The 144,179-nt window shown below is 44.1% G+C and overlaps 1 protein-coding gene across 1 annotated transcript; it reads left to right on the top strand.

Moving 5' to 3' along the window:
• Window positions 1-45,624: 45,624 nt before the first annotated feature.
• On the top strand, window positions 45,625-143,583 carry VCPIP1 (valosin containing protein interacting protein 1). The gene is made up of 3 exons (XM_069220278.1): window positions 45,625-48,554; window positions 77,339-77,425; window positions 139,485-143,583. Exons 1-3 carry the CDS (start codon window positions 45,923-45,925, stop codon window positions 140,348-140,350), a joined length of 3,585 nt encoding a protein of 1,194 aa, XP_069076379.1. The 5' UTR covers window positions 45,625-45,922; the 3' UTR covers window positions 140,351-143,583.
• Window positions 143,584-144,179: the final 596 nt, after the last annotated feature.

Raw genomic sequence — 144,179 nt, 5'->3', positions numbered from 1 at the left:
GCAAGGGACCAATTTTATCTCCTCCTACATGAGAGATGTGGGAGCAAGCTGACTTGACATACCATTTTCCCATGGTTTGCCACCTACAAACCAATAGTTAAGTTGAGCGGTTTAACAAGACACTGAACAGCATGATAGGAACTCTTCCAGGGAACCTCAGGAGAAAATAGTATCTTCTCTAGACATGTCTCATGTGTGTCTCATGTGTGCTTACTGAGAGATTTCACGGAAGGGGGTAAGGTTCAGTCCCTTTGAGCTTCAGTATGGACACTCTGTGCGGGGTCCACTCACCATAGTTGGAGAGTGGTGTGAAGGAACCTCAGAGTCTCAACAGAAGGATGTGGTGGACTATGTGATCGGCGTCAGGAAGTTGATGGTGCAATACATGAGTCACCCAAAGAAAAACCTTAAGGCTAGCCAAGCGCCTATGAAGGAGTCATACGACCAGAAAGCTATGCTGACTGGGTATCAGAAACACCATAATCAAAAGACATGACCCCCCACATATTCAGAGCCCTCTGAGAGATTCCTCGAGAGACCTTCAACCATGTATTCTACCCTCAACGGTGTATGTTAACAACGTGGGGTGCGTATCATCACAAGGTCTTATATTCACTTGAGTGCCCCGTTCTCTAAGTGAATGTCACCTCCTGCCCCTGCCCGGAGGGTGGTTGTCTCTGTGAGAACAAAACTTAGAAAAGTGGATTAAAATGACCTCCTATTCAGTGGCATAACAAAGCTTGAGGGGGCTCCCCTGCAAAGTATCTGGAGGGGGGCCCCCACCCCCCCGGGCCCAGTCAGAGGCCTGCTGCCCATGCACAGTGTACTGTGCTGATGCCCCCCTGCACCGCAGGGGCTGCGGGGGCATTTGTTACGCCTCTGTTCCTATCCATCAAGTTTGTTTCATTCATACCCATAAAAGGCTTAGGGATAAGATTAAAAAACAGTGATGTTGTGAGGACAAGTTATGAATCCTACACATAAAAAAGTGTGGTCAATAATGGAAGCCTCAAGTCCAAGGCTTTCATCAGGACCTTATATCAATAGATTACCTGTAACTCACAAGCAGTTAACAAGCAATAACTCACAGTTCCTACAGTGCAACAACATTGGAAGCATTGAACTCAGACAAAACAGAGATCATCATCTTCGGCCCCAACAATCAATCAATCAATCAATCACAATATTTATAGAGTGCACTACGTACCCGCTAGGGTTTCAAGGCGCTGAGGGGGGGGGGGGAGTGGGCTGCTGCTACTGGTCGAAGAGCCAGGTCTTGAGGAGTCTCCTGAAGGTGAGAAGGTCCTGGGTCTGTCGCAGGGCGGTCGGGAGGGCGTTCCAGGTCTTGGCTGCGAGATAGGAGAAGGATCTGCCGCCGGAGGTCTTGCGTTGGAGGCGGGGAACGATGGCGAGGGCGAGGTTGGCGGAGCGGAGTTGGCGGGAGGGGACGTAGAAGTTGAGTCTGTAGTTCAGGTAGGCTGGTCCGGCATTGTGGAGTGCCTTGTGAGCATGGGTGAGGAGCTTGAAGGTGATCCTCTTGTCCACGGGGAGCCAGTGGAGGTCCTTCAGGTGGTGGGAGATGTGGCAACGGCGGGGTACGTCGAGGACCAGTCGGGCGGAGGCGTTTTGGATGCGTTGGAGGCGACGGATGTCTTTAGCTGGGATGCCTGTGTAGAGTGCGTTGCCGTAGTCCAGTCTACTGCTGACGAGGGCCTGGGTCTCCGTTTTTCTGGTTTCCGTCGGGATCCATTTGTAGATTCTACGTAGCATGCGGAGGGTGTTGTAGCAGGAGGAGGAAACTGCGTTGGTCTGCTTGGACATGGTGAGGGCGGAGTCGAGAACGAAGCCCAGGTTGCGTGCGTGGGTGGTTGGTGTTGGAGGAGGTCCCAGTGCGGTGGGCCACCAGGAGTCATCCCAGGCCGAGGGGGTGCGTCTGAGGATGAGGACCTCCGTCTTGTCGGAGTTCAATTTCAGGCGGCTATTTCTCATCCATTCGGCGATGGACTTCATTCCTTCATGGAGGTTGGCTTTGGCGGTGTGTGGGTCTTTGGTGAGGGAGAGGATGAGCTGGGTGGCGTCGGCGTAGGAGAGAATGTTGAGGTTGTGCTGACGGGCCAGTTGTGCGAGGGGGGCCATGTAGACGTTGAACAGCGTTGGGCTTAGGGAGGAGCCTTGGGGTACGCCGCAGATGATGTTGGTGGCTTCGGAGCGGAAGGGAGGGAGTTGGACTCTCTGGGTTCTGCCAGAGAGGAAGGAGGAGATCCAGTTGAGGGCTTTTTCTTGTATTCCGGCTTCGTGGAGGCGTGTTAGTAGGGTGTGGTGGCAGACCGCGTCAAAGGCTGCGGAGAGGTCCAGGAGGATGAAGGCTGATGTTTCGCCGTTGTCCATGTGCTGTCTGATGTCGTCTGTGACGGCGAGGAGGGCAGTTTCGGTGCTGTGGTTGCGTCTGAAACCGGACTGGGAGGGGTCCAGGATGGAGTAGTCCTCGAGGTGGTGGGTGAGCTGAGCGTTGACGATCTTTTCGATGACCTTCGCCGGGAAGGGGAGGAGGGAGATCGGGCGGAAGTTTTTGAGGTCATTGGGGTCTGCCTTGGGTTTCTTGAGGAGGGCGTGGATTTCGGCGTGCTTCCAGCTTTCCGGGAAGGTTGCGGTTTCGAAGGATAAGTTGATGATCTTTCGAAGTTGGGGGGCGATGGTAGAGTCGGCTTTGTTGTAGACGTAGTGGGGGCATGAGTCTGAGGGGGATCCTGAGTGGATGGAGTTCATGATCTTGCAGGTTTCCGACTCGTCTACGTGGGTCCAGGCGGTCAGGCGGTTGGTGTAGGTGGATCTGTCGGAAGTGGGGTCTGGCGGAGGCGTGGTGTTGAGACTGTCGTGGATGTCGGCGATCTTCTGATAGAAGAAGGTGGACAGGGCGTCGCAGAGTTCTTGGGAGGGTGGGATGTCGTTGGCGCTGGGGTTGGATAGCTCTTTTACGATGCAGAAGAGTTCCTTGCTGTCGTGTGCGTTGTTGTTCAGGCGTTCTGTGAAGTGGGAGCGTTTGGCGAGTCGGATTAGCTGGTGGTGCTTGCGGGTGGCGTCCTTGTGGGCTGTCAGGCTGTCTGGTGTGCGCTCGAGGAGCCATTTCTTCAACAAGGCAGCATGGAACGACTCTTGGTGGCCCACCACCCTCGGACCACCCCCAACACCCACCACCCATGCACGCAACCTTGGCATCATACTGGACTCGTCTCTCTCCATGACCCTGCAAATCAACGCCATATCATCCTCCTGCTTCAACACCCTTCGCATGATAAGCAAGACTTTCAAATGGATTCCTTTAGAAACAAGAAGAACAGTCACCCATGCCCTCATAAGCAGCAGACTGGACTATGGCACTGCCCTCTACGCAGGGACCACAGCAAAGCTTCAAAGAAGACTCCAGCGAATCCAGAACGCAGCCGCACGTCTCAGCCTCAACCTCCCTTGCCACGAACCACAATCCACCCAACTCAGATCCCTACACTGACTGCAAATCAACAAAAGGATCATTTTCAAAATCCTTGTCCACGCTCACAAAGCCCTCCACGACACTGGACCGGCCTACCTCAACGAACAAGTCAGCTTCCACATGCCAACTCGACAGCTACGCTCCCCAGACCTCGCCCTCGCTACAGTCCCCCGCATCCAACGCACCACCTCCGGCAGCAGATCCTTCTCCCACCTCCCTGCCAAAACCTGGAACTCCCTCCCCACCAACCTACGTAAAACCCAGGACCTCCTAATCTTCAGAAAGCACCTCAAAACATGGCTTTTTGAGCAGTAACCGCCCCCCCAGCGCCTTGAGACCCTACCGGGTGAGTAGTGCGCTTAAGAAATTTATTTGATTGAATGATTGATTGATTTGAAACCTACAACAACAAACAAAAAGGAGGAATCATCATCAGTATTTTACTATGATTCCCAAGTATCTCTCTAAATGTACCCCTCCCTGTAAATGGTGTGTGAATACTACAGTTATAATATACTTATATACATGAATGTGTATATGAACATTTCCCAAATGTATAGGTAAATGTGTAATATCGACTTAATCAAGAAGTACATGGTAGAAAATCCAGTGTATAATCAAAAGGATGCATATATGGAAAAAGCCAGATTGAATAAGACAGAGTAAAAAAGTCTACAACACTACAGCAGAAACAATATTTTAAATTGTATATGAATTGTTAATCAAAGTAAAGTAGAATAGGAATTTAACGTTTTATATATATATATATATATATATATATATATATAACCTAAAACACTCCTTCCAATATCAGGAGAACCAGGACACCTCCAATATGAAAATTCAGTTTATTTCAGCACAAAATCCAACGCGTTTCGGCAACAGCCTTACTCATGGACATCACATAAATGAAGTGCTTCACATATATACAGCCCAAGTTGGTCATAGAAATAAAGATAAGAGTGAAAATAAAAATAAAAATAAAAATAAACAACAGACAAATCCTAATACACCCACAGAAGAACACGTATTTGTGGTGGCCATCTTTAAAGTGCACATTCAATCTTAATACCATGTAATAAATGTTAAATAATTTTTAAATAGTTTTTAAATCACACTGATATCCCTCATAAGATTTACATTATCAAAAGACTTATTAAAAGTTACTTCTCATGATGTTACTCTTCAAACAATTGGTAGAAAATATAATAAATAAATAAATATTTGATACACCATTGCAAATTTATAAAATAATTCAATTTTTAAATATCTCAATTAAATATTACAATTAGATACCAAATACTAAATATTAAATATTAAATATTTCATTTCCATGACGTTTGAGTAGAAATATCCATATATATTTTATCAAGTTAAAATCCAATATATTTTATAAAATATTTCATATAAATATTTAATACTCAAACCTATGTCTCAATTACTACCATTGTATCATGTACTGCCCAAGTGGGCATATACATTCACAAGTAACTATCCTGGAGGATAACATATCATTTCTGATGTTATACATAAACGACCTCGTTCTACTAGTGCATCATGACTTCTTAACCCAAGTGGGTGGACATACAAATTTCATTCATAATAAAAAACTAACACCTCTCCATATCTTAATATACATTGAAATAACACCAACACTACAAAATACTATTGTAATAAAAAATGCTCATTGTACTACAAATCTACCACATATCTTCAAAATATATTAATTACTCTAGATGGATACTCAGTTCCTCACTCGAATTCAGCCCTACAGGTTCCAATGTCTCAAACTCAATTATGTATTTAGACTCCAAAGTGCGTAACGTCCTTACTCTATTACCGCCCCTTTTGTTGATCTTGACTTGATCAATGACCACAAATTTCAATAAATTCTCATTACCAGAGTGTTGCTTGAAGAAGTGCCTCGCTACCGGATAGTTTTTATCATAATTCTTGATAGCTCGTCTATGTTCCAGAACTCTTTTCTTTGCGCTATGTATCGTGCTCCCCACGTACAATTTGTCACATGGACATATCAGACAATAAACACAATAAGTTTTGTTACAATTAAAGTTCCCCCTAATTGTAAAACTGTCAATTTTGTCTAGCTCCTTGGGACCTGGGAGGAACAGGTGTCTGAAGTGATCACTCAATTTGATGTCAATGTGGTCCTATGGTGCCGTTTTATTGACGACATTTTTGTAATCTGGAAGGGTGATGAGAAAGGAGCTAGACAATTTGTACAAGACTTGAACAATAATGATTACAATTTGAGATTTACTGAACATGTGAATCCAAATTGTATTGAGTTCCTTGATGTGGAAGTCTATGTAAGAGATAACAGATTGGTGACCAAATTGTTTAGGAAAGCGACAGCTGGTAACAGCTTGCTCTGTGCCCAGAGTGCACACCCAGGGACCTTGATACGCAGCATCCCATATGGGGAATTGCTGAGAGCCCGGAGGAACTGTAGTGAGACAGCAGATTTCCAAAAGGAATGTGAGGTAATGTGTGAAAGATTTAGAAGTAGAGGCTATGGGGTTAAAGTTATTAATCAAGCTAGACGGAAAGTAGAGTCTTTGAAGAGAGATGATGTTTTGTATAGGACAAATGTTTTGTATAGGACGAATGAGAGTCAGGTGAAGGACAATGACCCAATCAGATTCATTACGACATACAACAATCAGTCTTATAAAATACGGTCTATTCTTAGCAAAAGCTGGCACATTCTACAGACTGACTCCACCATAAACAATTGGATTGGTGACAATCCTCAAATAACCTTTAGGAGAAATAGATCTTTGAAAGACAATTTATGTCGTAATGATGTAACACTGAAGGGACATATGGAGAATACTAAATTGGCAGGTTTTGCTTGTTGTATGAAATGCAAAGCTTGCAGAACTAGTAACAACTGCAGAACATTAAATGTTCCAGGGATGTCAGACAGTTTTACAATTAGGGGGAACTTTAATTGTAACACAACTTATTGTGTTTATTGTCTGATATGTCCATGTGACAAATTGTACGTGGGGAGCACGATACATAGCGCAAAGAAAAGAGTTCTGGAACATAGACGAGCTATCAAGAATTATGATAAAAACTATCCGGTAGCGAGGCACTTCTTCAAGCAACACTCTGGTAATGAGAATTTATTGAAATTTGTGGTCATTGATCAAGTCAAGATCAACAAAAGGGGCGGTAATAGAGTAAGGACGTTACGCACTTTGGAGTCTAAATACATAATTGAGTTTGAGACATTGGAACCTGTAGGGCTGAATTCGAGTGAGGAACTGAGTATCCATCTAGAGTAATTAATATATTTTGAAGATATGTGGTAGATTTGTAGTACAATGAGCATTTTTTATTACAATAGTATTTTGTAGTGTTGGTGTTATTTCAATGTATATTAAGATATGGAGAGGTGTTAGTTTTTTATTATGAATGAAATTTGTATGTCCACCCACTTGGGTTAAGAAGTCATGATGCACTAGTAGAACGAGGTCGTTTATGTATAACATCAGAAATTATATGTTATCCTCCAGGATAGTTACTTGTGAATGTATATGCCCACTTGGGCAGTACATGATACAATGGTAGTAATTGAGACATAGGTTTGAGTATTAAATATTTATATGAAATATTTTATAAAATATATTGGATTTTAACTTGATAAAATATATATGGATATTTCTACTCAAACGTCATGGAAATGAAATATTTAATATTTAGTATTTGGTATCTAATTGTAATATTTAATTGAGATATTTAAAAATTGAATTATTTTATAAATTTGCAATGGTGTATCAAATATTTATTTATTTATTATATTTTCTACCAATTGTTTGAAGAGTAACATCATGAGAAGTAACTTTTAATAAGTCTTTTGATAATGTAAATCTTATGAGGGATATCAGTGTGATTTAAAAACTATTTAAAAAATATTTAACATTTATTACATGGTATTAAGATTGAATGTGCACTTTAAAGATGGCCACCACAAATATGTGTTCTTCTGTGGGTGTATTAGGATTTGTCTGTTGTTTATTTTTATTTTTATTTTTATTTTCACTCTTATCTTTATTTCTATGACCAACTTGGGCTGTATATATGTGAAGCACTTCATTTATGTGATGTCCATGAGTAAGGCTGTTGCCGAAACGCGTTGGATTTTGTGCTGAAATAAACTGAATTTTCATATTGGAGGTGTCCTGGTTCTCCTGATATTGGAAGGAGTGTTTTAGGTTATATTAGGGTCTCTCGGAACCCATCCAGGACCGCTGTGTGGAGCACCTGCATTCCGGGACTTGGTTACGAATATATATATATATATATATATATATATATATATATATATACATATATATAAACCTTTTTTGGGGAATCTACTGTTAACCCACAGGAGACAGTGCCTCCATCAAAAATCCTCAATGTCATGGATATGGCAGAGGAAGTGAGAAAAAGAGTGAGTCTCTTCCTGACTTACTACATAGTGACATGAAGGATGGCACTGTGGAATGGGTTCAGTTAGTCCCCGTGTTGACGCCTGAGCAGCAGAGAGTGTAGAGAGGTGTTGGAACGATTTAGCAACCCCTTCTCAATGGCTCCAGGGTTGACACATGCCTGTGTGAATAACATAAACACAGGAAACAGTCTGACAGTGAAGGCCGGGAAGTACAGAATGTCTGATCTGGTTCAGATCAGGAGATCTCGTAGTCCGTGGTCTAGTTCTATGGTGCTAGTACCAAAGCAAGAGTCTACTGACTGTTGGATCTGTGTGGACTACCGAGCCCTCAGTGAGGTAACCAAAACCGATGCCCATCAAATTCCAAGGACGGATGAGCTTGTGGATTGTTTAGGTGTTGCAAAATACTTGAGCACATTGGATTTGACCAGTGGGTACTGGCAGATTGCTGTAGCACCAGATGCTAAAAAGAAGACTTTATTTTCTCTGCCAGAGCGGCTATATCAGTTTAAGGTGATGCTCTTTGGCTTGACCAATGTTCTTATCCTCATGTTCTGGCATGGTGGAGGAGTTTTATGTGGCCTACCTAGAGTAAATTGTAGTGTTGAAAAAATCATGGCAGGAACGCCTGAGACACCTAGAAGAGGTGTTAGCTAGGATGCAGGAGACAAAAGTGACCATCAAGGCAACCTGGTGTCAGGTGAGGCAGTCCTCTGTGGTCTACCTTGGGCATAAGGTGGGAAACAGGAAGACTTGGACACTGGATGCCGAGATTCAGTCTGTGAATGAGTGAGAGGTACATATCTCACTTATGAGTGTTTGGGTTAACAAAAAAGACACCAAGTTCAGCCCCAGGTAAACTGCAGATATCCAAAGCAGTCATTAACAACATCAAGGGCCTGAAACACAATACTAAGGGCCATATGTACGAACAGATTTTCCCATAGACATAGTATGGGGAAAACCCTTTCGTACATCTGGCCCTAAATGCCTTAGCATAATAGGAGAACTTGTTTTAACATATTCATTTTCAATTTCATCATAAAACCATATAATAGTGCAAAATACAGGCATTTCAGTACATTAGGAACAGTAGCTATCAGGCAGTAAAATTAAGATTCAACCGTCATTACATCACCACCCATTACCCTCCAACTCCCCAGGGCCAGTCTGCTCATCTGTGTCAGTGCCCCTCTACTGCACCTAGACAGCAGTTTGTGAAGGTGAAGGAGCAGCGGGACTCTCAGTTGTACTTTCCTGTCCCGGGGCTATGAGAACCTGCAGCATTCCTGCCCATTCAAAACAATACTCCTCCAGCTTATCATCTGTTCTAATCTCCCACATGAGGTGTTTTCTATAGCTAGTGCCCATAGACCCACATCTGCTTACCATTGTGTATATGTGGGTCCCATAGGCAACAGCCATCTAATAGCTATCCATCTGGTTGCCAAGACCAACCCCAATAACATGAACTTATAGTACACCTTACTCCTGTCGGGTTGGGTTTGAGATGTAAAAGGCAGTGATGTGCAGTGTTTTCAATGCTGAGGTCCGTTACCTGTCTCTGTTGGCGTGTAATGATGTCCCAATAGGATACCAACCCTGTACACCCACAAATCTTGTGGAGGAAATCTGCACCCTTCTGCACCTTTGGCAATTGTCTGACCTAGCGGAGTAGATTCTGTGCAATTGCATTGGTGATCAATAAGCTTGATGCAAGCTACGGAAATGCATCAGTTTGAAGCGGGCATTACAGGAGAAATGTCTCACCAGTGCACAAGCCTTGTTCCACTCTGTGCTTCCAGGTGCTCCATCCAATCTCTGTCCCAGTCCTGTCGTGCCAACAGCAGGAACTTAGGTGCATCATGTCTGAGTGCACTATATAATTGGGATATCGCTCCCCTTGGGGAACCCATATAAAGCAGTACCTCCGGTGTTCTCGAGGGGCTGGTGTGTTCGGGAACCAGCCCAGCTCTTGCTGGCCACTTTGGTCAGCTTGGCAAACTGTCAAAACTTACCAGGGCCCACCCCGAATGCGTCCTGAGCCTCTGCAAAAGTAATGCATTGCTACCCAGGGTATGGATCCTCTAGCATCTCACAGCTGCCATTCTTCCAGGCAGAGAATTACATATTGTTCATAATCCACAAAAATGACTGTAGCCAGCAAAGCGGCAGGTCCCTGGAGAATGGAGGTTTACGGAGAACAAACTTTATTGCCAGTTCCCAGGTTTGTGTCACTCACCTCACTACGTAAAGGCGGTTGATGTAGGAAGCTGGGCTGGTGTGTGGTGAGTACCTATGGTATTATCGCCTTATACCAGGTCCAGGTATCCCCTATTAGTGAGGTGTAGTCAGTGTCTAGGATGCCAGGGTCTCTAGAGGTAGCTGTGGATGAGCAGCCAAGACTTATCTAGGAGACATGCAAAGCTTATGCAGTACCACTGTAGACACACAGCCTTTACATACATGAAAGAACCATACAGTGTTACAAAAACTAAGGCACTTTCTAATGTTAACCCACATACTTAAATACTAAATCAGCAGTACCCCAACTGGAGGTAAGTGAACACACTATTATATGTACATTAGAAGTCAGGAATTAGTATAAAAGGCAATAGCAAACAGTGATGCCAAAGATAAGTACTGAAGGCCCTAGGGGGAGACCAAACCATATACTAAGAAAATGGAATGCGAAGGTGGAGGCCCCCACCCAAGGAAGTGGCATAGAGGGGAGATGGAGGAACTAGGAACTACAAACTGTAAGTACCAGAGTGCCCCCCCAGCACCCATGAGAGAAGATGTAAGTACCTGGTTTTCCCCAAACCCACCAAAAAGATTTTGCAAGAACCAGACAAGATTGCAAGAAACCAAATCTTGGTAGAGGAAGACCTTTAAGGGAAGGGGACCAAGTCCAGTTCATGTTGGAGTGTCTGGTCTTGACAGGAGCCACTACCCACCTGCATGTGGATGCAGGACCAGGTCGACGGTGGACGAAGATAGTCAGCAGTGCAGCAGTGGAGCAGCTGAAGAGTTCCTGAAGTGATGCAGTTGACGTCCTATGCCGGAAGAAGGATTGCAGTCGGTCAATGGTGTGGAAAAACCACCAACAAGACTTGGCAAAGGCAAATGTTGTGGAAGAAGAAATGTGGGGCTGCCAGGGGCCAGCAAGATCCAAGGGGGGACTCAACCTATTGAGGGGAGTCCTTGGTGACTCTCAGCAGTGACAGCAGTGAGGAGAGTCACAGGAAGAGGAGGCAGCCCCCACAGGTGACCCACAGGCAGCAAGCATAGGAGTCACGGTGAGGCCCACGCAGAACACCTACAACCATGTCGCTGGAGAAGCACGTAGAGGGCTGTGCGTCGCAGGGAAGAATGCTGAGGGCTGGGGCTACAAGGAGCCTGAAGACCCCTTGGAGGAGATGCCAACAAGCCTTAGTAGCTGCAAGAGATGCAGTGCACGGGGGTACTGTCCTGCGTGGAGAGTCAAGGGCTTACCACTCCCAAGTTGGAGACCTGGTGGAGAGGACAAAGGGGACCACTCTAGACCACCACTTGTGGTGCAGGATCCACGCAGCTCTGGAGGAGAGGAGATCCATGCAGCCAGTTGTTGTTGCAGGTGGTGCCTGCGGATGCAGGGAAGTGACCCCTTCACTCAAAGGGACATTACTTCTTGCTTCTGGTGCAGACTGAAGACTTGTGACCCTCAGAGGATGCACAGCTGGGGAAAGGTTGCAGTTGCTAGAAGGTGCTGAAGAAACAATGTTGCAGAGCAGAGTAGTTGCTGTAGATGCAGATTGTCGGTTCCTGGAGGGTCCAGTTGTAGTTCCAGTGGCCAGAATGTGAAGTAAACGTTGCAGAGGAATCCTACTGGAATCATGCATGTCGAAACTGAGGACCCACTATTCCCTCGTGCCACTGGTATTGTAGGGGAGGTGAATAAAAACCTAATGACAAAAGTATTGGTCTTCCACTGGACCAGATTATGCCCTCTCAATGTTCAGCTAATTCATTACGAATTACCGATGTAATGAGAAAACTCTACGGTGTAGGATTCCAACTAAGGTGAACTAACAATGATTTACTTTAGATGGTACCACCTTATCAGCGGTGGGAACAACCAAGGCAGGACGAGCAGCGTCCAAATCTTGGAGTAGTAAATGGGGGTCCCAGGGCCTGTTATATTGTGATGGGCGGATCTGGGTTTTATGATTTATTTTAATTGAATGTTGCAGGCATTATGTTAACCGTCAAACCAGTTGTGTGAAAGGAGACCACACACATAGAGGACCATTGGCTCACATTGCTTGCCACGAGGGTCAGCTTTAAATATAAATAGTCTCACTTACTGTAACATGGGTGTATATGCATTGAGGCAATTATTGGGGTAGGACCATAACTATGATTCAGATTATTATTAAGACAATACAATATAACTGATAGTTGACAGTGGGAGAATAGGGACACCTTAAAGTTAGTTTGACAGGTCCGATAAAGCCGTTCCTGATGAAGACTGCTGACTCTAAGGGCACTAGAGGCAGCCGAAACATGTCGACCAACTTAGGATGATAAGGTAATTATTGCCCAGCTATTCATCCCCTTGTTTTTTAGGTCGAGCATAGCAGCGTGCATGTGCTGCTTTTCCGACGCTTTGGTATGTATCTGGACTTTAAACAACACCCACCTCATGCCCATCACTATCATTCCTTGATGGGCTTGCCCTTCAAAAATCAGTTGATGACATTGGTAAATGGTTTATGTTTGTCCCTCTGTGGGGAGGTTTTGTTACCGCCTTGGCGATCACCTCTGTTACATGGCTAATTGCACTTTTGCCAATAAGTTTGACTGCAAGTGAACTTCTTTTTCCTTTTGCGTTTCTCCTTTTTGCTGATGCTCATGGCACCATGTGAATCGGCTTGCTTATTTGAAACTGTTTTACTTTTGATTTTCAAGTTATGTGGCAAGAAAAGTCCAGATAGGAGTTTACAACGCTAGTAGCTCTAACTCGAGCAAATGCGAGACCTATTGCATTGCAAATGCTTGTCTTTTAATCCTCTCGGTATTTTTGAATAAATCAATGAAGTGGGGCAACCCTCTGTAGTTTTAATTTTTACTGTTGATCTCTGGTTGTGGTGGTGTATTCACTTCACCAGTACGAGAAAAACCCTCTCTCCCACATGTTGTGTAATAGTAGGCCACTTTGGACTTCTTTGGGTCTGAAGTGTGGGAAACCCAATGATGAAGCATGCTACAACTCAGTTTGGATGAGGGCCTTGTTTTTCCCAGAGGAAACTCCCCCATGGTAATTGTCTGTAAGGCATAATCAGTAGCGAAAACCCTCTGTATGTTATAAGGTTTACGTCTGGAGGGTAAGGGTTTCTAGGCTTACATTACCTCTCCCCTCTCTTTGTGTATGGTAGTTAATGAAGAGAACACCTCCAAAATAGAGATACGAAAGGACATGAGAGAGGGATGCACATTATCACCAAAGCTTTTTGCCCTCTACCTGAAAACCCTACTGCAAAAGATGAGGAAAAATTAGACGACTCAGGGAATCTCTTTTAGATGGAACCTCATACAAGATTTCCTCTTTCACTGATGACATTCTATTCTCACTCATGACTCGTAGACAATTCTTTTGAGAATGAATCTTAATACTGGAGGATTTGCAGCAGATAGCAGGCCTAAAAATCAAGTTAAGCAAACCACTGGAAATCATTTTGGCAGGTGGACAGTCGTTAACCCGATGAGGGAACCCCTTTTCAGTGGACCTGGGAGGGGCTTACATACTCCAGAATCTTCCTTGCTCTGGACTTCCAAGAGTATGCCAGAAGCAACTTTAAGCTTCTGCTCAAAACTATCAAACCTCTTACAATTTCATGGTGCTCACATGCTTTTCCATGGCTAGGCAGGATTGAGTCCCTCAAAATAACCTTCCTTCACAAAATTCTCTATTTGTTTGAATTTTTCTACTCACACTCACAAAGAATTAATTTACAATGATACTAGATACATGTAATAATTTTTGTTTAGGAAAGTAAGAAACTGTAACGCCATACAAATATACGTAGAGCGTAGAGTCCGACCCCAACAAAGAGTGCTAGGCATTCCAGATATTTGTAACTACTTTGAGGAGGCACAACTTTGATTAAATATGCTGTGGAATGGTTTAAGCCCGCCTAAATAATGTATGTTGAAAATACTATAAAAAGTACTGAAAAAGACCCAAGATTCTATACAGGTTCCATTTGTGTCAGGAAAGTGTAGTTCCTACTTTGTAACCTAATGCCTTTAGTCTGGCTGGACTGGAGTCTAATTCTCTTGATACTAGCTGATAAGTGAGAGTATATATATTTTTCATACAGAATCTTTTTTTTAAACTAATTTGTTATTTCTGTCTTTTGGTGAGGAGCATATATGTGAACAATCAACTGTACCCAATATAATTGGATGGATAATTTCAGCAATTATTTTAACTTATTGTGTTGCTGGAATACATGTCCTTTCTTCGGTACAGGCACCTGTTGACTAGTGGGATGACTGCTTCATGGGCAGAATGTAAATTGGTCTCCATGGCTGACATTTGGTGCCCACTACAAAGGCAATTATTTTTAATACTATCAAAACATATTATTGTTTGGTCATTTATGCAGCTTCATTTGGAGAAGCTGTATTGACTGTTACAACATCCTGTGGTTTCTCAGTTTCTGTTTAATGTGTTGTTTTCTTTTAGGAAATGTGTGTATGCTATTGATTTTGACCATGAATATTGTGATGTTGATTCACATGTATTTGTGTTCTGCTGTGTTCCGTTAAGAACTTGCTAGATGCTTAATACATCCTCATTAATTATGACTGTGACAAGGATGATTGGATGTGGAGTAAGTGCACGGATTTCTCCTCGGTATTCTTCATTGCACCACGTCCTACTCTTCAGTCTTGCACCTCACCCGTCCAGTCAAGGGTGGCAGGTAACCTAGGGTTCTGCTTGGTATTTTGGTATTTTCAGATATCAAGGCATGTATTTCAATAATTTTTGGGCTGGGTGTTGGGTCTGAAATCTTTGTGTTTTTATGGTATGCTTGCTAAACTCCTGTCTGGTTTATGTAAAATCTAATCAGTTATCACTGTGATGAGGAAGAGCGGGACATGGTGTAGTGAAGATTACTGGTAAGTAATCTGACCAATAGCCCCAACAGCCTTCTCAGCCATTTCAAATGTTGGCAAATTATTTCTGAGGTTTCTAGTTCCTTGGCAAAAAGCATGAGTAGCTCATCCAGTCCATTTTATTTATTTGCGTTCATGAAATATGTAAGTCCAACTTCATAATATGATCAAAAGGACTACAATTACCTCTGCGTCCCTCGTCCTTGTCCTAGTCATTATAAGTGAGATGATATTACCTCATAACAGGAACAAAGTAGGAGGATCCATAATGTTGGCCTCAGCAACCAAACCTGGGTGTCATAAAGCAGACTGGCACTCCGGGCTTCTGTTTTGTTTCCGCTTTCACTGGGATTAGAATGCAGGAGGTCTCTGCTGGGCTCAGCCATTTTTTAAGTTTTGTATACCTTCCTTGCAGGGCCTGGATGGTGGATACCTCTGCTGTGGGAGCAATGATTCAGAAAATAAAGTTGCTTGGAGTTCTTCTTTCATAGATTGGCCTCTGTGTCCCCTTTCGTGTGGAAGGTTTTGGAAATGGCCATGTCTGTTTCTCCCTCTGTGTCTTTCTGTAGGCAGAAGGATATTCCTATCTATTCTGCGGTCGCGCCGAGTGCTGGTACATTCAGAGCATATGTGCACTTTCATTTCAGATGCCGGGAAGCAGCACCCCTTTATTTTGCTCCATTGGTTATTATGGGCAAGCATACATCCAAGAGAAGGCACATTTCTACCTTGCATTCTTTGTTATTTTAATCTGATTATTTCTCTCACCATAGTGCAAAAGGCATTCCAGAGAGGAGGAGAAGCAGGAGGAAAGGATTAGAAGGATTATCCTCCAGACTCTGGAAGCCCTTAAAAAGTTGCTTCTTCACCAGAGCTAGGTATGAAGTCAACATGGCAGCACCAGACACAGATGACCCTAATTCACTTGATGATGCTCCATTCTCCACTGATCTAAAGAGCAAATATATTACAAGGGACATGATGATTGATCTGTTGGCTCATATTAGGGATAGTATGAACTTTCCTGCGTTAGGAAGGCAGGAACTATTGCTGAGTCTCTGTTTAGGAAGTTTCAAAGGCCTTCAAATGTAGGGTTGCCCATTCAACAATTTGTACTGTCATCAAGCAAGAATAAATAATTTTACCGAGATTTATGGCCAAACGCTATCCTCTGGATAATATGAAGTCAATGTTACTGGGTACTTTACATGTGGATTCTGTGGTGGCAAATCGTGTGAGTTGTGTTTCTTTGGCAGAGGAGACTATCCTGACAGACTTATCCGAAAAGAAGGTGGATTCTGCCTTGAAAAATGTTTTCTCTGGTCCTCGTGCTACACTAAGAGTTGGGATTTATGATGCACACACAACGCAATCCTTGGTTTGGGGTTTCAAGAATCAGTTTACTGCTATTGATGGTCCATTGTATTGTCTCCTTCTTTTGTAGGATAAAATTGAGATCCTTTCTGATATTTCATTTGATGTGATCAGAGTCGCAGGAGTGGCAAGCAGAGCTTCTGTAGCTGCTAGAAGGAACATGTCCCTAAAGTACTGGAACACCAATGCAGCCCAAAGATCTACTGCACGTAAGATGCGATTCAAACGTTCCAGACTTTTTGGTACTGAACTGAAGGAAAAGCTTCATCATATCTCCAAAGAGAGAAAACCTTATTCTTCTTTTCAGTGTCAATCCTCTATAGACTTCAGTTCTTTGAAATTAAAATATTCCTTTCATCAACCTTCAAGGAGACAGCAAGGCCTTCTGAATTTCAAGCAAAGTATCTTTTCAAATCCTTCAGGAAACAGAAACCAGACATGAACATCAAACATCAAGGGTCCTGACTATGCTGGGAAGATGAAATCTCCCTTAAAGGTTGCAAGATGGATTCAACAATTCATTTTGCAATGACAAGAAATAACATCAGGCCGATGGGTTCCTCGGTGGGTTACAGAATAAAATTCTTCTCTGACCCAATACCTATGGGGACATTGGTAACTTCTGCCTTGAAATCCAACCAAGAGACAAGCAATGCTGATGGGAGTCCTAACTCTTCAGAAGAAGGGAGCTATTGTTACAGTTCCCAGACAGGAAAAATGACAGGGTATTTACTCCATTCTGTTCCTAGTCCCAAAGTCAACACTGGACTTTCTCCCGGTGACAGATCTGAAGATACGCAACATTTTCATCCAGAACATTAAATTCATGATGTAACTTCAGTAAATGACAATTCCATTAATTCCTACAGATCCCTTTCTCATAACACTGGACATTATGGGTGCATATATTTATATATCAACTGCCAAATCCCATTGCACATTCTTGTGTCTTACAGTGGAGGTTCATCATTGGCAGTTCAAAGTCATTTCTTTTGATTTGAAGATTTATAAAAACACCTCTACTACCTGAAGGCATCTAGGCGCTACCACTGATCAAGAGACAAATTGCTGTCAGGTGGAAAGAGGGGCATAAACAAGGTTATTGAGAAAATAATCAGGTTTCAGGAGATTTTCTGAAAGACAGAAGACTGTGGCCCTCATTATGACCCTGGTGGTCTTCTGACGGTCAGGGCCGCGGTGGCGATTTCACCGCCAACAGGCTGGTGGTGAAGACCGACACATTATGAGTGTGGTGGGTTGGCTGAGGCTCACTCAGGGCGGTTGGGCCTGCCGGGCCGGAGATGAGCATCTCCAACCCAGTGGTTCACATAAGACCACCGGGGGTATTTTGAGCCGGCTTCCCACCAGGGTTTCCGTGCCGGTAGCACTGCCACAACAACCTTGGCGGAAAGGCTACCGATGACAGGGAATTTCTTCCCTGTCACCGGCAGACGACTCCCCCGCCCCCATCTCCCACGTTCTCATCTAGAGATCTGTATGTTTCATGCATATATTAAATTGGGAGGATGTATCATCAGTGTTAGTAGATACTGAAACCACTAATTAGGTATCGTAAGCATACGATATGACCATGAACCAAAACAATTTAATAAGCCTAGCCAGTGGCACCACATAAAGGTTGAAAGACTCAAAGACGAGGCAGAGCAGCCAAAACCCACTGGAAACTGAATTGCCCATGACTACAGAATGTTCCCTCTCAGAAAGGAAGGATTTTAAAAAGCCAAGTGCTGTGCCTCTAATACAGCAAATCAAGAGACGGTTAATCAAAATCTCATTGTTAATCATATCAAAGGACGCAGAGATATCCAACAGGGTCAAAACGGCTTTTCCTCCCTGATATATAATGACCCTTAATTCTTCTGAAGCTGTGAATAATGCAGTTTCGGTATTGCAACCTCCTCTGAAGCCAAATTGTGTATCGCCCAGAAGATTATGACTATCTAGGAAGGCTGTTAATTCCAAATTGACTGCCTTTTCTACACTTTTTACTGGAAAGGGCAAACGAGAAATAGGCCTGTAGCTGCTATGGTCCTGTCTGTTATGATGAGGTTTCTTTAACAGCAGGAAAATAGTAACTTTTTTCCAACCTACTGTGAAATACCCAGAGTTAATTATCTCATTGAAAATTTCCAATATATGAAACCTAAGAATTTCCAGATAAAGATGGTAAATCTTTGGGGGGCAGGCATCGAATTGAGAACTGGACTTAGTAGATTCAATTAGACTTAAAACAAGCTCCATAGTTAATAGAGTAAAAGTATTTAGAAATACAAAACTTCCCACTGACCCGTTCTCGTCCTGCTATTTATTAGTTGCAAAGGTATCAAAAACATCCCTCGCTTTGGCTTGAAAAAAAACCTGCTAGCTTATCACAGAGCTCTTGTGTGGCTTGATCCTGGTTTTTCTCAGGTGGGCTTACCAACTTATTCAATGTGCTAAAGAGTTCCTTCAAGGATATTTTAGAGTTTTGTATCTTAGAAATAAAATAGCAAGATTTCTCTTCCAAAATCATAGTTTTGTATTTAGCAGTCTGTTGTTTATACATTTGTTTGTCTAGCGGATCATAACTTTACCTCCACCTCCATTCATATCTCCTGCAGTTCTGTTTCAGTAATTTAAGATTAACTGAAAACCAGGGTTCTGAAGGGATACTTTTCCGCTTTGTGTGTGATCTTTTTTGGGGCTCGCATGTCAATTGCTGAGCCAACCCAGGTGGAATAAGTTAAAACGGCCAAGTCAAGATCCTTTGACGCCACAGGTTTTGAGTTAGCTAAGAGCATACTAAGATCATGAGAATCATTTTTGTACCAAGCTCGGCCAAAATTGGCCACCACAAAACGCATATGATGTCTTAATTTCAAAGAAAACAGATCTATGATCTAACCAAGTTAATGGCAAATGGTGCTTTCTAAATAATAATTACAATCACCAAGTACTGTAAAATCAGCGGAGACTCAACTTACCTCAAGTAATGGACTACGGGCCTGTAAAAAGAAAGACATTGGACCAGGAGGACAATATAGCAACAGTCCCCTAAAGGGATAATTTTTGGTCAATTCAATCTGAAAAAGAAGCGCCTCATACTCCGAGTTAGTTGGCACTGTTGAAAAAGATGTTGAAACAGGCTGAGATAGGTAACTGCTAGGCCATCCCCATTTTTGTTCACTCTGCCTGCCCTAAAAATCGAGTAGCCAGTTGAAATGCCCTGAACCATGTCGGGGCCCGATGCAGCATCGGCCCAGGTTTCCATCACAAACACTATAGCGGGCCTATGAGTATCTATCAACTTGGCCAATTCAATTTTGTGTTTTATTAGAGATCTAGCATTAATCAATGTGCAAAAGAAGATGTTAATCGTAGTCACGTCTGTCATACAGTCTGACCCTTTATAGTTCCTAAAATATGTAGTGAGCTTCGGGAAGTTGAAACTGCATGATGAGCAATGGAAATTACCCATAGTCTCATGTCTTTTAAAAACTACACAAGGTGGACCGTTAGTTACTGGATTGAAGTTGGTTAGTTCCTCCCTAGTATACTTAAGCCACTGTGGGATTTGTAGAAAAAGGGGCAGAGGTTCCGACGCTCATTGCGATCCGGGTGCGGAGAGGCGCAGACGGGCTTGCCTTAGGCATGCCAGCATACTGTTTTTGTAGTCCTCTTGACTCGGCAACTAGATGGGCAACAAAGATGGCGGCGTAAAAAAGTCCTTCTCTAACAGACGAGAACTGTCATTAAAAAAAAGTGCCACTGTAATCACATATAATTTCCTCCAAAAGTATTAAAAAAATAAACCACATTTAAGAGAATGACTAAAAACCTTGTAAGAACCACTCCGTACAAATGTATGTGCAAGATCCAATGATCAGTAAGTGTGCGGTCGTGCCAGCATACTGTTTATGTAGTCCGCCTGAGCTGGCAACTAGACCGGCAACAAAGATGGCGGCGTGAAAAAGTCCCGGTCTAACAGGCAAGAACTGTTGTCATAAAAAAGTGCCACAGTAATCACATACAATTGCCCCCAAAAGTATTACAAAATAGACCACAGTTACAAGAATGACTAAAATCCTTGTAAGAACCTCTCAGTACAACTGTATGTGCAAAATTCAATAATCGGTGATTCCAATGATTTGGCCTGAAGTCGGCACCAAGGCTGTTAACAAAGAAGATGGCTCCAGTTGTGGCCCATCCTATTCTATTAGGCATCTAATTCTTCCCATACTTGCATGACTGGTTGATTAATGCCTCATCAAGAAATCAGGTTCTTTGGTTTTGAAAACAAACAGAATTGCCATTGCCTGCATGGGTCTGTTGTTCAACATTCCCAAACGCTAAGTGACTCGGACACAAGACCTTGTGTTTATAGGATACAGATATAAGGAGGGTTTTTCTCCCAGAAGAATTATTGACCTTCAGTTTGCTATTTGAGAACTGTTGTACAAGGAACAAGCTCTTGACAGCCTGTAGTTGGAGATTCAGGGCCACATGGCATCCACATACAGTTCAATAAACAAGGCTACACACTTGGCTTCTCCTTTGGCATCTCAACAGTCACTAAGCATTGCCATTGGATCCCGTATGCAAATTAGTTCCTTTAACTCTGGAGGTCAGGGACAATTTGAGTTGGTGGTTAAACACTCAGGGGGTTATTACAACTTTGGAGGAGGTGTTAATCCGTCCCAAATGTGACGGATATATCACCAGACATATTACGAGTTCCATAGGATATAATGGACTCGTAATACGGCTTATGGTATATCCGTCACTTTACCGTCACTTTTGGGACGGATTAACACCTCCTCCAAAGTTGTAATAACCCCCTCAGTGTCTCTCCAGGGCACAAGTATGCATCAAGATCCTTCTCTAGAGCTCACAACAGATGCCGGGGCACTGGGCTAAGGAGCAACTGGTCAGGAAAAATCACGTCAGTTCAAATGGTCTCTCTTGGAAAGTCAGAGAGCATTGAATTGGAGAAAGCTCTTGACAATTTTCATCACAGTGAAATAATTTCATCACAGTTTGAAACAAAGGAATGTTTTGATAAAGATCGACAATACAGCCACAGTTTCTTACATAAATCATCAGGGGATCACTTATTCCAAGAGTCTTAACCTGATAGCCGTCCAATTAGCTTTGTGGGCAGAGAAGAACTTGTGGAACTTGTCAGTAGTCCAAATCAAGGGAATCGACAATCTTGCAACAAACAAATTAAGCAGGAAATTTCTGTCATCCCAGGATCTGACACTGCCCAGGGTGATCTTTCAGAAACTTTGCAAACATTTTGGGAGGCCGAACATGGATCTGCTTGGCATCAAAGAACAATGCCCTTCTTCACAGCTTCTGCTGCAGATTTCCAGATAAGAAATCATGGGTAGTGGACGCTTTGGTAATCAAAAGGCCAAGACGTGTGCCCTACGCCTTCCCTGCCTTTACATGGCTTCAGAGATCTTGGTTTTCTCTGCTGAAATACCTGGCACTTCTGCAATTCAATTCAGCTCACACTATCAGCTTGGAAGTGGAGAAGTCCAACCCCTTACAAAAGCGTCTTTCCTCTTCTTTCGTTGCGGTTTTTCAGAGCTTTAGGAGGTCCTCCACTCTAATGGCTTATCCGAAACACTGGAAATCTTTTTACACATGGTGTTCTTCTCGTAATCTATCTACACTGTTTTTGAATCCTCATTTGCCTTGCAATTTCTTTTGGATATCTTTCACTTAAATCTTTCTATTTCAGCACTCAAATAGCAGTGGTTTGCTATCAAAGCCTTTAGGGACTTATCAGGACCTTGAGTGACTTTTCAATTTCTAGACTGTTCAAAAGCCTTTTGGTGACTTAACTTGAAAGGAATCCTTTCTCTCCGACTTCAGGTCTTCCTACAGTGCTAAAGGTCTTATAGTTTCAGCATTTTGAACATTTGGAGAATGTGGACTTCAAATTTCGTTCCTTTAAACTCTAATTTTTAGGGTACATTGCATCAGCTCCTGGATTTGGGGAATTGGGGGCTTTGAGGTGCTCTTCTATGTACATTAGTTTTATGGATGATGGGTACAGGACCTGGCCCTTTTTGCAGGGTCATCCCCAACCTTTTTGCCTCCTTCCTCCTATTTTGTCTGACCTGTTTTTGTTGGCTTTAGGACTCTGGGCACTTTACCACTGCTAACCAGTGCTCAAGTACATATGCTCTCTGTCTAAATTGTATTGGTAATTGGTTTATCCATGATTGGCATGTTTGATTTACCTATAAGTCCCTAGTAAAGTGCACCAGAGGTGCCCATAGCCTGTAAATCAAATGCTACTAGTGGGCCTGCAGCACTAATTGTGCCACCCACATGAATAGCCCTGCAAACATGTCTCAGGTCTGCCATTGCAGTGTAGGTGTGCAGTTTTTAACTGCCGTTCCAACCTGGTAAGTGCACCCACTTGCCAGGCCCAAACCTTCCCTTTTACTACATGCAAGCCACCCCTAAAGTAGGCCTAAGGCAGGCCCACGGGCAGGGTGCAGTGTATTTAAAAGGTAGGACATTTACTGGTGTGTTTTACATGTCCTGATAGTGAAATAGTGCCAAATTTGGTTTCCACTGTTGCAAGTCCTATCTCTCCCATAAGTTAACATTGGGATTGCCTTGAAATGTCTTTTAAGGGCAGTTTCCCATTGGGAGTAAATAGAAATTTGGAGTTTGTGGTCTCTGAATTCACAATTTAAAGATACATCTTTTGGGAAGGTGGTTTTTAAATTGTTAGTGTGAAAATGCCACTTTTAGAAAGTGGGCATTTTCTTGCTTATCCATTCTGTGCCTCTGCCTGGCTGTGGTACACATACCTGGGTCAGACTGACAGTTGGGCTGGTTGTGAATTCACTGTAGACAGTCACACAAAGAGGGCTGAGGTGTGTCCTGCATATCCCGAGTCTTCCTTGTAGGAGGCTGGCCTGGCTTGTAGTGGGTACCAAACGTACTTACACCTTGTGCCAGGTCCAGTTATCCCTTATTAGTAGAATGGAGGTGTTTCTAGCAGTTTAGGCTGATAGAAGGTAGCTATGGCAAAGCAGCTTAGGCTGAACTAGGAGACATGCAAAGCTCCTACTATACCACTTATATCATATGCACAATATCATAAGAAAACACAATACACAGAGTTACTCAAAATAAAGGTACTTTATTTTTAGGACAATATGCCACAAGTATCTCAGTGAGTACCCTCAGTAAGAAAGTAAGTAATAAACACAAGTTATATGTACACAAACCCAAAATAGGTAAGTAAGAGTCAGAAAAGTAATGCAAACAGTGTAGAATTACAATAGGTTGCAATAGGCAAGCATAGGTATAGGGGCAACACAAACCATATACTCCAAAAGTGGAATGCGAATCACGATTGGACCCCAGACCTATGGGAGCTTGTAGAGGGTCGCTGGGACTGTAAGAAAACAGTCAGGGTGTCCAAGATACCCCACCCAAGACCCTGAAAAGTAGGAGTAAAGTGCACCTACTACCCCCAGAGAGCACAATAGTCGTGATAGGGGGATTCTGCAAGAACAACAAACACCAGCAGTGCACTGACAACGGATTTCCAGACCTGAGGACCTGCAAGGCAAGGGGACCAAGTCCAATAGTCGCGACAGTGTCCGGGGGGGGCAGGAGCCCAGGAAACCCCGGATGAAGGTGCAAGGAAGCTGCCTCCAGATGGAAGAAGCTTGGAGTTCTGCAAGAAAGAAGAGGACTAGGAACTTCTCCTTTGGAAGACAGATGTCCCACGTAGCGATGAAGCTTGCAGAGGTGTTCCCATGCAGAAATACTGAACACAAGCCTTGCTAGCTGCAAGGGTCGCAGTAGAGGTTTTTGGGTGCTGCTGAGGACCAGGAAGGACCAGGATGTCGCCTTTTGGAGGAGGAGACAGAGGGGGCACTCAGCAACTCAGAGAGCCCTCACAGAAGCAGGCAGCACTCGCAGAAGTACCCCAACAGGCACTTAGAAGAATAGTGAACCGGAGTCCACGCGAAATTACAAATGGGGGTCCCACGACGTCAGGGGCCAACTCAGAAGGTTGTGCACTGCAGGACGGAGTGCTGGGGACCAAGGCTAGGCTGTGCACGAAGGAAATCCTGGAAGAATGCACAGGAGCCGGAGCAGCTGCAAATCACGCGGTACACAGCTTTGCAGTCTAGCGTGGGGAGGCAAGGACTTACCTCCGCCAAACTTGGACTGAAGAGTCACTGGACTGTGGGAGTCACTTGGACAGAGTTGCTGTGTTCCAGGGACCACACTCGTTAGGATGAGAGGGGACCCAGAGGACCAGTGATGTAGTCTTTTGGTGCCTGCGCTGGCAGGGGGAAGATTCCGTCGACCCACAGCAGATTTCTTCTGAGCTTCTGGTGCAGGGTGAAGGCAGGCTACCCCCAGAGCATGCACCACCTGGAAACAGTTGAGAAAGCTGGCAGGATTAGGCGCTACAATGTTGCTGGTAGTCGTCTTGCTACTTTGCTGCGGTTTTGCAGGCGTCCTGGAGTAGTCAGCGGTCGATCCTTGGTAGAAGGTGAAGAGGGAGATGCAGAGGAACTCTGGTGAGCTCTTGCATTCATTATCTGAAGAATTCCCCAAAGCAGAGACCCTAAATAGCCAGAAAAGGAGGTTTGGCTACCAAGTTAGGAGGATTGGCTACCAAGAGAGGTAAGAGCCTATCAGAAGGAGCCTCTGACGTCATCTGCTGGCACTGGCCACTCAGAGCAGTCCAGTGTGCTACCAACACCTCTGTTTCCAAGATGGCAGAGGTCTGGGACACACTGGAGGAGCTCTGGGCACCTCCCCTCGGAGGTTCTGGTCAGGGGAGTGGTCACTCCCCTTTCCTTTGTCCAGTTTCGCGCCAGAGCAGGGCTGGGGGATCCCTGAACCGGTGTAGACTGGCTTATGCAGTGATGGGCACCATCTGTGCCCATCAAAGCATTTCCAGAGGCTGGGGGAGGCTACTCCTCCCCAGCCATTCACACCTATTTCCGAGGGTGAGGGTGTAACACCCTCTCTCAGAGGAAATCCTTTGTTCTGCCTTCCTGGGCCAGGACTGCCTGGACCCCAGGAGGGCAGAAACCTGTCTGAGGGGTTGGCAGCTGCAGTGGAGACCCCGGAAAGGCAGTTTGGCAGTACCCGGGTTCTGTGCTATACAGAATGGTATTGGGGGGACAATTCCATGATCTTAGACATGTTACATGGCCATGTTCGGAGTTACCATTGTGACGCTATACATAGGTAGTGACCTATGTATAGTGCACGCGTGTAATGGTGTCCCCGCACTCACAAAGTCCGGGGAATTTGCCCTGAACGATGTGTGGGCACCTTGGCTACTGCCAGGGTGCCCACACACTAAGTAACTGTGCACCCAACCTTCACCAGGTGAAGGTTAGACATATAGGTGACTTATAAGTTACTTATGTGCAGTGGTAAATGGCTGTGAAATAACGTGGATGTTATTTCACGCAGGCTGCAGTGGCAGGCCTATGTAAGAATTGTCAGAGCTCCCTATGGGTGGCAAACGAAATGCTGCAGCCCATAGGGATCTCCTGGAACCCCAATACCCTGGGTACCTCAGTACCATATACAAGGGAATTATATGGCTGTACCAGTATGCCAATGTGAATTGGTAAATTTAGTCACTAGCTTGCAGTGACAAATTTGGAAAGCAGAGAGAGCATAACCACTGAGGTTCTGGTTAGCAGAGCCCCAGTGAGACAGTTAGGGGGTGATTCTGACCGCGGCGGGCGGCAGTCGCCGCCCGCCAAGCGGTTCCCGCCGAAAGACCGCTCCGCGGTCAAAAGACCGCGGCGGTCTTTCTGGCTTTCCCACTGGGCTGGCGGGCGACCGCCGAAAGTCCGCCCGCCAGCCCAGCGGGAAACACCCTTCCCACGAGGAAGCCGGCTCAGAATGGAGCCGGCGGAGTGGGAAGGTGCGACGGGTGCAGTTGCACCCGTCGCGAATTTCAGTGTCTGCAAAGCAGACACTGAAATTCTTTGTGGGGCCCTCTTACGGGGGCCCCTGCAGTGCCCATGCCATTGGCATGGGCACTGCAGGGGCCCCCAGGAGCCCCACGACACCCCATACCGCCATCCTGTTCCTGGCGGGTGAACCGCCAGGAACAGGATGGCGGTATGGGCTGTCAGAATTCCCATGGCGGCGCAGCTTGGCGGATTCCCATGGGCAGCGGAAAGTCGGCGGTACACCGCCGGCTTTCCGCTTCTGGCCGCGGCTGTACCGCCGCGGTCAGAATGCCCGGCGGAGCACCGCCAGCCTGTTGGCGGTGCTACCGCCAACCTCCGCCATGGCGGTAATTACCGCCAGGGTCAGAATGACCCCCTTAGTCACCAGACAGGGAACACATACAGGGCACATACTAAGAGCACTGGGACCCTGCCTGGCAGGGTCCCAGTGACACAAGGACTGAAACAACATACATACAGTGAAATATGGTGGTAACATGCCAGGCAAGATGGTACCTTCCTACACAACCCCCCCCCCCCAAACGAAGGACAATAGGACTAGCCATGACGTGATGAGTCTTCATTGTCTAAGTGGAAATATCTGGAGAGTCCATCTGTATTGGAGTGGGTACTCCCAGGTCTATGTTCCACTGTATAGTCCATTCCCTGTAGAGATATGGACCACCTCAACAATTTAGGGTTTTCACCTTTAATTTGTTTTAGCCAAAGTACAGGTTTGTGGTCTGTCTGAACAATAAAGTGAGTGCCAAACAGGTATGGCCTCAACTTTTTCAGTGCCCAGACCACAGCAAAGGACTCCCTCTCTATGGCAGACCAATGCTTTTCTCTAGGGGTCAACCTTCTGCTGATAAAAGCAACTGGTTGATCCTGGCCCTCAGAATTCAGTTGTGATAAGACTGCCCCTACCCCTAATTCAGATGCATCAGTTTGAACAATGAATTTCTTGGAGTAACATGGGCTTTTTAGGACAGGTGCTGAGCACATGGCCTGTTTGAGCTCCTCAAAAGCTTTCTGACAGCAAGCTGTCCATAATACCTTCTTAGGCATTTTCTTACTTGTGAGATCATTAAGAGGGGCTGCTATGGAGCCATAGTTTTTAATGAATCTCCTGTAATACCCTGTGAGGCCTAAAAAGGCTCTCACCTGGGTCTGAGTTGTAGGGGGAACACAATCCATGATTGTCTGGATTTTCCCCTGTAGTGGTGCAACCTCTTCTCCACCTACCAGGTGGCCCAGATAAACCACTTTTCCCTGCCCTATCTGGCACTTTGAGGCCTTGATAGTGAGGCCTGCCTTTTGCAGGGCCTCCAAAACTTTCCAAAGGTGGACCAGGTGCTCATCCCAGGTTGAGCTAAAGACAGCAAAATCATCAAGATATGCTGCACTGAAAGCCTCCAACCCTTGCAGGACTGTGTTCACCAACCTCTGAAAAGTGGCAGGTGCATTTTTCAAACCAAAGGGCATCACTGTAAATTGGTAGTGCCCTCCTATAGTTGAAAATGCAGTCTTTGGTTTAGCATCTTCTGCCAATTTGATCTGCCAATACCCTGCAGTCAAATCAAAAGTGCTAAGATACTTGGCAGATGCCAGAGTATCAATGAGCTCATCTGCCCTGGGTATAGGGTGAGCATCAGTTTTTGTTACCTGATTGAGACCTCTGTAGTCTACACAAAACCTCATCTCCCTCTTTCCATCTTTGGTGTGAGGCTTTGGTACAAGCACCACTGGGCTAGCCCATGGGCTTTCAGGAGGCTCAATCACTCCCAGATCCAACATTTTCTGCACCTCTTGTTTAATGCAGTCTCTGACATGGTCGGGCTGCCTATAAATCTTACTTTTGACAGGCAGGCTGTCTCCAGTATCAATTGTGTGTTCACACCAGGATGTTGTACCTGGCACAATTGAAAAGAGGTCAGAAAATTGTCCTAGGAGATTGATGCAGTTGTCTTTCTGTTCTGCTAAAACTACTCCCTCCACTAAGGCATCTGCTTCAGTGGTGGAAAAGAGATCAGGGAGAGGGTCACTCTCTTCTTCCTGTCCCTCATCTGTTGCCATGAGCAGGGTGAGATCAGCCCTGCCATAGTAGGGTTTCAGGCGGTTGACATGAATCACCCTAAGGGGACTCCTGGCAGTGCCCAGGTCTACCAAATAGGTAACCTCATCTTTTTTCTCAACAATTAGATGGGGTCCACTCCATTTGTCCTGGAGTGCTCTTGGGGCCACAGGCTCCAATACCCACACCTTCTGTCCTGGTTGGTACTGGATCAGAACAGCCTTCTGGTCATGCCATTGCTTTTGCAGCTCCTGCCTGGCCTGAAGGTTTTTACTGGCCTTTTTCATGTACTCAGCCATTCTGGATCTTAGGCCAAGTACATAATCCACTATGTCCTGTTTAGGAGCTTTTAAAGGTTGTTCCCAACCCTCCTTCACAAGAGTGAGTGGACCTCTTACAGGGTGTCAAAAGAGGAGTTCAAAGGGGCTGAAGCCCACTCCTTTCTGGATTACCTCCCTGTAAGCAAAAAGGAGGCAAGGTAACAGGACATCCCATCTCCTCCTGAGTTTTTCAGGGAGTCCCATTATCATACCTTTGAGAGTTTTATTAAACCTCTCTGCCAGTCCATTAGTCTGTGGATGGTAAAGAGTGATGAACTTGTAGGTAACACCACACTCCTTCCACATTGCTTTCAAGTATGCAGACATAAAGTTGCTACCCCTGTCTGATACTACCTCTTTAGGAAAACCCACCCTGGAAAAGATTCCCAGGAGGGCTTTTGCCACTGCAGGAGCTGTAGTGGTCTTTAGAGGAATTGCTTCAGGGTATCTTGTGGCATGGTCCACAACCACCAAGATAAACCTATTGCCTGAAGTGGTAGGAGGGTCAAGGGGGCCAACTATGTCAACCCCTACCCTTTCAAAGGGCACCCCAACCACTGGACGTGGGATTAGAGGGGCCTTTGGAGTGCCACCAGTCTTGCCACTGGCTTGGCAGGTCACACAAGACTTGCAAAACTCTTTAGTGTCCTCTGACGTTCTAGGTCAGTGAAACAAGGGGACAAGTCTTTCCCAAGTTTTGATCTGGCCCAAATGCCCAGCCAAAGGAATGACATGTGCAAGAGTTAGGAGGAACTCTCTGTACTGCAGGGGAATGACCAATCTCCTGGCTGCTCCAGGTTTTGGGTCCCTTGCCTCTGTGTACAAGAGGTTGTCCTCCCAGTAAACTCTATGGCTGTCACTGACATCCCCATTTTGCTGCTTGACAGCTTGCTGTCTGAGACCCTCTAATGTGGGACAGGTTTGCTGTGCCACACTCAGCTCTTCCCTGGCAGGCCCCCCTCCACCCAAAAGCTCAGCAGTGTCTGCTGCCAGCTCATCTGGTGAAGGTTCTGCACAGCAAGGAAATTCCTCTTCCTCAGAAGGGAATCATCTGTAGAGGGAGGGATAGTGGGTAGGGATTTACCCTTGCTACCCCTAGCTTTAGGGAGCACTTGGTCCATTGTTCCAGGATCCAAGTCACCCTGTCCTTTTTGCTTTTTGGCCTGAGCCCTGGTTAAAGCAAAAATATGCCTAGAAATGCCCATCATTGCTGCATGGACCTCCAACTCCACTTCTGCCCAAGCTGATGTCTCTAAATCATTTCCTAGTAGACAGTCTACAGGTAATTCTGAGGCAACCACAACTTTCTTTGGACCAGTAACCTCCCCCCCCCAGTTGAGATTCACAACAGCCATGGGGTGGCTAAGAGTGTTGTTATGAGCGTCTGTCACTTGGTACTGCTGACCAAGTAGGTGTTGTTCAGGGTGGACCAGTTTCTCTATCACCATAGTTACACTGGCTCCTGTGTCCCTGTAGGCCTGGACCTCAACACCATTTACTAGGGGAAGTTGCTTGTACTTATCCATGTTAAGGGGACAAGCAACCAAGGTGGCCAAATCAAGGGCTCCTTCAGAGACTAAAACAACCTCTGTGGTCTCCCTAACAAGACCAACCCCAACTACATTGCCAATAGTGAGCCCAGCTACACCCTTGGATTGGCTATTTGTAGGTTTCCCACCACCACTGCTATTACTAGGGGCACTAGAATTTGCAGCAGGGGTTGTGGTGGTGGGAAGTTTGGTGTTTTTCTTTGGACAACTAGAATCAGTTGCCCAATGGCCTTTGACTTTACACATATAACACTAAAGTTTTTTAGGTTGATTATTGGAAGAGGATTTGGACCCACCACCCCCAGAGGACTTTTGTGGGCCTGATGAAGACTCAGTATGTTTACTTTTGTCCCCACCCTTGTCAGAAGACTTCTTCTTGCCATCCATGTCACCCCCTGTATGAACTTTTCTGTTCACCCTTGTTCTGACCCACTTGTCTGCCTTCTTTCCCAATTCTTGGGGAGAGGTCAGATCTGAGTCCACTAGGTATTGGTGCAACAATTCAGACACACAGTTGTTCAGAATATGCTCTCTCGGAATAGGATTATACAGGCTTTCATAGTCAGATACCTTACTGCCATGTAACCATCCTTCCAAGGCCTTCACTGAACAGTCCACAAAACCTGTCCAGTCTTGAGAGGACTCTTTTCTGGTGTCTCTGAACTTAATCCTGCATTGTTCAGTGGTTAAGCCAAATCCATCCAAGAGTGCATCCTTCAATACTGTGTAATTGTTAGCTTCACTTTCTCTAACGGTAAGGAGCCTATCCCTACCCTTTCCAGTGAAAGATAGCCACAAAATAGCAGCCCACTGCCTTTGAGGGACCAACTGTACCATACAGGCCCTCTCAAGTGCAGCAAACCACTTGTTGATGTCATCCCCCTTCTTGTAAGGGGGGACTATCTTGTGCTGATTCCTGGAATCATGATCTCTAACAGGATTACTATCAGGAATACTGCTGCTGTCGCCATGGGGTCCTAACCCCAACCTCTGTCTTTCCTTCTCAATGTCTAGGGATTCCCTATCTAAGGCCAGCTGCTGCTGTTTAAGCTTCAGTCTGGTCTCTTCAACCCTCAACTTTTTGAGTTCCCTTTCTAACAAGCTATCCTCAGGGTGGGTGGGTTGGGAATTCTTTGACACAGATGACAAATTGGAAACTTCAGAGGGGGACCTGTTCCTATCTGTCTGGACCCTGGTAACCTGGCCTCTAGGAATACAGGATGTCCTACTGTGATGGGACCCTCCATTACTTCTAGCATTACTAGGTGCCCTGCTAGGGGGTAGACCCTTATCAGAACCCTCCCCAGCTTCCTCAAGGGGTTCCTCTGAATCAGACTGGGAAGCTTCTACTAACCTCTCATTGGATGGGCCAGACTGGTTCTGGTCATCCACCATAAGCATGTTAAACAGAAACTCTTTTGTAGGGTTCTTTCCTATAACTAAACCTCTATCTAAGCAGAGACTCCTTAAGCTCTTGTAGTTCAAAATGTCATAAGTAGCATTGACAGTTTTGGGAGCAGAATCTACCACAGACATGATAGCAAAAGGTTTAGAGATAGTGAGAAGAGAGAAAAAGTTTCAGAACTTTTTAAAGCACAGAGAAAAACTTTTTTTCTAACTTTTAGAAAACTTTTAGAAGTTTTAGGAAACTTTTCAGAACTTTGTAAAATGTTTTAGAGAAGAAAAGCAAACTTTTTGGTTATGTGTACATACACTGAACTGTTTGGTATATGATTCTGTTATGAAAAGTACAAAATGACAAAGTGGTAAGGTAGTTACAAGTACTTATCCCACCACTGCACGACCAATGTAGGAGGCTGGCCTGGCTTGTAGTGGGTACCAAAGGTACATACACCTTGTGCCAGGTTCAGTTATCCCTTATTAGTAGAATAGAGGTGTTTCTAGCAGCTTAGGCTGATAGAAGGTAGCTGTGGCAAAGTAGCTTGGGCTGAACTAGGAGACTTGCAAAGCTCCTACTATACCACTTATATCATATGCACAATATCATAAGAAAACACAATACACAGAGTTACTAAAAATAAAGGTACTTTATTTTTATGACAATATGCCACAAGTATCTCAGTGAGTACCCTCAGTAAGAAGGTAAGTAATATACACAAGTTATATGTACACAAACCCAAAATAGGTAAGTAAGAGTCAGAAAAGTAATGCAAACAGTGTAGAATTACAATAGGTTGCAATAGGCAAGCATAGGTATAGGGGCAACACAAACCTTATACTCCAAAAGTGGAATGCGAATCATGATTGGACCCCAGACCTATGGAAGCTTGTAGAGGGTCGCTGGGACTGTAAGAAAACAGTCAGGGTGTCCAAGATAACCCACCCCAAGACTCTGAAAAGTAGGAGTAAAGTGCACCTACTGCCCCCAGAGAGCACAATAGTCGTGATAGGGGGATTCTGCAAGAACAACAAACACCAGCAGTGCACTGACAATGGATTTCCGGACCTGAGGACCTGCAAGGCAAGGGGAACAAGTCCAATAGTCGCGACAGTGTCCAGGGGGGAGGCAGGAGCCCAGGAAACCCCGGATGAAGGTGCAAGGAAGCTGCCTCCGGATGGAAGAAGCTTGGAGTTCTGCAAGAAAGAAGAGGACTAGGAACTTCTCCTTTGGAAGACAGATGTCCCACGTCGCAATGAAGCTTGCAGAGGTGTTCCCACGCAGAAATACCGCAAACAAGCCTTGATAGCTGCAAGGGTCGCGGTAGAGGTTTTTGAGTGCTGCTGAGGACCAGGAAGGATCAGGATGTCGCCTTTTGGAGGAGGAGACAGAGGGGGCGCTCAGCAACTCAGAGAGCCCTCACAGAAGCAGGCAGCACCCGCAGATGTACCCCAACGGGCACTTAGAAGAATAGTGAACCAGAGTCCACGCGAAGTTACAAAAGGGGGTTCCACGACGTCGGAGGCCAACTCAGAGGGATGCGCACTGCAGGACGGAGTGCTGGGGGCCCAGGCTAGGCTGTGCACGAAGGAAATCCTGGAAGAATGCACAGGACCCGGAGCAGCTGCAAATCACGCGGTACACAACTTTGTAGTCTAGCGTGGGGAGGCAAGGACTTAACTCCACCAAACTTGTACTGAAGAGTCACTGGACTGTGGGAGTCACTTGGACAGAGTTGCTGTGTTCCAGGGACCACGCTTGTCAGGATGAGAGGGGAGCCAGAGGACCAGTGATGCAGTCTTTTGGTGCCTGCGTTAGCAGGGGGAAGAGTCCGTCGATCCACGGGAGATTTCTTCGGAGCTTCTGGTGCAGGGTGAAGGCAGGCTACCCCCAGAGCATGCACCACCTGGAAACAGTCGATAAAGCCGGCAGGATTAGGCGCTACAATGTTGCTGGTAGTCGTCTTGCTACTTTGTTGCGGTTTTGCAGGCGTCCTGGAGCAGTCAGCGGTCGCTCCTTGGTAGAAGGTGAAGAGGGAGATGCAGAGGAACTCTGGTGAGCTCTTGCATTTGTTATCTGAAGAATTCCCCAAATCAGAGACCCTAAACAGCCAGAAAAGGAGGTTTGGCTACCAAGTTAGGAGGATTGGCTACCAAGAGAGCTAAGAGCCTATCAGAAGGAGTCTCTGACGTCACCTGCTGGCACTGGCTACTCATAGCAGTCCAGTGTGCCCCCAACACCTCTGTTTCCAAGATGGCAGAGGTCTGGGACACACTGGAGGAGCTCTGTTATTTCAGAAATGCTCACTACTACTCACAGATTAGTACTCTTCTTTACTCACAGGGAGGTGTTGCCTAAAGTGTCCCACATAAGAAATGTTTGTGTAACATAAAACCTAGAAATATCAAACTAGGCATCCTTTGCATCTACAACTTCTCTTTATTGTTCCTGTTTTTTTGTTATTTTGAATGTTGTGTGTTTTTTGCTGCTGACGGAGTAAAGCGAAAAAAATAATAAATGGTATAATTCAGTCTTTTGCTGTAAATGAAAGAGGCATTTACAATGCAGTCTCTGCTATGGAGAGGAACCAGCAGAGGCCAGTCTGTGAAGCTGGCATAGAGGAGCCATAGTGTTAACCCAGCCAAGGGTCTGGGACAAACAGAAGGGGATCAGAGGGGAGTTGCCCAAATGGCACCCCCTCCCTTTTCAGGCCAAGAGGAAGAAGAGGGTGCCAAATTCAACCTAAAGAGCTCAAACTTTGTAACTAGTGCCACAAGGATACAACCTTTTGCCCAGTGACCGGGGGGAGGGTGCAATCTTTGAAAGGACCAATGGGGCAGGACGCAGCTGGATTTAAACAGCCCCCCTTATACATCAAGGGGCATCAAGGCAAGTAGCAACCCAATTACACCTAAAAGAAAAAAAAGATAGAGAGAGAGAAGGAGCAAAGGACAGCAATCATGGCGAGCCACCAAGGTCGGGTTTGGAGACCAGGCAGGCCGCCTTGATGTTGCAATTTGATTGCAGCAGGGGCCAAGAGAGGCCAGAGGTCTCTTTAAAGATATGTGTAAAGTAACACTCTATCACAAGGGGTGTCAGAATTAATGGACTTGCCTTGGGATGCCTTACGGCAGAGCAAGCCAGCTAGCAAGGATACATCTTACACAGCACTTGCAGCCCAGGCCCTCCGGATGGAGCTCACAAGTCACTCAAGATAGCGAGTGAAGCCTAACACCACTGAAAGTTACCCTCTGTGTCACCGGTTGCAAATAAAGCTCATAAAGGCTGTTTGAAATCACTGTCAGGCCAAGGTTGATGACTAATGATTTATGACTACAGTTATGATGTCCGCATTAGTATATGTCAATAAGCGATTAATATTTGTAATAAGTGTTTTGCTTGATATATGACCAAAGGCATTGATACCGATTGACTTGGCTTAAGTGACAACTGCCTGAGTGCGAGCAATTTTTACACAAACAAACTGCTGCCTTTTACTTCCAACGGTGTGGATCAGCTCAATAATTTCCATGTAGGTTCGAATAGCTTGCTGTTTACTGAGGAACGCCAATTCTGCTATCACTCATGAGAGGAGAAAATGACTTCTTTTTAAACTAGATCCAAAACTGGCAAATTTGGCTACTATGGATCTGGAAATCAAAGCAGAAGGCTTACTGTTTGGTGATTCTTTCATCAAAGAACTAAGCAAATATGTCACCACTTTTGTTTCCTTGGACAAAGCTCAACAGTCTTTAAAAAAGGTTTTTGCCCAACAGGTTTTTGCCAGGGCCACTGAGGCAGGATCTGCTTTGCTGGCCATTACTTCAGAAATTGAGATTTTCCCTCCACAAATGGCAATCAATTGCAACAGATCCCTGGGTGTCAAACGCAGTCCAAGGTTATTCTACAGAGCTTTATTAAATTCCTTTTCAGAGTCATCTTCCTGGCCCACTACAACTTTTAAACAAAATGACTTCCAAAGAAATGTTAACTCTTCTACACAAATAGGCAATTCAAGAAACTCTTCTTCATTCTTCTGGCTTCCTCAGCTCTTTATTCTTGCTTCAGAAGAAAATGAGATCTGTCATAAATCTAAAAGAGTTCAATCACTTTGTCAGATATCGTCACTTCAATATAGAAACTATTATTCATCTCAGGGATTCTTTAGTACAAAATGACTGGATGGTCGGTTAGATTTACAGAATGCGTATTTAACAATTCCTATTCACCAAGATATCAGGAAGTATGTTCAAATTCAGTGGCAAGGAAAAACGTATCAATTTTCCTCCCTTACTTTCAGTTTGTCTTCAGCACCTTGGTGCATCACAAAGATCATGAAGCCGGTAATTGTCCATCTCAGTTCCCAGGGTATGCAGTTAATTATATATTTAAATGACATTTTTCTTATGGGCCAAAACTTACAGTCCCTTCAGTCTCAACTTCACACCACTTGTTCTCTTCTACAAGATTTGGGTTATCTTATCCACAAGGGAAAATCAATCCTCCAAACAAATGGAATTTCTGGAGTTCTTGATCAATTTGAAGAGTGCAACTCTCCATCTACCCCTAACCAAAGTAAATTCGATCAAAACAGAAAGTGTTCATACTCTTCAAATGTCTTCCATTCCACCTAGCGCTCCTGCAAGGAATGTAGGCCTTCTGTCCTCATTGATTCAGGCCATCATTCCGGAACAACTTCACTATCGTACTCTCTAAAGGTTAAAAATCTGCCACCTTCGCAAAGGCCTAGCTTATTCAACATCATGTGTTTAGATCACGAATCTCGGATGGAACTTCAATGGCGGATAGACCATTTAGATGCCTGAATCGGCAATACTGTTTTCGCTTCTGCCCTATATCTTGCCTCAGAATCAGATGCAAGCCAGACAGGATGGGGCACCCGTTGTGATCTGACCTCGACTGGGAGTACATGGTCTTTTCAGGAGTCAAAATTGCACATAAATTGTTAGAAGATGCTTGCAGGTTCCTTTGCAATCGAGGTTTTGCAAAACACAGGATAAAATGTTCCATTCTTCTACGTGTGGACACTCCCACAGTGGTAAGATATATCAACACATCTCACGGCACAAAGTCCAAGCCACTTGCAGAATTGTCAAAAAGATTTTGGGAGTTTTGTCTTGATCACAAGATAGCTGTCTGACCAGAATATCTTCCAGATGTTCTCAATTCAGTCGCATTTTGACACTTGCCTTATCTACATGATGCAAGCGATTGGAGACTTCAACCCTCTATTAACAGGAAACTTGGGCACAAGTGGAGACTTTTTCAGATATACCTATTTGCTCCCAGATTCAATTCTCGGCTTCCACAATTTTTCAGTTGGAGACCACACCTGTGAGCTCTGGCAACAGATGGTTTTCTTCAGGACTGGTCTTGGGGGGGGTCAATTATGCTTTCCCTACTTTCCTAATGATCAACAGGGTATTAGCCCAACTCAGATGACAGAAAGCATCACTAGTCATAGTAGTTCTGTGGAAGCAATCACAGATATGGGATCCTCATCTTCTGGAGCTTGAAACAGATTATCCAGTTCTGTTGCCTTCCCTTCCAATTTCCTCCTAGACCCAGAGAGAAGCAGACACTATCTTGTGTTAGACAACATCCTCACTCTTTTCAGCCTGGAAGGTAACAGGTCCTACCAATCCAATCCAGGCATTTCCTCAGTAGTTGCAGAATATATCAAGAAATCCTAGAGGTACTACCAAGGCCTACAAGTCCGTCTGGTCTGTTTTGTCAGGGTGGTGTGTGGGAAAATCTATTGATCCCTTTTCAGCAGATATAATCCTAAATGCAAATTTCTTAGCTTCACTAGCCAGTGGAGGCAAGACCTATCACACAATAAATCTGTATCGTTCCGCAATTTCAGCTAACCATCTCTACGCCAACAGAAAACCAGTGGGAGAACAGCCTCTTGTTTTCCGTCTGTTAAAGGGAGTAAGATTCTATCCCCCTCTTCCTAAATATAGCCAGTTGTGGGATATTAATTTGATCTTACGAAAGTTTATTTCTTGGCTTGATAATGTTTCCCTTTCCCTCAAAATGGTTTCAGCCAAGTTAACAATGTTATGTTTAATTTCTATCAAATGACTTTCTAGTGTGAAGGCCTTGGATATCTTGTCACTTTTTCCAGTCCTACTGGTGTTGTTTTTTAACATTATAAAACACACAAAAACAAATCTAACTACAATGTTTTATCCTTACTTTCCAAATCAGCCTAAATTGTGTGCGGGTAATTGCTTAAAAACATACAAGCAAAAGACCAACCATCTCAGAATATCCTCAGATACTCAACTCCTTATTTACATAAGGAAATCACAAACCGGTTTCTTCCAGGACCCTTGCCCGTTGGGTTGGATGGGTTATGTCCCTGGCTGGGATAGACACTTCCATTTTTGGTGCTCACTCATCCAGGGGTGCCATGGCATCCAAAGCCTTTTGGGTGTGTTCTCGTCAGAAGGACATTCTGAGATCGGCTGACTGGTCAAACAATAGTGCTTTTTGTACCTTTTATTGTAAACCTGTTCATACTGCTTTGTCTGTGGGAATATGCTTTGAGTGAGCATAGTAGGAGCCTCTTGTCCTGTCATAAAATGTAGATTCTATCACAGGACCGGAGGCGAGGATTATGCAAATCTTTCTTCACTCTTTATTCAACAGCAAGTTCAAAGTTAAACAAAACATGAACAGAAAAACTACAAGTTCCATGAGCCCGCCGCCATGGTAACGAGTATCCAATGAGGTGCCCTCCTTCACGTCAGTATAAATGGCCCGAGACACGTCACACTCTTTCTTCACTGCTCAGATAAGTGCCTTTTCTGCCTCCGTTGGGAGTTTGTTTCCTAAACTTGGCGCGCTGCCGCTCAATTGTTTTGCGGGGCTTTCTGTTGTTGTAGCAACTTTATCGCCATGAGCGGTCCGGAACGGACGGGCCGCTCGAGCGTTTAATTTCCTTTCGGCCCTCGGCGTGTTTAATACACGTCGGGCCCACCAGAGGGAGCGCGCGCTGTGTTCTTTATCGTCGGAGAGCGTGCCTCTCAGTGCGCGGCTCGCGTTTAGCGTTTGCTTCTTTTTTTTTCCCAGAATTGAGGGCTTCTCCTCTACTACATGCTTGGCACCTTGGTGCATTTTTTCCTATTCCCTACCCTGACACCCGTTTGGGTAAGAATTACCCCATTAGGGAAGGCATTACTTCTTGGCTTGCTATCGGTGACAGAGAGGGTAGGGATTTTTTACCCTATATATTGTATATTTTTTGTTGGGTGTACACTCTGTCATAGTCCTCATTATGCATTCCTCCCAAGAGAATGAACCTTTTACCAACATGTCCCCAGGTGAGGGTCCCTCTCACCGTACCCTTCCCCCCGGAGTGGACACTTTGTTTTCCCAGGCTATTTCTCACGCTTTAGCCCCTCTTAGGGATACTGTAGCTAAGCTTACTGAACAGGTGTCCAGAGGTACGGGCATGTTTGGTGTGACGGGAGCGGAGGGTGATTCCTCTACCCTTTCGGCCCCCAGGAAAATGCGCAAGCGCGACGCGGGGCACCTGGGGGATGGTGTATTTTCACCCAATCCCAAGAGTGCGCGCGCGCATAAGCGCGTACCCTCCCGGGAGGACCGTTTGCCCGGAGTACTGGGTGACAAGCTTCACCACCTATGGAACCCTGATCTGGGATCCCCCAAAGGCTTCATGGGAGGTTCAGATGAGGACTCATCGTCTTTAGATGACGACTCGGGTCGCCCTTGGCGTCCGGGTGCTACCCTACCAGATCCTTCGGATCACGCTGATTCTGACTCCGATATGTTTGAGCCGGAGGGTATCTACCATCCGCGTTCCTCGGAGTGGCGTCCAGACCACAAGGTGGCTGAATATGTCGCCAGTAAAATTAGGCAACCTCTGGACAAAGAGGTGCGCACTCGTCTACGGGCGGAGTGCCCACGCACGTCTTTATCGGATAAGGTCGCTTTCACGCCAGTTATTGACCCAAAAATGTGTACGTTTTTTTCCAAGTACACCAAGGATCCCAAAAAAGGGATTGATCGCTCCTGGAGGGCATGCCAGGATAAACTTCTTGATGTGTTAGGTCCCCTCACACAGATTATTCAATTGGCGGAGCGGGCCAAGCAAGCAAACACTCCCCTTCAGACGGACATCATAGCGGGATGGGCTCAGAGAGCTGTTTGTCTTCTGGGCAACGCGAACTGTGCCATCTCTGCAGAAAGACGCAGATCTTTATTGATCAAAATCGACCCCAAGTTAGGGGAACTGTCTAACTCGGAGGCAGGGGCTGTTGCCCAAGGCAATTTATTTGGCGATCCCTTTGTGAAAGAGTTGGGAAAATTTGTGGCTACGTTTTCAGCTTTGGATAAAGCGCAATCTTCGATTAAGAAGGTTTTCCCCAACAAGGTTTTTGGCGGGGCCGGGCGAGGCAGGGGTCGCTCTTCCGGCCGTCCTTTCCAGCAAGGCCCCAGCTCCTTCCGCAACAACGGTTGGAGGGACGGCAGACAAGGAACCTTCTTCCCCAACAGAGGCAGGGGAAGAAGCAGAGGTTCCAGAAATGCACGAGGAGCATATAATGCCCCAGGAGGTCCCTCGGGTGAGGCTTATCCCTTTTTCCCCAACAAATTTTGGCGGGAGATTGAGGTTTTTCAGGGACAATTGGGGGCGCATTACCTCCGACGCATGGGTTCTGCAAACTGTCTCAGGTTTTCAAATAGAATTCTGGGGTACCCCATTTCAGGAGAAACTGCCTCAGCCCATCGCGTTCTCGGCAGAAGACTCAGAACTCATAAATTTAGAGGTTCAGGCCCTTCTTCACAAAGGTGCCATTTCCTTTACTTCCCTTCACCCCACAGGCTTCGTAAGCAACATCTTCTTGGTGGAAAAGAAGGACAAAGGGTTTCGTCCCGTTATCAATCTTCGTGCTTTCAACGAGTGGGTGGTTTACAGACATTTCAAAATGGAGGGTATTCACATGCTCCGCGATCTCCTCTTACAAGAGGACTGGATGGTTCGTCTAGATCTCAAGGACGCGTACCTCACGGTCCCTATTTTTCCACCCCATCGCAGATTCCTGCAATTCTTATGGAACAACCAGGTGTTCGAATTCACCACACTCCCCTTCGGCCTGTCGTCGGCGCCGTGGTGCTTCACAAAACTTCTCACACCAGTAGTGGAAACTCTGAGGTTACAAGGCATTCGCCTCATAATTTATCTGGACGACATCCTTTTGATGGATCAGTCCAGGTCTCGGTTGATGTTCAATCTGAACACAACTATTGCGCTTTTCCAGGACCTTGGTTTTGTGATCAACCAACAGAAGTCGCAACTTACTCCGACTCAATCGTTAGTCTTCCTAGGGTTTCTAGTGGATTCCCGCTCAGCGTCTCTCAGTCTCCCGGCGACGAAGATTTCCAAGATAAAGAAGGAACTGAGAAAGGTCCTGCAACGGGACCAGATCTCTCTACGCCAGTTAGCCAGAGTGGTAGGCCTGCTTTCGTCTTCGATTCAAGCCATTTTTCCAGGTCCCCTACACTACAGAGCCCTGCAACGCTTGAAAGCGTTTCACCTTCGCCGAGGGGTGACGTACTCCGAGTTGATCTCCCTGTCTCAAGAGGCAAGGACGGAGTTGTGTTGGTGGCTGGACCACATGGAGGCATGGAATGGCAGGGCCATCTTTGGAGCGGCCCCGGATCTGGTGATCGAGTCAGATGCCAGTCGCCAGGGATGGGGGGCTCGTTGCGGGGACATCTCGTTGGGGGGACGCTGGACCCCGCAGGAACTAACCATGCATATCAACTGCCTGGAGCTCCTGGCGGGTTCTTTTGCAATCAAGTCTCTCACGAGAAACAAGGTCTCATGCGTAGTTCTACTACGGATGGACAACGTATCGGCAGTGCAATACATAAATCGTTTAGGGGGAACAAGATCAAGAGCCCTAGCGGGGCTAGCGATAGATTTTTGGCATTTTTGCCTTCAACACCAAATCTCAGTCACAGCGGAGTATCTTCCGAGAACCCAGAATGTGTGGGCAGACTGGAATTCTCGGTTTCTCCGGGATCCCAGCGATTGGCGACTACATCGCTCGGTTTTTCAGGCGATCATGGATCATTGGGGTCCCTGTTCAGTGGATCTCTTTGCGTCTCGTTGGAATGCCCAGCTTCCCCTATACTTCAGCTGGCGTCCGGATCCGGGAGCGATGGCAGTAGATGCGTTTCTCCAACATTGGGGCACTCTTCAGGGTTATGCTTTTCCCCCGTTTCTTCTTATCCCGCGGGTTGCTGCTCAAGTTCGCCGCCAAGAGGCGACGGTGATTCTAATAACCCCCTGGTGGAGATCACAGGCATGGTTCCCGACTCTGCTGGAACTCTCGTGCGAGTGTCCTCTTCGCCTCCCGGATTTTCCCTCGATACTCCTGGATCCGTCGGGGTTCTGCCACCCTCTAATCCTTCAAGGTCATCTTCCCCTCATAGCTTGGAAGATTTCCGGCATCATTGGCAAAACAACCGGCTTTCGCAGGAAGCTAATAACTTCATCGCACAGGCCTGGGCCCCTGGTACATGCAAACGATATAGATCAGCATGGAATAGGTGGTCTAGTTGGTGTGTGGGCAAACACTGCGATCCCATGGGGGCCAGCATTGCCGACATCATCAATTTCCTGGCGGAATTAGCTGCATCCGGCTTAGCGTATCGCACCATCAATTCTTTTCGCTCGGCCATCTCTGCGGGCCATCCTCCCCTGAATAATCTCCCGATTGGGGGGCATCCCTGGGTTTGTAAACTTCTTAGAGGTATTAGACTCTCCAGACCTCCACAACCTAGATATTCGGAGCTCTGGGATGTGAACTTGGTTCTTAATCTCTTATCCTCTTGGCGGGACAACCAATATTTGTCGATGAAGGAATTGTCGGCAAAATTAGCCATGCTTCTCTGCCTCATTTCCTGTAAGCGTGTGTCAGATATCAGAGCACTGGATGTTTCCGCTCGAGTCTTTACTCCAGAAGGAGTCACGTTTACTATTGCAAGGAGAACAAAGAATAATACCAGGTCGGTGTCCTATCCCGTTTTTCCTGATTCCCCGAGGCTATGTGTGGTTAGATGTCTCAAAGTCTATGAGGAAGTGACCAGTTCTTGTAGACCTCCAGGTGAGACTCAATTGTTGATTTCTATTAAGAAGCCGTTTAGGGCGGTTTCTTCTCCCTCCATTGCCAGATGGATTCGGTGGATTCTCTCTGAGGCAGGTATAGATATTCGAGTTTTTGGGGCTCATTCTACTCGGGGAGCTATGGCTTCCAAAGCCATACAAGTGGGGGGCAGGTTGGAGGACATCATGCATGCTGCTGATTGGTCTTCAGAGTCTACTTTTAAGAAGTTTTACTTTAAACCAATTCACGACGCAGCCGCACTGGTGGTAAGTAAGCTTTGAACTTGCATAATCCTCGCCTCCGGTCCTGTGATAGAATACGAAATTTCCTAGCTATCGTGAAGGAAAGTTTCAATTCTATTAAGGACACGGAGGCGAGGATTATCCCACCCACATACATTTCGCGGATATGTTCCCTCCCGATTACATCTATCTGCGTAGCAAGGTAGTATACTTGCGTTTATGCCTTTGTTTATTGGTTATTCTGCTCATATTTTTAATTTTTCAGGTAAACACTTGATTCAGATATATTTTCATTTATATGTGTTTTAGAGTTCATAACTTTGTTGCCTTTGGTAGGTTTCCTGTGTTCTATCGGATTTGCATCCAATTACACCTATTTTTTAGGTTCCGAAACTACGACCAATTGACTCTACCAGGATTCCTTCCGCAGTGAAGTCGAGGAAGTGTGACGTGTCTCGGGCCATTTATACTGACGTGAAGGAGGGCACCTCATTGGATACTCGTTACCATGGCGGCGGGCTCATGGAACTTGTAGTTTTTCTGTTCATGTTTTGTTTAACTTTGAACTTGCTGTTGAATAAAGAGTGAAGAAAGATTTGCATAATCCTCGCCTCCGTGTCCTTAATAGAATTGAAACTTTCCTTCACGATAGCTAGGAAATTTCGTATTTCCCTTGTAATCATGAATGAAAAGTCCTAATTTTGTTAAAGGTGCGAAGGCAAGTATTATTCCACGGAAACAATTATATTATGTATGTTGTTTTCACATCCTTACAGTGTCTATGCCTTCAACATCTTCTTCCACATAGGATTCCTGTGCGTTTTCCCATTATCAACAAATCAACTTCCATTTCATCAGGATCTCTAATCCTCTTCCATTCCAACACCCAGTTGCTGGATTCAAATCCCAGACTTTTGGATCTTTTTCGACAAATGTTTACTTTTATGTTAGCTATTACCTCTGTGTTTCCCATTTTACCTATGTTTCACACTTCTTAATGACTTCTCACTCAAGGTAGGTTTTATATGGGTTGTAAGGGTCTGATTGGCTATTGCTGGTTCCAATGTTTTACTTCCATTGGCTTATTGTTTGTTAAGCCTCATGTGACTTGTAGTTTATTCAATATTCTTGACTCCTGATGTTCAAATAAAGCAAGAACAGAGAAGGATAATACTTGTTTTTAATAAAATTAAGACTTTCCTTTATGATTAATAGGAAGCTCTATGTTAGTACTCTTCTCTACTCACGACAAAGTGCCACTCAAAATGCCCCACGTAGGAAATTCAAGTATCTAGCAACACCTGGAAATGTCACCCTTGGCAGATATGCGAACATGCCACATTTTAGCAGAGAAAAGAGGGAGGTTTAAAAAAATATTCGGGAGAATGTAATTCTCCCATTGTCTTCTACTCGAGGCCTAAATTGGATCCGTTGTCATGGATGGGACTTGCAATATGCTACTGCAAGGTTGGAAATCAGAAACGCAAATATATATGTTTTCCTTCTCTGTCACGAGCATAGAGGTGACACTATGGCAGCGAGAGACAGCGTGACAACAATGTTGTGTACAGCCTGTTTCTGGCAGTCCATACGCTGAGTCACATAAGCCCAGTCCATGTCGGCAGAAGCCCACCGAGGAATCTGGCTTTTGTATGCAGTAATCGGGAATCGGGAGGCAGGAGATTAGGCAGGAAATCGGTAGTCTCTCGTCTGAATCGGGAGGGTTGACATGTATGGATATGACTTCACTCACTGTTCCCGGTTTTTTTTTCTTTAACGTTTGCGTGTCCTTTGCTGCTAACGAACAAACCCGAAAAAAAACAATGTAAAGTGTAGCCTCCTGTTACAATACAGTTTGTGATAAGGAGGATAACCTGTTGCTGTGGCACAGGAAGATTTGCCAGGCAGAGAAACGAAACACACTTCTAAAGCAAACAAGGAGGTCAATGTGGTCTTTCAGCTAATGAACATAGAAGCAGGACAAGGTCCGCAAAGTCATTCTCCAATATAAACACTGAAGAACAGCCGTTTTGGTACTATTTGTTCCGCCGATGTCACGTAGTGATGTGACGATTTGCAGAACCACAAGATATGTCGTAGGTGTATATTTCATTTGAAAGATTTTAGAACTATTAGAGGTGATTTGATTGTTCAGATCCACTCATTTACCCACTTTAATCGAACAATCAGTTAAAACACGATCATGTTTGCGTGATAAACGATACTTTGACCACTTCTAATAAAAATTAAATCGTTCCATGATGGCGGCTATTTTCGTTGGCTATTTTATAACTGTGAACCTATAGTCCTTTATCTATATCTCTGCCTCCATTCTCGCAGGACACTTTTTTGGTTGACAATTCATCAGTTGCTAGTGCCATGGGTCCGAGCGTGCATTGTGAGGTAAACACTCTCGACACAGCTGCATGCCGGTTCTTGCAGTTCTCAGCGATCATCTGCTAAGCCGACAAGCGGACTGCAGTGGCAAACTAGAACTACATATCCCAAAGAAGTGCTGCGCTAAACGCGCCTGCGCATTGCCAGCCGGCGGGTGGGCAAGGCCGTTACGTCTGTCAACGGCTACACTAGGCATGAAAAGGCAAAGAGAGGCGCTTCCGTGTTGGTCGGGCTGAGAATCAAAACAAAGGCCTGCCTAAGGGCGATGAGCTGGTGAGTGTGCCCCGCTGGGGGTGGCAGTAGACATGGCTCAGCCGGGACCCAAGAGGAAGGACCGGCGCATCTTTTCCGGCAGTTGCCCGGATCCCAAATGCCAGGCGCGGCTCTTCTTCCCGGCTGCCCAAAGCTCGGCAAGCATCGAGTGCACTGAGTGCGGCCGCCGGCATGAGCAGAGGCAGCTTAGCGGAGTTGAAGAAGTCACCGATCCGGACGTGGTACTGCACAACCTTCTCCGCAACGCGCTTCTGGGTGTCAGCGGCGCCGCCCGTCCTCGGGGCAGCGGCGGGAGCAATAGCAGCAATGAACCTGTAAAAGTACTGGGCCTGAGCAACTACCACTGCAAGCTCCTATCGCCAATATTGGCGCGCTATGGAATGGATAAGGCCACTGGCAAGGCAAAGTTGCTGCGCGACATGGGACAGGGTCCTGTCTTCGACTGCGCCCTCCTGGCGGACCGGGCTTTCCTCATAGAGCCCGAGCACGTGGAGGCTGTGGGCTACGGCCGCGACCGCTCGGGGAGCCTGTCTTATCTGCGCGACACGCTCGAGGCCGTGCGCCGGGCCAACGGAGGCCGCGAAGGGCTGGTGCCGGTGCATGTGGACGGCGACGGACACTGCCTGGTGCACGCAGTGTCTCGTGCTCTGGTGGGCCGCGAGCTCTTCTGGCACGCGCTGCGGGAGAACCTGCAGGCGCACCTGCGGCGAAACCTGCCGCGCTACCGGGCGCTGCTGAGTGACTTCATCGACGCAGCAGAATGGCCTGACATCGTGGGCGAGTGCGACCCTCTCTTCGTGCCCCCCGATGGTGTGCCGCTAGGACTGCGCAACGTGCACGTCTTCGGGCTAGCCAACGTCCTTCGCCGACCCGTTATACTGCTGGACTCGCTGAGTGGCATGCGCAGCCCTGGGGACTACTCGGCCACTTTCCTGCCTGGCTTGGTGCCCCACGAGCAATGCAGAGGCAAGGACGGTCAGCTGCACAAGCCCATCTGCATCGCATGGAGCAGCTCGGGTCGCAACCACTACATCCCGCTGGTGGGTGTCAAGGGCACAGCGTTGCCCCGTCTGCCTGCCAAGCTTCTGCCCAAGGCATGGGGGATGCCGCAGGAGCTTATTAGCACATACATCCAGCTGGAGGATGACGGAAGCTGTGTCATCGGTGGCGATCGTGGCCTCCAGGACAAGTACCTACTGCGGTTGGTGGCTGCCATGGAAGAGGTGTTCATGGACAAGTACGGCGTACACCCTGGTCTTGTGTCTGACGTGCACCATTACTTTTACCGCCGTACTGGCGTAATCGGAGCCCAGTCCGAAGAGGTGACAGCGGCCGCCAAGAAGGCCGTGGAGGAGAGCAGATTGCACAGATGCCTGGTATGTGGAGCCCTCTCGGAGCTGCACGTGGCTCCAGAGTGGTTGTCGCCTGGAGGGAAGCTTTACAACCTGGCCAAGAGTACACACGGCCAACTAAGGTCTGACAAGAACTATAGCTTCCCTCTTAACAACATTGTGTGCTCCTACGACGTGGACAACGACGTGCTGGTGCCGGACTACAGCCAGAGTAACCTGACAGCCTGCAGCTGGTGCCATGCCACTTCTGTGCGCCGTGTCCGGGCCGATGCCTCTATAGTCTTCCTGGACGGGGACAGAACTAACAGCAGGTCCGCTGGGGGCAAGTGTGGCTGCGGCTTCAAGCACTATTGGGAAGGGAAAGAGTATGACAACCTGCCAGAGGCCTTTCCCATCACTTTGGAGTGGAATGGAAGAGTGGTGCGGGAGACCGTCCACTGGTTCCAATATGAGACCGATGTGACATTGAATAGCAACGTCTATGACGTTGCAATGAAGTTGGTGACCAAACACTTTCCTGGCGAATTTGGGAGTGAGATTCTGGTTCAAAAAGTTGTAAATACGATATTGCACCAAACTGCCAAAAAAAATCCTGACGACTACACTCCTGTCAACATTGATGGCGCTCACGCTCCTCGAATCACGGATCCAGTGCAAGGGGCAGAGAGTCCCCTTCCAACAAAAATCATCCTCACCGGTCAAAAGGGAAAAACGCTGCATAAAGAGGAATTGACTATGAGCAAAACTGAAAAAGCAATTCAGCAGAACATCGCAGAACAGGCTTCGCTGATGCAGAAACGAAAAACTGATACTTTGAAACAAGAGCAAAAAGCACCACCTCGGTCAGCCTCACCTAGTTTGATGCGAGATGAACCTTCTTCTGCACCCGCGACTCCTACGAAGGCTCTTTACTCCCCAACTGCTACTAAAGAAAAGAAAATAAGAATGACAACGAATGATGGCCGACAGGCCATGCTTACCCTTAAATCGTCTACCACGTTTTGTGAGTTACAGGAAGGAATTACAAAAGAATTTGATATTCCCACATATCTACAATGTATACGATATGGCTTCCCACCGAAAGAGCTATTGCCTCCCAAGAACGGCATGGAAAATGAGCCTGTTCCTCTGCAGCATGGTGATAGGATAACAATCGAGATCCTTAAGGGTAAAAGTGAGCAACCTATTCAGCCCTCTTCTGCTCACACAGTGAAGCATGATGACGTTGCAGTGACAAACGCGGTATCTAAGGAACTTCAAGAACAGATTGACAAGGAGATGTATTCGTTATGCCTTCTTGCAACACTAATGGGTAAGATTGATTTTGTTTGAATGTCTAAATTAAGTGTTTACATTTTTCACTTACCTTGTAATAAAACCTGATTATTCAATTTGTTACTGTTATGCTGTGAGGGCTAATTCAGATCGTGAAAGCAGAATACCTCATTTGAAGTTGCACTGCGTTATCAATTTTCAAGTTGTGACCTCCTTTATCAATAGTGCAAATCCTTGGTATTGTGTACTCATTAGATCCAGGAACTTCACATGTTTCACAGGTAGGCCTTAAACTGCCAGCACCAATTGTGTTGCCAATCCAACCTCAAACCCCTCCTAACAGTGGTGTAACGCATTTGTGCATAGTCCAATTTTGATGGGTTTTAGGACGTAATTCTTCAGAGAGTGTTTTAAAAAAAATGTTTTATAGTGAATGAAACCGAAATCCATAGAAATAAATATATTATGAACTATTTTACATCTGAATCAAGCAGTTGAAAATGCACCAATACTTTTTAAAGCAAATTGACCATTTCACTTTGAGAGCGTGCTGGCGTTGTATACAAATAACCAGTTTTTGTGAATGCGTGATGGTTTGAATTAGCTGTAGACTAGGAATTACTAATGCAGAAAAAAAGGAATTACTTGGAAGATGCCTGTTCCGTCAGTGTTTGACAAATATTTGCTATTCAGGCAGAAACAGGTCTCTCAAATTTTATTCTAAACTGTGTGAATGGATAAGTCAATATGATTGGTGGATCAAAGCTACGCATAATTTTGTTCGTTTGTTTTGGCTGTTCATTCAGGTTTTGTGTTAATTTAGGCTGCGATGATTCACATCTTCCTCCGATCTACAATTCATGGGTGTGGAATTTAATACAATATCTACTTGTCCATGGGATAGGTTACTTATTAAATCTACTTGACCTGTAAAAAAAAATGTACTTGTCCCTTTGGTGCCATGTAGTGCAGCGACAAATTATGGCTGCAATCACATTATGTAAGAGCCTCTCTGATTATGCCAGGGCTGCTACTATAGTAGGACTTGAATACTTGTAATTCCTTATTTTGCCACCTTTCTGCAGATCTACATGTTGGGGCCGGAGGAACGGTAAGCAATAGTTCCAGGGCTGTAATGCCTTTGAATCTGCCAACCTACTAACTTGCATGTTTTGAAGGACTTTCACCAGCTCGTCTCTAATCTTTGCCCGTAATGAGAAAGGTAGGAAGTATACTCCTGACAATGGCAGAATTAGAAGTTCTTCCAGGGTTGGGGGAAAAGAGTGGTTGGAGGGAAAGTGAACTTGTAAACGTTCAACAGATTTTCACATGCCCAAATCTACACATGCATATTTGCTCATGCTAAATTACAGTTCACAAACATTTTATAGGAATACGATTTTCTGGTCTACTTCTGTAAGTTCTTATGAATTCATGAAAGCCACTAATTCAAAGACATATACCATGGGTGCACTTTTGTGACTTTCTTAAAGAAATGGGTCCCTAATTAGGTTTGGTGTTCACAAACACATTTTGTTTTTTTAACTTCTATTGCTCTCTGTCAGGTGGCTTTACTGTGAGTGATCACATTGTGTTCTTCCACAAGGAGCATATTGGCACACAAAGTAGTTTTGTTTAGTGCCAAGAAGTACTGTAGCAATCAGTAGCGTAACAAAACTGGAGGGGGGCCCCCTACAAAGAACATGGAGGGGCACCCTCTGCAGACTCCCTCAGGGCAGGTGCTGTGCTGAAGGGGCCCCATGAAGGAGGGCTGTAGGGCCTTTGTTATGCCACTGGTGACAATATGTGCCTTTTGAGACCAAAACCTTTTTCTTGTTTTTGCCAGTGTTTGTTACAATGGTGAGGACCTGGCAGCTCCCACAACAATAAAGTGTTAGAGAAAGCCATGTCAAAACAAGGCACGCAGTGAGGAATCCAAGAGACTCACAAAAAATATATGTCAGATTGGTTGGCTTTGCCGTGCTTGTTTATTTTCATGCTTCCCATAATCTTGTTGAAAAGTGTTACACTGATTTTACATTAGGAATATTTTTTGGGAAATACTAGCCTGCATCAACACATTTTACTAAATTGCACTTCAAAGAAAAAGCACCTATATTTCATAGTAGCGAAAAGAAAATCCCTACTTGCATTTTTTTCTGAACATTTTATTTTAAAAGCAAATAATCATCACTTTTGCTTACAAGCTTTTGAAAATGTTTGCATATAATCAGAGAGCCTTCGGGGACCATTATAAGTAGCCTCAATTAAACTTTTCAAACGTGTATACACTTTTATTTTATTTTTTCCACTGGAACCACGGTCAGTGGTGCAGTGTGTCCTTAAAACGTTTATTTACAGTGCTCACACTAATTATGAAGGGTTTTAATTAATGAACTATAAATGCAATTTGGAACAGCGTTAACTATTACCTCAACTGCAGACAGTTCCTTTCACTGTAAACTGGCAGCCAAAGGGTTTGTGCTGCAGGGCCTATTTGTACCAAGGACAAACTAAACATGAAAACTTGTTGCCCTTGACCCCAAACAATATGTCATGGGTGTAGGGCAATATTAATTTCCCATCCCAGTGCAATTCCCTCTCATACTATGTTAAATTCATGCTCTTGCGTCCTCGCATGCAATAAAGTTGCTGAGGTTCGCTGGATCAGTTACACTGGCAGGGTCCTTTGAAATGTATGTGACTTGAGGTGCCAGTACCAGATGAGAGAGCTGTGTTTAAAAAAGTGGGCTGCAATGAAACCCACGCTGTCTGGTAAATAGTTCCCTTAGAGAGCTCCTGGTACTGGTATTGTTTGTTCCAAAGTGTTATGAACTTTCATCAGAAGTTTTTAGGGAGAGTTGTATTTTAACCAAAACCGGCGCTGTCAGTTCATGTTTTAGGCTAATTATACTCAGTTACAGTCTTTTCTGTTTGTCGCCTGATTCAATCTTTGAGTCCTGATTGGATGATTTTATGAATTCTGTATTGAATTAGCACATTTGTTTTGGCTGTCCGGCACACATTAATACCGCAGCTGGCAAGCATCTTGATTTTGTGTGTTGGATTGTGCCATTGTTTCTGAGTGAGCAATTGATTGCGTAGTTGTTGGGTGAATGTGTGTGGCGAGTTTTTTTTTTTTTTTTTTTTTTTTTTTCTCCGAATCATACTCTAGGAGTCTAGGTCCTCAAGGTCTGGCAGGTAGACAGAATCTGTAAGTTTTTTTTTTTTTTTTTTTTTTTCCCCTTGTCTTTCTGGTTGTACTTGAGTTTTGTTTCAATAGCCTGTTTGTGTTGGTTGGTTTGCCACTTTTAAGGGCCTGATGCAGTGGCAGCTTTTAACTAGAGTAGGTCTGGGACTGGGGGGGTTTCCTGTTCCCAATAACCGTGTTTATTTCGGGGATATCTCTGAAATCTTGTGTTCGGGAACTCGTGCATTATATCACAGTGGACTTCATTATATGAAAACATATACCACCAAATTTCATGAGCATGTAATTTTAGATTGAGATCAAAGTAGGGATTATAGTGGTGTTGATGCAATGCTTATATGATAGTCATGTGCAAAATAGGGAAAGACGAGGACACGCTGTATAAACTGAGCTGCTGTAACTTACAAATAAGTAGCAGGTGGGCATAAGCTGGTATTTTCCCTACTAACTTCCTTTTATTGAAGGTATTGCATGCGCAGGTCAAAACTGAGTAATTCATTAGCGGTTTAACACTAGTTACATAAGTTTAAGATATCATCGGGACAGTTTGCTTAGAACGGTAACAACATTGTAAAGATATAATAATGAAAGCTATGTAAAACCTTGTTTAGGTGATAGTGAAAATAAAACTTTGAAAAGGTAAGAGCAACGGAATTAAATATCATTTGGAAGCCTAGCAGGGGTAGGTCTGTAGGCAAAGCCAGTGTAGCTCAGACATAAAGTGGAGTCAATCTGTAGAAAGAGGTAACACTAGCTTAGTGCCGAAGTACAATTCTATGGAAACAAGCAAGAGAAGGCAGCCTGGTGAGTGCGCTTACCTAATAAATCAAAGCAAAAAGTTTCTAAAAGTCTGTGTGAATTGTAGCTCACGGAAAGGAGGTAATTTAGGCGTCACTGACCTAAAGCGTTAAAATGAAGCCTGTTAGAAATGACCGACTGAGTCGATTGTTGATCTAAAATGCCACTCCCCCAAGTGGTGCTTTGTGGAAACACCAAAATAAGCACCATCATCAAGATCCAGGCTGCGCACATTAACAAATCGTGCTATGTAGATCACAAGAAAGGGTGGGCTGGTCATTCCTGGCCTGTAAAATAATAGAGAGTATTGCAAATTTGAACTGGAAGGCAAAACAAGCTGTAATTATAGTGGCAAGACGGATGCTGTAGATACTCAATTTCCAATGTCCTGCTCTTAAAAGAGAGCCCTAAAATCCAACCGCATGTTATAAAAAGGGGTTGTACAGTCTGCATGACCTAAGGTACAACGTCCTACATAAACATAAATGTAGGACAACAGTATATTTTTATGTAGACAAGTCCACTCATCTAAAAGTATGTGTTTGTCAGTTTCTAAGATAGGAATACTATAAGGCACCAAGATATACACAAAAAGTGAAGAGCCAAATAAAAGTGCCTAAGGAAGGCAGGAATATGCATCCTACCCTGCCTTTGTGTAAAGTTATTTCTCAAACCAAGGAAAGGGGGCGGCAAGTAAATTGTCAGATCTGTTTTGGTGAGGCATTTTTCTCAAAAACTGCTACCCACTAGCTAAAGACACTTGATCATGAAGGAGATTTAGCTTAAGGGGGTGACGGGAAAACGAAAACACTTGTAAAACATCTCAAGTAAAAAATTTAAAGACATTGAGAAAAAGCTACGATTTTGTTACTTATTTGATGCATAAGTGTGGGATATGGTCTCATTTTTTGTTGTAGTCCCCAATTTTGCCATACCTGGATTTGCTGGCTTTAGAACTCTACCTTTTGCACTGCTAAATGGTAATAGAGTGGCTGGGTTGCCCCTCTGAAACATGTGCTGTACAATGAAGCTCTCTATTTGTTCTGTTTAACTTCTGTATAAGTCTCTTCTAAATGATAGCCTAAGTGTACGTATGGCATAAAAAGTTAAATGTTACACTTGGGCTGCAGTGTGTATTTAACCTACCCACATATATTACAAAAACATATCTCTACTAGTCGTACCACTTTGCTTTTTACCACTTTTTAAGGCACTGAAATGACCGGTTGCAGGGAAAATGTCTTTGCCAGGTTGCAAAAGTCCTTTTTTATGTATTCCCAAGTCACCCCTAAAGTATGCCTTTTAGGCCCTCAGTCAAGGTGCTAATATATCAAAATAAGGAGCACCACTTGTTGAGGATAGTGTGCCCTCCTAGAGAAACAAAACCCCAAAAATGTCATTTTGTAGGCAAGACTAGACTTTTTTGGCCGAGGTGGGATTAAAATCTTTATTTTTCACTAACCTCCATGCAGGAAAGGTCTTTTAATCCAATTTATTGGTGAAGTGAGATTTTTTCTTTTTCTTTTCATAACTTAGGTACTATTTAAAAAACATACTATACACTGCTGAGCCACAACTGGTTTAAAACCAGTTCTACCACTCTGCACAACTCCAAAGCTTGGCTGGAAGAGTTCACAACTTTGTCTCAGAATGCATTGGCTTGCTCTGGGCCCAGGAAACGCAGTGGGTGTTAACTACTGACCACTTAGCAGAGATTAGATACCTGAAGTGGACAGGAACAATTGGCATAGAAAGTGGCAACTTTAGCACTACCCTTTTGACTTAGACATGCCAAAGAGGACTTCTATTCATCCCCAGGACCATTCTCAACAGTACCCTCCACCACAGTTGGAGGGAAAGGCCTGCTTGATGGCACATGGGTTCCGTCCTCTTCAAACATACGCTCCTGGGCAATTTTACAGTAAGGCGTAGAGGAAGTTTTGCAAGGAGATGGAAGTACTGCAAGAAAATTGCTAGGTTTGTGCAGTAGATTTCCTCAGTCACTGGCTAGTACAAAGGATACACTCAGTACCTCCCCCGCCACTTCCTCAGATCATTCTGAGACGTGGGAAGACTTTGTATGAAGAAGGAGTTTCTGCTGGAATAAGACTTCTGATTCCTTGTACCTGCTAAAAGAAGAGTACACACTCAAAGACTCGACGGCCCCCAAATTCTGCTGGTAGCCAGGTACTAGAACTGCTCTCCAAAGGTCAAGCTGACTTCAGGTTTACCTGCTTCATGGACCCAAAAATCAGGAGGACTTCTGACTCCACAAAGCCTCAGATATTTAAAGAGGGCTAGACCCGTCAGGCCTGATTAGAGAAAGATGTTGGGCCCAAAAGCCCTCTCTGAGGAGACAAATTCTGCAGGACCAACCAGGAGCTTTCCCAGCACTTGGAGCCTAAAGGCCTGATTTAGATGTTGGCAGAGAAGGAACTTTATTGCAATGATAAGAGTTTCCTCCCTGCCAACATGGATGTCCACCCGCCGGATATTTTTATTTTGTATTTATTTATTTATTTATTTTTTGGTATGGGTGGCCTTAAGTTTGGTTATGGTGGGAACTACTCTGTTACCGCCACAGTCAAACTTTTGAGATGGCATGATAGAGTAAGAGCTGTTGGAGGACTGGCTATATGTCTCTCTTCCCAGTTAGAATAGATGGACATATAGCCATTTTTCTTTTTCCTGTTTATCACTGACAGATAAACACTGGCGGTAAAGGACAGTTAAAAAAAAAAAAAATAATAATGCCCCCCTCACCAAGGGAGTTGTCTGCCATGGTGAGGGGTGTGTTATTTTATTTATATTTTTAAAACTTTGGTGGAAGGCTCCATCTTTTTGACGGAGCCCTGCACCAAACACTGAACTACATTGACTGGAACTGCTGGTGCTTTAGAAATGACTGCCAGGTTGGCAGTAGTTTGCGGTTGGAACCTCTGCCAGTGTGATAGATGAATTTCAGGGATGTAGAATTCCTATCACCTGATGCCCAGGACAGATTGTTTGGGGTCAAGGGCAACACGTTTTCATGTTTATTTTGTCCTTGGGACAAGTAGGCCCACCCCCTAGCAGCACATACCCCCTAGGCTGCCAGTTGACAGAGAAGGAAACTGTCTGCAGGTGAGGTAATTTATGCTCCTTATGTTAATGCTGTTCGAACTTATATTTATGGTTCATTAATGAAAAGCCTTCATTATTAGGGTGAGAGTTGTAAATTAACGTTTTAAGGTCACACTGCACTACGGAGAGTGGTTCCAGTAAAAAAAATAAAAAAAGAGTACACACATTTTAAAAGCCTAACAATATGAGGCTAAGTCTTATGCTCTCTGATTAGATGCAGATGTTTGCAGAAGCTTATAAGCAAGAGTGATGATTCTATGCTTTCATAATAAAATGTTCAGAATAAAATGCAAGTATGGGGGGAAAAAAGGTTTCGCTTTATGAAATTTTAGGTTCTATTTCTTTGAAGCGTCATTTAGTAAAATGTGTTGATGCATGCTAATATTTACAAAAAATATTCCTAATGGAAAATCAGTGTAACCATTTTCAACAAGAATATGGGAAGCATGAAAATAAATGAGCACTGGCGACCGATCTGACATTTTTTGTGATAGTTTTGGTTCCGTCAATGCATGTCTTGTTTTGACATGGCTTTTGTAACACCTTATTATTGTGAGAGCTCCCAGGCCTTCAACATTGTTACAAAGTTGGCAAATAGAAAACAAAGGTTTTGGTCTCAAAAAGCGCACATTACTACAAGTGGTGTGACAAAGGCCCCACAGCCGCCTTCCAGGCCTCCCCCCCCCCCCCTCCCTCAGCACAGTACCTGCCCTGAGTGAGTCGTGAGGGGGCCCTCCAGTTTTGTTACGCCACTGATTGCTACAGTACTTCCTGGCATTGAACACAACTCCTTTGTGTGCCAATATGCGCCTTGTGGAAGAGCAGAATGCAATCACTCACAGTAAAGCCATCCTATAGATCGCGTGAGAAATAGGAGTTTAATGAAAGCAAAATGTCTTTGTCAATGCCATACCTAATTAGGGTCCCAATACTTAAAGTCGCAAAAGTGCACCCATGGTATATTTATTTGAATTAGTGGCTTTAATGAATTCACAAGAATTACAGAACTGGACCCGGAAATTGTACTCCTAGAAAGTGTGTGAACTGTATTTTAGCACAAGCAAACATGCAGGTGTAGATTTGCTCATGTGAAAACCTATTGAGCTTTTACAAGTTCACTTTCCCTCCAACCTCTATTTTCCCAACCCTGGAAGAACTTTTCTGTCATTGTCAGGAGTCAATTTCCAACCTTTCTCATTATGGGGAAAAGTTTAGAGAACAGCAGGTACAAAATCTATAAAACATACGCTCTGTGTAGGTTTGCAGACTCAAAGGCATTCCAGCCCTGGAACTATTGCTTACTGCTTCCTTCAGCCCAAAAATGAAGATCTGCGGAAAGGTGGAAAAATAAGTAATTTGCTATAGTAGTGATTGAAATTGCAAGTCTTCAACCTACTATAGTAGTAGCCGTGGCATATTCAGAGAGGTTATTATCAGAGCTCTTACATAGTGAGATTGCTGCCATAATATGTTGCCACAATACATGGCACCAAAAGGACAAGTAGATATTTTATTAAATTCTCCACCCCTGAATTTACTCCGTCGCTGTGGCGGAACAGTCCAACCACCAACTTCTAAATCTAGCCGAAGTCTCAAGGTAAAAACTTTGTCACGGGCAACCCGCTTCGTTTATTGAATTTCTGCAAGTAAAACAAAGGACCCCCTTCACTGAACAAGGTTCCTACGACAGGGCAAAAACTAGAATTAAAATAAATTTTTCCTGGCAACAGTCCTTTCACGCTCACTCACACGTGTATCCTTTGATAATACATGTGCAGCTCAGAGGATAATGTACAAAAATGATTTTCCTTTTATTGCAGTAATTACATTCATCTATATAAAGGAGATTTTCTTATAAAAACATTTCGGAGTATACAGTTCCATACATTATTGTCTTTATTCAAAGCACATCCAACACTTTTGTGAAGCTAGGTAACATTTCCTGGATTGAATATATACATGTTTTTTTACCACAATATCAGTATATACACCGCCTCATTCCAGCATTGAACCATCCTACTCCCTATTCTTCATTCATACCTGACTGTACCTCCACATCTTCTGGGACCGGAAGTCCTCTTGCATTTCATACAGGATTCTTCATGCACCCAATCAACAACTTAAAACCCTCTTAATCTTTCTGATATCTGTGTTGGCTTGAGTCTTGAATGTTGTAACCTTATTTCTTGTTGTGTTTGGCAACTTACTTTGTATTTTTCAATAATTGTTTTCAGTTTGATGTTATTCCTTCTTAATGCATCTCTATACAAATTCTTGAATTCAATCTTTTGTGGTAGTACTGTGGCCATGACTCCTTGTCTTCTACATGTGTTTCGGTGTCCAACGTCTTCCTCAGGAATGCCACATGATCAAGACCAAACTCATATTTCACAAAACCGGGTGACGGAGAAATGGAACCAATTGTCAGAATTTCAAATATTGGTAATGCCGGCCAGCCTGCCCACTCAAACAGCACTAATACCACTTTCTTTCAGATTCAAATGCACTTGCTCTATCACGATGCCTTCAAAGTACTGAGCCTGACCTCTGTCTTGTTTATGGACCATGTGGGCACCTTCGCTTTCATTTTTCACACGCAGTAATTAATGATATACCCTATACCCTACCGGCTGGAGCGTCTCTGCTTCTGTCAAATTTCTGCTCCATTATAGTTGGCCTGAAATTCTACATAGGTCCCGGTCCACGGAGTACTGTTGTCTTTCCATAGTACTTAACTTTTGTTTTGTCACTTTCTGACTAAAAGTTAAAAATCCATATCTCTGGTTCCCTATAACCTGTCCTTATGCTCTTGGTGTCTTTTTGTTCATTACATTTTTCTCTATTTGTTTTTTTCCCAAATGTTTTTGATCATTACTTCAAAATTGTTGGTACTGTTTGACTTACAAGGCACTTCTTTGGGAAATGCCTTCTGCCTGTGCAGTAGATACTAGGGGTTGAGCAGAGATTCAGTCAGAATTGTGCTTTGACCTCACTCGGGTGTGTTTATTGAGTTGGTAGGTGTATCCCCCTCCCAAATTAATAACCTAATTTCTGAAAGTAAGTGTTACAGGAGCAGAGAAGATAAGTAAATCACGTTGAATTTGTAATATCACAGCAGAAGCTGTAGGGTAACTGTGAAATCTTCTGCTCCTAGTGCATCCTCCGATCTGGGCAGAGTTTTGGGATTGAGCAGAGCTTTAGGTCACATTTCCTAGGGCAGCGGCACCACTGTGCATCGGTGGGTGCTTAAAGAAAATGGGTTCTTTTGTAGGAGTTGATTGAGACTTAAGAATGGGTGTCCTTTGTTATTTGACTGTATGCATCGATCTTGGGGCTAAACTGGAAAGCAGGTGGCAAGCAGGAGAACTACCACTGGACTTGTAGTGGATTCTGGCAGACTGGCGTAAGATGACATTTGCATCTTGGTAGATTGAGTGGTGCTGTTGTCGCTGTTCTTCAGATGTAGTATATTTCTAGAAACCTCCTATTGTAAGTTGCTTCGTGGCATCTGGAACAGTGTTTGGCTAGGCACATCACTGAATTTACCTCCTCTCTCTTACAAAGGTAAATATCCCCCTCTTGCAAGAACAACATGGGCCCGGGTGGCATCTCATAGGAAGGCCAACAATATTGCTTATCTCTAAACTACCATACCGAAGACCTCCTCATCTGCCCAACACACAACTGCACTCTAAAACTCAGTACTCAATCCTTTGTGCAAGTAACGTTACAGAAAGAACCCCGCCCCCCCCCCCCCCCCCCCCCCCCCCCCACCCCCAACACGTTTTGGCTTACTCATGTCTCCTTTTTGTTTTCCTGTTGTAAACTACAGAGAAGCTCCAAATCTCTTGTTCGTTCTTTATTCACAGGCCCCATTATTCTTAAATCATTGAAACCCTGCAAAGACAACACCTACTATCACTCTTCCAAGCACCGTTTCATATAGCCCCAGCTACTCATGAAACAGTCTCTTGGAAAATCGTTGCCTAGCCATTTCTTTTCCTTTATGTATAGTACACAGTTTAGATTAGTTCTCTTTGCATGATCATTTCACGATATAAAAGATTTCCTCGCACCTAAGCTTTGTTTGAGTTTAGCTTGGAAGAAACAGTTGAATTATACATCTTCCTGGCGATTTGGACCTGAAATAAACGGAAGACCATTACTCTGTATAGATTGAAATATTGGTGCCTACTGTATTCTCGCTCTGGCTTTTTACAGGTTCTAGAGACAGCAAAACCTTTCTGTTTGCCTCTTATTATGGCAGTAGGCCAAGCTGAATAGGTAGGATGTGGATGCTGGAGATTACTTACCTGTCGTCACTCAAATAGAGTAAGTCTGCATGCCACTATTTGCTCTTGTTTCGGGGAGGATACTGAGTGCAGAGTATGCATGTTGCCGTATCTGTATAGTGTGAACATAGCCAAAAGACAGGTTTAAAAGCCAGCATACAGTCAGAAAATGATAGGGTAGAGAATTGGATTTTGGGAGAAGTGTACTGTTACTACATTGTGAAATAGTACTCCTTTATAGAGGTGCTTCTGCAATTCTACTAAATAGAAGCAGTGTTGGGGTGGTCCTGATATATACAGGGATATTGTTCAGGGCTCTCTTTACATAGATGGAGAGGGCATGCTTCTTTGTTTTTTCTTTGTTACATTTCTAAGCCTCCACATAGTCTACAGTCTGGTGTCATAGCTGCAGGTGTGCTGAGAACCGCCAGACTTTGTGAGCTATTCTGCAAGATAAGCAGGAATGCTGGTTGTTATGGCTTTTTAATTGATGCAGCTTTTATGGAGTAATATGCTTGCTAGTAGAGGGAGCCAATAGTGATCCACCAGTATTGATGGTTTGTGATTATATTCTTTCAGGACCTAGGTGAGATGTGCTGCAACTTGCAGAATGCCCTTAAAGAGGGGGAGGGGGCACTGTAGAAGCAGAGAGACTAGGGAGAGGAGCGTTACAGCCATGCAGATTCAAGAGTGCAAGGGTTTGAACATCAGTTCTGAAGTTGCGTTCCATTTGAAGAACCCCGTCCTCTTTTTCATAACTGAATATATTGACGGCTTGCTGCTTATGACAATGAAGCATAATTGGCCTACGCATATCTGAGTTTACTGCGCCTAGGTTCGGTGCCAGACGATCCTGTATCTCTGGTCGAAATGAAGACAATTTCTCCAGTTTTCTTTTACCTCTCCTGAATACCATCTTGCTCTGTGCTTATTCCCTTTCTCCCAGATATGACTGTTTGTTGCATGTTTCCTTGCCAAGTATCTTGAATCCTTGTCTAATTATTAGCTATTCCTTAACTCACCTAGGAGTCCTTGTAGTGGGAATGACTCTACTGCCCCTTTTGTGCTCAAATTGAGCAGTGGTATAGTTAGATAAGTATACTCCTGCCCAGGTTCGATGTGTTAAATTCATATATATATTTTTTTTTTGTGTGTGTGTATATATTTCACCTTGTGATAATCCTCTACCCTATTTTAGGCTGTGCGTATAAGTGCCTGCACATGTGTTGGGTGGTTATGAGAACTTAATGATGTAATTAGCCACATAGTTGTCCAAAGCCACTTCAGCATGCTTCTCAGTCTTTGCCACTGTAAGAAAGTAACATCTTTTTAGCCCCCACTTTTTGCTTGATGTCAGTGACTTTAGACTGTAGTTAACTGGTATCCTGCTAACCAGGTCCCCAGTGACTGTGCTCACTCCTCTAAATTTGGTTGCTGGTAAACATTTTACACCCACAATTGGCATACTGGTGCACCTATGTAAGTTCCTAGTATATGGTGCATGGGTACGCAGGGCATTGGTACACCAGGGGTAACCCTTGGGCTGCAGCATGTATTGTGCCATCCATGGGAGCCCATGCAAACTGTGTCTGCATGCCTACAATTGCAGCCTTCGTGAAGTGGTGCATGCACCTTTTTGACAACAGATTTAAGGCTTGCCTCCTATCCTGGTCATTGCACTTAAACAAACACTGAATGTCACCCCTCTGGTAGACCCTTCAGCCCAAGGGCAGGGTGCATGTCCCTAAGTGTGAGGGTACCATTGTGTTGGACCTGGCCCTTTTACATGGTCATTCCCCAAACATTTTGCTTTTTTTTTTTTCTCCTTATTTTTCTGATCCTGGTTGGCTGACTTTTTCACTTTTTCAGTGCTAAAGTGCATGTGCTCTCCCTTGTAAACTTGGTATGAGTGGCTTATACCTAATTGGCATATTTGATTTACCTATAAGTCCCTTGTAATGTGGTATCCCTATAGTCGGGGCCTGTAAATTAAATTCTACTAGTGAGCCTGCAGCGCTGCTTGCGCCACCCACTGAAGTAGCCTTTCAAACCTGTCTTAGGCATGCTAGCGCCGGGCCTGTGTGCTCAGTTTTCTGCCACAGGGTCCTGGCATCAAAATGTACTTACCAGGCCCAGAACTCCCTTTTTACTACATGTAAGTCACCCCTAAGGTAGGCCCTAGCTAGCCCTATGGGCAGGATGCTATGTATGTAGAGGGCAGGACATGTGCCTAGTAATGTGGCCTGTCCTGGTAGAGACAAACAGCCTATTTGGTTTCTCACTGCTGTGAGTGCTGCCTTCTCATAGGATTGCATTGGAAATGCCCTGCCTTATGTGTAAGGGGTATTGTCCGATTTTATGAGGGGTACTGTAGGCATGTTTGGTGTGTTTGTAATGGTAGTGAGAAATGCTGCTTACTGATGTAGGTGGATTTTTTTATTATCATTACAGAAATGCCACTTCTAGAAAGTGAACATTTCTCTGTGCTAATGACTCTGGTGTTTTGCAGTTTGACTCCAATCCACGTCTGGGCAGAGTGACAGTTGGGCTTTGTGCATACTTTTCAGACAGCCTGTACACAGGGAGGGTGGAGGTGTCACAGAGGTGCATCTACATACTGAATAGTCTTCCTGGACTGAGAGAGGCGAGAGGCGGGGCACACCTGTATTTTGTAAAGGCTGTGCCCTGGCCTCGCACAATAGAGTAGTTTACCCCCAAATGATGTTCGGAGCCTGTGCTGGAGGAGAGAGGGGACACTCCTAGAACCAGTTGTAACTGGTTGAAACCCCCTATCCTCCTCATTGAAAATGCCTTGCAGAACTGAGTAAGTACAGGGAATTTTTCCCCACAATTTAGACTTGAAGAGACTTACTTGGAACAGGACCCAGGACGCTGCTGAATAGGACTCACCAGGACCCACCTTGGACTGCTGCTGCTGTGCTGACCTGTGACCTGCCTGGTCACTAGGAGGAACTGCCCCCATATGCATCCCTTGTGCTGGCCTGTTGTTGTGCCTGATAGCCCTGTGCTTCCCCCCTCTCTTGTCTCCAGGGGCAGGGTGCCGTGGCCTCTGACCCCTGCAGCGAACCAAGGCCGGCTGCTTCTCTTCTTGTATAGCGCCGGGTGAGATCTTTTTCTTTGTGCTCCCCCTGTGCTTCTAGGCACGTTGGCCGTAAAGAAGCTTCACCGCCGCAACCCGGGCTCACCAAAAGTGGCCCCCAGTGTTCGTAAGCGCTCTTCCAAATGCCGATATCACCGCTGCGGCCCACGCACCCGTATCGATCGAAGCACGTCTGAAGTGCGCTGGGATCTGTGCTCAGGAGAGCTGTTGGTGGTGCCCCTGGGACACAAGAAGGAGCTGCTTGGAGGTAGCATCTCACCTCCGCAGCCCGGGACAGCGGAGTACCCGCGCACAGTTTTGGGTGCTTCTGAGGAGTGGGACAGGCCCTGGGGCCAGGAAGCCCACGTCCGCAGGAGCCCAAGCCTGCAAGTAAGAGGCGTGGTCTCCCGTAGGACATCCGGGGGCCGCGCATCCAAAGTGCCTCACCAGACAGAAGGAAGCATCATTGGAGGCCCCGCCCGGTCGAGGCGTAAAGACAATGGGACAGCTCCTGACTAAGGAGTGGGGCCGCCCGTCTGAATTGCTGCCTTTCCCAGCGAGGGGCTTGAGCAGCAGGACGCGGGGGAGACAGGAGTAAAGTTTCCCCTTTCCCCGTTGCTGCAAAAGGAGCACGATGCTCCAAGCCCTTGTAGCCCATCGTGCTCCAGACAGGGCCTACATTTTACTCTAGGAGGGGGGGTGTATCGCCCTCTTCCCCCGCCACCACCCCACCACCATCAGCCTCGGGTCCCCGTTCTGCACAGAGTAGCGCCAGGGGACCCTCGTGTCGGCTTCTAGGCACAGGAAGTGCCTTCTCATCCTAACGCAGGTACTCTTTTGGACATACTCTTTCTTAGGTTCCATATATGGACATAGAGGAAGGATACGATAACCTGCTTTCTTTATGGGATGATGCATGTATGTGCTGATGTTCTTTTTATTGCCCCTGACTTGCCATAAGTTTAATAATGCACTTAGTATAGGCATCTATTACATTCCATGACAAGCACATTTATTTCTGTACTGTGATCCCTGACTATTGCTTATGTTGCAGAATCCTGAGTACTTGCGTGTTCTAATGTGACTACTGCTTATTCTTGCAGAGTATTAGTAACCTGTGTAATGTTCTGACAGCTGCTAAGGTAGTAGGGTATTTATGATATGTAATGTTTGGTCTAATTATGTTTTGTGCAATGCAGTTTATTTTTACGTAGTTCAGTGTTGTGTTTACTTTGTGTGTGTGTATATATTGCTTCACATGTGTTGTGCAAACGCTTTACACATTGCCTTCGGGTTAGGCCTGACTGCTAGTGACAAGCTACCACGGGGGGTGAGCAGGGGTTATCTTGGACGTGTAACTCCCGTGCCCTGACTAGAGTGGGTGGGTTCTGTCTGGCTTAGGTGCATACCCTAGTCAACCAGAGACCCCATTTCTAACACCTTGCATGAGCAGGGTACCAGTACAAACCCCAGACTCCATTCCCTAGGCTTTGTAAATGCGGGTAAGCCATCCTAAGGTATGTAGTAGACACTGGTCAACACCAGTAGTCCAACTACATAATGTCTTCCCTAAACCTAGGCATGTTTGATATCAAACATGTTGGAATCGTGCAACTACACTGACTCGAGTGCTAGTTGCATTATCCCCTGTACTCTGGGGGTTCCATAGAGGATCCCCCAGTTCTGCCTATGCAGCTTTATAGGGTCTGGCTGCCTGTCTGCGCCGCTGCCGATCCCATGCTGATGAGCCTGGTTCAGGCAGAGGAAGGCAGAACAATGGATTTCCTGCAAGAGAGATGTGTGACCATCTCCCCCTGTGTATTAGGTGTCTAAGGGCTTGGGTGGGGGTGGCCTCAGAAATCCACCAGACTGCTTTGATGGGCAGATTTGGTACCCTCTTTGCATAATCTGGTTTGCACTAGTTCAGGAACCCCAGTTCCCACTCTGGCACAAAACTGCACGAAGGACAGAGAAGTGACTACCCTCCTGGCCAGCTCCTCTTTTAGGGAAGTGTACAGAGTTCTGCCAGGTGGCCGCTTGTTTTCTGCCATCTTGAAAATAAGATGTGCAGAGGCCGCTGGAAGCATCTGACTCTGTAGGCTGGGTTGACGATGTCCCTGACCCCTCTCTGATAGGTGGGTCACTTCAGAGACTGACCAACCCCCTTTTAGGGTTACTTAAGGGTTCCCCAGAGGGTAGGTCCTCCGATTCGTTCAGCAAGACTCTCCAAGGAACTCTCTGCAAGACATCTGCTGCTCATGGCCTCAGAAACCGCTGCTTGGTTGCCCTGGAACCAAAACAAGTCTGCGTCTGGTGGGAAGGCTCCCATTGCATTGTTTCTCCGGATCTTGCAAGAATTCTGCAACATCCAAGGCTTTGCATCCTCCAGGGTCACAAGGACTGTGTTTGCACCTGGAAGCACAAAGGAATCTCCCTTGGAGTGAAGGAGTCACTCCCCTGCATCCACAGAGACCTCAAGACAATGTTGACTGGCTGGTGGGGGTCTGCTGTCCCATGGAAATCAAAAGGCTCTGCATCGCAGGTAGTGGGTCTGTGGCCTCCTCTGGGTCCCTCTTGTCTTCTGACCAACTGGGGAGACTGTGGGCCCCTGCTCATGCCACTGGACTGGAACCACTGTGCACTGCAACTGTTGCTCTTACCAAGGATTGTTGAGTCTTCCTCCTAGAGATCTTAAGGTGCAGAGAAGCCCTGGCCTCCAGCACTCTGCATCTTGAAGATCAACCCCTGTCCTGCAACTCCTGAGACGTGGGACTTATGTTTTGTTGTGCTGCTGAGGCCTCCTTGTGACTCTCTGTGAGTTACTCGTGGGGCTCCAACGACTTCTGCTGGCTTTCCTGCATGCTTAGGGCCAGCCCTGACTCCCCACCAAGGCTAGAGTCTTCTGGACTTTGCTGGTCCCAAAAATCCTGCAAATACATCTCCAGCTCCTGTTTGCATTTGCCAGTGCTTATTGGTGACCTGGCTAGTCACTGACCCTCCTGCAATCCAGGACTGTCGAGGGACAGCTTGTAGGCAGCTCCTTGGATCTTCTGCAGCTTCTGGACCCCACTGCTGGACTTGTTCCTACAAGTCATTGGAGGAAGTTCACCTCTACGAAGGGTGGGCATTGCCACCTGGGCACCTCCTGAGGGTACTAGACTCTGTCCCCTTTCTTTTCAGGCATTCACATCTGTAATGCGTCCCTGGGTTCCACCAGCCTGGTCCAGAGGTCGTGACAGCAACTGAACAATCAGAGGCTCCCATTGACTTCAGAGAGTCCCTTCTCCCCTCTCCATCCATGTCCCCTGGTGTAGGTAATCCTGTCTTATGGGTATCTTCTGGTGGGAGCACTCTTCATCCTTCCTCTGGTCTGTTGGTTCCCTCTGGGGTCCACTGGGAAGGATCCCGAAGCACACTAACTCCAACCGTTACTGTCCTCTGCTAGCATATGGAATGACTGGGTAGGTAACCCCTCTGCACCTGGTCGCTGGGAACACTTATTGTAATTACCTCTGGTGTTATCTTTACCCAGCTCCTAGCTCACTTCCATACTCACCTTGGTTGGGTTGACTCTTACTATTTCGGATTGCTTTAAATTCCTCCTGGATAAGCTTCAGCTGCTCGCCTCAGCTACCCCTAGAGAGCTTTTGCTATCTTGACTATTCCTAAGGGTTGCCTGGACTCTGTGTAGGTTGCCATACAATAGGTTTACACCATAAACTGAGCCAGCCTCCTACAGCCACTTTTCTGATGCCCAGTTCTTCCACTCTTGGAAGGAAGGAAGGGAAGGAGGGTGGTGTGATTTTAAGATCTGCGTTTGCGCTTTGTTCTCTCTCCTGTTATGCAGAATAGCTGTCACTTTGGTGGTTTTCAACACAGTTTTGGAAGTTTATTCTGTAAATAATATGCTTGGGTCTGTTGGCACCTGTATGCCATATTGGGTTCCTCTGTATTGTTCTAGCACACAAACTAAACCAGTCTCTGACTTGGACAATTTGTTGCTGTTACTCCACTCTTCACATTTGGATGCCTTTTTATGGCCACCTGTAAAATGAATAGATGTTTACAAATAGCCCATTGGAAGCCAAATTAGCACATTAATTGGGAGATGTTCATATTTTTTCATATGTTCAGGGTTTGAAAATCACCTGGAAACACTGACTGGGTTAATAATAAGTCTCTAGACTGTTGGCTTACCGTAGTCTGAATCAGGTTTAAATGGGTTTATCTGTAAGTGTGGAGCACTCCGAACAGCAGCTCTTCACATCCCTATACCCTAACAGAGCTATCACCAGAGTATTTTAAGATAATTTACCTTATTGGCAGTTCCTTTGAATATGACAAAACTGTGATAGCTAAAACTATTTTTCTCACTCGAACAACCTTACCAAACAAATTAGCTGACTAATACTGTCCAAAAAGACTGGTAAATAAAGTTTGGTAACATGTCTGCTGGGGTCATTGGTAGACAAAAAAGAAATACACCTGAGCCCTTAAAATGTATGATGTTTAGGCCACCTAGAGGTACAATTCTAATGTTGTTCCCCAAAAATAGATTGGTTTTTAAAGTCTGTTTTTCAGGAAGAAAAAAAAAATAATTGATCTCTAAAGAGGACGAAAGCCTAAATCTTTGTTAGAGCATGCCGCTATGCAAAGAAACAGTCTGCACAAATTTTCCTATAGAGTAGAGCTTACCATCAGTATTGGACCTTCTTATTTTAAATCCATTCATCGTCGAACATTCAGGAAGTACAGAATATCACATGGTTTCTCTGAAAATATCCCCTACCGTTGCCTTCATTATCGTCTCAAAAAAACTTTTCTCAACTCCTTTAGGTGTTTCAGAAGCTTTGGCAAGCTAGATTGCAACAATGGCCTCAGGTTGTACACCAGGAAAAGAGGGGGGCATAAGGCCTATTTTAGATCTGTATCATCTGAGCCAGTTTTTTTTGATGGACACGTAACTTGTGATAATCTGGCACATGTTTTAGAAGAATTCCATCAATGGGATTAGTTAGCATCTGTTGACCTACCAGATGCTTTCTTAAATGTCGGCATCAAGAAAAAGTATGAATTATGTCTTTGGTATGGCTTTGTGTGTAAGCATGTTCAATGTAGATTCTTTCCATTTGGCCATGCTCAGCTTTGAGGGTTTTAAGGTATATTCTGTTTTGGTTTCCAATCTTGCCCACCGGCCTTTCACATTTACCATTTTATTGGTGATGGTCTGATGCAAGCAAATAATTTTTATTTGATTTGTAATGATCGTCACACTTGGGGATTACCACCATCAAAATGTTCCAGTTGGTTTCTTAGAGATTTGTCTTTAGGGACTGCACTTCAAACTTCTCTGGGCATGGCTTATCCTCCTCTAAAACGAATAAACCCCCTTCTTGTCAAGTAGTAAGATTTTGACAGTGGTGTTTGGCTGTTAAATATAATGACCTACTGAATTCATGTAGTCCTCTTCTCTAGTTGAAAAGGACAGCTGTACAACTTCATCTGGCTGATCATGATAACCAGCAGAGTCCGCAAAAGTCAAAAAACGTTATAATTTCAAACATTCTGAAATCCGTCTCATTATTGGCTTCAGGGTAAAACACCCTTCAAAGGCCAAACTTTTCAGCAACCAGCTAATGAAAAAACAACTCTTTGTTATGACATGGTAAATCTTCTTTTTTTTTTCTTTAAAGGAATGTGTCCGTTTTTTTTCTGGGTATCACTCTAAGCGTGATCATAAAAATAAATAAAGATCAGCGTCTCATAGTATTAAGCTGTACAGCAATGTGGCTAGTTGACTCAAAACAACATTTTATCCACTTGCTACTCATGTGGAACAGAACGCAATAGTGGACTCACTAAGATTCTTAGATCATCCTTTTTATAAGTACCAAATGAACCACTCTGTTCTTCAATAACTTCAGCTTCTCAGTTCAAAGATCACATCAATTAGTTGAACAATTTTACGATTCAACTGCTGCATGCCTTATTATTAGTTGTGAAATTACAAGTGGCCACACACCATGTCACTCTGTCCGCTTAATCTGTAAATCTGATTTGCTTTTTGTTCTTTTCACTGCTTTCTTATCCCATTCATATCTCTGACCTTGTTAGCAAATCAACCTACTTCTTTCACTAGAATGTACTGAACAAGTTTTTATTTTGTAAACTATCACATGATGGGTGACTGATTAGCAGTATCCTGCTAGAAGAGCTCTGTGTAAGTAGTACTGTTAAAATAGTGAATCGATTCATTAGAAACGGCCCTCATTTTCATGTGGGAGAAAAAGGAAGATAAGCATATCAACACATTTACAATTTGTTTCCGGAAGCACAAACTATGCAATACACAACATGCAGAAATGTAGTCAGTCTGTACTCTCTATTCACCCAAGAGCTTCTCAGGTTGGAAGAGTGCATTAGGCTTCCTTTTGTGAATTTTCAGCAAAGTATGTCACTGTTAAAACACATATACCTGGGTCTCAAATCATTGATGCTACCTTGCAAAAAGAATGTTTTAGTACATATTGCAAACTTCTTAATGGAAAATGATCAATGCCTGGTTATGCCTCATAGCATTTAAATAGTCTTGATTAACATTAATAAAACAAGTTGCATTCCTGTTTTGCCCATTCACTCCCTTCACATTGCTCTCTACTTTTTTGTTGCTGCACACATAAGCAAAGAATAATAACCACTACCAGTTGCCATCTCAGTCGCAGAGTGGAACATTGTACATTAGCACAATATTGTGCATCTTTATAACTACAACAGAAACAGACAGACAAAAGAAAGCCTTCCTATCCACCTGCCCCCTCCCCCACCCAAGTACTGGCAGCCAAAGTACACATTACTCACACCACACTTCTTGGAGCATACTCTTAGTGCATAAAGATATTAAGAACGGAATAAAGTATAGTCCTACAATAAAAATAGCTCAGATATTATCCGTTATCAGACCATGTAAAGTATTCATCATAGGAAAATATTAAATGTTGTAAATGGAAGGCAAAGTTACATTTAACGTTGCTAGGTATCAATGAACTATTAGAGGGAAGGTCTATGGAGGATAAATATCGTCCTTGGCTAAGGATTTAAACTCCTTTAGTGAGAGATCCCATATTTGAAATGTGATGTTTAAAAAGGCCCCCTGTCTCGTCCCTGTGAAAATGTGTTCTCTGAGAAGGAACAACGCTTTCTGCCATGTTATCTCAGAAGGAGCAGCATAGTCTTTCCAGTTAATTGAGATATTCCACTTAGCCAGGAGCAGAGCTAGATATAGGAATCTGTTAGCTGCTTTCTCAGTTTGCGGATGAGAAAAGAGGCCCAGTATAATCGATTCCAGGCAACTTGTAATTTCACTCCTTGTAATTCGGTAGGGAATATTTAGTACAGCAACCATTATGATAAAAGGGAGGTATATCACCATAGCATGTGTGACAGGTCTACATCTATCATGCAGCACCTGGGACATCACACCTCTATATTGGGATAGATACTATGTAGCCCTTGGGTGTCAGATACGCTGTTTACTATGTTGCATTTAATGCATTTGAATCTTGTTCCACAAAATTATATTTTTATATAAAAGAACTGTTTGCCACACAGAATCATTAAAAGGTCACACTGTCTCCCTCCCATGTGCAGTTCACTTTTGGCCTGGGACAGGGTTCAGAGTTGTACGTAGGCTTTACACAGCCACTTTATTAAACAAGCACCATTGCCCATGGTGCAGTATCTATAGGACCGTAAGTGTCTGGGGCTCAGGGGACTGGGAAGTCAAGTAAGTTAGAACTTTGGAATAAGTCTCCAACCTTAGAGAGCCTCGAGTCAAACCAGGAACAGATATTTTGAGGATGCAGCCAACCAATGTGTGTTGTGAGACCAAGAAGAGGCATGATTGGTGCATAAAGGGAGAGAGTCTTGATTAGCTTTTGGGTCTGCTGCAAGCCAGGCAGTGTTATTAAGCATGGTTGACAGGGAAGATGAAGGACATTTTAAGGGGAACGTCCACCAATGTCAGAAACCATTTGCAAGGTTCCCAGCAGGAAAACCCATTTAAATCACAGTGTGGCCCAATACCTGCGGGCAACCCATTGGAGTTGCACTGCTAAAAAGTAGCTTTCAAAACTGCATCCACAGGCAATTTCACTGTAGTATGGACAACTCTGCATTGACCACCCAGGGGTGAGAATTTAATAAAATATCCACTTGCCCATGGGACAGGTTACTTCCTAAATCTACTTGTCCCTTTGGTTCCATGTAGTGCGGCAACAAATTATGGCAGCAATTTCTTTATGTAAGAGCTCTGAAAATAGCCTTTCTGATTATGTCAGTGCTACTACTATAGTAGGGCTTGAATATTTGCAATTTCAATCCCTACTACAGCAATTTCCTTATTTTGCCACCTTTCCACAGGTCTACATACTGGGACTTTAGGAAACAGTAAGCAATAGTTCCAGGGCTGGAATGCCTTTGAGTCTGCAAACCTACTAGCATGTTTTAAGGATTTTCACCAGCTCTTCTACAATCTTTTCCCATAATGAGAAAGATTAGAAATGTACTCCTGAGCAGAAGTAGAAGTTCTTCCAGTGTTGGGGAAAAAAGAGGTTGGAGGGAAAGTGAACTTGTAAACGCTCAATAGATTTTCACATGAACAAATCTACACATGCATATTTGCTGGTGCTAAAATACATTTCACAAATCTTTTCTAGGATTATGATTTCCTTGTCTACTTCTAGAAGTTCTTGTGAATTCATGAAAGCCACTAATTCAAAGATGTACTAAGGGTGCACTTTGGTGACTTTCTTTAAGAATTGGTGCCCTAATTAGGTCTGGCGTTGACAAAGGCATTTTGGCCCAGATTCAAGAAAAGTGGCGCTTCACATCATGAAGCGCCACTTTTCTAGCCCCCCCAACGCCACCATGTGTGTGCCGTATTTAAGATACGGTGCACCATGGTGTTTTTTGGTAAAACAGCGTCAAACTTTTTTACGCTATTGTGGTGCTTTGCTCCACTTGATGTTAGTGGAGCAAAGTTCAGGGGGGTCCATTGATTCCAGTGGGTGCATCCTTTTTAACCCCTGCTTTCAGCAGGCGTTAAAAATGACACCAAAAATGGCGCAATGAAATATTGTAGATTTCATTGCACCATTTTTGCGGGCCTCCTTGTGCCGGAACGCCCCCTTGGCATTCATTATGCATGTGGCATGCATAATGTGGCCAAAGGGTCGCAAAGTGGCACAAAGCATGTATTGCACCAGTTTGTTGATATGGTGCGGCGTTTAGGCAATCTAATGCCACAATAGTGTCAGAGAAACAACGTGTTAGATGGCACAAGGGCATCCTTAAATTTGGGCCATTGTTTTTATTAAACTTCTATTTCTCTATCTATTGCCTAACTTTACTGTGAGTGATTGCATTCTGCTCTTCCACAAGGAGTATATTGGCACACAAAGTAGTTTTGTTCAGTGCCAGGAACCACTGTGGCAATCAGTGGCATAACGAAACTGGAGGGGCCCCCCTGCAAAGAACATGAAGGGCCCCTCCCTCCAGACTCATTCATGTTGTACTGAGGGGTCCCCCTGCAGGGTGGCTACGTGGTCCCTTGTTTCGCCACTGTTAGCAATGTGTGCTTTTTGAGACCAAACACTTTTTTTTTTTTCTTTTTGTCAGTGTTTGTCCCAATTGTAAGGACCTGGCAGCTCCCACAACAATACAGTGTTATAAAAGCCATGTCAAAACAAGACACGCATTGACAAAACCAAAAGACTCACAAAAATGGCGGATCGGTTGGCTTGTCCAGTGCTTGTTTATTTTAATGCTTCTTATAATCTTGTTGAAAATGGTTACACTGACTGTTCATTAGGAATATTTTTGGGAAATACTAGCACGCATCAACACATTTTTACTAAATGATGCTTCAAAGAAATAGCATCTAAAATTAGTAGCAAAACATATTTTTTCCTACTTGCATGTTTTTTCTGAACATTGAATTTTAAAAGCAAAGAATCATCACTCTTGCTTGCAAGCTGCTGCAAACATTTGCATCTAATCAGAGAGCCTTATACTTAGCCTCATATTTTCAAACAAGTGTCAAGTGTGTACCCTTTCTTTTTTTTTTTTTTTTTACTTGAACCACAGTCAATAGTGCAGGGTGACCTTAAAATGTTTATTTACAGCGCTCACCCTAATAATGAAGGCTTTTAATTAATGAACCATAAATACAAGTTCAAACAGCATTAACTTTTGGACACGCATATTACCTCAACTGCATACAATTCCCTTCTCTGTAAACTGGCAGCCTAAGGGTTTGTGCTGCAGGGGGCTTGTCCCAAGGACAAAATAAACATGAAAATGTGTTGCCCTTGACCCCAAACAATATGTCCTGGGCGTCGGGCGATAGGAATTCCACACCCCTGACCACCTGCCCATATCAAGTCACCCATCGACTTTAGAAGGACAAATTAAAGAAATAATATAACCAACAAGGCAGCACAAGCATCTTGGTTAGTGCCACTTATCCCACACTTATAGCGGGAGCGAAGACCAAAAGATCACCTGATTGCTTAGGGAGTGCTGGGCTGTATAGAAAACATTGATCCCTAACTAGAGGAAGGAACTACCTTTTTTATCACTCTGCAATCAAGAACAGGGAAAAAATGGTAAGGGAGAAACAACACCGAGGGAAAATCCAGGCCATCAACCAGTTAATGGTTAGGCCAGAAGTCGAAGCAAAACCATCCAGAAGTTGTCTAATATAAGCAAGAACAATGGTGGAGTCCTGGACGTAAATAAGGATATCTTCCGCATACAGGAACATTGCATGCATCTGTCCCTGTTTCAGAATACCCCATTGAGCTCCGAAGAGGCGTAGATCGGGCAGCCAATAGTTCAGCGGCTAAGGCATTCACCAAGGGGCCTTTTTGCATTGCAGTTGTTCAGAGAGAAGTAGGAGCAGCACCTAGCCACTCGAGTGCTCCAAACTCACAAGAATTTGGACACTTGGTCACTTTAATGTGATGCACACTGCGCCTCCTGAGGACTTTGAACAATAGTTCTGGGGGAAAACACTTTACGGGCTGCTCTGTGTACACAGTGGCTGTGGAGGCACTCCGGAACCATGTGTGCTCTACCCTTAACAGATGTTCATAGGTAAACAGTTGTTCCTGGACTGTTTGATACCTGGGAGACTTAGAGAACCTATAGATCTAAACTTGTCATTCATCCCAAATGGATTGAAAGCAGGCAGGCTGCTTGGTGCAGTGTCCTGTAGTCTGCACCTCTCTGTAGGTACAGAGTCTTTGCCGATTCCCATCACACACCTTCCAGCAGAAGGGGCCAAAAACCTTTCAAACCAGGCCCCACAAGTGTTGGATCGTATCGCCCTGAACTGAATCATTGTGTCCTGAAACTCAGTGTGTCATTGTCCCACAAGCAGGCAGTAGAAGTCCCTCTTGCAGTATAAGAGGCCTTCTCCCCCCGCTCCCCCATTCCTTCCAAGGAAGTTCTGAGTAGCGGTAGGCCATGCAAGACTAATTTACGTCTAAATCTTTTTATTGTGTGTACTCGGAAAATAATTGATAGTCTGTACAGGCAATACTAGAACAACCAACTCTTAGACTGAGCACCAAAACATGAGGCCCCACAATATGCTTAAACTTGTGGAAGCAAAATGAAACTCCCATCTTGTAAGATCCATGAGTAATCTCTTGGGTCTCCCGCATCAAGCCTTGTAGATCACTGACAAAGAAACTGTTGGTAGTGGCATTGGTAGCTGCAGTCCAGCCCATGCTCTTCCTGTGAGGGGGGGGGACAGAAACAAAACCCACCTGAAAGGGACTGGTTCGCTCTCATATTGGAAATTTTAGAGATGGCAAAAATTACCGTGGAACTTGAACATCAGATCATATCTTTTGAAATAGACTGCTCTTCCTCTTGATATACCTGTGAACCAAATATAAATAACTTGCTTGACCTTGTTTGTTAAGGTTCTTGCAAGTGATACTGGCAGCTTTGTCTGAACTTCTCTTGAAGAACAACTTTGACCTTTGTACTCTGGGCAGTAGTGAAGAACATGACATACAGGCCTAAGGGACCTATTGTTGTCTAATGTAGATATTTCTTTCTTATGCTCCTTGTCATCCAGCTGGTTGTGGAAGACTGTATATGCAAGGCTAATGTTCAAATGTTCATCCTAACTATTTTCATTCAATTGTGCGTTTTTTAAGCTGAAGTACATACCTCTTGGAATATGGTGAGTCACCTTTATGTCCCGGAGTAGACGTATCACTTGAAACATTTTACATTGCTGTAGCCCAAATAACCTTTATGTAATATGAGAGGTGCAACCAAAAGGAATTGGTTGGGTTGGGTAATTTCAGTCTTTAACAAGCTCCTTTTTAGGTTTAAGCCTACCAGACAGTGCAGCTGTCTGGGTTGCTAAAGCCATCTTGGAGACTTTCTAAAAGTTGACCTCGGAATGCATTTTTCCCGCCATGTGGTTTGTAACTCACATTTTCTGGCTTTCTATTTGCTGGCTTTGTTTGCTTTAGGCTCTCCAGGTTGTTTGTCCCTCCCGTTGCCTAAACCATGTTTACTGTATTCTCTTCCACAAACTCCCTTTCTGTAAACAGGCCTTTAAATCTTGTTCTCATTTTATCACCTTAGCTGTGCATTCAAAGACCGAGGTCAAATGTCAGGCACTGTCTTTTGAGGGTGCCTGTTTACTTTTCTTTCTCTGTCACATAAATCCTCCCACTTTAAAGTCAATCTTGCTGGATGCTGCGGGTAGAAAATAGTTTTTTTTTCTAGCACCCATTTAAATGAATTGTGTAAGTATTTCAGAATATATCCGAATTAGGAACAGAAACAAAGCACATTTTATGTTATTTCGGAAGTGTGTTGGAAACAAATACTTTAACATGATCAAAACAAATCATTACACTTGGTGATGCAATTTCCACACATTTTCGTTTGTGCACTGTATAGTTAGTTATATTAGTAAAACTTTATGTGCATATTTCAGTTCAAAATGTGTTGTCTGTAATGGCAGTGTGCTACCATACCATGCATACTCTGTTATGCACCTTTCTAGTCTACTCCTCACCACTCCACACCCCTGCATTCTACTCTGCACCACTCTATGCCACTTCATGGTACGCCTCTCTTTTCTACCCTTTACCACTCTACTCCATGCCAAAGCACTTTACAACACTCCAGTCTAGGCATCACCAATCTACAATGCACATCTCCACTCTACACCACACTGCAGTCTGCACCACTCCAGTATACTCTAATGCACTTTACTCTGTGCCCCTGCACTCTACGCCAATCATATCTACTCTGCACTAATGCACTCTACTCCACTTTACTCTATGCCATTACATTCTGTGCCACTCTACGCAACGGAACTCTACCCTGCACTACTCCACGCAGCTTCACCCTACTCCGAAACTATATGCTCTGCCACTCTATGCCACTGCACTCTTCACCACTCTACTCTTCACCACTGCACTCTGCCAGTGTATGCTACACAACTGCCCTGTGTCACTGGACTCTAAGCCACTGCACTCTATGCCACTGCTGCCTATGCCACTCTGCTCTGTACTACTCTCTTCTATACCACTGCACTTTACGGCACTATACTATACACCACTCTATGCTACTGTTCTCTGCACCACTCTTTGCCACTGCACTTGACATTCGACTACCCTGCAGCACTGTCCTCTGCATCACTCTACTTTGCGCCACTGTACACCACTTCATTTTACAACACTGCTTTATATGCCCCTGGATTCAGTGCCACTGCACTCTACACCAGTCCACTCTACACCACTCTAGTGTATGCCACTCTATGCGACACCACTCTCTGCTACTCCAATACACAACACTCTACCACTCCAATACACGACATTCTCTGCCACTCCACAACACTCTACTCCACTCTTCACTGCTCCACTCGACTCTCCTCTACGCCACTAACTTTTAGTCATGCTAAACAGCAGCCACGGTGGTCTACAACATGGCTAAAACACACTGGAAAATCCAATGGCTCTTGCATAGGTGAGACCTATTGACTTTGCTAATGCCTTTTTTTTATTTTTTATTTTTTATGTAGCTAATAAACTAAGGGTACATTTTGCAGCTGATGTCTTGTGAATACTGAGGTGTCTTGGTCAAGTGCAATTCAGTAATTGAAACTGTTTGGATTGCACTATCAAAATGTAGCACGTTTATAAACTGAATCTATCAATTTTCTTTCGCCAGTCTAACTGAACGGTTTACCTTTTTTTCAGGTGAAGATGTATGGTCTTATGCAAAAGGGCTTCCTCATTTGTTCCAGCAGGGTGGAGTTTTTTACAATATAATGAAGAAAAATATGGGTAAAACAAACTTCTATTTATTTATTTTGAACTATGTTTAGATAACTAAAAGGACGTCCTCATTAGTATTCATAAACATTAAATGTCCACACACCAGTAAATCATAATCTGATTATACATTGACGAGAAATTCCTTGATAAAGATTACAACTAAAGACGCCTTTAAACTGATGACTTTCTTAGCACAACATTTTCATTTTTTTGCTTTCCTTTTTCAAATGGAATTTGAATTTATAAAAAAAAAATTACCAAACAACTCAGCAGAAGAGGTTAATTTTTGAAGTTTGCCTTAAAAGACAGATTTAACTGTCATGACAGATGTCTTAAATTGATAATTAGACTAAAATACGTCTTGGCGTGTTTTTTGTTGGGACAGCACACAGACCTTGAAAAATATTTGTGACCTGCAAGCCGAATAACTTTATTTACCTGCTCGACCTAAACGTAATGTGCTCCATCCGTGGTCTATACACAATAGCTTTATAAGGAATACAATAATTTTATAATGTCCATAAGTATTTTTTTCATAGCTGTATTTCATATTGGACAATAAAGCATTGTCTTAACCATTGTCTGTCATTATAGACATCTCAATATATGTTTATGTACAAGTTTTCAGTGGAGCATCAACTTGATCTGAATGTAGTTTTTAAAAAAAAGTGTTGGGTAAAAATGATTCATTTTACATTAGTACTATGCACACAAACTATAGAGTGTATCTGGAGAGTTCAGTGTCGTATTTTATATACGTGTGTGTATGTATGTGTGTGTATGTATGTATATATATATATATATATATATATATATATATATATATATATAAAATTAGATAGATATCCTAAATGATTAGACAGGAAGCCCAGCAGTGAAATGTGATGGGCTTTAGCAGCTCTACACAATGTAGTTAGGCCATGACTCACCAGCACACTTTAAAATAGTTTTGGAGGAATGCCAATGGCTTAATCATACTGCCTGTTCACTTTGAAAATGTAGGCCATTATGTTGATGCTTACACCTCTGATCCAATCTTTGAGTCCCAGTTTGGCGTTGCTTATTGAAGAGTCGAAGTCACAACGAGAAACTGTCTTAATTTGTTCCGCTGAAATTTGAACCACTGTGTTGCATGACATGGGACCACTTGGCAGCTATGGGTTCAACCCTTTGGTGTGTGTAAAATATTTTATTATCATTTATAGAAGGTCAAATGTGTTTTTTGGGGGGATGGATATCCTCCTTGATGCATCCTCCAAAAAATAGACTTGGTGATTGTTAGAAGAGCATTAAATTTTCAGTTCAAGAAGTGAAATGTAAAATAGCATTGTAAATGTAAATGTAAATGTAAAATGGTGTGTGGGTGCCCCACACACCATTTTAATTAAAGACTATGTTTCGGTCCATTTTAAAATTCCTTTAATTAGTCACAGTATATTCTGTTTGGGAGTCAAAATTGTGAAAATAGGAATATATAAGTAATGGCTCAAAGTTTTGGACAGATGTTAAGTTCTATGAGCATGCCTTAACTAGTTCATATGTGGTAGTGGCCGAAATCTGCACTTGGTGAGGTTCGTACTTGCCGCCAATGGATTCATTCTCACGTAGCAGAGGCTGTAACACTCCAAGCATTGCATGGTGCTTGAGATCCTTTCCCACATACAAAGTGAAGATATTACCGTTCCTAAACAGCGGTGACTCTTTCCCGCTATAATAAATAGACTGTCCGCCTCGAAACTATGAAAGCCCCGATGAAGCTATTTATACTTAAGCCGTAGACCCATAGAAGGTTTAAACGCTTTGGTGTTATTCAGCATGGTTGAGGGCATCCCCTATAATGGCCAATCGAGGCCAGAGGACTGGAATCATGACATGTGAAACCTCTTAAAGTTATAACCAGGGGTGTAGTATTGTGCCCCACCCTTGAGAGTCATCTGCAGTACCTTTAAACATAAGGAGGACTAGTTTGCATCTCCTATGCCGTTGAGATTGATGTTGGACACATTTCTGTAATATGGACGTATGTTGCTTATGTAAATTTTTGTATTAAAATGTGTGTTTAATTGCTCTTGAACATGTTAAAACGCTTATGTGCTACCTGGCTCAAAATAAAGTCAAGTAATGCTTCCAAATCATAAATTCCTGCAACATCTTTTGTTGTCATGCCAGTTCTGTTACAAATAAGTGTCTTGAGGAAATCTTTACGTTAATGGGAAGGTGTGTGAGGATCTCCATATAGCTCAATGAAATATATGCCATATGTTTTGAAGAATGTGTAGGCTCGAAGTAATTACATGGTCTGGGTAATTCTTGAAGAATTTATGGTGTGGAGGGGGTTTCTATGTATTTCAAGTTTGAGCATGGCACTGTGTTAAGACTGCCAATCTGCTCCATTGAATCATAATTCCAGTTTGTATAAAATCACACTGAATATGCCTAACTACATCAGAGCTCCTTCCTATGTGTTAAAATAAAACACTATGCAGTAACCATCCCTATCTTTGCCACTGCAAAGCTTCAGCCTACAGTACCTCCAAATTAAGCCTTCTTGGGTTAAGCCTATCAGACAGCACAATTGTGTGAATGCGAAAAACCTATTGTGGGTTTATCAAGAATGTACAGGGGCTTGGAGCCCTGTTAAAGCCTATCATTGGTTGGCTTTCCTGTCACACTCTCTTTTTCTGTTTCGACTTCTTGTCGCAGCTTGTCAATCTTGTGTTCGTCCCTCCCATGGAGCATAGCCTCTTTACCATTTCTTATTATTGGCTGGCTTTTGTATTTCTCCATTATTAGGTCTTTCATAGATACACATGCTTGAATGCTTCCCTGTCCTCAAAGTTGAGTACCATGGTACCATAACATAGGCCCTAATGGCAATGAACCATCTCTTAAACTTATCTATGTCCTTTTAAAAATAATTAAAAAAATAAAAAGGGTACAACTTGAACTATGACCAATCGGATGACAGCACCGTCTAGAGCACTCTCAAGAGAGGCTGCATCCCTCAGAGTTTTTTACCGTGTGTAAAGGAAGTCTCCATGACCTCTGCTCAGTTTTTCCTTGCTTCAACCTCAAGGATTCAGCTGAAAATGTCTGATGCTTCCAAAAAAGGACTCATAAGATCAAGCAAGTACTGTGGAAGGAAACAACTTCATGTGGAGGACCCACATTAATGCCCTTATTGCCTCTACCTCAACCATCAGATAAAGGATTGTACGATCTGCAGAACTTTACTCTATGAAGCCTTTAAAGGCCAGAGAGTGGATGCTACTTTTTTGGCAACAGAAGTCTAAAACCAAGAAGGCTACCATTTCTGAGGAGGACAGTGACACCTTCGAGAGGCCATGAAAAAAGGGCAAGATCTTCTGAGCAGGGAACATCTGAGGAGAGTAGCAAGGCCTTGAAATCACACCATAAAGATACTCTGAAAAAGGAGCAAAGATACCACAGGTCCAAAGAGAAGGCCTCCTCTCAGCCCACTACCCCATCTAAAGAAAAGAAAGGAGAATCATCTATGGCAAAGCAAAAGACAGCTTCAAAAACACTGTGGACGACGACATGACTGTCGATGGCAGTCTCGTTAAAGATGATGACAGTCACCATCTCATCCATGAGACCATCAGTAGGAACAACAGCCAGCAACGCTCAATTATGGTCGACTAGGATTCATCCACCATCTACGCTCCCAACGACCACACCATCACCAAAACAGACAGCTTATGGAGAAACCACATTTATCGTCCGCAGCAACACCAAAGCAGACACAGTTGATGACAAAACACCATTCATTAACCTCCACTCCAGTTCCAGCTATTGTGTCGACAAGGACTAGATTGACAGGACCGTCAGCTATGATAATAAAGGTGGCTACAAGGACATTAACTCTAGCGCTAAAGTCTCCCAGTAAGGCTTCACCTTTTCCTCCATCCCATCTATTGGATTTGGAGGAGTCAGGCGATGATGGACCATTTGGGCACAGTCCATCTGCATTTTTGGCTAAATGCCAAGAAGATGATGACATTGATGAGGAAGAGGAACAATATAAACAGCAATTCTGTGCTCCTCCGCCAAAAAGGCATTATGACCACCATTATCAACCTCAGCAGTGACAGGAGGAAGTAGTTACCTGTCTCTTTGGTTCAGGATTTGCAAGCTGTGTTGCAGAATTATAGGAGGAGGTTTCCTGAACCACCAGCAGGAGCTACCCCCTCAACCAACTGTGCCAACTATGCCTCAGTATATCCCTCTACCTGTAACTCCCAAAATGATGCCAGGCCCATGCATAGCAGCACCACCAAGGGAGGACCCCTCTTCAACGGAAGATGAAAGAAAAGGGAGAAATACCGGAAAATGCTCCTCCACAGAGTGAGTGGGATGACTTTCTATTTCCCACAATGTCACCTCCACCGCCACACCCATCAGATTTTCCCCCAGAGGACATCAAGCTGTTTCATAACTTGATGGACAGAGCCAGCAACAAGGTTTCACCTCCTAAATTCCATCAAGCAGGCTAATTGTTTCCTTTATGATTTTAAAGAACAGGTAAGGAAATCAGTCAGGGCTAACCCCATCATTCCCTACCTCTAGGAGGAGGGGATAAAGTTAATGAAGAATCCGGCTGCAGTGCCACCCCCGGTAGACCAGAAGTACAAGGCCACATCATAGACCTTATCCCAGATGATAAGAAAGCAGAAACAGCAAAGATCCTGCAAGAGGGAGAGCACATCTCCTCTGAGGTGATAGATTACGCATTGGACATCACCTCAACAGGCTTTCGTCAACCGACTGGAGCAACAGTCCTCGGATGCCAAGGATGTCTGAAATCAGTCTTTCAGGTCTGAGGTCAAGTCTAAGGTTTTGGATATGGCCTGTGATGGGGAAACACTTTTTGGAAAGCACATCGATGATGCACTGCTAGCAATAAAGACGGACACCGATACTGCTAGATCCCACTGCACTCTTCACTATAAAAATATTGCCCTTTCAGTGAGTTGTGGGAAGAGGTTTTTCCACTTATTGAGGATTATACCAACTTCAGCAGCATTTCCAACCCATTCAGACACAGTATAGGCCAGCTTTCCAGCAGCAGTACTGTCAGTCACCTGCTGTGGCCTACACCAAGCAAGGCCCTCGCTGAAAGGAACCCTTCCAGAGTAGAGAGACAGGTTGTTAACATTGACCTGACCAGGTGCCAGCTAGAGACACCACAACCCATCCTGAGCGTGCGAAGATCTCCAAACATCTATCCCAATGAAAACAGATAACATCAGACAAATATATGTTAGACCTGGATGCTTATGTCAATACCCTAGAATTTGTATAGTGACCACCAAACAATCCTCCAGGGGGACTCAACCCCCTCATCCTACACTTACAGAGAAATAAACCCTCACCATGTTTGAAAAGGGAGCAATCAAGAAAGGTGTTTTTTTTTTTTTTTTTGTATTTTTGTATTTTTTTTTTTTTTTTTCACAAAAGGGCATAGGCTTCATCTCCCAAATCTACCTGATAAGGAAAACAAGGGAATGGAGGACCTTCCTGGACTTAAGATAACTGAACAAATTCTTATGCAAGCAATCATTTCGGATGGTCATCCTCACCAATATCCTGCACCTCCTCAACAGCGGAGGTTTCATGATGACTCTTGACTTGCACGATGCATATTTCCACATCTCCATACATTACAAACACAGAAAATATCTTAGCTTCACTGTAGCCAGTACCCATTACCAATTCAAAGTTCTCCCATTCCAACTCAAGTCGGCACCTCACATATTCACCAAGTGCCTGGCACCAGTAGCAGCCGTTCTTGGAAACCAAGGTCACCAAGTTTTTCCCTACTTGGATGATTAGTTACTCAAAGCTCTAATTCACAAGCTGGGTCTCGCTGTCAATTCCCAGAAATCTGTAACTATTCTAAACTGTAGTGTTCCTAGGTTCCCTTCTGGCTACAATACACAACCAGGTGTATATATCTCAGGACAGACAACACAAGCCAAAAGATCTGGCAGTCAAATTATCAAAAAGGAGGTCTTCTGCAATCAGTCTAGTACCACTTGCACAACTGAAGATGAGGCCATTGCAACAATAATTTCTGAAGCAGTGGATCCAGACGGAAGGATCATTTGACAACATTGTGACTATCACTTCAAACATAAAGAAGTCCCTAGTGTGGTGACTCTGTCTTCTCATTTGTCATAGGCCTCACATTTCTGCCTCTGATCCCCGAGTTTGTCATAACCACAGATGCCTCCCTGCAAGGCTGGGGTAGCCACTTGGAGGACTTCCAAATTCAAGGAAAGTGGTTGATGCAACAAAGAGACTTGCATACCAAAGGACTGGAGTTGAAAGCCATTTTTCTCACTGTAGGAAAGTGCCCTCTTTCTTAGCATGGTTACCCCCATTTTCTGCCTGTTGTCAGTGTGTTTATCCTGCTAACCAGGACCCCAGTGATTATGCTGTATTCTCTAAATTTGGTTGCTAGTAACCATTTCTCCCCACAATTGGAGTACTGATCCTCCCGTATAAGTCCCTAGTATATGGTACTTAGGTACCGCAGGCATTGGGATTCCAGGGGATCCCTATGGGCTGCAGCAGGTATTCTGCCACCCTTATGGAACCCATGCAAAGGGTTCTGCAGGCCTGCCATTGGAGTCTGCGTAAACCGGGTGAACGCACTCTGTTTCAATACAGGTCACTGTAAGTCACCCCTATGTTAGGCCCTCTCAACCCAGAGGGCAGGGTGCAGGTACCTATGTGTGAGGGCACCCCTGCACTAGCAGAGGTGCCCCCACGAAGTCCAGTTCCAATTCACTGGACTTCATGAGTGCATGGACTCCAGTCTATATGTGTGCTGGACATAGGTCATTGCAAGTATTGGAAGTATGACTCCGTGCACTCTGGCGGGGCTCCTTAGAGGACCCCCCAGCATTGCTACCACCAATCCTACAGGCTTTCCTGGCAACCCAGCTGCTGCCACCCCTCAGACAAGTTTCTGCCCTCCTGCTGGTTGATCTGATCAGGCCCAGGAAGGCAGAACAAAGGATTTCCTTTGGGAGAGGGAGGTAACACCCTCTCCTTTGGAAATAGGTGTTACTGGCTTGGAAGGAGTAGCCTCCCCAAGACACTGGTTTGCTTTGAAGGATGTGCCCTCTGTGCATAAACCAGTCCAAACCAGTTTAGGGACCCCCCCAGTCCCTGCCCTGGTGTGAAACTGGACAATGGAAAAGGGAGTGACCACTCCCCTGTCCATCACCACCCCATGTTTGGTGCCCAGAGCTCCTCCAGAGGGCCCCTGGGTTCTGCCGTCTTGATTCCAAGGTTGGCAGGGAACTCTGGGAGTATTTGAGTGGCCACGCCAGGCAGGTGATCTCCGATGCACCCTCTGATAGGTAGTTACCTGTTAGGTGACCAAGCCCCCTCTTTGAGCTATATAGGCTCTTCCTCTGGGGTGGGTATTTAGATTTGGCTTGCAAGATTCCAGCAGGACTCCTCTGCAACCTCTGCTTTGACCTCTGGCCTCGGGGAACTGCGACTGGACACTCCAGGAACCTAGAAGCTGCAGATCCACAAGGAAGACTCTTCTGCAACATTGTATTCAGAATTCCAGACCAGCTGTGCAACATTTCCTCGGACGTGCATCCTCAGAAGACTGCAACTCTTCAGCTTGCACAAGAAGAAGAAGGAATCTCCCTTTGGGTGAAGGCATCACTCCCCTGTAACCACAGGGACCTGGCTGCAACAACGACCACCAGTGTGGATCTCCCCTCATCCTGAGTGGCGTGGGTCTTGCATCACGGGTGGTGGTGCAGAGAGTCTCCCTTGGTTCTCTCTACCTGCTTTCGCACTTTGGTGGTGGTAAGTCTTTTCCACTCCACGCAAGACAGTACCCCCATGCACCGCATCCTTTGCAGCTGCCAAAGCTTGTTTGCTTCACCTTCAAGAGGAACTTTAGCAGTGTTTTACTCCATTCGTTCCTGCAACTCCTGGGCGTCAGTGTGGTCCTCCGGCGACGTGGGAGCAACGTCTGTGGTGCTGCATGGGCTGGTTTAGCCGCTTCTGTGTCCCTGTCCTGTGGGACACCTGTGGGTGTTGCCTCTGCTCCTGTGGGCCTTCTGCAATGTGGAGGGTCCCATGTGACTTCTCCTCCTGGGCCTTGCTGGTCCCTGGCAGCACCTCTTTTCCTCCAACCAAGAATTTGCCTTTGCCAAGGCATGTTGGTGGAAGTCCTTCACTGATGCCCTTCTGCAATCCAGCATCCAGCGTGGGACACCTTTTGCACACATCATGAACTCTTCTCCAGCTTTTGTTTTGCAGTGCCGAACTGTCTTCCTTCTTTGCTGACCAACTCCAAATGGTACATCTGGGTGGGTTGTATCTCCTACTCTCCCTGGACTCCACAGACACTTTGGGACTTGGTCTTCTCTCTTCACAATTCATTACTGATTTTTTTTTAAGGCTGTTCTGGGTTTCTCGTTTTTCTTCTTTTCATCCTTTAGGGTGGTTTTGGGGAAATCCAGTGTTTTACTCCTGCCTTCCTGGTTGGTGGGGTGTACTACATTACTTACCTGTGTGGTATCCTAGTACTCCCAGCTACCCTCTACACAATTTACTTACCTAGGTGGGGTGCCCTGTGTTCACATTCCACTTTCTTAGTATTTGGTTTGGGTTCCCCCTAGGGTCACTATTGCTTATTGCTATTTTACACTGTTTTCTAACCTTTTTTAATGCCTCTTACTGTTTATTAGTGTGTGTGTGTGTGTGTGTGTGCGCATATATGTGTATATATATATATATATATATATATATATATATGTGTTCGATGGCGTGTAGCTGAAGATACACATGCTATGCATTCTTCTGCCATCTAGTGTTGGGCTCGGAGTGTTACAAGTTGTTTTTCTTCTAAGAAGTCTTTTTGGAGTCATGGAATTGAGTGACTCCTCCTCTCGGTCATACTGCGCATGGGCATCGACTCCGTTGTTAGATTGTTTTCTTTCCACTGTCTGACGTGTTTCCTCTCGCGCCGAGATTTCAAATCGGAAACTAGCAAACTCTCTTAATCGTCGGTATTGTTTAGATTGCGTTGCCATCTAGCCTCGGACAGATAGTACTGTTGGAAACTACATTTTGCCCTTCTGGGTGCGTGCTCCCGACTCAGGCCTGTTCGGCTTACCGCACCGAAGCGTGATGGGTCAGACTCCATTTCGATTTTGTCCTCAATGCCACTCTAAATTTCCCTATACAGACCAACACCTTGTTTGTAATCTGTGTCTTTCTCCCGTTCACAAAGAAGATTGTGAGGCCTGTCGATCGTTTCGATCCAAGAAGACCCTGCATAATCGGAGAGCCAGAAGATTGGAAATGGCATCTAAGAGTACAGAACATCTAGACATCATGGAGGAAGAGCAGGCGCAGACAGCTGTCTCCATCAGAGACACAGACTCCGAACAAGAATCGGAAGAAGATAGGCCTATCACTGCTGGACAGCACGTGAGTACGTCTGCCCCTATGCCCACATATAAAAATCATCGAAGGCCTTGGGTACACCACTTCCAGAGAGCCATGGTTCGACCCGAAAAAAGACTCGTCGACTGACGTTCGGCGCCAGAAAAGGCCACTCCTCTGTCGATTATCTGAGTCGAGTAAATCCATTAAGAGTTCTGCTTCGGACTCGAGCAAGCGTCCTCACTCCTTGGAGTCGAAGCCTCGACGCCCTGCTTCGGAGCCGAAACAACCGGCTGCATTTTCGGGACCGAAAAAGCTTCCCTCTTTGGAGCCGAAAAAATCTTCTTATTCAGAACAGCAAGTATTTTCGAGCCATCTTAAACAGAGCTCAAAATCAATGCATGAACAATCTTATAGACCTTCTGATCAGGACACTGAGATTCAGTCTATCCTTGAGGTTATGAATGAAAGACAATCCAGGATTCACATCCATAAAGAGACTGGCAGAATAATTATTGCGCCTCCTCTACAAACAAAAAGGAGGCTGGACTTTCAGGAACAATTGGACACTGCTCAACCACCAGCAAAAATTTATAAACAGAAGGAGAAGCCAGTACCTGCCCATACTTCTCACACTCATTCACCACAACTTTCCTTTTCGCCTCCACCCACTAGCCCACCACCTTTACCTTCACCAACTAATTCGCAGTATTCACATGGTTATATAGTTGATCCTTGGGATCTATACGACCCAGATCCTATTCCAGGCAATGTCCCTGATTTATACCCTTTTAAGCCTTCTCCACCAGAGGACACTACTGCATACATGCATGTTGTTTCCAGGGCAGCAGCATACCATGTGGTGCTCATGCACATTGAGCCCCTAGAATAGGATTTTCTGTGTAACACGCTATCCTCCACCCACTCAAGATATCAATGCCTTCCTATGCTACCTGGCATGGTTAAACATGCAGATCAAATATTTAGTGAGCCAGTCAAAGCTAGAGTAATAACTCCACGCATTGATAGAAAAAGTATAAACCTGCTCCTACAGACCCTGATTGTATTACACACCAAGTTCCTCCAGACTCCGTGGTAGTAAGTGCGGCTAGAAAGAGGGCGAATAGCCAGTCATCAGGGGATGCTCTTTCCCCTGACAAGGAGAGTAGGAAATTCGTTGCTGCTGGCAAGAGAGTGGCCACAAAGGTGGCTAACCAATGGCGAATTGTCAACTTGCAAGCCTTGCTAGCGAGGTACGATAGAGCCCACTGGGACGAGATGGAGGAACTCCTACAGCACCTCCCAAAGGAACACCATAAAAGAGCACAACAACTTGTAGAAGAGGGTCAGGCCATAGGCAATAATCAGATACAGTCTGCCCTTGATGCTGCAGATACAGCAGCTAGAAGTGTCAATACTGCCATTACTATACGTAGACTGTCTTCTGGTTCTTCTGGTTTTAAACCAGAAATCCAGCAGACCGTGCTCAACATGCCTTTAAATAAAAAGCATTTGTTTGGCCCCGGAGTCGATACGGCCATTGAAAAACTAAGGATAGACCCAAAAACTGCCAAAGCAATGGGAGCATTATACACAACACCCTATAGAGGCTCCTTTTGCAGACAACAGTTCAGAGGAGGATTCAAGCCACAATCCACTGAGGCTTCTACCTCCCAGGCAAAGCAAGGTCAACAGCCGCAGCAGTACCAGAGAGGGGGATTTAGAGGGTCTTACAGAGGCCAATATTTTAGAAACCGGGGCAAGTTCCGAACTTCAAAACAAGCCACTACTCCGTCTAAACAGTGACTTATTTACCATCCCTCAACCCCACACATCTCCGGTGGGGGGAAGACTGCAGCAATTCCACTCCCATTGGCAAAACATCACCACAGACCATTGGGTATTGTCAATTATCTTCAATGGCTATTGCCTAAAATTGATTTCTACCCCTCGAAACATTCCTCCCCGTTACCATAAGCTGTTTCCAGAACACAATGTTCTATTACAGCAAGAAGTAGAATCGCTACTACTAAAACAAGCAATAGAATTGGTCCCACATTCTCAACAAGGAACAGGAGTATACTTCCTCATTCCCAAAAAGGATGGCACTCTCAGGCCCATCCCAGACCTCAGATCTCTAAATCTATATATCCTGTCAGAACACTTTCACATGGTAACTCTACAGGACGTCATTCCACTACTACAAAAACAAGATTACATGACTGCATTAGACCTCAAAGATGCGTATTTCCATATACCCATCCATCCAGCTCACAGAAAATACCTGAGGTTTGTCATAGCAGGAAAACATTAATAGTTCAAAGTTCTACCATTCAGCATAACGGCTCCAAGAGTCTTCACAAAATGTCTAGCGGTAGTGGCAGCCTACCTGAGAAGGCAACACATACATGTCTTTCTATATCTAGACGATTTGGCTAATGAAATCAAGCAATTCTGTACAATGCCAACAACACACTCAATACGTAATAGAGACCCTACATAACCCTAGGGTCCACTCTCAACTACCAAAAATCCCATCTTCAGCCAGCACAGGTGCAACCTTACCTAGGTGCCATTTTAAATACGCAAAGAGCCTTAGCCTATCCAAATGCACAAAGGATACAAGCGTTCCAAAATCTCATACCACAAATCCAGCTAAATCAACAATACACTGTTAGATTTATCATGAAGCTATTAAGAATGATGGCATCCTGCATAGCAATAGTACCCCATGCAAGACTAAACATGAGGACACTACAACAGTGCCTCTTCCAGCAATGGTCTCAAGCACAGGGTCAATTGTAAGATCTAGTGTTGTTGGGCTGCCAAACGCACAAGTCCCTTCAGTGGTGGAATCTCAGCAATTTAATGAAGGGGCGTTCATTTCAAGATCCTGTGCCTCCGACCACAATAAAAGATTCATCAGTGATGGGGGCACATCTCAACAACGTTACCATTCAAAGCGAATGGGGTTTAAAACAGTGACATTTTCACATAAACCATTTAAAATTATTAGCTGTGTTCCTTGTATTACCTGAAGAAACAAGGCGGGGGCACATTCACCTCAACTGTCCCTTCTAGCCCAAACAATAAGGAAATGGGCAATTCACAATCACATTCATCTGTTAGCAGAATACATTCCAGGAATACACAATCAACTAGCGGATCTCCTAAGCAGGAACCACCAACAGACACATGAATTAGAGATTCACTTTCAGGTACTTCAAAAGTGGGGAACAACAGAAATAGACCTATTTGCAACAAGCGACAATGCCAAAGCTTTGCATCCAGACACCCACATCCCCTATCCAAGGTCAATGCTGTGTTTATCAACTGGTCAGGGATATTTGTTTACACTTTTCCCCCTTTCCCACTACTTCCCTTCCTGGTCAACAAACTACATCAGACCTCTCTCACCATGATACTCATAGCTCCAATGTGGGTCGACAACATTGGTACACAACACTACTAGACCCATCTGTAGTACCTCACTCCAAACTCCCAAACAGACCAGATTTGTTAACACAAAACAAAGGTCAAATCAGGCATCCAAACCACAATGCTCTCAATCTAGTGATTTGGCTCCTGAAGTCATAAAATTTGGTTATCTTAATCTTCCATCAGAATGTATGGAAGTAATTAAACAAGCATGTAAACCTACTACCAGACAGTGCTACGCAAACAAGTGGAAAATATGTGTCTACTATTGTCAATCTAAAAGCATAGATCCACTTGCAGCATCTATACAAGATATGGTAAGCTATTTACTTCATTTGAAGAAATCAAATTTGGCTTTCTCATCCATCAAGATACACCTTACTGCAATATCTGCATACTTACAGACTATTCAATATACTTCTCTATTTAGAGTTCCTGTTATTAAAGCCTTCATGGAAGGATTAAAACACATTATTCCACCCAGAACACCACCTGTTCCATCATGTAATTTAAATACTGTACTTACCAGACTCATGGGACCACCTTTTGAACCCATGTACTCTTGTCAAATTCAGTTTTTAACATGGAAGGTCGCCTTCCTTGTAGCTATTACTTTTTTAAGAAGAGTTGGTGAAATACCAGCATTCACTCTTGAAGAACCTTTTTTCCAAGTGCATAACCATAAGGTTGTACTTATAACCAGTCCAAAATTTCTACCAAAAGTAGTATCTCCATTTCACATCAATCAAACAGTAGAATTGCCAGTCTCCTTTCCACAGCCAGACTCTGTGGCAGAAAGAGCTCTTCATACCATAGATCTCAAAAGAGCTCTTATGTACTAAATAGACAGAACTAAAGATTTTAGGAAAACAAAGCAACTTTTTATTGCTTTTCAACAACCACATACAGGCAATCCTATATCAAAACAAGGTTTAGCAAGATGGATTGTTAGATGTATACAAACATGTTATATCAAAGCAAAGAGACAACTTTTGATCACTCCTAAAGCACATTCTACAAGAAGGAAAGGTGCGTCAGTGGCTTTTTTAGGAAAGATACCAATGGTAGATATATGTAAAGCAGCTACATGGTCAACTCCTCATACATTTACAAAACACTACTGTGTTGATGTTTTCTCACAGCAACAAGCCACTGTAGGCCAGGCTGTCTTAAAGACGTTATTTCAAACAACTTCAACTCCTACAGGCTACTGCTTTTTGGAAGGACTAACTGCTTTGTAGTCTATGCAAGCATGTGTATCTGCAACTACACATGCCATCGAACGGAAAATGTCACTTACCCAGCGTACGTACATCTGTTCGTGGCATGTAGTGCTGCAGTTTCACATGCACCCTCCCTCCTTCCCAGAAGCCTGTAGTCGTTTCAGTTTTTAACATTTGTACATATGTATATACATTTACATATTCATGGACATCTCTTTGTATTTATATACTTTATCACTCCTTCCTTCACCCTCTGTGGGAAAACAATCTATCAATGGAGTCGATGCCCATGCGCAATGGAACTGAGAGGAGGAGTAACTTGATCCTGTGACTCCGAAAATACTTCTTCGTAGAAAAACCACTTGTAACACTCCAAGCCCAACACTAGATGTCAGAAGAGCTATGCATAGCATGTGAATCTGCAGCATTACATACCACAAACAGATGTTCACTGGGTAGGTGACATTTTTATTTATATATATATATATATATATATATATATATATATATATATATATATATATATATATATATATATATTGTAATTACTTACCTCCTATTAGAGGGGTGTGTTCCAAAAATAAAGTACCTTTATGTTTGTATAACCAAATGTTTTCTTTCTTCTGTGTAAGTACTGTGTTACTGTAGTGGTGGTGCATGAGCTGTGCATGTCTCCTAGATAAGCCTTAGCTGCTCATCCACAGCTACCTCTAGAGAGCCTTGCTTCTAGACACTGCCTACACTTCACTGAGAGGGGATACCTGGACCTGGTATAAGGTGTAAGTACCATAGGTACCCATCACACACCAGGCCAGCTTCCTACATTCACTCTGCACACTATTTTTCCGAGAATAGAAGGCTCCTCTACTGATTTGTACAGACCATACAACCAGCATGTATTACATAAACAAACAAGGGGGCACATGATCACTAACACTCTCCCAAGAGGACCAGGATCTGTGGAATTGGCTCACAGTTCACAAAATATTGCTGAGAGCCGAGCAAGTGTCAGGAGTCGGCACCACTATAGCAAACACACACAACAGGGTAAAAAGCAGTTGTCACTAATCTGAACTGGTTCAAACACAGCTAAACTGGATATTTTTCACGCTGGGGCACACCAGCATTGGATCTTTTTGCAACAGACAAGAACACCAAATGCCAGTTCTGCACCAGTTGGCATCTCTGCTCCCAGGATTGTGGGGGCTTGCCCTTTTGATAAGATGGTCTGGGATTTATACGTACGCTCACCGCTACCCCCCCACCCCCTCCTCTCATTACGAAGGTACTCTGGAAAGTGAGAAGAGAGTGCTGTCGCTTAATCCTGATTGCTTCCAGGTGGCCCAGGAAATCCCATCTTCCTCCCAGCACTGCCAACGTTGTTGACCATGACCAAGGGCCAGATCCTGCACCCGGAACCAGCCTCTCTCCACTTATGTGCATGGCTCCTGAATTCAATGAATTTAAAGACTTGGACACTCCTCAGAACTGTAGGTCTACCCTGTCCAAGGCAAGAGCTAAATCCACAAACAAGGCTTACAGGTTAAAATGGAAGAGATTTTGTGTTTAGTATCAACAATCTAACCTGCACCCCTTAAAACATCACCTGAGCAGATTCTGACGTATCTCCTATCGCTTGCTAGATCTGGATTAGTGCATGTGTCTGTCAAGGTTCACCTTGCAGCAATCTGGAGATACAGACATTCATCTCAGTCTTTCCCTTTTGCTCCACAAGAATAATTAAACAATTCATGAAAGGATTAATCAGAGTTTTCCCTCCGGTCCGAGCTCCTTCTCCGGAATGGCATATGTTAGAAATTGGGTTTCTGGTTGGCTAGGGTACGCACCTCAGCCAGCCTACCCACCACTCTAGTCGGGGTGAGTTAGTTACACACCAAAGATGACCCCGGGCTCACCCCCTTGGAAGCATGGCACAAGCAGTCGGGGGTATCTCGGAGGCAATGTGTAAAGCGTTTGCACAGCACACACAACTCATATGACACAATAAATACACCACAAATGTAAAGCTTCAACAAGTTTTATAAAAAATAAACTGTATTGTACATAAATCATTAGACCAAACATGACATGTATCAGTAATACCCTGCTACACAAGCAGTTGTCAGAACATCACACAGATCACAAGTACTCTCAAAAGCAAGCAGTAGTCAGGTAAATATATGGGTTATTGGTAATTCTGCAACACCAGCAGTAGTCCAGTAGTCAGGTTGTTATGATCACCAAAAATGCATATGTCTAAATAAACATTATCAAAGATGCCAAGACATCATCATGACTGCATATAAAATAAACCATTCCCATCAGGCATGCATCAAAATAAACACATTGTCATGCATGCCAAGACATCATGATGAATGCAAATAGAAAAAACATTCCCATATTACACATGTACTAATCCAAAACATTACTGTACATATTTCACCGCCCATTTAGTAGTATGGTTGCCCCCGTCAGAAGAAACGGGTCATACCTCCATTGCAGAGCACGAACATGCAAATTGTAATAAAGGAATATACCCCTGTCACTGTGGAAATATAGGCCCAGTGCACACAGGCAACACTGTAACCTACCAACAACTGTAGGTTGTAAGGACCCCTGCACACCTACAACATGAGTTATGGTAGTCTAGGCAGTAGTGTGTGGGCCCCCAAGGTGTACCGGGATGCTTTATATGGCCTTGCGCCATCTCTGGGGTCTCTCCAGAGAACCCCCCCACCCACCCTGTACTCCCACACCCCCTCCTGACTCAGACCACCGGTCTGTCATGGCCCCATGACCTGTCTCCCACGGGGAGGAAGGGTAGCACAACAAACTCTTCCCTCGGTCTGCCACGTGCAGGGACTTGGCACCGCCACAAGGTAACAACTGAAGGCTCAGAGCCAGCAGCGCAGGTCTGTATGAGGCATAGCGGGCAGGGAAGAGGACGTCCTCGGAGACTACACATCTCTTGTCGCTGGTTGTTGTTCTCAAGGGGACCTACTTAAGGAGTTCTAGTGGGGTGGCTACCGTCCCTGGTTTCAGCCGTTGGCTTCCTATGGCAGGGAGCGGGTGCTCCTGCAGTGCCATGCCCCTCAGGCGTTACACCTCAGTCTTTCCCCGGCTGAGAACCCGCTTGGGTTACAAGTGGAGGCTCGACCAAACGGGCTCACACCGTGCTCCTGTTGGCACCAGGTGAGATCTGTCCCTGCTGTCTGGGGTTTGCAGCATGGTGTGCCCTCTCTTTTGGGTGACAGTTGCCTCGGGGCCAAGCTTCCTCCAGTGTGAGGGTTCTCTGCCCCTTGGGACTTCAGCGCTTGAGACACACTCACCACAGGGCAGAGAGCGTGGTGGGAGCATTCACCATGTGCTCCTCATCAAACCCCATATTCTCGCTGCATGCTTCCCCTTGTGGTGCCACTCATGCACCAGTTGCTAGAAAGGGGGGCACATTGCACAAACTCGGCTTTCTGAGCCCCTCGCACAGACAGCAGGCTGGGAGGTGCAGTTCATGAGCCTTTGGGGGGTTGGGTGGGCACCAAGGACTGAAAAGTACGAACCGCTGACAGGTATGTCCTGTTTCTTCTGACAGGGGCAATGTGGGTCCTGGCAGTAAAGTAGCAGTCCTTCAGGTGACCTAGCAGGTCACAGGTCATCACCAATGGCGCTTCCTCTTGGTATCTCTGTTCCTTCCTACAGTATCTGGTGAAGGTCCTAACAGTGTCTCAACCTGGGGGACAACACCCTGTAGTTATACTCATTTTGCACAGCTTCCACAAAAGGAGGCGAGGGGGTTCCAACCAACACTAAACGGTTCCAGGAATGCCCCCTTTCTCCTCCAGCACTGGCTCCAGACATCTGTAGGGGGTAACAGAGCCCTTTGTGTGAGGCCAGAGCACAGCTTTTACAGATGCATGGATGCCCGGCCTCTACCTCTCCCAGCTCAGGAAGACCATTCAGTTTGCAGATGTACTCTTGTTACAACTCCACCATCCCTGTGTACAGGCTGTCTGACAAATATGCACAAAGCCCATCTGTCACTCTGCCCCAACCTTAGATTGGAGTTAAGCTGCAAAACACCAGTCATAAGCATAGAGAAAGTCTCACTTTCTAAAAGTAGCATTTCTATAATGGTAATAAAAAAAATCACCTACACCAGTAGAGACCATTCCTACATTTCACTGATGTTTATGTACTCCTCAGGACAAATCCAAGATTCATACCCAAAGTTCCATCTTGGTTTCATCTTAATGAGCCGAATCCAGCTACTCCAGTGGGGCAGTCTCTCCATGTTATGGATGTCAAAAGGTGCCTTAAATTCTATTTGCATTATACACAGCAAATTAGTAAAACTGACCAACTTTTAGTATCCCATAGTCAAACTCAACAAGGAGCTTCAGTCACTAAAGCCACTATTGCAAGATGGATTTCCTCTGCCATCCAGTTTTGCCATTCAAAGGCAGGCGAACCACTTAAAGCCAAAGCCAGAGCACACTCAACAAGGGCAGAGTCCACTTCAACTGCTCTGTTTTCAGGTGTGCCATTGGAGAAGATATGCCGTGCTACAACAAGCAAGAGCACCCACACATTCACGGAGCACTCTGCCTAGAATTGATGCACCGTGGTGATGCAGCAGTAGGACAGGCGGTGTTATGTCATCTGTTCCAATAAGATGAGCCTCTGTTCATGAGGTTTTTATATTGATATTTAAGTATAGTTCCTTGTCGTTTTGTTTAAATCTGTATGCCTGTCTTTCCATCTCTGGAACGTTAAGTTTAAGCGATGTAGATATATTGTATTGATTTCTTACCCACGGTCCTGAAAGGGTATTTATATTGCCTCAAAAGCATACTTACAATAACTGCTTACTCTGCTGATTCAAGCATATGAATCGATGAAAGATCCAATACTGGAGAAGAAAATTAGTTGCTTACCTGTAACTTCAGGTTCGGTGGCATGTGTAGCTGCAGATACACATGCTGTGCATAGTCCGCCGTCTGGTGTTGGGTCGGAGTGTTACAAGTTGTTTTTCTTCGAAGAAGTCTTTTCGAGTCACGAGACCGAGGGACTCCTCCTACTTTGGTTCCATTGCGCATGGGCGTCGACTCCATGTTAGATTGTTTTTTTTCCGCCATCGGGTTCGGACGTGTTCCTTTTCGCTCCGTGTTTCGGGTCGGAAAGTTAGTCAGAATCAACGGAAAATTCGTCGGTATTGTTTCGTTCGGTATCGGGTTCGATTAGAATCGACACCGAATCTTGAAGAGCTCTGGTAGCCCTTCGGGGTAATTTCGATCCCCCGTCGGGGCCTGGTCGGCCCGACCGCGTGCAACATCGAGACTGATGGAACGGACCCCGTTCCTATTCTGTCCTAAATGCCACAGTAAATATCCCTATACAGACCAACATTTGGTCTGTAACTTGTGCCTGTCACCCGAGCACAAAGAAGAGACGTGTGAGGCCTGTCGAGCGTTTCGGTCAAGAAAAACACTCCGAGACCAAAGAGCCAGAAGGTTGCAGATGGCGTCCACGCCGACAGGACAACAACGGTTCGAGGAAGAGGGAGAAGAAGAAACATTCTCCATCCACGAATCGGATTCCGAAGAATTCGACGTCGAAGAAACCGTGAGTAAGACGTCGAAACAAGCATCACACAGAAAAACAGACAAAGCCCAGGGGACGCCACTGCCGACAGGCCATGGCTCAACCCATAAAGTAGGTGACCGTCAATCGGCACCGAAAAAGGGTGAGCTGGTGCCGAGATCGTCCGACTCAGGTCGAGACACAGGCACGCAGCAATCTCAGGACCGAGAAAGTGCCGCAGAAAAGGGTCGACACCGAGACAGCGGCACCGAAGCTGCTCGGCACAGAGATAGCGGCACCGAAGATGGTCGACGCCAAGAAGGTACGACACCGAAAAAGAGGAAAATCTCTTCGGAGCCGAAAACAACAAAAGACACGGTTTCGGTGCCAAAACGCCCAGCAACCGAACCGAAAGCCAGTTCCTACTCAGAGGAACAATCACTGTCCTCCCAACTTCAAAAACACAGATTTGAGGAGGAATTACAAACAACAGCTGTAGATCACACGCAAAAGCGGATCTTTATACAAAGTGGTACAGGGAAGATCAGCACCCTTCCCCCAATCAGAAGAAAAAGGAAACTGGATTTCCAACAACAAGAAAAAACACCACAAGCAAAAGTGGTAAAGAAGGTAACTCCACCACCCTCTCCACCACTGGCAACTCATATATCACCGGCACAGACTCCGTCACAATCACCAGCTCATACCACCATGAGCCAAGATGACCAGGACGCATGGGATCTCTATGACGCCCCAGTATCGGACAATAGCCCTGAGTCGTACCCCACTAAGCCCTCACCACCTGAGGACAGTACAGCGTATGCTCAGGTGGTAGCTAGGGCAGCAGAGTTTCATAACATATCGCTACATTCAGAGCCTATGGAGGATGACTTCCTTTTTAACACCCTGTCCTCCACCCATAGCAATTATCAAAGCCTTCCTATGCTCCCGGGAATGCTAAGGCACGCTAAACAAATCTTTAAGGAGCCAGTTAAAAGCAGAGCAATAACCCCAAGGGTGGAGAAGAAATACAAGGCACCACCCACAGACCCTGCTTTTATTACATCACAACTGACACCAGATTCAGTTGTCGTAGGAGCAGCTCGTAAAAGAGCCAACTCGCACACATCAGGCGACGCACCACCTCCAGACAAGGAGAGCCGAAAGTTTGATGCAGCCGGGAAAAGGGTTGCAGTACAAGCTGCAAATCAGTGGCACATCGCCAACTCGCAGGCACTCCTAGCGCGATATGACAGAGCCCATTGGGACGAGATGCAGCATCTCATCGAGCACCTCCCCAAAGAATTCCAAAAACGGGCAAAACAAGTGGTTGAAGAGGGACAAAACATATCCAACAACCAAATCCGTTCTTCTATGGATGCAGCAGATACAGCTGCAAGAACAATAAATACTGCTGTAACGATAAGGAGGCACGCATGGCTGCGCACATCCGGCTTCAAACCTGAGATACAACTGGCAGTGCTCAATATGCCGTTCAATGAACAACAATTGTTTGGACCAGAAGTGGACACTGCAATTGAAAAATTAAAGAAAGACACTGACACGGCTAAAGCCATGGGCGCACTCTATTCCCCGCAGGGCAGAGGCACATTTGGCACATTTCGCAAAACTACTTTCAGAGGAAGGTTTCGAGGTCAAGCCACACAAGCCAGCACCTCACAAACAACACCGTCTACCTACCAGGGACAGTATCAAAGGGGAGGCTTTCGGGGCCAATACAGAGGGGGCCAATTCCCAAGAAACTGGGGAAAATTTCAAGGGCCCAAAACCCCTCAAAAGAAGCAGTGACTCACAAGTCACTCAACCCCTTCACACAACACCAGTGGGGGGAAGACTAAGCCAGTTCTACAAATCTTGGGAGGAGATAACAACAGACACTTGGGTCTTAGCAATTATCCAACATGGTTATTGCATAGAATTTCTCCAACTCCCTCCAAACGTCCCACCGAAAACACAAAATATGTCAAAACAGCATTTAGACCTTCTACAACTAGAAGTTCAAGCATTACTGCAAAAAGACGCAATAGAATTAGTACCAGGTCCACAAAAGAACACAGGAGTTTACTCACTGTACTTTCTAATACCAAAAAAGGACAAAACTCTGAGACCGATATTAGATCTCAGAACATTAAACACCTTCATCAAATCAGAACACTTTCACATGGTCACGTTACAAGACGTAATACCACTACTGAAACAGCAGGACTACATGACAACCTTAGATCTAAAAGACGCGTATTTCCATATACCGATACATCCCTCGCACAGGAAATACCTATGGTTCGTATTCAAAGGAATACACTACCAATTCAAAGTGTTGCCATTCGGAATAACAACCGCGCCAAGAGTCTTTACGAAATATCTAGCAGTAGTAGCTGCACATATCAGAAGGCAGCAAATACACGTGTTCCCGTACCTAGACGATTGGTTAATAAAAACCAACTCGCTAACAAAGTGTTCACACCACACAGATTATGTTATTCAAACCCTTTGCAAACTGGGTTTCTCCATCAACTATGCAAAGTCGCACATTCTGCCGTGTCAAACACAGCAATACTTAGGAGCGACAATCAACACAACAAAGGGGATAGCCACTCCAAGTCCACAAAGGGTTCACAATTTTCACAAGGTGATACAAGCTATGTATCCAACACAAAAAGTACATGCAAAGATGGTATTAAAACTCCTAGGCATGATGTCCTCATGCATAGCCATTGTCCCAAACGCAAGATTGCACATGAGGCCTTTACAACAGTGCCTAGCATCACAATGGTCACACGCACAGGGTCAACTTCTAGATCTGGTGTTGATAGACCGCCAAACATATATCTCGCTTCTATGGTGGAACAGTACAAATTTAAACAAAGGGCGGCCTTTCCAAGACCCAGTGCCACAATACGTGATAACAACAGATGCTTCCATGACAGGGTGGGGGGCACACCTCAATCAACTAAGCATACAAGGACAATGGGACGTACATCAAAGAAAGTTTCATATCAATCACCTCGAATTGTTAGCAGTATTTCTAGCGTTGAAAGCATTCCAACCCATAATAACCCACAAATACATTCTGGTCAAAACAGACAACATGACAACAATGTATTATTTAAACAAACAGGGGGGGACACACTCAACACAGTTGTGTCTCCTAACACAAAAAATATGGCATTGGGCAATTCACAACCACATTTGCCTAATAGCACAGTTTATTCCAGGGATCCAGAACCAGCTAGCAGACAGTCTCTCTCGGGATCACCAACAGGTCCACGAATGGGAGATTCACACCCAAATCCTGAACACTTACTTCCAAATTTGGGGAACACCTCAAATAGATCTATTTGCAACAAAAGAAAACGCAAAATGCCAAAACTTCGCATCCAGGTACCCACACCGGCAATCTCAAGGCAATGCTCTATGGATGAATTGGTCAGGGATATTTGCATACGCTTTTCCCCCTCTCCTTCCATATCTAGTAAACAGATTGAGTCAAAACAAACTCAAACTCATTCTAATAGCACCAACATGGGCAAGACAACCTTGGTATACAACACTACTAGACCTGTCAGTAGTACCTCATGTCAAACTACCCAACAGGCCAGATCTGTTAACACAACACAAGCAACAAATCAGGCATCCAAACCCAGCATCGCTGAATCTAGCAATTTGGCTCCTGAAATCCTAGAATTTTGACACTTAAACCTCACACAGGAATGTATGGAGGTCATAAGACAAGCTAGAAGGCCATCCACTAGACACTGTTATGCAAGTAAATGGAAAAGATTTGTTTGCTACTGCAATAATAATCAAGTTCAACCATTGCATGCATCTCCAAAAGATGTTGTAGGGTATTTACTACATTTGCAAAAGTCAAATCTAGCTTTCTCTTCCATAAAGATACATCTCGCAGCAAAATCTGCATACCTGCAAATTACTCATTCAACTTCCCTATTTAGAATACCTGTCATTAAAGCATTTATGGAAGGCCTAAAAAGAATTATACCACCAAGGACACCACCTGTTCCTTCATGGAACCTCAATATTGTCTTAACAAGACTCATGGGTCCACCTTTCGAACCCATGCATTATTGCGAAATGCAATATCTAACGTGGAAAGTTGCATTTCTCATTGCCATTACATCTCTAAGAAGAATAAATGAAATTCAGGCATTTACTATACAAGAACCATGTATTCAAATACACAAAAATAAGGTAGTTCTAAGAACCAACCCAAAATTCTTACCAAAGGTCATCTCACCGTTCCACTTAAATCAAACAGTAGAATTGCCAGTGTTCTTTCCACAGCCAGACTCAATAGCTGAAAGACCACTACATACATTAGACATCAAAAGAGCACTAATGTACTACATTGACAGAACAAAACTAATTAGGAAAAAAACCAACTATTTATTGCATTTCAAAAACCTCATACAGAAAATCCAATATCAAAACAAGGTATAGCTAGATGGATAGTTAGGTGCATCCAAACCTGCTATCTTAAAGCAAAGAGACAGCTGCCTATTACACCAAAGGCACACTCAACCAGAAAGAAAGGTGCTACCATGGCCTTTCTAGGAAATATTCCAATGAACGAAATATGTAAGGCAGCAACATGGTCTACGCCTCACCCATTTACTAAGCACTACTGTGTAGACGTGTTATCTGCACAACAAGCCACAGTAGGTCAAGCTGTACTAAGAACTTTATTTCAAACTACTTCCACTCCTACAGGCTGAACCACCGCTTTTGGGGAGATAACTGCTTACTAGTCTATGCACGGCATGTGTATCTGCAGCTACACATGCCACCGAACGGAAAATGTCACTTACCCAGTGTACATCTGTTCGTGGCATTAGTCGCTGCAGATTCACATGCGCCCACCCGCCTCCCCAGGAGCCTGTAGCCGTTTGGAAGTAATCTTCAACATTTGTACATTTGTAAATATATTACTTTAACCTTCATTTTGTACATACTTATTCATTCCATTGCATGGGCACTATTACTAACATACACAACTCCTACCTCACCCTCTGCGGGGAAAACAATCTAACATGGAGTCGACGCCCATGCGCAATGAAACCAAAGTAGGAGGAGTCCCTCGGTCTCGTGACTCGAAAAGACTTCTTCGAAGAAAAACAACATGTAACACTCCCACCCAACACCAGACGGCGGACTATGCACAGCATGTGAATCTGCAGCGACTAATGCCACGAACAGATGTACACTGGGTAAGTGACATTTTCCTTCTCCAGTATTGGTATAGGTCATAGATTCACATGCGACCCACCCTTCTCCCTTGAGAGGCTCGCCTTACAGCTTGTGTGAAGTAGTCATACTTGTGCTCAAAAATCTGAGGGATGCAGCCTCTCTTGGGGGTGTTCTAGAGGATGCGGTCATCTGATGCTCATAGTTCAAGTTTGGCCCTTTTTTTAAATGGATATATTATTAAAGAGACTGTTCATTCCCATTAGGGCCTGTGGTAATGATACATACTGCTTTATTATGGTACTGTGGGACTCGAGTTATAGTTACCTTAAGGCATGAGTTATAGTTACTTGAGATACCCATAATTTTAACTGCTGAATTTCTATGGTTTTGTGCATGTAAGTTTAGAAACTATCTATAATGTCCCTGTAACCTTTGTTTTTCTATGTGGGGGGAAATATATATAATGTAAAACTCAAAATGTTAAAATGTTCTGTGAAAAGGAATTTGAAATTTGAGGCTAAAGATTAGGTTGGTTTCCACAGATTGATGCATTTCCACTTCCCCATAAATCAAACAGAATATAGTATGGACGATGGGTGGCCTCCGTTAAATTTAGAAAATCTCCGCCCTGCCCTGTAAAATTTAGATTTGTTTTTAATACTTGTTTGTGAAATGAATAAAACACTTCATCTTTGAAATTCCTTCAGCTCGGATCTCTACCTTCCAGTAATGGCTTGGTGGAGGTGCCCGGATTCCAATATTGTTCCAGTGGGGTCCCTGGATTCCATTAATGATCAAGTGAGGGTCCACAGGAGTCAAAAGGTTAAGAACCACTGCTCTAAATGATACGTTTTACAAGCCCCTCACAGCATTGTTAGTACGAATGTTAGCGTAATGCTTACTCAAGCATTATATAACCAAACCATAAGTCTAATTCCTCCATTTGTAGCAGCATTTATGAAACCGAAGGGAAAAAAGTTGAGCTGCGGGAATATTACTGCTGAACTTTGTTTATGCCACATATTCTCATGTAAACCTATAAACTGTCATATGTATCCCTCGGTGCCCTCATATGCAAGGCAACACCCATAACCATCTTTATGGTAAGGATAGGACCTGCAACGTAGAGTCGGGCTATTCACATCCTTAGAGTGCATCTTGGTAGAGGAGAAGGGAAGAGAGAAGAAAAAAATGGTGCATGTGTTATGGGACAGATGTGGAAAGTTTGTTTCAGGAGTATTTATAGATATGGTCAAATGGGTAGACATACTCCTGCACAGGTAATGAACACTATTCTTGAGTGCCCTGGTAGTAGGGGGTAAGCCTAGCAAAAACTGGGATAGATGAACAGTATCAGGGATAGAAGTGTGCAATTTACTCTAAGAAAGAGGTCCCACGTACTCTTGAATAGTACTTTGATGGTGTAATCTGTGTATAATATGTCTGTGGATAGCTAGTCATATGAGTGCCAGAGCCCTTTTCTCCCATGTGGGCACTGTCAATAATTTCCAGTTTTCATAATATACATAGCTTTGCCATCGATAATGCCATCCAGCCTCTCCAGTGCAATATGGCAGATTCCATGTCGGTGGGATCATGCCACATGGCTGGTTTGAGGATCAGAAGCAGCTGTCGCTAGCGGTCTTGCTAAACATTCATACAGTATTGTAGGACATGAAGGGACAACCACATTATGAATATTGGATCACAGGAGGGCCTTAATTCTCCAGCATAGGTTATGAGTCATTAATTTTACATTATGAAGTTTATGGAGGGGCTAATACCAATTGTAGAATTATAAAGTATGTGAACTAGAGTTGCGCTTCTTACAACTCTCTGTTATACGTATGCATTAAGTCCAGTCATCTTCAGAATAGTCTGTCGATTAATTGAGCCAGTCAGTTTAGTCTGGTATAGCATTCACTCTCTTTAGAGTACAATTTCACAATGAGAGCGCTATATATACGAGATACAATCTTGGTACCGTTGCCTCATTTATCTTTAGGATAAATTGGAGATTTGAAGGGGAGTGCAAGTGCCTCCCACCATCGAGCCTTCATAGCAACGTGTCAGTTGTCTCAAACGGGAGCTCAGTGTTTCTAAATGTGAGCATGATGTTATCTGTGTATAGTATAAGTTTGGAGCAACCCACCACCATGTCTACTCCCTTGGTCGAGCCTGTGTCTGGCAAATTGCTGCTACCAGTGGTTTGCGGGTTAATAGCAGGAGCTGGAACAGAGACCAACCCTGTCTTATACCTTTATATGTGGAAAACACATTAGACATGATGCCTCCTCAGTCTATATGAGATATTGGATTTGTGTAGTACCATTTCACCTTGATAGGGAGGTTGGGACCCATACCTCTCCTTTTCAGAGTCTGGAAGACGTAGCCTCTCTTGACCAGATCTGAAACCTTTTTGGCGTTGAGTGAGACCGCCATGACTGTTTCCTCCACCTCTTTCCTAAACTGCCAAAGTATTGTGGAGAGAGGACTCCTGTCTATTCTGTATCAACTTTCGGGTACAAAGCCTACCTGTGAGTCACGAATTAGTCCGGATGGCCCTTTGTAACCTGATGGCCAAATTAGTTTTAAGTATTTCTACTTGGTTTCTTAACGAGGGGTCCATAGCTAGCACAAGATGAAGGGTCTTCTCCGAGTTTAAGTATGAGACCTATTAAGGCTTTTTTTAATTCAGTGCATAATTAGCCAGTGTTCTCTGCTTCCAATAACATTGCATGTAAAATGGTTGTAGTTAATCTTTTGTTTATATTGTAAAGTTCACTAGGTAGGCCATCGTCTCCAGGTACATTATTGTGGTTATTACACTGATATCTTCCTCCCGGGTAGCTCTACCAGTCTCGGAAAGCGTGAGGATTTGGAGGGACCCAGGAAGTCATCCTCCTTTCTTCCCATATCCTAAAGACCAAGTGATATCACGCTTTAAAATATTGGGCAAATTCTTTATTGATGGTTGAGTGAGTGAGTAGACCTTGGTTTTTGTCTGCTGTGGCTGGAGCAGTCATCCTTGCGCCTCTCCGCATTAAGTCTGCGGCTAGTAGTCAGCCTGCCTTCTCTCCTTATTCATAGTGTTCCCTCTTAATACAGGTCAGGGCATATTCCGCCCTAGCAGGAAATAGGAGGTAAGGTTAAACTTAATACATTCCAGCAGCTGCAGTTGTTTGGTACTTGGGCAGGCATAGTAATTGTGTGGCATACGTCTAATCTCACGTTCTGGCGTGGTTTGATCTGTTCTCAACTTATTCTTAGCAATTGCAGTTTCTTTTTAATGTTCCCTGAATCCAATTCAAAAGGAAATGGAAGGCACACCTCTTCAATAAGGCTTACTCCGACACATTAGAACTGACCTGCTGCTGACCTCCTGTTAACAATTGCATCATTCAGCACTTTGCTTCTCAGCTTTTTTTTTTTTTTAAACACTATACAAGCTTAAAGAAGTAACATAAAAAAGCCACAGGCCAACTATGGACCCAGGACCTGGAACAGTATCACTATATCAATTGGGACTTTCTCAGTACCACTTCACTTTCAAAACCACCCGTGATGTAGGTTTATAGAATGCTACACTATGACACAGTAAGTTATCTTCTCCTCTCGGACGCCAGCACCCTCTCCCCTCCCTGCCCCCCCCCCCCCCCGAATCCCCTTGTCTGTATTTTTGCCTGTGACCTTGTACAGATCTCTACCTTTTGCGAACGCTATACAAATGCCACGTACTTACACGTGGCCAATCGAGAGAATTTCCTCTGCTATGCCACAATGAATGTGCTCCATCTGTCATATCCAGTGTGGCTACCCAGCAGGCATAAATCATCCTTAAATGTGGGCATGTAAAGGAGGCCCCCAACTAGCTGAGTTTATTGGGTAGTTTCTTGCATTGGTGAAACTGCAGTGCATATTTCAGGGTATTTGACACTACTGCTCCTCTCGTATTTCTCCAGGCGATGGAATAATTGGCCTGTGTTGCAAAAAAATACTGTTTTGGGATAAATTATTGCTGCCATCAATCAGGTAATATATGGTGATTGTTTGTTTAAAGAGTCTAACAGCAGCATTCTTGATTACCCTTAACTTTGTAGAGGAGTTCAGTGCTCTCCCCAAAGCTGATTTCCCCGGCTTGAAATTTGTCCTGTATAGACTGCCTGGCTGCACACGTCATCAGTTGGAAGGATTGAAGAGCAAAGTGCATGTATTTACATGAACTCTGAGCCGAAGTAATTGTACAACAGCAAAGTAGAAGGCTCAAATTCCATCATTGGATGAATTCCTGGTGAAGGTTTCTACTATCCCCAAACAATTACGAAAAATTAATGGGCACTTAATGCTTGTACTAGGAAAAAGAAAGCCAAATTCCACTACATAAATTAGTACATCCAAATTCGCAGGGTGTGCTGGAGGCACATCATGAGTCTTTTATATGGCTGCTGTTATTCTAATGCAGCTAGTTATTTTTTCTTCTTTGAATTTCAGTTGATAATCGCACACATTTGAACACTCCTGTCCATGCGAGGGATCTTGGGGCACTTTTTACAAATATCTAATATATGTGTTTTTTGTAGAAGAAGGAAAGCATATAATGAAACTCTATTTTAAAGGCTATCATAGTGATCATGTTTTAGTTATTTTTCCTAAATAAATCAGTTACATTTTTTTTAAAGCTCATTAGATTAATGGGTGACACTTTCACAAAACCTTTTAAAGCAAAAAAAAAAAAAAAAACTGCTAGCCTAGCTGAATAGCCTGCAGCAGACACTGCTCCCTTAAGGAATCCCACTCCACCACTATTCCTTCATGTCAGGTCAGCTGCAGCTGCCCCAGTGTTTTAGGTTTCTATCATTGATTCTGGGGTACTGAGCTTACCTTAGCCTTTTTGAATAAGGTCTTTTAATTTGTATTTCAGTAATTGCTTCGCACTGAACCTTATTTTGACAAAAGAAATACCGTCATAATTTTGTCAAATTCCCATTCTCTGGCAGTGACTATTCCTGATATGGTCGTCATTGTATACCTTCCGTATTTAAATCACCCTAGGGTTTGTGAGTTTTCTGTAAAAATGTCCTGAAGAAGTTTCAAGGCCTATCTGGCCTTAAGGCAGAGCTCAGAGTATTTTCAAGATGTCTATCTTCAGTAGCAGCACATTGTGACATCAAGGGTTGAGAGTGTTCCCATTTCATAACGACTGGCTCAGCAAAGCCTTTTCCCTGTGTCAAGTATTAGAATTGTTCAGTCAGGTGCGAAAACATTGTTGAATGAACTAGGTCTGACCCACACCAGAAAATCATACTTATTCCATGGCAGCAGATTTTATTTCTAGGGCACAAACAACTGTGCAGAAACTCTGAAGGCTTGTCCATCCCAGGAAAGTGGAGAAAGACTGAAATCGGCTCATGAAATCAGTGCACAGGCGCTACTCACAGTCCGAAAATACAGTTAGTACTTATTGCAACCTCTTCATTCCGCAGTTCCAGTTTAGGTGAGATTTCTGCTTCCTCTGCATATTTAGTTGCTCTTGCAGAATTCAAAATGGGAAGATTATATTCAGATAAACCTACAAATCAACTAAGTTTTTACTTGATGGATAAAAATAAAAATATGCATGTGGCAAGATCTTTACGGAGTGCAACTGCAGTTTCATCAAACAAATTCCTAAAAAAAAAAAAAAGACTTGCACACGAGCTGCCTGTGGCCACTGTAGGCGCGAAAACTACATGTAAACATACTTGGAAGTAAGGGTACTCAGGCTAGCAGTGAAAGCGTCCTTGCTTCTTATCTGAAACCAACAAGTCATAAAGATGGAGAATATGACAACTCAAACAGTTAAAACAAGGAGAATCAAAATCAAAAAGCTGTCGAAGGAAACTCTGCTACTTTGTTATTGGGTGTTGCATCACATCCTTTTGATAGTAGAATATGTTTCAGGACTACAGAACACAGTGGCAGATGCCTTAAGCAGAAATCATACAGACTGCCATAAATGGGTACCCCTTTTATCGATCTTAGAAGGATTAAGGGCTAGGTGGACCTGAAGGGATTGTCCGTGTGGCCACTGGCTCTAAACACAGGTCCTTAAAGAGGATACATTAGTCAACTAAGCCACGAGACCCGGCTATGTGAATACCTATGAGAAGAAAGTAGGTGGTGACTGGCACGGCTTTGCTGTCCTTACCTGTGCCTGGTTTTCCGATCAGGCCTTGCCCTTTCTGTCCCTGCTGTGATGCTCCTGGACTGTGGCCTCACCGCCTACAACTCTTGCCTCTGCCTCCTCTCCCACTCCCTTTACTCTTGTTTTGCTCTGCTGCACTTTTAGCCTCCATTCTCTCACGCTATCACTTTTGCTTTCTTTGCCACCTTTTGGAATGTTTGCCTCTTCTTTTGTTACCACTCTCACTCCTTCCCACCTTAACATTATGCAGGCTGCTCCTGTGTTTCTCCAGCCTCCCGCTTCTGCCCCTCCTAGTCATGCCTTCTTGCTCCCATTCTCCACCTCCCCACCCCTTTTCTAGACCTACTTAATGGTGACCAACAGTGCGGACGCGCAGCAGGCAAGCCTATCTGTGCCGTGCAATGACCCTGACCAGTTCTAGGGTCTCTGGTGCTCCCACCCTCCACAACCCCCAACGCTATTCTGCCACGGAGCTTCTCGCCGTGAACACCGGACGTCCTTCCATGGTTTGCTCCTGATCCTATCCCCAGCAGCACTAAATGTGCATTCTCTTGTACTTCCTGCTGCTTCTCCTGCCCGACCCAATTCGCTACCCCTTATCAGCAACCCCACACCCCCTCATTCCACGCATACAGCTGAACCTCGCATGACACACCTGCACTGAACATCTACTTCACCCTGAAACTTCTCCTTGCCACCCATATCGCCTGGCACCTCCAGCTACAGGATCATAAGACAGGACAGACTCTACAAACCCAGAGGAGAAGTAGCCATCTTCTACAAAAAAAACATCCACTGCACAATCATATCTGCAAACTCCAGTGAGCACCTTTAACACATGCTTTTCAAGCTCAACACCTTTAGCAACACCACCCTGGAGAGGGCCTACACTACGGACCCTCCTGATCCTAGATCAAACTTCAGAAATGCCATCACAGACTTCATTGCCACGCTAGTACTCAACTTCAGCTCCTTCATCTTTCTCAGCAGCCTCAATTTTCACCTGGAAGACCACACCAACCCTAACTCGAACAACCTCCTGGAAGATCTAAACACACTCTTGACTCACCCAACAAGTGAAGGACCCCTCATGTTGCCTGAGATCGCCTTGATCCTGTATTTACCAACTAATCCAACATCCTTCACAGTTGACAAGCCCACTGTTCTCACCTCCCTCGTCCAATTCAATCTGCCCATACCCCACCAACAGGGCACTGCACCCACCTAAAACATCTGACACAACTAAAACAAGTTCTCTGAAGAAACCTGGATAACAGAACTTCAAGCCTGCGGCCTGCTGCACCAAGATGACCTCGCCAGAACTTTCACTAGCTTCACTTTCTAGATCACCTCCTGCAAAGACACCATGGCCCTGCTCAAAACTGTTGCTATTTCATAGACCAGACCACATGTAAACCGATACACAGATGACCTTTGATTTGTCAAGCGCTATTACGAACAGCTGAAACACTGTTGGTGACATACCTGCAACAACAACAGGAACACCTTCAAATCAACTCTCCAGTCATACCATCAGTGCCGCAGATCCACCAAATGCTCAACCTTGACTGAACACATTGATTAGAACTCTAAAATCTCCTCTGCTGCCAGCTCTCATGATTGTCACCCCCCACAGGAACTCTGCTTCCAGCTCTCTTACTATTTCAGCAACAAAATCAGCACAATAAACAACGTATCATCCCACCTGGGCCTCTGGCCTCGCAACTCTGCAACCCAAAAAGAACTCACCAGAACCTGCTCTCTTCTGCTGGCCCACCCTCAACACCTCTGTAAACTTCTGCTCCACCGTGCACTCCATTCATTCGGGAGCTCTTCTCATCCTTATCCACACCTCATACTCACCTTATGGACTGGACACCCTCCCTGCCCCCAATCTGCACTGTCCTCTCCATGATACTCGACAACTCACTCACATCTGCTAGCTTCTTGTATACTTGGAAACACCCCATCTGTGTATATGCGGAAAAAAATCTTCATTGGACCTGAAACACTGGCAGACTATAGACCAATGGGCATAAGTCCTGAAATAAGTCACCAACGAATGACTGGCTAACCACCTCACAAACCACCACCTTCTGGATCATTCCCATTTGGGATTCAGGATAAATCACAGCATGGAGAGACCTGTCTGCTACATTCAACACAGTTTCTCACCCTGGCCTCGTCCAACGCCTCCACAAGACTGTAATACATGGACCTACTCTCCACTGGATCGGCTTCTTCCTCAAAGGTCACATGCAGTCAGTCAACCTGCCTGTTCGAAATTGTGTTGCTGGTTGGCAAAGGTATGCACCCTGTCCAAGTAGGGACCATAATGCTAGTCAGGGTAAGTCACAACACAACCTAAATGATCCTGTGCTCACTCTCCGTTAGCTTGGCACAGAGCAGGCAGGAATAACTTAGAAGGCAATGTATAAAGTAGTTGTGCAGTAACTCATACAGTAATACAGAAAACTCTACAAAGGTACTCCACACCATTTTTGGAAACTAGATAATAGTCTTTAAAAATGTGTATTTTCTCTTGTGAATATTGGATTTTACAGTTTTGGTCTTATTTTATTCAAATAACTAAGTGTAGTATAGTGCACAGTAGCTCCAACTGGGGCGACCATGATGTCGTAAAGGAGTTGCTTCCAACAGTCCAATGCCTCTTGCATGGGAATTTGGGCCAGTTACGGAGTCGCAAGGACCCTGAGTACAGTACCTTGGAAACAATGAAGAAGCAATGACATTGCATGGAGTAGGGGAGATAAGGCATCACTGGAGCCGGTGCGGCATCAATTCCTTATTGTTCCCTGGGAGGTGAGGTGTCTGTTCCTTACTGGTAGGCAGGGGGAGGTGACGGTTCCTCACGGCTGCAGGAGTTGATGTGGTGTTGGTTCCTTATGACACAGCAAGGTCTATGGATCCAGCAGGTCAAGACCTGACGTGCTGCCTTCGTGGGTCGCGATCACCCCATGGGGCACAGGTGCTGCTGCAGACTCTGAGTCTGGTGCCATGCAGCTCTCTGGACTCACGCTGTGACAGGACTTTGGAAGAGCTGCTGTATTGTCAGGCCTGCAGCAGAGGACGCAGTCTGCAAGGAACATGGCTCTGGTGTAGGCAGTGGTTCAGTGTTTGGGTGCACCCCAGACCCGAAGTCGTTCTGGGCGTCGATACACTGGTTTCTTCTTCGTTTCACCAGAACTCACTCCCAAGGGCCCAGGAATTGGATTTGGCACCTATTGGCAAGTCAGGACTCTCAGCAAGAGAACCCAGTTGCTGGCTGATGAAGTCTTTAGTGTCCCTGAGACTTCTCAACAGGAGGGAAGCTCAGTCCAAGCCCTCAGAGATCACTTGTAAGGGAAGGCAAAGATCTTCCAACAGTTGGGTAGCAGTAGGGCAACAAACAGAAGAGCAGTCCTTCCAGAAAAGCAGTCCAGTTGAGTCCTTTGGGAAGCACTGCGGTCTGCAAGGAGGCCAGATGCAGGTCCAAAGGTATCTGTTTTGAGGGTGTCACAAACCCAGTATATATACCCAAATGTGCCTTTGAAGTGGAGGAGACTTCAAAGAATGGTTTTGAAGTGCACCAGTTACCCTTTCAACCCAGTCCTGTCTGCCAGGAGATCTGTGCAGGGTTATCAGTCCTTTGTGTGAGGTCAGATCACTAGCCTTTGAAGTGTGGATGAGAGGCCCTCTACCCTTTCTGCCCAGGAAGATCCGTCAGTATGCAGATGCAGCTGAGTTTCTTGTGTATATGGCTGTCTGGGTGGAATGCACAAGGGGAGCTGTCAACCAGCAGAGACCAGACGTGGATTGGAGACCGGCTGTAAGGCACAGAGAGCACTAAGTGCAGATAAATGCCTACTTTCTAAAAGTGCCCTTTCTGAAATAGTAATGTTAAATCCAATTAAACCAGTAAGTAGGATTGTAGGATTTGTCACTACTTTTCTAAACATACCAAACATGACCGTGCCATTCCTTTCAAATCTGAAATTACCAGTTAAATGTATATACGGGCGTTTCCATTGCTAGCCTATGACAGGAGCAGGCTTCACACTAGTGAAAAACTATCTTACGAGGTGTTTACTTTTAGGACATGTAAAACTTACAAGTACATATCCTGCCCTTTACTTACATAGCATCCTGCCCTGTGCTGTGGGCTACCTAAGGCCTACCTTAGGGGTGACTTACATGTAATAAAAGGGAAGTTTGAGGCTTGGCAAGTAGTTTTAAACACCAAGTCGATGTGGCAGTCAAACTGCACACACAGGCCTTGCAATGGCAGGACTGAAACTTGGTGAAGGGGCTACTTATGTGGGTGGCATAATCAGTGCAGCATGTTCTCTAGTAGCATTTTAATTTCCAGGCCCTGGGTACATATAGTACACTTTACTAGGGACTTAAAGGTAAATGAAATATGGCAATTGGTAGGAGCCAATGTTACCATTTTTAGGGGAGAGAGCACAAACACTTTAACACTGGTCAGCATTTATAAAGTGCGCTAAGTCCTAAAACCTGAACAAATGGTGGTCAGAAAAATGTAGGTAGACAGGCAAAAAGTTGGGGTAGGACCACCCTAAGGCTGTCATGTCTAACACTGCCCCTATACAACTCCATCGCATTCAACCTGATCTGCGTCGTCCCACAGGGCTACTCTCTTACACCCATTCTGTACAGTGTCTACATGGCCCCGCTAATAAACACCATCCATGCCCATGAACTCAATATCTTTTCAGACGCCGATGACACCAAGCTCATCCTTTCGGCAACTCTTCCAACAGCCAGACTAAATCCATCAGCCTGTCTGAAGTCTCAAACCATATGAAGGTAAACTGCTTGAAGCTCGGCTACAGCAAGACCGAGGTGATTCTCTTTGGAAAAGACACCTCTCTGGTCCTCCCCCTGGTGGCAATCAGAAATGGGACCTAGAGCCAACGTGTCGAACTAAACCAGAAACCTAGCGATTGTAAGCAACAGTCATATCTCAATGACTAGCCAGGTAAACTTGGTTGCCGCCTTCCGCTTCCACACCCTCAAACTCCTCAGGAGAATCTTCATATGGTTCCTCCCCAACATCAGTAGAAGCATGTAGGAAAATGGCTCCTTGTTGCAGTTACCCCAGACGTTTTGCCTGATATTGATTCTGACTTGACTGAGAAGTGTGCTGGGACCCTGCTAACCAGCCCCCCCTAGCACCAGTGTTCTTTCACTAAAAATGTACCAATGTTTCCACAATTGGCACACAGATAAGTCCCTTGTAAAAGGTACCAGTGGTGCCAAGGGCCCTGTGACCAGGGAAGGTTCCTAAGGGCTGCAGCATGTGTTGTGCCACCCTAAGGGACCCCTCACCTAACATGAGCACAATGCCATTTCAGATAGTGTGTGTTGGTGGGGAGAAAAAAGCAGCGTCGACATAGAATCCCCCCAGGATGCTGTGCACCCAAAATACTGCCTGTGGCATAGGTAAGTCACCCGTCTAGCAGGCCTTAAAGCCCCAAGGCAGGGTGCACTATACCACAGGTGAGGGCATAGCTGCATGAGCAAAATGCCCCTACAGTGTCTAAGTCTATTCTTAGAGATTGTAAGTACAGTGTGGCCATATTAAATATATGGTCTGGGAGTTTGTCAAAACGAACTCCACAGTTCCATAATGGCTACACTGAACATTGGGAAGTTTGGTATGAAACGTCTCAGAATAATAAACCCACACCGATGCCAGTGCTGGATTTTTAAAAAAAAATGCACACAGAGGGCACCTTAGAGATGCCCCCTGTATTTTACCCAATCCTTCAGTGCAGGACTGAGTGGTCTGTGCCAGCTTACCACTGAGAGACAAGTTTCTGACCCCCTGGGGTGAGAGCCTGCATTGCCAGAGTGACCCCCGGGTCTCTCTATTGAAACCAATACAAAACCCGGCACCTTGTTAGCACACTGCACCCGGCCAGCCCTGTGTCGCTGAGGGTGTGTTTTGTGTGCCTGTTTGGGACACCACCCAGCCCCCCCCCCCCCCCCCCCCGGTGGTCTACAAAACCCCCCTGGTCTGCTCCACGAGGACGCAGGTACTTCGCTGCTAGCAGACTGGAACCAGAGCACCCCTGGTCTCCATAGGTGCCTATGCTATTCGGGCCCCTCTTTGACCTCTGCACCTGACCGGCCCTGTGTTGCTCGTGCTGGGTGTTTGAGGTTGACTTTAACCCCCAACGATGGGCTCCTTATGCCCCAGAGACTGACCTTCTAAGTGCTTTACTTACCTCCCCCAGGAATTGTTGAATTTTGCAGTGTCCACTTTTAAAATCTTATTGCCATTTTATGCTAAACTGTGTACATGACTGTTTTGATTCAAAGTTCTATATTTACCTATGCCAGGTACCTTACAATTTATGTACTTACTTGAATTCTGAATCTTGTGGTTCTAAAATAAATTAAGAAAATATTTTTCTATATAAAAACCTATTGGCCTAGAGTTAAGTCTTTAAGTGTGTGTTCTCATTTATTGCCTGTGTGTACAACAAATGCTTAACACTGCCCTCTGATAAGCCTACTGCTCGACCACACTACCACAAATAGAGCATTAGTATTATCTGTTATTGCCACTATCAACCTCTAAGGGGAACCCCTGGACTCTGTGCACACTATCTCTCATTTTGAGATAGTAGATACAGAGCCAACTTCCTACAAACCATTACCCAAGCCCTGATCACCAGCAAGTTGCTCAGCAGAAATTCACAGTATGTCGTTCTCACCACACAGAGGCTTACCAAGAGGCTCCAGGATATCCAGCACACTGCAGCCAGACTGGTGCTCAAAATCCTGCCTCACTCTCACATTTCCACTCACCTCAAAGACCTCCACTGGTTTCCCTATCCATGGATGCTCTCTATTCACTTTCCTCATAAACACGTACAAAGCACTGCACCACCGTGTTCCTGTGTATTTGAACAGTCTCATTCTATTCCACACACCTGCCAGACAACTCTGTTCCTCTATGTCCCCTGCATCTGAAGAGCCAGAGCCTCCAGTTCAGTCCCAGAATTACACAAAAAACCCGAAAACCTGGCTGTTCCTATAGACGTTAGCCAAGGCAACACTCCCTGCTGAAAGGGACAGAATACCTTCCTGGGTGAGACGCACATCATACAAATACGCATGATGTAACAAAAGAAATAGTATATTCCGCCTGAATATATGAATACTTGAGCAAGAAGCATACTGTCAATATGTATGAAACAGAAGGGCCACAGATATACATGGTTACAATCATTGGCATAATGCAATAAAGAAATCAGCAATGTGATGGATAACCATGGACTCTTGGGTTGTAGGCAGATGGGTAGCAGGTGAATTGTGAGGGCCTATGCAAACAACGACTCCACCAGGTACTCATACCTTTGTTACAACTGTCATTGTGTTCCTCTCAGTTAACTCTCCAGTCCTGACTGATGGTTTGAAATACCCTTGTCACTAGAGAAGGGTTTCTCTCAGTGTTTTCTATGATGTCCTCAGAGGAGCTAACCTCTAAATATTACTGTGCTGTCACCTCTTACTTGTACATCAGTTATATTTGGGACATTGCATCACACAGTAACGTCTCTTGACCTGTGACCCCATTAAACACACACAAATTCTTGAAGTTTTGTTATGGAAATGTTGTTTTTGAACCTAATATTTATGTTTGCGGAGCACTCGGTCTAAGAAGAGAATGGCATCAACACAAGTCACACCGCCCAGAACTCCACTAGGCACTTAGCTTTCAGAAGTACCTGGGGTTGATATGTTTTGCAGGTGCTGGTCGATACTGGGCCTAAATGCTGCAACTACCCACATTCCAAAAATCAGCCTGATTCCAAGCTTTGTACTTTCACTTTCCAATGTAGTGTTCTTGGGCCCCTAAGAATTAAGGCCACCAAAACATAGGGGTAGAGTTTTTCTTGGGAGAAATGATAGAATGCAAGATGGCAGAATGTTTACTATCACCTACTGAATTTCAACATATACTGTGTAGTAGTTGTTAGTGTGCACGAAAAGCTTTTTTTTTTATTATTATTTTTTTATTATTATTTTTTGTTATTATCAAAGTACTGTTGCAGTATGGGTAATTCCAAATTCCGACTAGTAGAAATCGGTCCTTTCCCCAAAATGAATACCTTTCATTTACCACTAATCCAGAGTCACTCCTGGTCTTTCCGATGTCTGTGATGTCACAAGCATATCAATGAGGCATCCCAGAAGTGAGCAAGTAAAATGTAAAAAATAAAATAAAATAAAAAGATGAAAAAAGTGGGCAGGCAGAATGCATAGTCTTGTGAACACCCTTTCTGATGTGTATATACAAAACACTAGTGCATTAAAACATTCAAAGCAAGCTATATGTTCAGCGATTGAATTATGGATCATTTTTGTGGCTGAATATTTACTGTGGTAATGTTTTTTGTGAGTGTGTTTTGGGGGATGGAGAGAAATATATGCATGCCTCAGAATGGTAGGTGTATATGAATTGAAAATGAACAGCTATTTAATCACTACTGATTCATTACCTTTGCCATATTATCGCCCTGTTATGATGAAGTGGGATGCAGGTTCCTGCATTTGGTTTCTCTTGCTGCCAGACAGACTTCTTAAAGATGCCTGATTCCCAGTACTGGCTTGGCAATAGACTTCAATGTGGTGGTGCATAGATCGTGGAATAGGTGGGAAATGCAACAGTGCACACATAACTGATGTAGAGTGAAGAAGACCATATGAACATACTAAATGGTATCCCAGAAAAATAGATTTCGGCTTCTTCAGTAATGATGCCTTATGAGGACATAGGTGACTCTGCAGTGATCTACTAATGAACCATGTGTGTAAATTAGAGTGCTCATTGTATTTGAAGGAGGGTGCAAACCACTTGCATAGGTGATGAGAGTGTGATGTTTGGTGCTAGTTTGTTGAAGATGTATTGACACATTCAGCTTGCTTCTTGCAATGGAGATCACTGAAACTCTGACTTTTGTCAGTCCTACCAACCAAAAATGAACAGCTGGTCTGGCCTCTGGGTCCTGGCGTTTGGTCTTAACTTGCCAAATCACTGCAAAGCCATGATTTAGGAATACTCTGTTATAATTCCTCAGGTTATTACATGTGAAAAGCGGATGGACACTGAAGAGACTGCAATGGAGAGTGGTGCATTAATGACTAGGATAGATTGATGCACTGTTCAATTGGAAAAATGGTTCAGACCTCAGGCCTCTGAGTTTGGAGTGGGTGTTGGAGCATGTATAATTGGGGAATACTTAGTAATGGTTCTGAATTGTTGAATTATGTTCATATGGTCAGTTGGAGATTATCTGGAGTGCATAGGTTGGTAAGAATCAATTGACTTAACCAGCTCTTGCTTGCAATGTAGGAATCTATATATCAAAAACCTGGCTATGCTGTACAGTTATGAAGGATTATTTGCTCCGGTTTTGCTTTTGTATGGTAAATTGAGAATTTCAGTAAAGAAAATGAAATGCAGGCAGTTTCAGACATATACTTCAGAAGACTTTGATGATGGAAATGCAGGTACTGTTCTGCCCTGTAGTATGAAAAAGGGTTCCCATCACTGTACACTGTGCGAACTGGTGTACTGCAAAACCTCAGCATTAAAATACTATTGCAGAGTGAATATTTTCCCCCTTTTGTTCATTTTTATAGTGTAGTTACACTTTTTTTTCTGGTGCTGTATATCTTTTTGGTTTCATGTAACCTTTATAGTTCTGGTATTCTCATTGACCGGAAGCCTGGAGGCCTGAGAACACCATAATTGAGTGTTTCATATTTTGATAGAAATCATATTGCCAAGGTTATGATAGAGTCCTGTATTTACTATAGAGGAGAATATCTGAATTCATTGTCCTGATATGGATGACTGATGCATTATGTTTAGGGACGGTGCTGGAGCACATTGCTGTTTGTTTCATGGTAGCTTCTGGTAGGTTTTGAATTTGGAGGGGGGGATTTTTGCTTTGGTGCAGTGTTTTGTGCATGTGAGTCTATTGTATTAAGTCTGTGTACTGCAGGTTTACAGTGAGGCACTGCACTTTGGCTATTTATATAGTGTGTGTGTATATGATATTGGTCACAGATTGTCGCTATTGTGTACTGTTGGTGTGGGATCATATAGGTTCTGGGAGATCTTGGATGGCTTACGGTCAAGGTGTTCCATTGTCAATGGTTATCATTTCAGTACAATGTTTATACATTGTGGTGCTCTGTTATGTTTCATGGGTTTTAGGCTCTGCTGGGTTAAAGTATTTTGAAAAATACAACAATTGGTTCGGTTACAGACAGTTAATAAACTGAATAATTTAGAAAGTATGTTACCTGCATATTCCCTTGAGAAAATACAGAGTAGAGTTTTGGGGTGTTTCGTGTTTGTAATCCTTGACTATGTATGCAGTCTTCAGCAGAATTCTTCTCTTGATGTGAGGTTGTGATTTTTTTTGTTGCGACTAGCCATGCCATTATTAGCTGTGAAGGATTTAGTAATAATCATATTCTTTATTGTATGCGGTTATTTAAAGCTATTACAATTTTTTCTAAGATTAAAATCAAGCATAGAATAAAAAATCAAAGTGCTAATGCAAGGAAGGACATAATAAAAAGAGTAAAAGTGTAGAGAATCAAAAGTGCAGTCTCTCAGAATTTACCTGGTGTGGAGAACATTTGAAACATTTTAAAGGACACCCATCCCTAGCCTATTAATAAGTGAGGGTATCTCGCAATTCCAGATGCATTAAAAAAAAAAGGTAGCAGCTATTTGTTCCTTAAAGACCAGCGACAACAACATTGCATAGCACCAAAGTTATATGAAAAAGCAAATTGATCATGAATAAGAATCGTAGAGTGGTGAAGGGATGACTTAACCAACTGGAGGCGTACCTGAGGTAGAGGCAGAGCCCCCTTTAAAAGGCACACAGATGGGACCGTTAGGTTGACTGGGACGATGGTTCCAAGTTTGCATAGTTGTACAGAGGGCTGACGGAAGGGGGTGCTGGCTGATGCAGTAGGACATCCGTCCATTTAGAGGAATACTGTGAACAATCAAGTCTGTCCTGCACAAAAGCCATTTTAAAACCTTTTAAGGGGTGCTCACCTTACTGATCTAAAGATGAGGTAACGTGTAAAACAAGGACTAGTGGCAACGATATAGCAGCAAACTATCAGTTAAAACCGAGACTGTCAGTAAACAACATACTAACATATGCGTAGACACAAAGATTACATATTCCAACATTGCTGCCCAAGAGGAAGTAACTCATAAGGTCCTGGTACAGTGTGTAAGCAGCAGGTTGGTCAATGAAAGGTTATCCAGGGGGCATACTGGTTGTGGGGCAGGGCCGCCCAGCGGAACCCCTAGGCCACTGAGACTTTTATATACAAAAGTGCCAAATTTGGTCAACCAGATGTTTAAAGAAGTGTTGTCTGGGTTGAAAGCTGCAGTAATGGCCTGCCAGCAAGTACGTACTCCCAGAGTGTTTCACTTGCTCCGAAGTCTGGTTTTAAGCTCGTCCAGGTTTGCTGTGCAGAGAAGTACGACATGCTCGAAGGATTCTTTGCACTGGCCACAACCCCTACTGGTGTTTCCCTCCCTGGGACAGCACCAGCTAGCTAGGTGCTGCAGGAATAGCCACTGCACCAACTAAGGCCCATGAAATTTGATTTCAGATGATAGGAGTAAGTGCAAGCAATATAGGGGGGAGGGAGATGCAGGCTGTTATGTGTTGATGACTGCCCAAGCGTGCCTGCCCCTTGTCTAAAATGGCTCTGTCAGAGTGGTAAGACAAGAGGCGGACTCGGTTTTTTGATACCCAGTTTGAATGCTGATTGCCTCTGACTTGTAGCATAGAGGTTGTTCATAATCAAAAGTTGTTGACAGTCCTCGAAAAACTGGCAGTGCACTTGACTTGGCCCACTAGTGTGGATATCTGCCCATATTACTGCCTCTAGAGAATCAGCCCTAGTCCCCCACAGCTTGAGACACACATGAAGGTAGTCTCCAGCAGCCTACTGGGCAGCGGATGGGAACTTGGCAGCCTCAGGACACCATTGTGAGAAATGGATAATTGGGCCTCCCAAGTGTCCAAGGTGATGTGTGGTTGCAAGGGCAGCAAATGAGGACCTTTTAAAAGAGGAGGTTGGGATGAGGAACTTTTGGAGCATGGAGTCTGTTATTGCAGTATAGAACAGGAGAACACTGAGGCAATATTTAGAGGTATTTTCAGAAATAGGCCTACTGCAGTAGTTGGTTGGTATTCAAATTAATCTGTGAGGTTCCACCTGCTGAAACAAGAGCATAATAGCATTATAGGTGCACTAATGGGGCACTGTAGGTTTTGACCTCAATTAATTACATTGTGGACTAGATAAGTTATATTGATGATAGACTATATGTAACAATACCTATATATATTACATTTGTTATTTTACATAATTTGGCCTGTGTATTAATAGTGACCTTTAGTAATGCTTATAGTAAGATGGATTAGATTTGGTCACTTAAGTTTTCTAAGACAATAAATATGAAGATGACTAGCCCATAGGGCATCTTATTGTGACCATGAGTCAGAAGTGTTATCTTACTAACACAGCCCTCTCCTCCCTGGAGCTGAGTAAAGAGATATTTATTATTACCTAGTTTAGGTATAAGCTTATTTAAACCACAAGGTTTGTTAAACTATACATTGCACTTTTGCATAATCTTAAAAATTTCGGTCATGCCCACCTGCATGCATCCTTTAAAACCAATAAACTTCCCACCACATTGGCTACTTAAAAAGAATTGCACGTTAAATACAAGTCTTGTACCCAATCCTTGAAACAATTACATATTTCTTAAAAATGTATACTGTTGTTGTTGTTTCAGCTTTATTTCGGCAAAACAATACCATAAAAGCATACTGACAAAAATCTTACATTTCTAAAAAAAACGAAAGCACTTTTGAAAAAGACGATAAAATCAGATCAAGACCAGAACTCCCTCAGGGCCATACAATACAAATAGGCAAGTTGTGGATATGAGTGTTATAAAAGTAAACAATTGATCGATAAAAACACTATAAAAATATACAAACACATCATCATACAAAACACCATATAACTATTATAAAATACCTATAAATATAAATCTTTATACAAAAAACAGTTAAGATTGCTATCTCACTAATAGTAGCAATAACTATGTACTAGCACAAATAGTGACCATTATAAAAATAGGGTACATGCTTTTTGGAAGAATAATTGCCTCTAGCATGTCAAAATGCCTCTAAAAATCTTGGCAATGTGCATACCGTCATCACATTAGGGGTTGTTTAGCTAATTTTTGAGGGGTGATTGACAGTCCCTAGGACCCAACGTATTCTTTCTTCCAAGCGTGCCTATATTCATTTAGAAGCCATAAAAGGGTACAAGCAGGTGATATAAAAGGCACATTATTCCAACAGCAACTAATATTCACTTAACTACTAGAAAACAAGTTATCAGATGTTGGTTTTAAAGACAATGAATAAGAATCAAGTACAATATTTAATTTATAAAACCCATGAAATTTACCTCCCGTGCCATCAGGCACTTATTTGCTTAGGTAAGGGGGGAATTTCTAAAATAAGAGTAGATAAGTAACTGGAACCAAGAACTAGTTCCATATGTGTCAATGACCATTCTAGATATCTTAAGAAACCTCCCAATGACTACGGTCCTTATGCCAGGGGGCAAAAAAAAAAAAAAAAAGAGAATATTATGATTCGAGTACTTCCCGGGCATTATCGATATCCCCTGGGCTAAATATATCCTTGGCTGAATGTATATCCCAAGGCCATTGAATTACAAAAGGTGGCTCCCAATTATCAATTTGGGAACCGTGGATTGACTATGGAAGTTAAGCCTGAGTTAAAGCGCCTATAACCTCAGGCCCGCCTTGTCTCTAATGAATGAGATTGCAAGTAAAAACCGGCTTAGACCAAGAACAACATATGGTATCGTGCTGGATCTCAAGAATCTTGCAGCTTCATTGCAGTTCCTGATTCCAACGTTCCTGCAGATAGGTCGGATCCCTTTCCTCCTTGGTTTTTCGTAAGCAATGCAGTTTAAAAGAACATGGTCCATTGCATCTGGAGTCTCCATATTACACAGCTCACAGGTTGCCTCATGATTACTCCCATTCAGGAGGCCCCATTTAAAGGTAAAGGCCTTAACCTGGAGAATCCCATATCGAAGCTTCATATATAAAACTTTTGCTCGTCTAGGTTGGATACTATCTATCCATTCCTCAGCACTCGGTAATGGTTTGAAATCCAGGAAGCTTAAGGTTAGTCTGCCAAGATCCTTGCTATAGAAAGGGCTATTAAGGATGAAGTCCCAAAATACTTGCTTTAGTCTGATCTTGGATTGAGTTGTGAGTGTATGCGGTTCATCCCAATAGAATTTCAGCCCTAGAGTGTAAAAGCATTGCCTGATATAGTGAAGCCACGGGAGGGAGATGGCCTTATCCAAACCCATGATCTCAGTTAGTGCTTGCCTGTATTGGAACAATTCAGGGGTTGTCCAAAGTCTACACCAGTAAAGCAGGGGCCTCAGGGCTGCCAATTTGCCTATTTGTTTCATGTTAATGTCATAGGCTAAAGGGATCAACGGAGTAGATGGAGGGAGACCCAGTACCCCCCTCATAAAATTATTTTCCTGAGTAACCAATGGGGTTAGTTTTGTGAACCCCCAGAGTTCAGCGCCATAAAGAGCAGCGGCCTGTGCTTTGCACCTATAGATCTCAAATACTGGTGACACAATGCTCGACCTTGAGCATTTGTAATTTTTACTAATTGCCATGGAGCTATGAGTTAAGGAGATAGCAGCTTTATTGATGTGCGGTGCCCATGACAATTTGGCATCAAGCAATATCCCTAGGTGGTTGAATGTATACTTTTTTCATCTCTTAGACTGTTTTAAAACCAATCAATTAATTATGTACTCGAGAGCTGACCACACCTAAGCCACAACTACAGTTTCCATCAGCATCCCAATTATGTATCTTTCTCAACCAGTGCCAAGGCTGTTTTCAACCCTTCACGAAAATTTAAAATCTTTACTTGGATTGCTGGATTCATTATGTTGGTCAAGAATGGAAATGTTAAAGCATGTTTTCAAGATTCTCTAAGGAGGATGGTTGAGTTCTTGGAGTTTAAGTAATTCACAGCTCTACTGTTTGACTCCAGGGCACATCTCTTTTAGTTCTCTTTCTGATATTTATAGTGGGCATCCCATTTGAAATCCAGAATGTTAAAATATTGCACCAGTTTTAGCAAACATTGTCTTGCCAGTTCTGCCTACTTATGCTTGCTGTTATAACTTTCTTTTTTTTTTCCCCGCAAAATGTCAACTGTTTCTGCCACTATCATAGGCTTTGGTAAAATGCAATGGAAATCCAGTACAACCTTGTTTCCAGTCTTAATGCTTGATTTATAACATTTGAGGGCAGACCCAAGATTTTTCCTTGACTTTTATCCTCCAATTTCCCCAATCATATCTAGACCCTAGGCTTAAAACTTTTGCGCCTTATAGCAGTAAGGGAAGAATCATTGCTTTTTTGGCCCTGAGAATGAGTTTGGTAAGAAGGACTCTCAAAGTCTCCTTTGAATTTCTTAAGCCCACCCACCATGGACATCGTCTGGGTTTTTAAATTGACTTGGTGCAGCTGCTGTTGTAGCTTATTAAATGCTGTACCCAGATATTTATGACAAAGCCTCCTTAACAGCCATTTCTCTGATTATTCGCTTATACCTATCTCCAGCTTATTTGTTTTTCTATATTAAAGTTTTATTGCCATGAAAGTTCCTGTGAAAAATGTTTAGTTTTCTTTGCAGACCCTCCTGTTTTCTCCAAGATAATAAATCATCTGTGTAAAGCAAACATAAGATGTGCCATCCACCCCCCGCCCCCACCCCCCCATATTTGGGGAGAATGAGTAAGTGGCCTTTAGGGTAGCAGGTAGGTCAGAGAGATCCAGTGCAAAGAGTTGGAGCCAAACTCACCCCTGTCTTAAACTATCTTATTTGGAATATTTTGGGAAAGTGAGCTCATTTTACCCAATACTACCTTGGCCAAGTTCCCATGATGTAGCTCTTACAGTATAGCCAGCAAGCTCCTGGGGATTCCCATACTACATATTTTTTCCATTGATCTTTTTTTTTTTCAGGCAACTCTTATAAACCATCTATTTTTGAGTGCCCCACTTTAAAACCACCTAGTTCAATAGACAGTAGGTTTTGGTTCTCAATCTATGCTTTCAGGTGTTCCAGGTTAGTATCGGAATAAAAACAGACTGAGGCGATAATTTTTCGGATGAGAAGATTCATCCGTTTTTAAATTTGGCCTTATAATTGTCCCTTTTGAGCTACCAGTACAGTCATCCAGGATGGTAAATGCTTTGAAAATTATGGCAAAGTAACAATCCATGTTGGTTTTTATAGTAATTGCCAGCAAATTATCGGCGCCTGCTGCCCTTAAACCTTGAGATTATTTTTTTTTTTTACTTTTCGGATAAAAAGAGGAGTTTCTTGTCTGGGATTTAACCTTTCCTATTAAAGTTCTTTTTCACCTGTGTGTATATTTGAAAGATAACTGACCCAGTCTTCTTCAGGCACTGTCAAATTAGGGGCACTTTCTATTTCCTGGGTAACCATTTTCTATAATTTCTTCATATCTTTAATTCCCTGCTCAACCAGCATTTCATCCCAGTTTGATTGGTATAAAAACTTCTATGCTAAATTTTGTTTTTGCTGGCTTTAGGACGTTGGGTGCCTTACCACTGCTGATCAGTGCTAAAGTGCATGTGCTTCCTTTCTAAATTGTATTAGTGATTGGTTTCTCCATGACTGGAATATGTGATTTACTAGTAAGCCCTAGTAAAGTGCACTGTGTGCCCAGGGCCTGTCAATCATGCTACTAGGAGGCCTGCAGCACTGATTGTGCCACCTCCATGAGTAGCCCTATAAACATGTCTCAGACCTGCCACCACTGCAGTGTCTGTGGGGGCAGTTTTTAACTGCCATTTCGACCTGATAAGTGCACCCACTTGCCAGGCTGAAATCTTCCCTTCTACTACATGTAAGTCACCCCTGAAGTAGGCCTAAGGCAGCCCCGTGGGTACGGTACAGTGTAATAAAAAGGTAAGACATGTACTGGTGTGTTTTACTTGTCCTGATAATGAAATACTGCTAAATTCGGTTTTAGCTATTGCAAGGCCTATCTCTCCCATAGGGTAAGATGCGGATTGCCTTGACGTATCTTTTAAGTGTAATTTCCCATTGGGAACAGATAGGGATGTGGAGTTTAAGGGTCTTTGAACTCACAATTTAAAAATACATCTTTTGGTGAAGTTGGTTTTTGAATTGTTGGTTTAAAAATGCCACTTTTAGAAAGTGGGCGTTTTCTCATTTAACCATTCTGTGCCAATGCCTATCTGTGGAATACATATCTGGGTCAGGAAGACAGTTGGGCTGTTTGCTCATTCATTCTAGACAGTCACACAAAAGGAGCTGAGTGGTAGGAGGAGCTGACATTTGCACCTGAATAGGGTTGTGCCTATCCTTGCACAAAGCAATCTCCAACCCCATGGAGTGTGTCTGGGTCCAGGGTAGGAAAAGGCAGGGTCTTTTGCACTACAAAGACTTCCCTTTAAAATTTGCCTACTTCAATGACAGAAATGGGTATAAGTACTGTACCTTTGATACCACATAGTTGGAACACTTCTGGACTGAGGACATTCTGCCAGGAAGAAGAGCTGGGTGCTGTAAGGGGGGACTGCCTACTCTGCTTGTTGCCTTGTTGTGCTTGCCTGTTGCTTGCTGATTCTGTCCTGTGAGTAAAAGGACTGGACTTTGCTTTCTACATCCTGCTTTAAGGTTTTCCAGGGCTTGAACTGAGCGTGCCTTCTGTTAAGAAGTCTCGGGCCATCAAAGACTTCATCTGCCAGCGCCTGGGCTCTCTTGCTGAGAGTTCTGACTTGCCCAGTGGTGCCAAATCCTGTTCCTGGGCCCTTGGAAGTGAGCTCTGGTGCAACCAAGAAGAAACCAAGCACATTTACTCCAGAGCAACTTCAGAATCGGCGCCATTGTCTGACTCTGCGTCCGTTCCTGCACCGGAATCCTGGTCCCCGCTGAGTGCCACAAACTGCAACTCACCCGACACCGCTGCAGCACCTCTGAAGTCCTGCCACAGCATGAGTGCCGTGTCCCTGACGTCCAGGACACCCAAACTCCAACACCGCTGCAGCACCTGTGGCCCCATGGTGTGATCGCAGCACTGCAAAGTCGACGCCTTGGATCTTGACCTGCTGGATTCATCAACCCCCTCCGGGTCATAAGGAACTGACGCCTCACCACTGCGCTGCATCACCTGCCCTGCATCCTTAAGAAACCAACGCTTCTCCTCTCCTGGCTAGCAATAAGGAACAGACGCCTCACCTGCCCAGTAGCAGTAAGGAACCAACGCTACACCAGCTCCAGCTGTAGCGATGCCTCACCTCCTGACTCCATGCATCATCTTTGTTTCCTCATCGTTTTCCAAGATAATGTACCTGGGATCTGTGCAAGTCTGTGACCGGCCCACACAAGCGGCGTCGGACTGTTGGGAACAACTCCATCAATATGCCATGATAGCCCCAGTTGGAGCTATTGTGTTTCTAAGCACTATACTAAGATTTATTCTTTGGAAAATTCATATCTTTACTTGTGTATGTTGGATTTTTGTGGTTTTGGTCTTGTTTTACTCTGATAAATATTGGCTATTATTCGGAACTAGTGTGGAGTACTTTTGTGGTGTTTTTCTGTGTGTGTGTGTGTGTGTGTCTGTCTGTCTGAGTGTACGTGCGTGTACACACGCCTTACACATTGCCTCAAGCATTCAGGATTATCTCAGGGGCAAGCTACCAAAGGGGTGGGCAGGGGTTATTTTAGGTGTGTGGCTCCCGTTACCCTGACTAGTGTGAGGAGCCTTACTTGGACAGGGTGCAAACCACTGCCAACTAGAGACCCTATTTCTAACACTGAGGAATCAAATTTCATTTGCCCATTGAGGCAGATAAACCCCCCCTTCAGTTAAGGTCGTTTGCAGTTCTCATGTAATTTTCAAATGAACACAGCATCGGAATTTAGCAGCTGGTATATTAGATACTGTAAGCATTTATCCTAGGGGACAATACTCCCCAGCTGGGCTTAGGCACAAATTAAAACAACCCAGGATTAACACCAATGTTATTATTTTACAAAACACAAAAAAACTGCATAAGCCAAGTTTTAGTTTAGCTTTGCTGCAGATTTGAGAACCCTTCAAATACTAAGCTTTCCCCAGATAACCAAGTCTCCTGAAGCCAAATCATTGCATAGCCAGCTAAAACACTTTTAAACGCTCTACCTTTTTTTATCCTTTTAAGACAATGAATAAATAGGCAAGCTATCTGGGTATTCCATTTCATAATCAATATCACTTAAGCTACACACACTCTCTTCCTGATAATTTCTAAGGGGATCGTGGATTTGATTGATTACTTTTCAGAGGAAAGAGAATTCCCAGATCCCCTTCACTAAATTCTTCTATACTTTTTTGAGGTTTCCTATGTCCTTCACCAGGAGCAAAAATATTCCAGCTTTCACACAACCCTACATGATTGAGTAATGCAATTTCAGTTCCCCGTGTCTAATTCCTAAGGATGGGCTATTGTCAAGCCGTGGCGGTTTAACTCTTTCTTCATAATTCCACGTTATGCCATTGTTGAGCAAAACCCTCTTTTGTAACCTCGTTACATTTTCCGTTGTGAATAAATGACACCTGTTTTAGATCTTTTGTCGAAATAGAGCATAATGGAGGCCAATTGTGTACTGCTTGGATAAGATGGGATCTGTTTAATGCCCTCCATTTCTTATTTACTTCCCCTTACATCCTTGGTTGAGAGCCCTTTTGCCTTCCTTCCTAGGTTCTTTTGTTTTGGGGGGTGGGGAGGGGCATTATTCACTTTTCTCTCTATTACTGCCATTCAAATTAAAGTTCTCACATGTTTTGTCCCCCCGGGGTTCTTTGTTGCTCCTTCCATGGCTTTTTGTCTTTAGCTTACTCATAGAGACCTCTTTCCTATATTCTGCAACTGTTTCTTCTTTTCTAATTAAATTATTCTTTGGCTTGTCCTTACGGACAAAAACTTATTTTTATTAGCATTGATATTCTGGCAAGAACACCAGAGTGGGAGCTATCTGCCTTGTCCCTCACATCTTTTGGTTTTACAACATTTCCTATTGTTTCTACTTGAACCACTTCTCTCACTGTTGATGACGCACAGGACCTAATTCGATTTAGTTAATGTTCTTCAAAATTCCTGTCTGTGTTTTCATAGTTTCATTATTTAAGACACTGGCTTCAAGAATACCATGCAGGGTTTTTTACATTACAATCCAAACATCCAACATTGGCAATGACATTATGGCATAAGTCTCAGACTTGTATGGTCTGTTGTGCTTCTTGGTCCACTATCTCCTATACTCCTGTGGACCCTCGATTTAGCAGATGACACCTGCTTTCTTTTGGAGTTTGTTTAAATGAAGCTATATCTCTTCTCCCCACTCCAAGCCCACTGCTCTAGTCTGCAAGAACAGAGATTTGCTGCACAAAATCAAAAGGTCTTGGGGATGAGGAGAGGCATGGCTCTGGGAAGTTCATTATAGAACCAGTAGTTGAGGGGGGCGGGGGGGGCATGGCCATGGCTGCTAAGATGGCGGTCGCTCACAAAAGGAGCTCCCTGCCATCCGATCCTAGCCGCAGAGGACTCCTTACCGAGCTGGTGTGGCACTGTGGGAGGGAAATACCGACTGCAGCTATTTGTCTGCTGGAGACACCTGGCCCATTGTGTGGCGCTGATGGAGCCAGATACTTGGCAAAGGCATTTGAGGACTGGGGTTTCGCAGCCTGCTGAACAGACCGCTGAAGTGGCTGGGTCCGAGCCTGGGGGACCTGAAAGAGGGTAAAGATTAGGGCTGTGCAGCCCAGGTGAAAATGGACAAATATACCATAACACAACTGTGATCATAGCAGGGGATATAAATGTGTCTCAGATCTTACCATTGACCTGACTGCAGGGCCTATAACTCGAAGCTTGGCACGACTAAAGCCCTCCAGGATTGAATGAGGGCTCTAGGACTATGCAACATCTGAAGTATATGGCATTCTCATGCCAGGGAATACACTCATACCCCAGCAGCCCATAAAACCCTTGCCGGTATCAATGTCATTCTCTTACCCGCTACTGAGGTTTTCCGGGTCAAGATCTACCTCCTCCGGTATTTCAGACCACTTACCAGTTCAGCTTAGGATTGGGTCCGTGGGATCTGCGAGAAGCCCTATGTGGAGGCTTAGTGCTTCATATTTGATCAATCCTGACCGCATTGACTTGCTGGCCACTGAGATTAAGGCTTATTTTCAGGAGAACTGAGGGTCGGTCTCCTCAGCACCCATGCTTTGGGAGGCAGGCAAGGCCATAATTAGGGGAAGGTTGAAGGCCTACATACAGGCCCAGAAGAGGGCAAAACAGGGCTCACATGTTGGAGATTGAGTCCCAGATTCAGTCCCTGGTATGGCAATACATTCTGTACGTAACTCCGGACACTCTAAGGCAGCTGGAGCTAGATAGAGCCCACTAGTGCTGCAGAGCCACAACTCAGTGGGTCTACAACCATGGAGACAAGTCTGGCAAGCTCCTCTACTGGCTGGTTTTAACGGACCATGCAACCGAGATCTTGCCAAAGATATTAGATCGAGATGGACAGTTACAAACCTCCACAGGGCATATTGGACACATCTTTGCAGAATATATAATCAAGCGCTCTACACTTACGCTCTGTAGCCCCCTGCGGAGCTGGAGGACCCTCTATCTCCAGGCCATTATTCTGCAGGAGCTCTAAGCGGCCCAGAGGAAGGCCCTTGAGACATCCCTGAGAAGATGGAGACACTGTCTTTGAACTACTTGCGGGGACAACACCAGGCCCCAATAGCATTCCGGTGGAGTACTATCTCCTGTTCCATGAGATCCTGTTACCCCACCTACTCAACCTCTTTGCTGCAGCAGTAGATATGGGTTGGTTCCCTTTATAGCTAGACCTCGCAACAATAGTGCTAATCCATAAACCAGGACAGCGCCAGGAGTAGTGTTCTTCTATAAACCGGTTTCCTTAATCAACACCGAGCTTAAGATCTAACAAAGGTCTTGATGCGGCTACTTCTCTTTGTGCCCTCCTCAGTGGTCCACCCTGACCAATGTGCATTTATGCCCACTTGTAGCACTAGCCCTTGTATTCAGCACCTACATGTGGCCTTGACTCGCAGGCACAAACACCTGGAGTCCTTTTCTCTTAGTATACTTTGAGAAGGCGTTCAGTATAGTAGATTGGTCCGATCTCGAAGCAGTGCTGAGCAGAATGCTTCCGACGACTGGTGGGGCTGTTGTACTTCGCACCAAGGGTGCGAATTAGTGTTAATGGGGTGCTTTGTGGAACTCCCTGTAGGTGGAGAGACTAGAAAGTGCTGCCCTTTGTCCCCACTTCTTTTCGCCCTAGCTATTGAATACCTGGTAAGACTTGGAGGGTCACCAAGCTTACTCCAGTCTGGAGGGACACCAGGCTCAACCATAGAGCGCAATTGGAGGGGTTTGTCAAACGGGATAGGATTAGTATCTCCCATTTGGGTGTTATCTGGGCGGGCTTGGCCGTACAGTCTTTTGATGAGCTGCAGGAACAGTTCTTTGGCCAACACTATTTCATAAATGCCTTCAGTTTGCGCCATGTGCTGGTAGCGCACGTCCCTGAGTTCAGACCTTTGGACACTAAGCTCTTCATGGGTCTTTTGGGGATGGGGGGTACTCTCACAAATATGACACCGATCCACAACACCCCTGATAGACTCTCAGCTGTCAAGACCACATGGGAAACCTAGGTTGGACCCTTAAATAAGGCAGATTGGAGGGATGTCCAGATGGTGCATGAACCCTTGCCATTTCAGTATGCCTCTGATTGATACAGCTCACCTACCTCCATACCACATGCTACATGCCTCTACAGCTGTGTAGGGCCGGAGTGCTCCCCAATTCAAGTTGTTTTTGATGTGGGGGAGCTAGGAGCAGATTTCTATCCTATGGTGTGCTCCTGCCCACATATCATGACTTAATGGCAGCAAATAAGGGTAGAAATGTCCAGGGTCCTTGGAACCCCTCTGGACTTGACTCCTGGGATGGGTTGTTGGGTATAGTAGAAGAGGTAGACAGTTCCAGGGCAGAATGGACACTCTTTGGGGTGGCCGCGATTTTTTTGGCCAAGAGTGACCTTACACGCTGCTGGAATCATCCCCGATACCCATCGATACTGGCTAAGAGGTGTATGATGGACTGCAGTGCTAAGCTAGAAGAGCAGATTACAGGGCATGGGGATGCTCCAGAAACATGAGAAGGTTTTTGGGGGACATTCTGGTCTGCTTGCAGGGTTTGAAGCCATGTGGATGCTTTTTAGGGATGGGAGATGAGTGAAATTTTGGTGAGGGTGTTGGGGGATGAGACGTGGGTGGGATCTGTGCGAATGGCAGGTCAATAGGTATTGGCTGTAAAATAGTTACTAGCTGTAAAATGCACAAAAATGTTTTACCAAAAAAGAACCATCAGATAAGATCACTCCGTAATTCTCTCCAGAGCTTAGCAATTCATCTACTGGGATCTGAATATGAAGGTCCAACTCCCACTTTTTTTTTGTCTGAAATACTGGTTTACAAATTCACCAGGACTATGAAGTGCTATAGGAGCAACTAAAGTACAATGAAAGTATTTGTGAGGATCACCCTGGAGTGATTTATCATGAACATTGGAAATTAAATAGTTCCTAATAGGGTGTTTATAGGATTCACTCAGACATAATTTATCAAGAACTTATAGAATAGATCTGTTTTACTGGCTTCTTAGTAAGAACAGACATTTATCTGCCCTGTTATGTTTTCTATCAAAATAAATGGAAAAGACAAATCGGATGGATGCTGTGGTGGCTGCTTTAGACTGTTGCTTGTTTAATAGTCATATAGTAATAATTCATTGTTGGGTTAAGTTATTTGGGTATGTTACTGGTCCCTCCTTAAGTAGGTGCTGGCAGTGCAGACTGTTTTGTGTACGTCTTTAAGACAATTGTTTCTTTAGGTTTAGGGGTTCTGGCCATTTGTCTAGGTGTAGAAGTTCTGACTCAAGATGTTTCAACACTCAACCAGCCCTAAAGAATTCATTAGTCCCTCTATCAATGTCCTGAGGATAATGTTAGCTTGTGAAAGGGAACATCTGACAGTGTCACCTGGGCAGGAATCGTCAATCAGTACAAAACGGTCTGGCTGACATGGTCTCATGTTCAATAGGCCTTCAAAAAGTAGTAGAATAAAAGCATGTGATTCGATTAGCCTCTACTTTTTGGTGGCCCTTTGCTTCCCTGTTGACCATGCAGTTATGGCTCTTATTGAACGCACTTTTGCATTCCCTAGCAAGATGGATTGTATTGTGTGTTTGCTGTCAGAAAGCCAGAAAATCCTTTCTTGGCTAAGTGAAAGTTCACTCAGCTAGGGAAAGAGCAATTGCTATGCTTGTGCTGAGCAAATATAAGATATTTGCACAGCAACCTGTCCAACGTTTTACAGAATACTGCCTAGATTAGTATTCCAGGGCAGAGTCAAAGTGGGCCAGGACTCTTTGTGCAAACTCTTGGGCTGATTAGTCCAATTTTTTTTTTCTTCAATTTATGTTTTTTACTGACACTGCTGCTAATATTTGGGTGTCACACGCTACTCTAGTCACTGTTTCTCCATTGGTGAAGAACCTATGATTGAGAAGTTGTTCCTTGTAATTTTAGTTCTTTATGGGAATTCACCTAAATGCAAAGAATCAACCTGCCTACCATCCTAGGAGTGTCATTGCGCTATCATATTAATGAATTCAAAGTGATGCTGTCCAATTAAAAAAAACAGAACAGCTGCCAATGCGGGATGATGTGGCACACAAGAGGTGGCTCTTGTTTTAAAGATTTAGGCCCTTATGAGTCTGGCGGTCCTGGGACCGCCAGACTCGAGGTGGCAGTCGGACCATTGCCAAAGCAGCGGTCTGACCTCCACATTGTGATCATAACAGACCTGCCACGGTCTGGCCGCCGGCACCACCAGGTTGCTGGCGGTGCCGGCAGTCTTAATTCACCAGGGCAGCGCTGCAAGCTGCTCTGTCCTGGGGATCGCGAGTCCCCTCTCCACCGGCTTTTGCATTACGGTTCCACACCCTATCACCTACAACCATCTGGCTGGCGAGGTTTGCTAAGGAAGTCGAATAACGCAATGAGCTTGACATGCATTATAACAGGATCAACTTGACATGCGTTGTAAAACAAGAAGTAGAGGTGCACTTGTGTTCCTGTTGCCACCATAAGGGATGAAGACACTCTGGGAGTAGCAGGATAATATTTGGTTGCAACTAATCCTGATGATGTATAAATAGGTGCCAGGTATCTCCATAGGTGTCGAGGTTAATACCTATGAAGAAAGACAACCTTTCCGTAGCTAGGGTGTCCCAGATGCACCAATGCTAATCCAAGAGTGTAAGTATTGTGACTTTGCCCCAGAGTGCTAAGATGACTTGTGTAGCTGCTGCAAGTGCCTTGGTCACTTGTTTGCCCCTGATTGATTTCGACAATGCACCAGATGAGAATAATATATCCAGAAGGACTACTTGTAATTCTCTCAGTATCTGTAACTCAGAGGCCTGGTATAAATCAGTGAGTACATAATCCCAGAATCTTCCTAGCCTGGGACAGTGCCACAGAAGGTGGAGGAGAGATCCTACAGCCCCACAGCCTCTACAGCAAAGATTCTCATGCCTTCTCAAACTGTTTTCCCCATTCTTTGTATGAGAGATTCCCCCAGTTCCTTCTCACATGCTTGTTAACCTAGTATCTTGGTCTGCTCCGTGTATTGATGGGAAACTTCTATAATGTTGATCTGAATGGTTTTACATGAGGTCCATCTTTAAACCTTTTTTTGGTTGGGCTGAGAGCCTGGAAGGCACCTTCCTTCACATTCTGGTGCATAAGCCAGTTTTGCACCGATGTAAATGCCAACCTCTCCTGCTCCGGGAGGGGGAATGGCGGCTGTTGGGACTCAAATGACAGGATCTATATTTTTTAAATACTGAGCCCATCCTCAGGCACCTCCTTTTTTTTTTTTTTTTCTTTTTTTTTTTTGTTTCCCAAGCTTAAAGCTTGCTGGGGTCTGTGGCCACAGTGAAGTCCATATTGAAGGAAATGGGAGTGAACGAGGAAGGGAATGTGGTTAAACCCGCCTTCAGAGCCACTTTGTCCCAGACTGCAATAGTAATCCTGATGACCAGGGAGTTCTAATTTCTATAGACCTCAGAATTCTCCCCCCCCCCCCCCCCCCTTTTTCAATCACAAAGCACAACATGGCCACTTGGAAGTAGGAAATTATCTGCTCAACTGCTAGTTCGCTCCCCCCTCCTGCTGTAGGGTCCTGTACAGTGTTTTAGCCGTAATATGTGGCGGTCTTTCCCTCCTATGTAAATAGGAGTTGATCTTTCATTGGAGCGGTTTAAGCATGGTAGTTGGGAAATAAGTATAGGATCATGGGATAAGTAGAGGGTCACCTTGACTAATGCTGTCCTCTCCAGCCCTTAGAACTGTTTGGTGTACTAGCACTGAAAATCCTGCTTATTAGCCTTAAGAAGTTGAGAGTAATTCTGTGTGACTGTCAGTGTGGTGTGCATGCAATGAAGATTCCCAGGCAATGAACCCTGTTGTCTGTCCACGACCTAGGCTGATCTAGGGTGTCCTGTTTTCATGTGGGGTGGGTTTACCAACTGGGCCTCTGACTTAGTTTCATTAATTGTATATCTGGAGACCCTCTGGGATACCTGCAGCTCCTGGATGATTGCGGGTAGGGATCATTTTGGGTCAGTCAAAGAGAGCATGAGATTGTCTGCAAACATGGTGTAAATTTGAGTCTCTTTCCCTGTAGAGACCCCCTTCTGCCTGACTGCATGGATGAACGGCATTAAGGTAAGGGCAGACAAGAAGTGATAGGGGGCTGCCCTGTCTCAGCCTCCTTTCTATATATCAGTTGGTTGTGAGGCACCCCCATTTAATCGAATCCTAGTGCAAGGTTTTGATAATGCATCCATCAGAAAAAGCGGGGGTCCCAGTCCCATCTATTTAAGGAGCCATTGCCATGTAGGTAAAGTTTACTCTATCGAGCATTTTTTATATAGAATGTTAAGAGCAGCACATTTTTCTTCGCTCTGATGGCATTTTCTGCAACGTGAATTTTTTTGTGTGGGGTTTTGTTGTTGTGTTTTTTTTTTTGTGTTGTCCCCGCATTGTCTACCTGGGATAAATCCAGGTTAGTAGAGTTCAGTAAGATTAGATAGAAAAGGACCTAATTTGGATGCTAGGATCCCTGTAAGTAATTCCACATCAAGGTTGAGCAGGGAGATGTCTATAGAATTGGCAAAGGGTTGGATCTTTCCTAGCTCTTAGGAATGACAATTATAGCTGCGTCTCGCGTGGTATCAACAAGCAGACCCCTCTCCCCAATTTCGTTGACTAGCCTGGTTAGTAGGAGAGGTAGCGCGTGGGAGTATAGTTTTGAAAAATAATTCAGTATACCCTTCCGACTAGGGGACTTATCCTTCTTTAATTTTGAAATTTTGGTTATGACCTACTCAGTCTTTACTCTGTCGTCTAGGGTGTCTAATGGGTCATGAGGCGTTGACCACAGTAGTTTGTCACGGAGGTGTTATGATCTCTCCTGCGAGTCTCTTCCAGTGTGTACAAATTTTGGTAATAGGAGTGGAATGTGTCCACAGTTGACTCATCATGGATTGGTACTTCTCCTGCAGAGGCAATAAATTGGGCACTCCATGGTCCTCTGTGCTTTGAGCTGGGACGCAAGGACCTTCCCTGATTTGTCAGTGGATGAATAACCGCAGCATTTTGTTCTGAGGGGGCAAACTTTGCACCATCCCACCCAAAGCCTTCAATTGTTGCAAGTTAAACGCCTGCCCCCCACACTCTGTTAGATGGGTCATGTCACTTCTACTTTCTTTACACAATCTTTCAGGGTTACCTGTTTGCTAATCCTCATTTTCTTCTATCTGGGTACCATTGTGATTATTATGCCCCTCAGATAAGCATTAAGGGAGTCCCACAGTGTGGAGGCTGAGATGTTCGTGTTTTTTTTAAGACTACAGGGGAAGGTTGAAGGCCTACATACAGGCCCAGAAGAGGGCAAAACAGGGCTCACATGTTGGAGATTGAGTCCTAGATTCAGTCCCTGGTATGGCAATACATTCTGTACGTAACTCCGGACACTCTCAGGCAGCTGGAGCTAGATAGAGCCCACTAGTGCTGCAGAGCCACAACTCAGTGGGTCTACAACCATGGAGACAAGTCTGGCAAGCTCCTCTACTCTCTGGTTTTAACGGACCATGCAACCGAGATCTTGCCAAAGATATTAGATCGAGATGGACAGTTACAAACCTCCACAGGACACGCTCTGTAGCCCCCTGCGGAGCTGGAGGACCCTCTATCTCCAGGCCATTATTCTGCAGGAGCTCTAAGCGGCCCAGAGGAAGGCCCTTGAGACATCCCTGAGAAGATGGAGACACTGTCTTTGAACTACTTGCGGGGACAACACCAGGCCCCAATAGCATTCCGGTGGAGTACTATCTCCTGTTCCATGAGATCCTGTTACCCCACCTACTCAACCTCTTTGCTGCAGCAGTAGATATGGGTTGGTTCCCTTTATAGCTAGACCTCGCAACAATAGTGCTAATCCATAAACCAGGACAGCGCCAGGAGTAGTGTTCTTCTATAAACCGGTTTCCTTAATCAACACCGAGCTTAAGATCTAACAAAGGTCTTGATGCGGCTACTTCTCTTTGTGCCCTCCTCAGTGGTCCACCCTGACCAATGTGCATTTATGCCCACTTGTAGCACTAGCCCTTGTATTCAGCACCTACATGTGGCCTTGACTCGCAGGCACAAACACCTGGAGTCCTTTTCTCTTAGTATACTTTGAGAAGGCGTTCAGTATAGTAGATTGGTCCGATCTCGAAGCAGTGCTGAGCAGAATGCTTCCGACGACTGGTGGGGCTGTTGTACTTCGCACCAAGGGTGCGAATTAGTGTTAATGGGGTGCTTTGTGGAACTCCCTGTAGGTGGAGAGACTAGAAAGTGCTGCCCTTTGTCCCCACTTCTTTTCGCCCTAGCTATTGAATACCTGGTAAGACTTGGAGGGTCACCAAGCTTACTCCAGTCTGGAGGGACACCAGGCTCAACCATAGAGCGCAATTGGAGGGGTTTGTCAAACGGGATAGGATTAGTATCTCCCATTTGAGTGTTATCTGGGCGGGCTTGTCCGTACAGTCTTTTGATGAGCTGCAGGAACAGTTCTTTGGCCAACACTATTTCATAAATGCCTCCAGTTTGCGCCATGTGCTGGTAGCGCACGTCCCTGAGTTCAGACCTTTGGACACTAAGCTCTTCATAGGTCTTTTGGGGATGGGGGGGTACTCTCACAAATATGACACCGATCCACAACACCCCTGATAGATTCTCAGCTGTCAAGACCACATGGGAAACCTAGGTTGGACCCTTAAATAAGGCAGATTGGAGGGATGTCCAGATGGTGCATGAACCCTTGCCATTTCAGTATGCCTCTGATTGATACAGCTCACCTACCTCCATACCACATGCTACATGCCTCTACGGCCGTGTAGGGCCGGAATGCTCCCCAATTCAAGTTGTTTTTGATGTGGGGGAGCTAGGAGCAGATTTCTATCCTATCCTGCCCACATATCATGACTTAATGGCAGCAAATAAGGGTAGAAATGTCCAGGGTCCTTGGAACCCCTCTGGACTTGACTCCTGGGATGGGTTGTTGGGTATAGTAGAAGAGGTAGACAGTTCCAGGGCAGAATGGACACTCTTGGGGGTGGCCGCGTTTTTTTTGGCCAAGAGTGACCTTACACGCTGCTGGAATCATCCCCGATACCCATCGATACTGGCTAAGAGGTGTATGATGGACTGCAGTGCTAAGCTAGAAGAGCAGATTACAGGGCATGGGGATGCTCCAGAAACATGAGAAGGTTTTGGGGGGACATTCTGGTCGGCTTGCAGGGTTTGAAGCCATGTGGATGCTTTTTAGGGATGGGAGATGAGTGAAATTTTGGTGAGGGTGTTGGGGGATGAGACGTGGGTGGGATCTGTGCGAATGGCAGGTCAATAGGTATTGGCTGTAAAATAGTTACTAGCTGTAAAATGCACAAAAAATTGTTACCAAAAAAGAACCACCAGATAAGATCACTCCGTAATTCTCTCCAGAGCTTAGCAATTCATCTACTGGGATCTGAATATGAAGGTCCAACTCCCACTTATTTTTTGTCTGAAATACTTGTTTACAAATTCACCAGGACTATGAAGTGCTATAGGAGCAACTAAAGTACAATGAAAGTATTTGTGAGGATCACCCTGGAGTGATTTATCATGAACATTGGAAATTAAATAGGACTACATTGAAATTCAGTTACTGTAGACCAGAAATCTAGGCAAAATTAAAAATTTATTAGAAAAAGTTAGCTCTTGTTAAGTGCTTTGGGTCCTGGGCGTGATTGAGGACAAGTCCTTGTTTGACTGAATGTAGATTCACGTGAGGGAGACCCAAGATTACAAGTAAGTAACTTTCTGCTGTTTAAATGCTCACATCAAGTATATGAGATTATTTTTTATTGATTTTTGCCTCTGTAGAGTTTCATAATTAGTAAATGCCTGTAATAATGAGCATTTCTATTGGTATAAACCTGTATCTTTAATTCCCTGTATTCCCATTTTGTTAATAGGAGTAGCCGATGGAAAACACTGTACTTTTCCACATCTTCCTGGTAGAACATTTGTTTACAATGCTGCAGAAGATAGGCTGGAGCTGTGTGTGGATGCTGCTGGCCATTTTCCTATTGGTGCCGATATAGAAGATGTGGTCAAAGAGGCCTTAAATCAAGTGCGAGCAGAAGCAGCCTCAAAGAGCAGAGAGACTAGTCCCTCGCATGGACTTATGAAACTAGGCAGCGGCGGAGTGGTAAAAAAGAAATCTGAACAGTCTCACAATGTGACAGCCTTTCAAGGAAAGGGACACTCACTAGGATCTGCATCAAGTAGTCTACACCTTGATCAAAAGTCTAGGGACGTACCATTTGCAAGGAGACATAGTAAAGCAGTGGATATTAATACCACTCCCACCAAGAAAGAACCTTCCAAATTTTCAACTACTCCTAGTGACAGCGAACTTACCAGGGTAGCTCCCGGAATAGTAACCATGAGAGACAGACAACTGGACCCTAATGTGGTTGAGGCTCAAAGAAAAAAATTGCAGGAAATGGTTTCCTCAATTCAGGCATCAATGGACAAGCACTTACGGGATCAAACAGAGCGTTTTGTTGCAGCTGACCCACCTCAAAGAAAGGTTGGCATTAATGAAGCTTCAGGATCCGAGAGCGCTCAGACTGGTTTGCCTGAATCAATTACTTTAACCTGTAGTACTGATCTTGATCTTAAAGAAACCACTAATACCAATGTTGCTAATGCAGTAGAAACCACAGTATCCCCTGAGCCTAAAGGTGAACGTGGCACTTCTCCTGAGGAACCTGAAGCCATGGATAGTCAAGATGTAGAGATCGTTAATACAGCAGAGCCAATGGATCACTCTTGATTGATTTGAAAGCTTATCAGTAAAGATTGTATTATTATGTTTGTTGGCTGGGCCACTTGAATGAGTATCCATTTAAAAGAAATCTTGTAAGTATGTTTAAAAATATATTAAATCTCCTTAGCCGCTGCATGTTATCAAGTGTGTGATTGGCAATAGCTTTTAATATCTGCTGCATAGGCTGGCTCCAAATGAACTGTAAGTAAGTTGTTAGGAAATGCACTGAGATGAATATCCCCTGTAGATATGGGTAAATAAAGGTATTTGTAATTATAATGCCCTCAAAGTCTTAATGTTTACTAAACATGAAATTCTTCCCAAACATTCATGATTGCTAGATATTGAATTTGCACCTCTTGATGATTGCGTGAATTTAAATACTGAGGATTTCATCAAAATTGCACTTGAAGCTGTACCCTAGGTGGATTTCCCAGTATTCTAGGTGGAAATTCCAATAGAGATTTCCACTTCTTGTACACCAGTTATAGCTTCAAGAAGCAAGATTTCTGTTCATTTACCAACGTTGGTAACATATGCTCATTCAAATGAAATTGTTTTCACTTTATACATAAAGAACTACTGCCTTTCAAGTTGCCTCTTGCATTATCTTTGTGTTATTCAGATTGTATTTTTCATTATTACTTAAACGTATTCTTCAAATGCCACTGTTATAAAAGCCTCTTCTTTCAGTCTTTGCACATTATTGCTTCAAGCAAATTAGAAATGAGGTCTGGAAGTTCAGCTTATCGTGGTGCTTTGAATCGATTTTCATAGCACTGGCAGCTGACACATTTCAGTAGCACTAGTGGCAAGCTGATGTCTGAGCACATCAAATTTCCTGATGGGTATTGACCATAAGAACAATTTATTGGAGAGGTATTGTTCTGGGTTTTCCTAACTGAAAATTATAAACACTTATAAATATTATTTCTACTCTGCCTTCTACCAGGCCAAAAAAGGATTGTACTATGTCCTTTGTTTGTGACCTATATCTTTTAAATAACTTTTACCATACAGAATTGTATGCCAATGCTTTGACATACATGCATGGTCAAGGTGAACTGCTCTCCAAGGGTGCATTTCCTAAAAAATACCAGTCCTGTTGCAGAGCAAGGTCTGGTTTTGGCAAGAAACTAATATTTTACTATGCTATAACTTCCCTTGCTACTTTGTGCTACACACTATCAAATGCTTATGCATTTAATATTTCAACCTCTTCGATTTCTTTTCAATTTAACTGAAAACTAAATGTATGCTTGAGGCATAATGTGTTAATAAAATTTAAATGACACCTAGAATATGTAGACTTTGGTGTGTGTGTGTGTGTGTGTGTGTGTGTGTGTGCACGCTTTTGATCATTTTACACATTCACTACATATTCTGTCAGTAAATGGTTTTAATTCTTAAATTTGCTTCACTCTGAGTCACTTTTGTAGATGGAACTAGGAGTAAAGCAATTTAAAATTGACTTAATGCCGCTCCCCACCTTAACATACAGGATAAAAAGAATAAAGTAACTTTACTGAACATTGCTTAACCAATGCTGGCAGGCTGGTTTAAAAAATGTTTGCTCAGATTTTCTCCTGGGCTTGCTATGTTGAGAATTATTCAGTTTGAGGGTTTCTGTGTAAAAAGTGACTTCAAGCTGATTTTACTTGCATCTGATGGATTGTTCTGTACATGTAAAGGAGTGCATTTCGATATAAAAATAGGTGCTGCAACAGTACCTGGATCGAAAGATGTTAGGGATTGCCGAAACTAAATACAACTTATGTAAAGAATGGTAAAACCCTTTATTTTACAGTAACTAAAATGTCATACTTAAAAGCTGGTTCTCAGCAAGTGTATTTTTTTCATGTTTCCGTAATATTCAGTCCTTGCAGATAAAAAATAAAATCATGATTTCTGTTGCCTTTTTTTCTCTACAGATCCTGAGTAGTTACTTTCCAAATGACCTCCGGTCAGCAAGGCTTTATTTGTTGTAGTGCCTTGTGAATTCAGCTTCAGGGTATAGAAATAGTAACAATATTTCAGTTACTGTTTATTGAAGTGAAACTACTGTGGTTGTCCTATTTAACATGCAGGCAACTTTAAACATTTAGCAACCTGATGTTGGTTAAAATACATTTTAGCAATAATATTTTGACAATGCATTATCTACCTTTCTAGATTGAATTACTGTTTAAATCTAACATTGCTTGTTAGAATCTGACACTGCTTAATTTCATGAAATTAGCATGATCTTTCCAATGTGATTCACATTTATTAAAGTTTCACACATTCCATCTTGTGGTTTTTATGAGGAAGTTATTGTGTCAAGCCAGACATCCACAATGTTAAATGCAAGAATAATTGCAGATTTACAAGAAAAGAAAAAATCTAGCTTCACAAAATACCCATTCAAAACTTCTGCTAGCAGTAAAATGTAACCGTGGTTTAGGGAGTATACCCCTACCATGTATCAAGTCGTGTAATTCCCACAAGAGGTGTTATTGGTATTTTGCCAATGACAGCTGTTGCGATTGAAGAACAAGGCACATAGCCAAACAGGTTTGCTGCACACCAAATTAACATGTGCAGAAATGTAATGATTGCAGCTTTGTGTCTCATTCTTAAATTACTTGAATTCAATTTAATCTGTGACCTCCAAGAAAGTTAGAATGTTAACAAGAGTAAATGATTAAAAGTATTACCTTCTCCATAAATGCAGGTTATTTGATGCTTCTTTATTATGTTTTACCTGGTATGATTACCAGGAAAACAAAAACAAACTTGATTTCCAAATTTCACATCTAAAGATTAAGGAGTATCTCTTGCTCTTCACAATTTTAAAGATGTTGAATATTTTAAAATCCAGAATTCATTTGAGCCATTTTGCCTTGGGTGGAGCAAAAATAGATTTTAAGCACTATCTACAAGACAAACATAATTGAGTGCACTTTGGGGGAGAACCGTTCTTTACAAGATGTATAAATATGCATAGCTTTGTATATATTTAGAAAAATATTTTTTATGTTGAATTGAAAAAATAGTGCTCCCAAAATATAATGGTGTTTACAGCTCCTCTAGCTGTAGACTGTTTTTTTTCTTTGAGTGAAGTTCTACACCTGTTTTCTGTAAATGTAACAATAGTGTATCATATGGGTATATAGTGTACTATATTACTTGTCACTGTACAGTATTTGAAGTTTTCTTTGATCGCTCTATTAAACATGTATGTTAAAGACTGCTTAAAATCACTGACTTTGTCCTTTTTTATGGTTTGCCTTGTTGATCGTGTCTCAATTGCTAACTACTCTACAAAAGTCAGTTGTCTCATTGTCAATCTCCGTGCAAAAATGACCTTTGTAACAGATCTAGATTTTTCTACCATTGCTTTTTTTATAGGCTGAACTTCAGAGCTAAACCAAGTGACTCCACCGTCCTTGCGAATTCTGGAATAAGCTATTTTAAAAGATTTGTATAATTAAATAATAAATTTAAACAATACTCTATCTTATAGAGACTTCTAGCTGCAGATTCTTTACCTTAGAATTTCCTGGCATCTACTTGGAATCCCGAATTTTTTGCTGAGCAGTATCCTGCATGTGCCGTCGCGTGGCGTCGTTCGGATCAACGTGGTGTCATCGGAGCTGTCTATGACGTCACGGTCACCTATAAAGGCACCACCCCCGGCACTCGTACGTCAGTTCTTTTCCTTCCGCAGCAGTTAAGCGCAAGTCTGAATTCGAGCTACCCTCTGCCTGTTTTGGTATGTCTTTTTTCAACCTTTTTGTTGAAGCTTTTACAAGTCTGTGCGAGGATGACATTGAGGAAGACTGGGTTCAAGCTG

The sequence above is a fragment of the Pleurodeles waltl genome, chromosome 2_2 (assembly GCF_031143425.1).
Source record: "Pleurodeles waltl isolate 20211129_DDA chromosome 2_2, aPleWal1.hap1.20221129, whole genome shotgun sequence".
Lineage (NCBI taxonomy): Eukaryota > Metazoa > Chordata > Amphibia > Caudata > Salamandridae > Pleurodeles > Pleurodeles waltl.
This window is presented reverse-complemented; position numbering and strand designations above follow the sequence as displayed.

Excerpts from the sequence above, each read along its gene's own strand:
- VCPIP1 (XM_069220278.1), top strand. The coding sequence starts at position 45,923 with ATGGCTCAGCCGGGACCCAAGAGGAAGGACCGGCGCATCTTTTCCGGC. Across the intron at positions 48,555-77,338 it reads CCTTCTTGCAACACTAATGG|GTGAAGATGTATGGTCTTAT; the intron begins GTAAGATTGATT and ends CCTTTTTTTCAG. Across the intron at positions 77,426-139,484 it reads TATAATGAAGAAAAATATGG|GAGTAGCCGATGGAAAACAC; the intron begins GTAAAACAAACT and ends TTTTGTTAATAG.